The sequence below is a fragment of the Lynx rufus genome, unplaced genomic scaffold (genome assembly GCF_022079265.1).
Source record: "Lynx rufus isolate CCGP_SWC_20201006 ecotype Redwood Valley unplaced genomic scaffold, mLynRuf1.p SCAF_4, whole genome shotgun sequence".
NCBI classification, from domain to species: Eukaryota; Metazoa; Chordata; class Mammalia; order Carnivora; family Felidae; genus Lynx; species Lynx rufus.
In genome coordinates this window covers 54,375,497-54,516,391 of record NW_025814856.1, presented here as the reverse complement: position 1 = coordinate 54,516,391, position 140,895 = coordinate 54,375,497, and the positions used below count along the sequence as shown (strand labels likewise).

The window sequence follows — 140,895 nt, the reverse complement described above, 5'->3', positions numbered from 1 at the left end:
GAGTCCTTGAACACCACGTCCCCCTGGCCCAGGTACTGCAGGGTGCGGCGGATCGGGAAGCGGCCCTTCATGGGCATGGCGGCGGAGAGGTCGGGCCGCTGGCCTAGCAGCAAGGGCCCCGCTGCTGCAGACGCCGCCGGCCAGGCGGACCTCACACCGCGTCGCCTCACCGCTGGTTTCCACTTCCCGCGCAGACGCACGGGAGACGCCTCCCGGCAGGCTGCGCGCTCACCGCAGAGCAGCTCGGAACTTGTAGTTCCCTCTGGTGGCATTAGGCTTAGAGGCGGGGAACCTTTTCGGTAAGAACACCCTCGCTCAAAGTTTGGTTTTCACACTCAGTATATTAGCCTTTCCCCACCCCACCCCGCAAGTAAAAATATTTTTAAGAAGGCTCAAACTCAGTTAAAAAATATTTTTAAATAAATAATAAATAGGCTCAAACTTAAGACAACAAAATTACAACAGTGATATATCAGGAGAGCTGAGTTCAGAGGCCCAGTGGGCTACCTTGATCTTCAACCGCAAATAAGTCAGTTTTTCTCTCTCAACTTCTCTGGATTCAAAGTGAAGTGTTCCAAGTGCAGATTTTCTTTCTCTTTTTTTTTTTTTAAGATTATTTATTTTCAGACAGCGAGTGGGGGAGGGGCAGAGAGGGAGGGAGGGAGAGAATCTCAAGCAGGCTCTATGCTGTCAGCACAGAGCCCAGCTCCAGGCTCAATCTCACAACCGTGAGATCACTACCTGAGCTGAAATCAAGAGTCTGATGCTAACAGAATGAGCCACCCTGGTGCCCCGAGATGCATCTCTCAAGTACACTTCCTGATCTTATAAAGTTTTTACTTCTTCTTCACATTAGAAGGATAATTTTGCCAGATATAGATTTCTAGGTTTGTGGGGTTTTCTTTCAAGACTTTAAATATTTCACTCCACTCTCTTCTTGCATGTTTCTGAGGAGTAATCAGCTATAATTCTTTGTTTTCTCTTTAAAATAATTTTTTCTTCTTCTTTCAAGATTTTCTCTTTGGTTTATGCAGTCGAATAAAATATACCTACATATAGATATTTTATATTTACCCTACTTGATATTTATCCTACTCTGAACTTCTTGGATCTGCCATGAATTTTGTGAAGTTCTCAGCCATTACCTCAAATATGTCTTCTTCACTCTTTTTTTTCTTCTGCTGTTCCAATTACATATATTATATCTTTTGAAATTGACACATTGTTTTTGGATTTTTTTTCTGGGTTTGTTTTTCATTCTTTCTTTTTCTCTTGTCATTGCAGTTAGTGTGGTTTCTACTGACATATCTTCAAGATCATTGATTCTTTGCACAATTGTGTCCAGTCCACTGATGAGCCCATTAAAGGCATTCTTCATTTGTTAGCATTTTTGATTTCTAACATTTGCTATTGACTATTTCTTAGAGTTTTATCTCTGCTTACATTACCCATATAGTCTTGCATACTATGTAGTTTTACCATTAGACTTAACATATTAATAAGTTATTTTAAATTTCCTGTCTGATAACTCCAACATCTGTGTCACAGAAGTCTGTCTGGTTCTGGTGCCTGCTGTGTCTCATCAAACCGTGTTTTTTTTCCTTACCCTTTAGCATGCTTCTAATTTTTTGTTGAAGGCCAGATGACATTGGCTGTATTGGCTAGTAGGAACTGAGGTAAATGAGCCTCTGGAATGAGGGTTTATGTTAATCTAGCTAGTTGTGTTTAATGTTTCCTGTAGGTCCAGAGGCTTGAAAACCCTTTAGTGTCTTTTTGTCCCACCTCTTGACTTAGCTATTCCCTAGATGTTACTCCTCAGAGTGTGTGTCTTGAAGCTCTTCCAGCTGTAGTCCACAGTTACACTGGAGCCCTGTTGGTAAGGTGTGAGAGAAGGGAAGCATTCTATTAGTCATTTGATGAAATCTCAGTATTTTAGTGGGCCTGTGTCCTCGGGCTGTGACCTTCGTAAGTGTTTCTTAATCCCACTCTGTGATGTTATAATACAATAAGAAATATATAAATTTGGTCTTTGTTCCTGACTCCTGGCCAGAGTTCCTGAAACTCTTGTAATTTCCTTAATGATAATACAGGTGCATCTTCTGTCATATCTGGGTTTTGTCCCTGTTCCTGAAATAGCTCTGGAGAGATAAAAGTGAAAGGAGCATCTTTTGTTATAGTAACAAGCTCCTTTTAACTGCACCAGTTTATGCAGATGACATGAGCTTTTGGAAAGCCCCTAAGGATAGAGGGCTGGTTGCCACAGATAATTAGTTGGAACTTTCAGCCCCAGACCCCTAACCTCTAACCTCTGGGAGAGGGGCTGGAGGTTGAGTTAATCACTAATGACAATAACTTTAATCAATCATGCCTATGTAATGAAGCCTCCATTAAAACATACCCTAACCAAAGGAGTTGGGAGAGCTTCTGGGAGGGTGAACGCATCAGTGATGGTGCAGGGAGAGTGGTGTGCCTACAGAGGTCATGGAAGCTCTCTGCCCCTTATTCCATATCTTGCCCTATGCATCTCTTCTCTCTGGTTGTTCCTAAATTGTATTCTCTTATAATTAGCCAATAATCCAGTGAGCCGTTATAGCAAATTATCAGACCCAACGAGAGGCTTGTGGGAACCCTAACTTATAGGCCATCTGTCAGAAGCACCAGATGCTTACACTTGTGATTGGCATCTAAAGTGGGGGGGGGGGGCAGTCTTGTGGAGCTAAGCCCTTAGCTAACTCCAGATGAATTATGTCAGAACAAAATTGAATTTGGAGGACATCTAGCCGGTATCAAGAACTGGTTAGTGTGGGGAAAAACACACATTTAGCATATGTGAGTAGCAGAATGTATAAACAAGTTTTCTTTTACCCTCCCCCCACTTAGATGAGATGGAAAGGCCAGAGGGTGTGGGAGTGGGAGAAACCTGCCCTTCCCAGAGTAGGATCAGACTCTGGTACAGTATTTTCCCCTGGGGAATGCTCAGAGTTTATTTTACAAAGATTACTCATCCCCTTCCCGTCAGAGCCACCAGGGGATCTCTCTCAGCAATTAAGGCCACAGGTGGCATTCCCGGAGATAAAACCATAAAGGTGTGTGGTGTCCCTTCAGCTGTGGCCCCTAGGAGTTCCTCACTCCCATGCTAGTCTGTGCTCAGCCTCCCACATTCCACCAGTGTTCCTACCAGGTTCCAGTGGCTTCTGCTCCAGGTGAGCAGGTGTCTGCTACGACTCTCCAGGTTTTGAAGCAGCAGTTTACCCCACACTCGGTTCTCTGGTGCGTCCAAAGAGTCGCTGATTTTCAGTTTGTCCAGCTTTCTCTTGTGGTAAGGACAGGAGTGACAACTCAAAATCCTTGCATGCCTGAGCTGAAACCAGAAGTCTTTCTGAAGGTATTTTTTTCCCCTTCCTGAAGTATTTTAAAAACCGTGCTAAACTGAAGAGTTTTAGGCAGAAGAGCTCTTGACCTTAAAGTCCACAGAAGGCACTCCCCAAGGATGCAGTATCCCATCCCACATTAGAAACGGGAGTGTCCATATACATAGGCCACAGTGCTTGGGCACTCCCACTGTGCCTGACCCAGATGGAACTGTTCTTGCTACTTAGGGCAAAGTGAGTCAGGCAGCCCAAGCTTTAAATCCTCATTCTACCACTGACTGGCTGTGTGGTCCCCTGCCAGGCTAACCTCTCTTAATTCATCTGTTCCTCTACCAGATGAATATCTGAGGAACTACCTCACAGGCCTGCTGCTGGTAGAGCTAAATAAGGGGTATGTGAAAAGGTAGCAAACTGCATGGCATGAATGGCAGCCATTAAGCTCCTCAACCTCTCTGAGCCTCAGTTTCTTCTAGCATGAAATGAGGTTGATGGATTGTAAAGGGTCTGGCACTATTCTTGCATGAAACAGCTCATTTAATCAACGCTGCAGGAATAACCAGGATTAAGGACAGAAGTGGAACCCACATTTATCCTGTTAAGAGCCCAGTGACCTTCTGTCCAGTATCTTTTGATACTCAGATGGTCATCTAGAAAGGGGTGAGGGCAGAGATCTGGTAATTCTTACTTGCAACACATGTGGACATACACACACATACACCCAACCACTAACATCTGTTATTTTATTTTTTAAAAAAAGATTCCAATACAAGGCCCCAGAGTAGTGCATGCAAACCAATGACCCTCAAGCTGTCACCATCAAATGACCCGTACAATCTGCTACCACATTCTGTGACCTGGTAAAGAGACCAGCTTCTCCCTTTGAGTACCATCATCTAATTATGCCAATGTCCAACCTACCACCTGGCTCATGATGACTCAGAAGTACACTTTAGTATCTGAACAGCAAAGACACATTGAGCTGCAAGTACTATTAGTAAATGTCCTTAGTGTATTAGACATGGAAAAATACAAACAAGGGGTAAAAACAAAGGCCAACTTCATGTGATATCTGAATCCCCAAAGTCTCTTCCATACATGATCTTTGTCTAAGGAGATCTGCCAACACCACATCAAGAACTTGCTCACTTTTGGGGTGCCTGGCTGGCTTAGTCGGAGGAGCTTGAGACTCTTGATCTCGGGGTCATGAGTTCAAGCCCCATGTTGGATGTAGAGATTACTAAAAAGAATAATTAAGAAAAAAAAAAAAAAGAACTTGCTCATCTTCTCATGAGATGGAGTGGTTTGCCTTGAAAGACTGCGGGAAGAGTAAAATATTCACATGAGGTAAGAACTTGAAGCTGTGGTTGCAATCCATAGGCCATCTTTACCCTGATGATAACTCATCTCTATAAAGCCAACTTTGTGCCTGTGTGAATTCTGGGAAACGTTAGGCATAGAGAATTCTAATTCCTGTCAGGTCTATGATTATATAGAATATAGCCATAGAAGAATTAAATGGAAGAATATACCCATGGAAGAATTCAATCACATCAGAAGGTTTTAGTTTGGTTTAGTATATTCAGTGTTTTGTTTTGTTTTTAAGTTTAACTTTTTAAGTGTGTGGTTCTTAATGCTCTTAGTTACTTACAGATTGCTACCTGGGTTGACTTCAGGAAAAGGGTATGTTCAGTAAACTAGTCTGAATTGAAATCACCAGCTAATTATGAGATATATTTTCATAAGAAAAGTAATTATGACGGAAAGCAGCATTTAGCTTCTGGAACTACCTGCTTTTTGGTGCAGAGAGTATCCTCTTCAATCAGAGAGCAATGACAGACTGAGCAGCAGGGAGCATGCCAACCATCTGTGAAACCCTCCATAATAACAGCGGGAAGGGCATGAGAAGGAAGAAAGGTGCCTGTACCAGGCAACATCTTACAGACCTGGTTGCCAACTTCCCAACCCCCACCACAATCAGCAAGGCTGGTAACTGGTTGATATTAGCAATCCACTCATATTCCTTTGTTTGCAAAAAGAACAGTGTCCTCCACACACCCTCCACCCACTTCCCATTCCCACACCCCTATACAGGATCTTTTCACTCAGCCCAAAAATCCAACAGATGCTAAAGAAATGCGACTAGTGTCAACACAAATACAGATCACCTTTAAACCACAATGTTTTTCAAACATTCTCAAGACCAGCAGGGGTCTTCCCAGAAGGTAACAAAAGGAATCTCAGCTCTCACACCTGTAACCAGTGAGAGTATGACCCAGAGTTAGTTAAGGGATATAAAGTGACTAGTGGTCAGTTATTGTTCATTAATCAACAAGCCTAATTGCAGGAACTCTACCTAGAGCTGAGCACACTTGGGTATCATGATGTCAGACGTCAGGTAAGGATTACATTCCTGTAAACCAAAGCACCAGAGCTAAAGTAACAATTTCCCTTTTTGCCCTTACTTGATGAAGAATTCAAGTAGTGTGGTGCTACCAGAATGATCCTGGCTTGTGCCTCTTCAAACATTTCCACTTCTTAATACTAAACATTGGTAGGAAAATACCTCCCTGGTGCCCAGATCAGGACAGGATGACCCAAAAAGGAAGAAGGCTGATCAACTTGCCCTGAAAATTATTTTATCTTCTGACTCAAGGAAGTTTCCACTGTCCTGGCAATGTCCCACAAAAGCTTCCTGATTACAATCCTAAATTACAGACTGGGCCCTCTGAAAAAGCCCAGGCCAGAATAATTTCACCAAAGCTCTGGAGGGAGGTTTCTCTGGGACAATTATACCATCAGTTATTCAGTTCCAACCGAGTAACATTTGGGTAGACACTCTTCTCCCAAAGACTACTGCCTCCATCAACCAAAAAGTTAACCACTCCCATCTTCTGAACAGCCCACGGTCAGACCCAGTGATAGCCGGGACTGGAAGTTTAACTTCCTGAAACAGACAACCAAGGACTTAAATTGAATGGAAACACCCTGGTGAAACATCACCCCCTGCCACCGCCTCTTAAAAAGAGGTGCTGGGCTCTCCTGGGTCTAAACTATTGCCTTCATGCAGCACCTCTCCCCTTCTACTGCATGGGTTGGGATGTGCCCAGCAGGGCAGAGGAAGCCCCAGGTGAAAGAAGCCTAATAGGGACAGACTTCTGTCTGACCAAAGAAAGGTTTAAATGAATCCACCTTGTCTGTCTTGGCTGAGCAAAGTGCCCTATTTAAGGCTTCCCTATAATACTGCATAAGGACCAAAGACTAGGCAGGAGCACATGGACTCACGAAGACTGCCCAGCAGAACTGCATTTAGTTATAGTCGGTAATGAAAATTTAAAATCCCTTCTAAAGGGAAAACCCAATTCAAAAAACAAGTAACAAAAAACCAACCCAGGAAATACAGCAAATGAATGCTTATTCTTCCTGTTCTGGTTCCCACTTTACTAATATTCAACTGTAGTGGAAAAACCTCCAAGTGCACAGCACGAAACAGCAGATTCCCTGCCCTAACCTGTGTGCACACCTTAGATGTTACCCTTTCCCCTTCCCTCTCGCCCGCCGAGCCCACTAGCCCTGCCCTGCTCCACAGGCTCCTGCCAGGCCCTGGGCCCAAAGATGCCCTGCCCACGGTCAGTGGGGTCAGTCAGTGCCCCCCTTCTGTTTAGCCAGGGTGCGCTTCAGCTCCCTCAGGTTCTCTGTCAGCAACTCCACCTCATCCAGGCGGCCACACTGCTTGGCATCAAAAATGTACGCCTTGATGTTATCAATCTGCTGGAGAAGGAGCTCCTCCTCTATGGGCTCCTCGCCCTCTGGCCCACTGTCACTGTCCATCTCAAAGGGGTTGGTACAGGTGGCTTCCTCAAACGGGTTGCCAGGAACAGGAGGGCTTGAGGGCCTCAGGCAGGGATACTCATCTTCCTCATCGAAGGGGTTGGGCGCTGGACTGTCTGGGTTAGTGAAGGGATTCCCTGCTACGTTGTCCTCCTCTTCTTCCTCAAAAGGATTGTATTCTTTGAGGACACAGGCTGAAGGGCCAGAGGCAGGCTCTGCAGCCAGAGGGCTGGTAGTGCCGTCTGCTGTGGGGCTGGAGGGGTCTTCCTCCTCGAAGGGGTTTAGAGAGGCCAGCTCACTCTGCTGTGACACGGTGCTCTGGGGGAGGGGTTCCTGGCCAAGGGCTGGGGGCCCAGACCACACTCTGACCGGCTCAAGAGCTGAGACGGGCGAAGGAGTCTTCTGAGCTGCACTGCTCTGAACTGGGGAAGAGCCTAGATCCAAAGCATAAGCAAGGTGGGTGCGAGGCTCCCTGCCAGGCTCCAGCTGGAAAGGCCGGATTTCTCGGAAGTCCAGGGACCGAGTCCGTGTGTGTAGGGATGTGGCCTGGAACTGCTCCCGCTCTCGTTCCCACTCCCGCTCACGCAGCATCTGCAGCTGTTCGCGCTGCAGGTCCTCCTCCTCGGCCTGCCTCCGGGACAGCTCGATGGCCTTCTCTGTCTGCTGCTGGTCGTACTCGTCCTGCAGCTGCCGCAGATTCTCCTGCAGCGTGCGCACCTCGTCCGCCCGCCCAGCGGCCCTGGCCTGCCTGATGAATGATGTGATGTTGTGGATCTGCTGGAGGAGGGGGTCTGAGTCTTCGCTCTGCCCCTGACCTCCAGACAGCGGGAGCCAGCCCTCAGCCTTTCTCAGGGGGGCAGGCCCCCCTCGAAGGGACGCCACCTCCCCATTAGCCGTACGAGGCGCCAGGTCACTCCGCCGTTCCTTAAGCCTTCGCTGGGATTCCAGGGCAGCCTGGGGAGACACCAAAGCCGAAGGGAAGAAACACAATCACCAGGCTGACAGCAGCCATACCATCAGCTGCCCCTACAGTCCCACCGCCCCTGTGCTGATGAGACTCCAACTGCCCACCTCAGGACTCAGGGATCCAACTGCTAAGTCAGATCATGCTTTGTGTGCTTTAGGGGAGAGGAGGCACATGTCCTGGCTTTCAAAAATAAATTCATAAATAATAGTAAGTTAAGGGATAAGATTTTCTCTATCTTAGATTATTCACTGGCCACATGCTGGTCTTAAACCTGTGAGGTCTAGTATCACTCGTCTACACTAGAATCTCACCCAATATTAAACGCACACATTATTCTGTTTAATGTTGCATCTTCCAAAGTGTTCTACAAGGAGCTCCCTGAGGTCTGGGTCCCCTGAAATCTGTGCTACAGGGAGAACTGGCAGCCTCCATGGTATTCTGGATGGGAGAAAATCAGCAGAATCTCTGAAGAAATATAGGACTGACCTGGGGAGAAAAACAACTATTCTGGTATCTACAGAGGAGAGGCCGGAAAAGAACAGAAGAGAGATGCAAACGGGAGAGCACAAGAAGTTGCGGTTTACCACGACCTCACAGAGGACCCCTTGGGAGCCTGGGGCAGCCTCTGTGCCCAAGAGGCTGCCAGCAGCATTTCACTTGCCTGTCTCTCCAGGATCCTCTTCCTCTCCATTTCCTGCTTCCTTTTCTTTTTCAGTTCCTCAAACTGTTCTCTGGTTGGCAGTGACATCAAACCAAGCAACTTTTCCTGTAGGAAGCCACAGACAATTTTATGTTTTAATCCTTTTAGGAAGAACATCAGCCTAATGAAGTCTGTTTGTAAGCCTCCATCTGAGCCCCATGCACGCCCGCTACCCCTTCCCTGCTCTATGTTTCTCCACAGCACTTTTCACTATCTTCTAAGCTATATATTTTAGTTACTTCTGGTCTATCCCCATCTAGAAAGTAAACTTTACAAGAACAGGAGTGTCTTTATTCTTGGCAGGACACCCAGCACCTAGAACACTGCCTGGTACACAGTAGGCACTCACCGCATGACTGCTGAATACACCACTAATCAAAAGGACAAGGGGCCTGGGCGCCTGGGTGGCTCAGTCAGTTAGATGTCCAACTTCGGCTCAGGTCAGGATCTTGTGGTTTGTGAGTTTCAGCCCTGTGTCGGGCTCTGCGCTGACAGCTCCGAACCTGGAGCCTGCTTTGGATTCTGTGTCTCCCTCTCTCTCTCTCTGCCCCTCCCCTCCTCATGCTCTGTCTCTGTCTTTCAAAAATAAATAAACGTTAAAAAAAAAAAAAAAAAAAAAGGACAAAGGGCCCACTTCTCTGCAATACGGTGTTGGAAAACTAAGCTAACAGGGCTCTAATAGATCACCCTGTCATGCAGCCCCAGAGGTGGTTCACTGTGGCTCTCCCAAGAGGTGTGCTGAGGCAGAAACAACTCTGCTCTAACCTCCCAGGGTGAGTCAGTCTGTGAACAATCAGCTGTCTCCTCCCAAGCAATGGCCCAGGAAGAGTCCCTTAGGAGCTCATCCTGAGGAAGAAATGGCATGTATAAGTATGTCTGTCAGGCAGTATTCATACAAGCAAAACACGGGAATCTATCAGATACCCGGTGAAAGGAGAGTGAGTAAAGGATGGTGCGTGCAAAGTCATATTCTGTAGCCATTCAAGTGACAGCTGTTTAAACAAAGACTATGTAAAAAGTGTTTATGATACAAAATTCAGTGTTAAAAAGAGAAAACATAAATTTGCAAATATGTACTAATCGTGTTTATATAACAAATACAAATGAAAAAAAAGGAAAATATGCCAGAATGATGTGTCATGGTCCTGGGGACATAGAATTAAGAAGTTTCTACCCTTCTTTGTAGTCCAGATTTTTCTCTAAGTGTGACATGACTGTATTTATAATTTTAAAAAATAAGTGTACAAATAGGAAATAAGCCTTTGGCATGGTCTGCCTTCTGAGAGGCAGAAAAGCAGGGAAGGCAAGTGAGACGTTCCTATCACCCCAAGATGGCTTTACCTGCACAAAAAGCGTAGCTGAGTATCTGATCATCCTCTGCAGCCGCAAAGTGTTTGGATGTGGTGGAGGGTCCTGGTTCAAGCCCAAGGTTAAGATCTTCTTACTGAAATGGAACAAACATATCAATGTAACAAGCATTGCTAGCCCCAGAAACAAGGGAGCAATCTCTGAGTTGCCAGGCTTTCATGCCAGAACCATCCGTGGAGGAAACAGGTTAAAGACTTCACGAAGTGTCCTTTAAGGCAAAGCCCGTTTCTTACCCTGTGGTTGTTCCCAAGGCCCCCAACACAGCACAGGGTAAACAACCAACACTCACCCATTAAGGGACTGGCCACACATGTAGGGCCAACTTCATGAGGGAGTAGCCAGGGCCTGGTTTAATATTCTGCTGTCACAGTCTTAAACTTCCTAATAATCCCTACTGTGGACTTGCATTGTCATTTTGCACTAGGTCCGCAAATTACATAGCCAGTCCTGCACAGACAGATGGACAAGGCTGCCCCATCTCAGTTCTCCCTCTAAATCATTATACTTTCTACACTTCAAAGGGCTGATTTAACCCCAACAGCAAGTCCATGGTTAAAAAGCAGCTGTTGACCAGCAGAAAGAATCTGGCTTCCTATCCTGGCTCCCTCACTTTGCCAGCTGTGGTGCATTTTCTCACCTACAAAATGAGCGTATTAATCCTTACCACACCGGGTAACTTTGGTCCAATAAATGAGATGTGGATACAACCAATGGTTGGCACAAAGATGGTGTCAATAATCAGTTCCTATTTCTTTAATAATAAGGAACATTAGAAGCCTTAACCAAGTTACTGAGACGTGTTGAGAGCCACAGCTGGCGCCTACCCTCAGCTGGCTCCTCACACATACTCCCCAGGACTCCGGGTGAGCTCAGGCCTGCCAGCCACCCACCCCCCTCACTGAAACCGTATCTCCTCCACTCAAGGCAGCGAGTCAAACATCACCTTACCTTAAAGCATCTATGAGCTCATACACTTTCTGCACTTCTATTCGAAGGTCACCAGCATGTTCCAGACTGTAGGTGGTCTCCCCAGCACTAAGAAGAAATCACAGAAATGTTTAATCCAAGTTTCATCACGCTTACTGGCGAGCATTGTGTAAAAGGGCTCTAAAGGTTTAAGGCCTTACAAAGGTAGACACAGCTAATTCTCTCCAAGCGGTATTATCTCAGACTTCTGTATATAATGCAGGGCTCATTCCTCTTCTAAATATAAGTGCTAATCACGTGGAAGCTGCTTTCTGTTCTTTTAGTCTGCAGATAACACAGGAACAGATTTGTGCCTAGGCCTCTAAGAACTAGCTCTTACACTCGTCACCAAAATAAATGCAAATGAATCTACTTCAGCCTACTTTCCCTAAACAATTTCATTATACCTAGTAAGATATATGAAGTGGTTTACTAAATAAGTTGGCTACACCACATCAGAGGAAAAAGCACCTGGCTTTTGTCACTCAGACTACGCAGGGAGACCGTTCAACACCTAGTGATACCCAGCACAGCATTAGATCAATTGCCCCATGCCCCTGGGTCTCATGAACAATTGTTCCCTACATGAGAAAAGCACTTTGACTCCAAATTAAGAAGGCAGGAGTACCCAGGGTGGAGCAGGCGACTTCAGAGAAGGCCAGAGGTGGCTTAATTCCACTTAACTCCAAGGAACAATAGCAGTCATCATGTGATCTTAGAACTGTTCATTTACAAGTCTGTCACCCCCATCAGGCCCAAAATCCAAGTGCAATAATGATGGCTTTTCATTTTTATATCCTCAGGAACTAGGACATGGCCAAGCTTCATCCATGTCCACTGAAAACAGAAACACTTCAGAAGACCTTGCAGCTATTAATGCAGCCTCAGCAATGGCCATTCAACCCCCTTTCTGAGGCAGCAGCAATTTAAGTGAAATAAACAGAAAGGACTGAGGCGCTGACCTAGTTTATCATCTACGAGAAAGTGTGAGCTGGAAAAATCTTGGTGTGCGCTGTAACTAGAGGATCCAATAAGGTGGTTTCATCATCTCAAACTGCATAGTTTGCAAAAAGAACATCAGACCAGAATTGAGGATGCATCCACTTCGTCTTGGTATCTCCAAGTCATGTGGAAAATAACAAGGTTGGCCCAAATCTGAAAGCACTCCCAAGGTTTCAGTCACATCAACCAACATGTTTCCCACAGAGCACCTATCACATCTGGAGTTATCTTGTTCATGACTTTTTCACTTGGTTATGGCCTGTGCTCCCATGATAATGAAGCTCTATAACAGTGGACACGGTCTTCACTGTTCATTGCTACAGTCCCAACACCTAAAATAGCACTTGGCACGTAGGTAGTGTTCAATAAATATCCATCGAATGAATGAGGGAGTAAAATTCACCTAAAGCCCTTTAGAAACAATCTGTGGAGAAGGAGTAAGAGTTAGACATCTGGAAACACGTTGAGCAATGGCAGTTCCCCAGCTGGATGGGGAGGCCCATTAACCCACAAGCGTGTCTGAGGCACAAAGCAAGAAAAACAACAGACTCAGGGACAGGAGCCCCATGGGTAACAACATCATGAGACAAAGTTTAGTGCCAGCTCAGACCGCCAGGAACACAGCTCTCCCTGCTGGGATCCAGGAAGAAGATAATCCTGTCATGATTTCAAACCAATGGGCACAGGTGGGAGGAAGGTGTTCATTCCAGTAAGTTCCAGGGAGGAAGAGAGCATGAGACAGGTGCTCCAAGCCAACGAGTCTCCATTTAGGGGAGCTATATACCAGACTGACTTGAGCTGCTTCTCCCAACCTACTCACAGGAAGGATATATGCTCCACTGATCGAAATTGCTCAGTGAACTGCAGGTAGAAACGAAAATGTGTCCTTTCCTGCCGTTCTTCATTCTTGGAATGAAAAGAGGAAGAATGGGGTACAGAAGGTGCAAATAGAAGAGAAGGCGCAGTGGAGGCTGAGAGGGCTGGAGAAACAAGGGTTTCCTCCCCTGACACTGTCTTCTGCCAGAGGCTACAGACATCCAGGTGCTAGGACTGGGGGAAATGGAGGTGGTCTGCAATGGTTTCTTTCTTTTGTGTTTCCCTCCCACCTCTCTTTTCCTTCCCTGTGGGCTGGCAAACACTGGGGGAGGGAACAGGGACTGGAAGAAGAGCCCTGAAGCAACAGCAGAGGCAGGGAGACATGCAAGGGAAAGGATATTTTTTGCCACAAACCAACTGGGTTTAGCCATTCGTATTTTGTAAGTCAGACATTTACAGACTCATAAGTCAAGAAATTCCTTAAGGACCTTGTAAATGAAAAGGTTAATTTTCTTTTCATGTGAGACCCACACGATAGACTTAGAACGTAGTCACTGACGTCATGAAGGAAAAGCCAAGCTTTGCTTGTGGGGACACTATAACATATTGCCACAGTAAGTGGGTAAATAAAAACAAAGGCAGATAATTCTCAAATCGAAAGCACTGGATGCCATAATTTTCTTCCCTGCAGATTGGGGAAAGACTGTGGGGATCCGATTCTAATGGTAGCACTTCAAACTCCAGCTCACATATCACTAACCTACAGAAGAGGCAATGCTCCTAAGAAAATGTCAGCATATTTCTTCTGTAAAGGGCCAGATAATAAACATTTTTAGCTTTGCCAGATAGTCTCTGTCACAACTGTTCAACTCTGCTGCTGTAGTTTGTAGTTATAATCAAACAAATGGGCATAGCTATGTGGCAATAAAATTTTACTTATAAAAACAAGTGGCAATAACAAGCGTTGGCAAGAATATGGAGAAACTGAAACCTCATACATACACTGCTGGTAGAAATATAAAGTGGTGCAATCATTTTAAGAAAACAGTCTGGCAGTTCCTCAAAAAGTTTAAAACCTAGAGTTACCATATGACCCAGCAACCCCACACCTACGTATATACCCAAAAGAAATAAAATTGTATGTCCACAAAAAGATTTATACTTATACATGAATATTCACTGAAGCATTACTCATCACAGCCAGAAGTGGAAAAACCCAAATTCTCATCAACGGACTAATGGATAAACAAAATGCGGTCTATCCATACAAATACATTCACACAAAAGGGATGGAACACTAACATGTGCTACCACAGGAGTGAACCTTGCAAACATTACACTATGTGAAAGAAGCCAGACATGAAAGATCATATATATTTATGATTCCATTTATATGAAATGTCCAAAATAGGCAAATCCATAGACAGAAAACAGACTAGTGCCTGCCAGGTAGAGGAGAAATGAGCAGTGACTACTAATGGGTATGGGGTTTCTTGGACTGATGAAAATGATTTAGAATTAAGACAGTGATGATGGTTGTACAACTTGGTAAATATATTAAAGACCACTGAATTGTACACATTAAAAGGGTGATTTTTTTGGTGTCTGAATTATATCTTAATTAAAAAAAAAAGAAAGAGATGACAGGTTGGATTTGGCCCATTAGCTAAAATGTGCCAACCCTTGCTCTAAAGGAAATGCTTGCTCTAAGTCCTGATACCTCAATGCCACCCTGAAGTAGCATCTAGCTAGGCAGGTGCATGAGGAATACTGTCCTTGCTCACCTCCAGATGCCATACTCGGCAGTGGGGACTATGAACCTGCTCAATCAGAATGACTGGGGTCACGGGGCGCCTGGGTGGCTCAGTCGGTTGAGTGTCCAACTTCAGCTCAGGTCATGATCTCACAGCTTGTGAGTTCGAGCCCCGCGTCAGGCTCTGTGCTGACAGCTCAGAGCCTGGAGCCTGCTTTGGATTCTGTGTCTCCCTCTCTCTCTGCCCCCAACCCACTCGCATTCTGTCTCTGTCTCTGTCAAAAATAAATAAACATTAAAAAAAAAATTAAAAAGGAAAATGACTGGAGTCACTTGAACATGGCTACATGGGACTATACAGATATGACAAAGATTCTCCACAGTTGCTCACAGAAGAAAAGCACAGCCAGAGTTAAGATTTTCATTTTCAGCTACCGAGGGGCTGCCCTAAAGGCAAGAAAACAGTCATCACTGAATTAGAAAAACAGAGGAATAGCTTACTTTAATGATGCTGCCATCCTGATGTATTCAGGAGCTTTTTGGTCAACTTTCTCCATGCAAAGTCGTAATTTCTAAGAACAAAAAAGAAGTGAGTGGTGCTTTCAAGGTACAGAAAAGTTACACTGTTATCAATAGACAGGCATTTAAAATCTATAGTTTTCAGGGCACCTGGCTGGCTCAGTCAGTAAGAGTAAGAGCATGCAACTCCTATTCTCAGGGTTGTGAGTTCAAGCCCCATACTGGCTATGGCGCCTACTTAAAAAAAATTTTTTTAATTAAAAAAAAATAATACGTACAGTTTTCTAATATAGAAATATGCAGAGAGTGCTTTTTGCTTGTTTTTACTGTTATCAATTTCCTGATTTACAGACCTCCTTTAGAAGCAGTAAATCTTGCAGGAAGGAAAGTGACAACAAAACTTTTTACCGGACGTTTTTGCAGGGAGCAAGGCCTTCCAGGACACAAGCCAATGAGTTTACCAAGGCAGACGAAAGGAACTGGTTGCTACATTCTTCCTCTGCCAGGTGATGAAAGATACCAGCAAAAGGCATTGCCAGGGCTCACTTCAAAGATGAAGGAAGGAAAAGCACAGTGGCTATTTACAAAAATGAGTTATCAGGTCACGAACTCCATACACAGAATGGATAATGGCTACATCTGCAGCTCAGCACAGGGTTTCATTAACACCATTTCTAGTAGAAGTCTAAGTATTTTCATGGTGACTCCAGAAACACAGCCATTATGACCTGCAGAACTGCTAACAGTGACCATTCAGTGATCATCAGACAATATATAGACAGTCCCCGACTTACAACGGTTATTGGATTTTATGATTTCTCAACTCTACAATGGTGTGAGGCATTGATAGGCATTCAGCAGAAACTGTACTTGGGACTTTGAATTTAGATCACTTCCCAGGCTAGTGGCATGCAGTCTGACGCTCCCTCCGCGAAGCTGGGCAGCAGGCAGCAGCTACAGGTCAGCCAGGCGATCACGCGGGTCAACACCCAATACCCTTACAAGCATTGTTATTCACTTCCAGGTACAGTATTCAACAGTTATAGGACACACTCAACATTTCATTATCAGATAGGTCTCTGTTAGAGGATTCTGCCCAACCGGAGGCTAATATAAGTGTTCCCAGCACGGTTAAGGCCAGGCCAAACTATGATGTTCAGTAGGTGAGATGTATTAAATGCATTTTTGACTTAGGATATTTTCTTTTTTTTTTTTTTTTTTTTTTAATTTTTTTTTTCAACATTTATTTATTTTTGGGACAGAGAGAGACAGAGCATGAACGGGGGAGGGGCAGAGAGAGAGGGAGACACAGAATCGGAAACAGGCTCCAGGCTCTGAGCCATCAGCCCAGAGCCTGACGCGGGGCTCGAACTCACAGAGCGCGAGATCGTGACCTGGCTGAAGTCGGACGCCCAACCGACTGCGCCACCTAGGCGCCCCGGACTTAGGATATTTTCAACTTTGGTTGGGTTTATCAGGATGTAACCCCATTGTAAGTCGAGAAGACCTATACACTCTTCCTCTGCTCAGGGTTGTGCATGAGCTGCTTCTGCTGCCCAGGCTGATCTCCTCCCCATCTCCTATCACCTCCCTGCGAAACCTTCACTTGGCAATTTCTCCTTGGCCTGCAGGTCCCCCTGGCCACTGGGAGGCTGAGGCAGTCTCACCCCCAGGCTGACACTAAATCCCATTTTTCATTACACTACGTTCTTCTCAAAGTGAGCATCTACCAATGGTGTTTTGGGACTGCTGGTGGTAACGACAGCTGAGGCAACTGAATGGACTTAATAGGGGAAGCTCTATCTCGCAGTTCATGGGTTTGAGCCCCACATTGGGCTCTGTGCTGACAGCTCAGAGCCTGAAGCCTGCTTCGGATTCTGTGTCTCTCCCTCTCTTTGTCCCTCTCCCACTCACACTCTGTCTCTCTCTCAAAAATAAACGTAAAAAAAATTTTTTTAAAGGGGAAGCTCTATGCTCATGGGCAGTCACTCAAACTCATAAAGCCTGAAGGTTCCAAGTGAGTTTCCCAGGACTCCTCTGGCCCACTGTTTACCACCTGCTCCAGCTTCTGCCCTCACCCCCAAATCCTGCCCACACCCCACGGCAACCATCCTTCTTCCTTTTGCCCCTGGGCCAACAAAGTCTCCAACTTCCTGCTTTCAAGTAGGCAAGGAAGGGAGAGGGAACGAGGTTGTTGCAACACACCCCCAATGACTCTGTGAATTACCCAGGGCCCTAGCTAGGAAATCACACTATAGCCCTTTGGCAGAGACTAAAAGTGATTCAGAGGAACAACTTCCCAAAGCATCTCCAAAATGTGCAGGCGTGTACATAATTAACAGCCAAATCTGCATCTTGCATCAGACCAGGACCGCACACAGTGAGTCACCTCATACAGCTTTACAATGTCGGGGGTGTGCTCCTTCTCATCAATCTGCTGCTCTCTCTTCAGTAGCGTGTCCTTGCAGTGTGTACAGCAGCGGATCCGGTCGTCATCCTTTTCATCCAGGACAGAGCTTACACTGCTCACGCTGCTGATACTGCCCCGGCGGGAGCCATGGACACTGTTGGGTGACTGGCTGGGGCTGGTGTGGGTGCTCAGGGAATCCTTGCTGGCACTGGTAAGCTTATCTGTAAAGCACAACACAGGACAGGCAGCAGTGAGCCCGCAGACTCCAATCACCCTAGTGCTCACAACAGAGGGGAGTGCCACAGGTGCTGACACAGGCTGTGTCTATTGGCAAGAAGCACCAGACCTCTGCCGTCCTGGGGTCAGGCTCTGCGGTGGCAGAGACTCTCACTGCCAGCCAGGAAAGAGCCACACAGTCTAGGAAGGTCTCTTTGAGGCTCTGAGGCCCATTCCTAACCTGACCCTAACTGCCCTCCTCCATTTGCTCTGCCTCCAACCAATCCAATCCCTAGACTGTCCTGACAGACTTCCCCGCCTCCAAACATCTGACTCCTACCCTTTCCAAAGCTCAGCTTGAATGGCACATCCTTCAGGAAGCCCTATATTCCTTGAGACAAAGGAAGCCTTATATTCCTTGAGACAAAAAAAAAAAAAAAAAAAAAAAAAAATCTGCCCTTCCTATCAGTTCCTACCATATCATCCCTCTTAGAGCACTCTCCACTTTTGTCCCAGTATGACAGTGCTATGTATACCCAGGGCTGTTCTATGAATCTGTGACTCTACGATGGTAGGAATTGCCCTTTCATACTTGTAACCCGATATATACAACAGGGCTACCCCATAGCAGCTGCCCAGTAAATGTTGATTAATTAGCTCAAGACAAGAAAGGTGAATAGTGTCCCAAAAACATAGCTTATGAAGTCTCAGGTGAGACACAAAGTCAGTCTCAGGGAGAAAGGGAAGGTATCAAGGTAATGTGTGCCTGCTGACTGTGAGAACTGGACAGAGGAAACATCTGCTTCTGCCCCATGTTGCCCAGATGCTCTGTAGCCAACAGCACATGCAGAGTTAGCAGAACTCTCCAGGGTTGCAAAACCACACTAAATGTCCCAGAACTGGCCCAAAGCCCAGGAGATCATCTTTAACAACTTTTAACTAGCTGAGACTCAGAGTTCTGATCCTCTGGTTCAAGCAAACCTTGTAGCCACCGTCCCCATAATTCTCAAATGTGTCTTCTACACTCCCCCAACTATTCTACTTGCTCATCTACTAACCTTCCCCAGGGCCTTTCCACAGCTTTGCTCCTGCTCTTCACTCTACCCAGGTTCCCTCCTGCTCTCTTTGCAATCCTGATTATCTTAAAGGCTCTTCTCGAACATCACCTCCCAAACCTGAACATCCATGCTCTTGATCTCCCCAGCACTCAGTGTCTCTCATATTATGACATTACAGTCTGTTCTATATGACAGTGAACGGTTTGTGACTTTAACCTCAAAGGGAAGGACAGCCTGGTACTCATATTTTAAGACCTTCTCTTACAAGCTCCACTTCCAAGCAGGGCTGACCACAATTGGGTCAGCTCTCTTGAGTGTCTGACACAATGTCTCTCATAGTACTTATCTCTTTATAAAGCAATTATTTGTTTGTAAGTCTGTATCCTCTGCTAGATGCTAGACCCTTTGGGAGAATGGATGATGTCTTAAAGACCAGAGGTAGGCAAACATGACCTGCAAACCAAGACCAGCCTGCTTTTGTATGGCCCTTGAGCGAAGTATGGTTTTTAAAAGGTTGTTTAAAAAAAGACAAACAGGGGCACCTGGGTGGCTCAGTCGGTTAAGCCTCCAACTTCGGCTCAGGTCATGATCTCACAGTTTGTGAGTTCCAACCCCACATCGGGCTCTGCGCTGGCAGCTCAGAGCCTGGAGCCTGCTTCAGATTCTGTGTCTCCCTCTCTCTCTGCTCCTCCCCCACTCATGCTCTCTCTCTCTCTCTCCTTCAAAAATAAATAAAAACATTAAAAATTTTTAAAAAAAGAAAAAGAAATGTCACAGAGACCGCCTGTAGCACACAAAGCTTAAAACATTTACCATCTGATTTTTTACAGAAAAAGTCTGCCAGCCCTTGTTATCCACCATTGTATCCCTGGGCCTTGGCAGTGCCTAGCCTATAGCAGGCTTCATGGAATCAGTAAGTGAATGGATGAAGATCTCATAGAACATTAACTCAGACAAAAATGTTCAAAAAATCACTAAGTGGTGATCAGCAAACAAGGTAGTCACAAGAGGAGATCAGGGTCCAGGGCACTGCCTCCACGTTACCTACTTGCAAAAGGGAGACTGATGAGTTCCATACACTTCTTGCACATAATAGACCCGCAGAGCCGGCAGTGGTGGCGGCGGTTACGGATGCTGAACTTATTCCCACAGTCTGGACAGAAAGGAACATCCTGGTCGTTGACCCAAGGCACCACTGACTTTTCTATTGCTTTGGGAAGAACAAAACAAAAATCAAACAGAAAAACAAGCCATTTTTAAAAAAGAGGTGTGATCAGGAAGAAAGATAAACAGAATGAACGTGAGCAAAATTCTGGAGTTACCTCGTATCTTAGCAGACTCGGTATTCGTTCTGTCGAATGCAGTGAGCTGACAAAGAGAAAACAGTGCAAATAGAGTTAAACAGGTGATGTACACACTTTCCACAGGCAAAAGGCATCAAGCAGGAATTTGCACATCTTCATTTCTCAAGTCTCATTTGTCATCACCAACCCCACAAAGCCACAAAAGCAATTTTGCATGAGACAGAGTATTAGCTTTGCATCTGGAAGGCAGCTCCCTTTCCGTGACCTGATTCCAATCTCTTTATTGTCAGCTCCCCATTTAAGCAATAAGCAGGGGTAGGCCAAGATGTGGTGGGTGTGGCTATTGAAAGCAATGGAGAATTCCTGATTCTCCACAGTCCTCCTGGACAATGAAACTGGCCACATATTTCTGTCCTACAGAGTACACATCAAGAACTATACCTGCAGGTGCTACCATGCCCACGACACAATCCAGGTCATACACAGCAAGCATTTCTAGGGTCAGAGTAGAACAGAATGACTGTGGTATTAGGGTGTCTCGATGGCTCAGTTGGTTAAGTGTCTGACTCTTGATCTTGGCTCAGGACATGATCTCAGAGTTCCTAAGTTCTAGCCCCACATCGGGACTCCATGCTGAAAGTGTTGAGCCTGCTTGGGATTCTCTCTCTCTCCCAATCTCTCTGCTCCTCCCTGATCATGCACTCTCTTTCTCTCTCAAAATAAATAGATAAACATTAAAAAAAAAAAAAAATGACTGCGGTATTGAAGATGCACTCTGGTACTACAGGACAAGAAGGCTCAGTTAAGAAGTTCCCACACTAACACTGGCCCTGGCTGAGTAGTCCTCACAAACGTTGTCACCAGTTTCTCAGTTTGCTATCAAGTATCACACACCATGCCCCATTGCGTGTTTGTACTTGGGACACCCAAAAGAGGAAATAATTTGAAGGCAGAAAGGTTTTCCAGCAGCCAAGTAGGCTTCAGAGAAAGGAAAAGGAAAGCCTGGCTATGTGCCAAGTCTGTCAACCGGGGCCGTCTCCTTCAATAAAACCAGCCCAAGCTAGACCTGCCCAAGCAGGTCCTCTGCACCTCTCTAGGTGAGCTCTAGATGGGGCGTTTCTCTGCCAGCATCAGACAGATACAACATACATGGTACACACTGTAGAAATAGAATTCTTTTCTCCCAGAAAAGTTACACTTGCAGAAAAAAAAGGTTTGAAAACAACAAAATTTACCTTCTCTAACCTGATTATTAATTTATTGACTTCAACAACATAGTGGTCAATTCTGGCAGCTCGGTGTTTTTTGAAGTCGGAAAGATGGCTTCTCACAGCACCTAGAAGGAGAGGAGATGGGGAGACAAATGACCTGTCATTCCTATGAAAGAGCCCCTCTCCCTTGCTGCTTATCCTCAATGACTTTCACACGCAAGTAGAAATTCTAGTTTAGAGTCTTACTAAAAATTCAAAGACAAACAAATGGAAACAAATTTGCTAAAATGTTAATTAACCATGGTTACCTTGGAGGCCACAGAGTACAATACCAGAGACCTCGGAGTACAGTGGATAAGAGCCTGAACCGGAGCCAGCCTGTGCCCAAGTTTCAATTCTGCCACACATTGTGCAACCTTAGACAAGTTCCTTAACATCTCTGTAACTTGGGAGCATTCATCTATAAAATGGGGATAAGAATAGTACTCGCTCCACAGAGTTATTAGGAGGATTAAAAAGTTAAAATTTATAAAGCCCTTAGAGCGCTGTCTGGCACATGAATTTTTGTTCAGTAAAAAGGACACTAACATTATGGGCAATTTTTAAAAATCTCTCATACTTTTCTGTACTTTCCAAAGTTGGTACACTATGGTTTTTCATCAGAATCAAAACAGTCCTTCTCAAAATAGTCCCCAAAATGTAAATGCTAACAGATGCCACAGGAGGAGCCAGTTAAACTGATACCTTGCTCAGTCCAGCAGCAAAGACCCAGGATAAACATTCTCACACAAATGGAATCAAGTAGCTTGTTGTCTCAGCAGATCTGAAATATTCCCTCTTCCAAAACACCAACCCTTCCCCTTGCACCTGGCCCCACCCCCCCAGCACGCAGTCCCCCTCCTCTTCTCAACCATGGCCGGTTCATTTATACCTTGGACCCTACCTGGAGCTTCTCACATGCTACCCTCTGCATCATCTTCGTTCTTTTCTCCCCTACCATACTCTCTAACATCTAGTTAAATTTAATTTCAAATTCCTAGGGATGACCTAAATATGAACTTCTAAAATCTGCCATTCTCCTGACCTTCCACAATTTTGACTTCGTCGGTTGTTGAAAACAGGCAAATTAATCAGAAAATTACTCTGATAATTTAACACTGGTAATCATAAAACAGGCTATTGAAAAGCTAATAAGAATCCACAAATTCTCCTACATACTTTCATATTAACTCATAATTATATGTATAACTACTATTTTTTAAAAATGAAGTATAATTAACATATGCTATATTAGTTTCAGGTGTACAACACGTTGATTTGAAATTTTTAATTTTATTTTTTATGTAAGTATAATTAACAGACAGTGTTACATTGTATACTATTATTTTTAAAGCCATTTTCTCCTGCCATGATGAAAATGTTCATTCTCCACTTTGGCAGCCACTAGCCACAGGTGCAGATTGAACACTTGAAAAGTGGCTAATGTATGATTGAGGAAATGACTTTTTTTTTAAGTTTATTTATTTTGAGAGCGAGAAAGAAAGAGAGGCAACGATTGAGGGAAAGGCAGAGAGAGGGAAGAGAGAATCCCAAGCAGGTTCCGCACTGTCACAGAGCCCAACTCAGAGCTCAGTTCTATAACCGTGAGATCATGACTTGAACTGAAATCAAGAGTTGGACACTTAACCAACTGAGCCACCCAGCCGTCCCTAAGGAAGTGATTTTAAATTTTACTTGATTTTAATTTATTTAAATCTAAATAGCCACATGTAGTTAGTGGCTATCCTATTGGACAGTGCAGTTCTAAGATTTTTCTCATCCAAAAAGAAGCATTCCATAGTGGCCCTATAAGAAGAAAACAGTAGATGATCCTGGATAAATATCAGTTCCCTTCATACAGCCTATTTCCTCATCTGTAAATGGGAATGAGCATCACTACCCTTTACAGCTCACAAAGCTTTTGTGAAAGGTGCTGAAGATAATAAATATGAAAGTTAATAGAGCCTCATGAGTAAATCATTATTTATTGCATGGACATAAAATGTTATATTAAATTTGTTATCATTCAACAGTTAAAGGACATGTAAGATTAGCTAGTTCAACATCATGTGGCAGTTTTGGTAACAGCTCTGTTATTATTCATGGACATACAATTCACCATTTAAAGCACACAAATTCCATGGTTTTTAGTATATTCAGAGTTGTACAACCAACCACCACCGAAATAAAGTGTAGAACATTTTCATCACCTCAAAAGATGATTATTTTAAAAGTCAGTAGATGGTATGATAATTATGTGTTTCAAAAATTAAGTTGCACAAATCAGTGAGTGCCTCTTGCTAGACAGGTAATCTACTACGTGAGAGGAGACAGCCAAGTCAATGCCGGAGCTGATGTCAAACACCTGGATTCCTATCTCATTTCTGTAGTTGCTTAGCTGTTTGACTCTGGGAAGGTCCCCATCAAGTGCAGTGAGGATTAAATGAGTCCACGTGTAAAGCATTTAATGCAGTGCCTAACACAAAGCAGGTGCTGGGCTCATTCTGGTCCATTTCGCCCCCACTGGGACATAAGGACCGTGAGAAGTTTAGACCATTCTGGTTTACTGATGCCTCTCGTTTACTGATGCCTCCTCAACTCTTAAAACATCACCTAGGACATAAAGATGCTCAAACATTTGCTGAATGAAGGAACAGAATTTCTTACCAAGTTCCTGGGGTTCCCACATGTAAGGGTCAACCCCTCCATAGCTGAAAGACTCATAGCCCTGTGTCCCCGATTCTGCTCGGTCATCTCCTTCTCGTTTCAACAGCCTGTTCTTGGCTTTCTTAGCCTTCTGGACAAGACCTGGAAAAATCAAACAAACACCATAAATGAGTCCACAAAGAACATCTAGCACAAAGTCAAGGGAAATCTCAAACACAAAAAGTGATGAAATGACTATACTTCATTTGAAAATTTTTGGATCCCAAATAAACTGCAATGATAAACCCCCAGAGGCATCCATTCACTAGTCAGTATTAGCAGTAAGTTGGTTTATGTAGCCAGTATGTAGCTACATTACTAGTTGTTGCCAAATTTAAGAGCCCAATTAAATAAAAGTATTAAAGTCAAATTCGATGAGGGGACCAAGGCAATGGAAATTTTTTTTTCTAGATCTTAATTGGGGAGGTGGTTACATGGGTATATACATTTTTCAAATCTTACTGCGTTGCACACTTAAAAACTTGTTTGTAAAGTATATTTCAATTAAAACAAAGTTTTTAAAGTTAAATTCTACAGTATTAATTTATTTACTCTATGGACTCATGAGGAAACACTTCTTATTTACTTCCAGGATGGAAGTAAACCAACACCTGGGCTGGTGCTCCCCATAATGCTTATCTGTACATAGAGTTCTTCTTCCCCCACTCACTTAATGAATGCATGTGTGCTGACACGGACAAAAAGCTTCAAGAAACAGATATAACACCTACAACATAAGCAAAGGGAACCAGACTTGGTAACAAGAGAAAATGAATGTTTCCTGGATTGATTCCTTGCATGTACCAGGCACAAAGTGCTTTCAAATACATTAGGCCAATTCATGCTCACAACATTATGAGGCAGGTGGTATCCCTACTTATAAATGAGGACGTGACATCAAAGAGGGGGGAAACTTGCTGCACCCAAGATCACAGAGCTTATGAGGCAGCAGTGCTGGAAGTGGAAACCCCATCTGTTTGAAATGAGAACCCCGGCTCTCCCCAGTCAGCACAACTCAAAAACTATGCCTCCACAGAACAGGGGTTCTGCCCTCTGTGCTAAGAGGACCTGCTGTTGAAGGAGAACAGTCAACTGGTGGGAAAAAAGAATTCTTTTTTTTTTTTTTTAATTTTTCAACGTTTTTTATTTATTTTGGGACAGAGAGAGACAGAGCATGAACGGGGGAGGGGCAGAGAGAGAGGGAGACACAGAATCGGAAACAGGCTCCAGGCTCTGAGCCATCAGCCCAGAGCCTGACGCGGGGCTCGAACTCACGGACCGCGAGATCGTGACCTGGCTGAAGTCGGACGCTTAACCGACTGCGCCACCCAGGCGCCCCAAAGAATTCTTGATCCTAAGTTGCTCTCATTAATGTTCTTAAGTCTTGGATGACTATCCCTTACTGCCACTAGAATCTAGTAGAAAATACCAGGTTTAACACAAAATGTAATTTCTTTTACATTTAATAGATCACTACTTCATGGAATTCCCTGACTTCTGAACTGCTGTTACCTGAACAACATTAAAAACTACCAAAGCTTGGGGCGCCTGGGTGGCTCAGTCGGTTAGGTGGCCAACTTCGGCTCAGGTCATGATCTCGCGGTCCGTGAGTTCAAGCCCCGCGTCGGCCTCTGTGCTGACAGCTCAGAGCCCGGAGCCTGTTTCAGATTCTGTGTCTCCCTCTCTCTGACCCTCCCCCGTTCATGCTCTGTCTCTCCCTGTCTCAAAAATAAATAAACGTTAAAAAAAAAAAAACTACCAAAGCTTTTCAAAACTCTAGGGAAATGCAGATATGGAGGGGCTGGCAGGCAGAGGGAGAAAATGTTAAGCTTATATATATATGTCTTTGTTAGGCGGTCAAGCTAATAAGCAAATTCCCTGATTATCGGTCACTCTGAGATGGCTTTCTCCACCTGGAAAAATAAGGTCCACCAGATGATATTCTTAACAATAGGGGAGAGAAAACAGAAAACGGTAAACAAAGGGTTAGCAGACAGGAAATTGGAGTTAGCAGACACAAATTCACTTCTGCAAACAAAACTAAGCTGTGTCCAGTTAAACAGGCAAGTCCATGTAATTTAACCACTTTAGGAGGATAGAAGAACCCACTGGCCACCTTCCCAGGTATAGCCCTTCAAGAGGGGGCCAATTAAGAACAATCCCAAATATCTTTAAAAACACAAAGCAGGGGGAAAAAAAACTACTAAAAAAAAAAAACACAAAGCAAAAGCCACAATTAATTTTCAATTACCTTTTCTTATACTTACCGTACATGTGCTAAACTGAAGCTGAAGCAGGGCTGGGGCCCAAACTCACTGACCCCTTAATGACAAGTTTATATTTTCTTTCTTAAACTACTTCCAAAACCTGGTATCAAAGTTTGCTCTTTTGGCTTTAATATTTCACTTGACAAAACCAGCAATGTCATAAAATGTCTAAGAACCAAAAGACCAAATGCTTTTCAAAGGACTTCTCAAAAGTCTTTGATGTCAATCTTTAAAACTTTACTTTCCTGATTCCAAAACACAGAAAACTCCCACAGAAGCAAGATATCTTTCCTTACTGAAGAAATGCTCATTAGTACTAAAGAAATGCTTAACTCAATTTCTTAGCTGTTCTGAGGTAGAGATAGGGGGAAAACAAAGAAAAACACAAGAGAATTCTTTCAAGTTTCTTTCACAACTCATAAAATCTCTATTACTCTTTAAGTGGATTCTCACACCTATTATTCCCTACGTAACCTTAAATGTTTTTTCCTCTAATAAATGGGTTACCACAGGAAAATGAAGACATTGTCTAACTTCTGAATGCACTAGCATCAAAGTCTTAGTGACATCACGGTATATGACAGCTGACACTCAGACTGGATGCTCATTAAAGGTCACAGAGGTGCTCCAGCTGTCCAAGGAAACTTAGATGAGCAGTTTTTGTTTGCATTCTAGCTGCAGGGCAAGCTGTGATTGGAACACAGGGTCTGGTATCATCAGTGATGCCAAGTGGAAAGAGCAGCACTAGACCCAGAGGACACAGAAGACCTGGGGTCAAAGTCTACCTCTACAAATTCCTATGTGACCTTGGATAAGTTGCTCAACATCTCTGAGCCTCACTTCTTCTCTGTAAAATGAAACCAACCACCATCTTGCAGAGTTGCTGGAAGAACCAAATGAAATAACGATGTTTATAAAGGAACTATGAAAACGACAAAATACAAAACTTTTTTTTTTTTTTGCTAACAGTTATGGCTCCGCTCCAGCCTCTACAGACACCTCATTTATCACAGCCCTCAGGATTATGAAAATGTTTGACTTTGTCATGTGGTTAGAAAGAGGTAATAAATGATAATGCTTTCAACAATTTTTTCTGAACTGAAAAGTGAGACATGGAGAGGGACTATTTCATTACAGGGTGCATGTGACTCGCATATGTGGAGGCCAAAGTCCATTTAGAAATATATGATCATCCCCTTCTCTCCCACCCAACACAGAATTGTGAATACACATCCAGGCCTTTGTAATCTCACTGACTTCAGAAATGCTGCCAGCTAGGAGAAGCAGATTAGCTGAATCACTAGGAAAGTGAGTTCCAGAATACTGGCATCATATTTAGAAGTTAGAATCTGAATTCCAGAAATGAACACTATGTATGGTTAAAATTGCTTTGAAAAAATCCTTTCTGTGACTCTCTACAACCTGAGGCCTGAGAAGCTCAAAAACCAAGTTTTACTTTTTAGGTTGTTTCTCCTTGCTTTTCAACTCTGACCTTCCTTTTCCTGGGCTGCAGAGGACAAGGTATAGTTGAAGAAGGAAGGATGGCAGGAAGGCTTGAATTTGTAACAGGGTAATGGATATACAATGGGCCTCCACTTTCAGAGCTAAGGAAAGAAATTCCACTCCATATTCCTCACAGGCTGGCAATTAGATAATTCAAACAGTCTAGCGAGACAGCAGAGAGCACAGTGATTACATTTATCAGGTTCGAAGCCACGCCCTGCCTCACGGTGTGACTTCAGGCAAGTTACCTAATTTCTCTGTGACTAGTACCCTCAACAGTAAAATGGGGTCTCACAGTCCGATAGGTATCATGAGGATTAAATGAGGTGAATTCATGGGGAAGACTCTGAACAATGCCTGGCACATGGTAAGCATCAGATATATGTTCACTACTCTTATTATTAATTTACTATTGTTTATCACCTTCTGGTGGGATCATGGAAGCTAATGAAAACCATCCCATGAGTTAAAGCTCCCAAGGACAGAACAGGATAGGCCAAAAACTCACGCCTCTTACTTTTAATTTGCCCTTTGACATCACGGTCTTCCCCAGAGTGCTCTTCCTCATAATGTGACTGAAGCTGACAGAAAGACTGCAGGTCCTTCAGGCACAAAGGGCAAAGGAAGCCCTCCCTGACTTCCCCAGGGTCATCCAGAGAAGCCATAGCAGTGTCCCTCTCAACCCCTCATGCCAAGAGTCAGCTTGATTCCTCCACAAGGGACCAGTGCTCTCACAGCATTAGCTTAACCAAGCGGCACACAGGTGACGGGAAAGTGGTATCATGGCTCTGGATGAGGTTTCCTCTCTGGAGTAGGAGAAGCTCTGAAACAGGAAAGAAGGGACAGAAAAGAGGCAATTCAGGCAAATTAGCAGCAATTGAGAATTTTCTTTGTTCTTTTCAACGCTCAACAAGATTATTTAATGTTTGCTCACTGCAAGTTTCAGAACACAAACTGCCTTCTCAAACCCTTACACTGAAATACAAAACCTTCCAAGATTTGAGAACATCACTGGACAATGGCAACTCGCTGAAGTAGGAAGCACAGATTCCTGAAGATAAGAAAATTCAACTTCAAAAGCAAACACAAAACCCAGGCAGTTCTCTAACATGCACTTCAATGGGTCCAACTCCATAATTTGTATGCCACTTCAGCCACTGAGGAAATGTCTGAAGTACTTACCAACACACAGAAATTTGTTTTTAAGTCTATTTATTTTGAGAAAGAGAGAGCACAACTGGGGGAAGGGCAGAGGAGAGACAAGATCCCAAGCAGGCTCTGTGCCATCAGCACAGAGCCCGACACGGCTGAAACTCACCAACAGTGAGATCATGACCTGTGCCGAGATCAAGAGTCGGTCGCTTTACTGACTACCCCACCCAGGCGCCCCCACACACAGAAATTTTTGACTCTTTACCTTGGTCATTTACTCAACCACATATACTAAGCTCTTACACTTACATCACAAATGCAAAGAGTGGGGCGCCTGGGTGGTTCAGTCATTTAAGCATCTGACTTCGGCTCAGGTCATGATCTCACGGTTTGTGGGTTCGAGCCCCGAACAGGGCTCTGTGCTGACAGCTCAGAGCCTGGAGCCTGCTTTGGATTCTTTGTCCTTCTCTCTCTCTGCCCCTCCCCCACTCACACTCTGTCTCTCTCTCAAAAATAAACATTTAAAAAAATTTTTTAATAAATAAAAATGTTTCAAAATGCAAGGAGAAAAAGAGATAGTGTTTGCCCTAAAAAACAAAAGCAAAGCTAAAACCACACCAAACAAAAATCCCAACCTTAGTCTAAGGAGGAGCATGAAAAATCCAGTGGTAAGGGGTGCCTGGGTGGCTCAGTTGGTTAGGCAGCTGACTTCAGCTCGGGTCATGATCTCGCGATCTATGAGTTCAAGCCCCATGTCGGGCTCTGTGCTGACAACCCAGGGCCTGGAGCCTGCTTCGGATTCTGTCTCCTCTCTCTGCTCCTCCCCTGTTTGTGCTCTCTCTCTCTCTCTCTGTCTCTCAAAAATAAATAAATGTTAAAAAAAAAATTTTTTTTTAATCCAGTGGTAAAAAGAAAAATCTATTTTGTGTTTTATATTTGTACTTTTTCGACAGTGAACATAGTGGGTTTTATAAGTCAATAAATGACAGCTGAAAAGCCAGCCTAATGTTCTCACTGCTTCAAAAATAAAAGGATTTAGTGCTTAAGACATCCAGGGCTTAATAGGTTACATTTTCACTTTTACTGGGCCATGCCAAAGTCACTTCCAATGTCACCTCAGAAAAACACCCAGCCTTGGGAGAATCCAGATAAAACCATTCCACAAAAGCAGAGAAATTTCTCCCCAAGAACCTGTGGTCACAAACCGCAGTAGAGAGTAAGAGGAAATGTATGACTCTCAGCTTCGGATAGGCCTGCTCAGAGGGCCTGTGAGGACGGAATGCCTGGTCCTCAAAGCCGAAGGGTAGCCATGACCCAGAAAATAAGCAAATGAAACACCGGGCCCCTGGTTTTTTCCCTCTAAGAAACCCCATGACTATATACACCCAGATCTCAGCCCCTTTTCCAGACAGTCACTGAAATAGCAGTTCCAGTTTCCTCCCCAGCAAGTGGTTCATCGGATGCGGGGACTCTAAAAGCTCCTTTCCTTCCCAGGCACTCACCCTAACAACCACAAATCAAACACACACACCCTTCACATCTCAACCCAACCTTGCTTCCTCAAGGAAATGCCTCTCACTTGAGGCATTCTCCCGTGGGACAGCACTCGTATCAACTTATAATCACGAGTACATAAAATAATTAAGTACAGAAGGCTCTAAGCTCTGTAAGGGCAGAGACTATGCGCTTTTCCCACCACCTTACCCCAGGGTCTAGCACATTCCCTGGCACCTACCACGAAGAAACGCACGAAAGCTTCATTTGTGAATGAATGAATGCCTCACCGAACTCTAAAATCGCATAACCAAACACACACCACAACCAAATAAATCTACAAACCACGAAGCCAGACCCCACAACCATAACATATGCAAGCCCCTCTCAACCCACACCACGTAAAAAATAAAAATTATACCTACATATCCTGAAATTATACGCCCAGCATGAATGCTACACGGCTACATGCCGCAGAGACTACACATCCCACAGTCGCACTCATCACGGCCTCGACCGCGCACAACACCCTCCACACAATTCAACACGATTATGCACAGGTCGCATAACCACACACGACATGAAAGACTCGACCCCACAGAGCGGACATGACAACTTGACACGGCGCACAGACGCCACACCAAACGCTACAAACGACTCTACACAAACTCAGAACCCAAACGCCTCAACCTCACACAACCAGGGAACCAAACGCAAGCAATCGGGAGACCACCGCTCACGCACCCTCAGCCGTATAACCAAACACAACTGTGCACGCCCCCACGTAACCACACAATCACACAGAGCCCAATCGTCGCAAGCACAATGCAGGCGAAACTCACGGCCCGAAAGCCACATCTCCCACCAAGCACGTCACACCCACCACAACCGCATACCTCCCACACCCGCACGGCCCGCCCGTCTCTGTTCCTGAGGTGAGCCGAGCTTCCGCCACTCAGACCCTTCCCGGCCCTCTGTACCCGGCCGCGCTCCCCCTGGCACGCAGGCCCGTCGGGTCCTCCCGCCGGGGTTCTGGGCCTCTGCGGTCCCTCACCCAGCCGCGGCCGCCATCTCCATCGGTTGCTCGACGCTCGGCAGGCGCGCCTGCGCGGCACCGAAACCGGAAGGCAGCCTGACAGACGCCTGTCGAGCGCCGAATCTCTGAGGGCGAGAAGGGCGGAGGTGGGCTTCAACAGCGCCAAGCTTGTGCACTGGCTTCTGCGCAGGCGCTGTAAGAACCAACAGGGGAGGACTGGTGATCTTGCAAGGTTTTGCTGTCCCAGGCACTTAATGTGCGAAGCGTTAAAGCCAGCCGGTGGTTCTCCACCAGTTGTAGAGGTGGAAAAACAAAGCCCGTGATTCTTTAGCTCTTAGCCAACGTGTGCGATGAGTGAAGAAGTGGCGGTGGGCGGTGGGGTGCTTAACACTTTCTACCCCACTCCCAACTGTGGCTCTGAATTAATCTGAGTCAATTAAAGTTCCTGAGAGCTAGAGAGAGAAGGAATGTTCAGGAGACCTGGAGAATGCGGAAAGAGCCAGAATAGAACCACGTGAGAGTGGGGATTTGGAATGAGGTGGAGTATCTATCTGGAGGGCATACAGCATAGTCAAATCTGTGGGAAACCTGTGGTGTTTTCAAATGCAAATGAAAACCTTGATGAATATCACCTGACACCTGTTAGAATAGCTATTATCCTAAAGATAATAACAAGTGTTGATGAGGTTATGGAGAGAAGTGAACACTTGTGCACTGTGGGTAGGAAATTGATGCAGCCACAATGGAAAACAGTATGGAGGGTCCTTGACAAATTAAAAACACAACTACCCTGCCATCCAGCAATTCCATTTCTGGGTATTTAGCCAAAGAAAGTGAAAACACCAACTTGAAAAGATATATGCACCACCATCACCATTCCCACTACGTTCTTTGCAGCATTATTTCCAATAGCCAAGATACGGAAACAATTTAAGTGTCCACTGATGGATACATAAAGGATATATAGAATATCATTCAGCCATGAAAAAAAAAAGGAATAAAAGCTTGTCATTTGCAACAACACGGCTAGACCTTGAAGGCATTATGCTAAGTGAAATAAGTCAGAAAAAGACAAATACCATATGATCTTACTTATAGATGGAATCTAAAAAAAAAAAAAATCAAGCTGATAGATACAGAGAACAGATCGGTGGTTGCCAGAGGTTTGGGTGGGGGTGGATGGTGGTGAAATGGGTGAAGAAAGTCAAAAGGTACAGACCACCAGTTATAAAATAAATGATGGGGATGTGATGTACAGCATGATGACTATAGCTAATAATTTTGTATTGTGTACTTGAAAGTCGCTAAAACAGGTAGATCTTAAAAGTTCTCATCAGGGGCGCCTGGGTGGCGCAGTCGGTTAAGCGTCCGACTTCAGCCAGGTCACGATCTCGCGGTCCGTGAGTTCGAGCCCCACGTCAGGCTCTGGGCTGATGGCTCAGAGCCTGGAGCCTGTTTCCGATTCTGTGTCTCCCTCTCTCTCTGCCCCTCCCCCGTTCATGCTCTGTCTCTCTCTGTCCCAAAAATAAATAAACGTTGAAAAAAAAATTTTTTTTTAAAAAAAAGTTCTCATCACAAGAAAATTATTTTGTAACTATATATGGTAACGTTTGTGCCACTTATTGTGATGATCATTTTACATAATATACAAAGTCAAATCATTTTGTTGTATGTGAAATGTACATAATAGTATATAATATATATATATATATATAGTGACATCTGGGGCGCCTGGGTGGCGCAGTCGGTTAAGTGTCCGACTTCAGCCAGGTCACGATCTCGTGGTCCGTGAGTTCGAGCCCTGCGTCAGGCTCTGGGCTGATGGCTGGAGCCTGTTTCCGATTCTGTGTTTCCTTCTCTCTCTGCCCCTCCCCCGTTCATGCTCTGTCTCTCTCTGTCCCAAAAAAAATAAATAAACATTGAAAAAAAAAAATATATATAGTGACATCTGTATGTCAATTATACCTGAATTTAAAAAAAAAAAAAAAAAAAGGATGATCACTCAGCACCTACTCTGTGCCCCGCATTGTACTAGGTAATACAGGGTATATAGAGACAGAACTTCATCCCAGTCCTGGGAAGCTGTTTGCTTTGTGTCCTGCACAAGGGCTGGCCTTCAGCAATATCCTGAGCTCCAGAAGAAGAGCTGCAGAGCATTATGGGAAGATCCTGGGCTTTGGGGTCAGAAGGCGGCTTCAGTTCATGTTCCAGGAGTGGTACTTGACTCCTTTGCCTCCTGGTATCACCATCTATAAAATGGAATGAAAATAATAATTTCCACTTTATAGAGTTATGAATATTGAGTGAGATGATGTATATGTGGGAGTGAGTGTGTGTGTGTGTATACATGTGTGTGTGTGGAAGTCTTTAACACCTGGCTTTCGACAGGAGCACTGCTTCTGTGATTAGCACTGGGCCTCCAGCACCTTCCATTTAAGGACACAGGGCTCCCAGCACAGAGATCACTGAGTGAAAGGCAATGGCCAGTGAAAGGGCAGTGAGCTAGCCATGCAGAGGCCTAGGTTCTAACCCTGGCCACACTTTACTTTGTGATTTTGAATAGTTCCCTTCCCTCTCTTGGCCTCAGGTTTCTCATCTGTACAGATAAAATGAGTTCCAAAGACTTGCAAGCTCTTCTACTTGTTTCAACCTGATGACCAATTTTTTTTTTAACTTTACAGGGTTAGCAAGAATGGACAGTGACTTCCCTTTGCACATTGACACAGACGAGAAAGAGACCTTGCTAACCTCTCAGAAGTAAAACAAGAGACCAAGCTTTGCCTCTCTGTTGCCGGCCTCTGCCTTGGATCCTGGTAGCCAGGACTTGGGAAATGAAAACACCATATTAAGTGTCTGGGACCATATAAATCCCAGAACAGGACACTCTTGTGGGCAAGACTATATTTGGAGTCAGGCGATGGATCTTTTGTTAAACCATTATGATTTTGCCTGTCATTCTACCATTTACAAAAGCCAGGTGTCACATTCACCATTTTATTTGCTAAAAAAACACAGTGGCAATGTGGCCTTCAGGTTGTGAATTAATTCTGGAAATCATGATGGATGGGCCACTGCTGTTCTATTGGTGTTTTTAAGAGTGATGATGGCAAATAACTTATTGTATACTTTACAGTTTATCAAGAACATTTTCAGGGGTGCCTGGGTGTCTCAGTTGGTTAAGCGTCCGAATTCAGCTCAGGTCATGATCTCATGGTCCATAAATTTGAGCCCCGCATCGGACCCTGTGCTGACAGCTCAAAGCCTGGAGCCTGCTTCGGATTCTGTGTCTCCCTCTCTGTCTCTCTGCTCCTCCCCCACTCACTCTCTCTCTCTCTCTCTTTCAAAAATAAATAAACATTTAAAAAATTTTTTCATTATTCAAATCCCTTGGGTAACTCTATTACTATTTCCACATCAGTAATAATAATGACTAATATTTACTGAGTGATTCACACATGCCAGTCACTGTTCTATGTGCTTTACACATTGTGACTTGTTTAATTGTCATACAACACTATGTGCTACCAACTAATACTGTCCCCATTTTACAAGTCAGGAATCTGAGGCCCAGAAAGATTCAGCGATTTGCCCAAGGTCACACAGTCGGTAAGTGCTAACTAAACCCAGAGTCCTATTGCCTTTCACAACCCCCACTTTTTCTTCCTCTGTGAAGTCCTGGTTTCTGAGCTATACTGCATCTCTCAGCATTTTCCAGGCACCAACCATGTACCAGGCACGGAGATGGAAGATGTGAGGAGAATAAGGCAGGATGGTCTCTCAGTCTTGGAGGAGGCCATAGCTGGCCGAGGATACATACACCAGCCAGTTAGTTAAAAATAGAGAGAGAGGGAGAGAGGGAAGTGTGCACACGTATGCAGATGCTGTGGCATCAAAGTGGGGGCTGCTGAAATGCCCCATGGGAGTTCAGGGAAGTTTCCCAAAGGCAGCAACACATAAGCAGAGCCCTCTGGTAAAAATGATCATGAAAGGCCTTCCAGGCCAGGGAACAGCAGATGCAAAGACATAATCATGGGTAAGAACATGTGTCCTTTGAGAAACTTAAAAAAGTTCATTCATGCTTTGAACATTGTTCCCAACACTGTAGGGAGCTGCTTCTAAGGGTGGAAGCTGGATCTCATCGCCACCTTATGGGTCTCCCGCTCTCTAGCTCTGTCTCTCTCTTTCCGGCCCCTTATTGTCTAAGTCTATCCCAAGCAGCACAAGGTGTCTTGGCATCATATTAAAAACCCCAGAGCAGAGGGCACCTGGGTGGCTCAGTCGGTTAAGCATCCGACTCGACTTCAGCTCAGGTCATGATCTCACAGTTCGTGGGGTTCTGTCTCCCTCTCTCTCTGCCCCTCCCCTGGTTGCTCTCTTGCTCTCAAAATAAATAAAAATAGGGGCGCCTGGGTGGCTCAGTCGGTTAAGCGTCCGACTTCAGCTCAGGTCACGATCTCACGGTCCGTGAGTTCGAGCCCCGCATCGGGCTCTGGGCTGATGATGGCCCAGAGCCTGGAGCCTGCTTCCGATTCTGTGTCTCCCTCTCTCTCTGACCCTCCCCCGTTCATGCTCTGCCTCTCTCTGTCTCAAAAATAAATAAACGTTAAAAAAAATCAAAATAAATAAAAATAAACTTTAAAAAAAAAAAAACCTGAGCATGAAAGGGAAATCATGATGTGGTAAGCATACGTCAGAAGAAAGTGTGCAGCATGTCATGTAACTCCCCAAAGATCTGGCTTCCCTTCAGGCTGGCCCAGACCCCAGTTCCACCGCCCTCTGCCAGCTGCTGCTGTGGTGATGAGCAGGCAGGTACAGGTTGGCACACCCCATCTGCTGGCATAGGGAGACGAGAGTAATGAGGATAGGACTGGCTAGGCCGTGGGAGACAGAGCCTGGTCTGCAGAATTGGCAGAGGGTGAGCCAAGCTGGGCAGGTGGCACCCGTTCAGGCTTGGTAAGGGAGGAAGCAGAGAATGGAGGAAAGAAGAGAGGGGAAGAGGGAAGGAAGGGGAAGAAAGAGATGGAAACCAGTAGGGAATGAGAGACAAGAAGGACAAGCAAAAAATTAAGAGATGGCAAAGCATTGTGGTTATAAGCACAGACTCTGGGCTTGAATCCCAGCCCCATAGTGGTGTGATCCCAGGCAGGTGACTTAAATTCTCTGAGCTTTAGTTTCTTCATCAGTAAACTAGGATAATAATACCTCCCTCCTAGGCCAGAGGATTAAATAAGATACTATTTGGAAAGTGCTCAGTAAGTGCTGGGCACATAGGAAGGACTCTGTCAATGTTAAAGATAAAGGAGGAGAGGTGTGGTTCCAATGCCTTGGCAATTATGTCAAGCTGGGTCAGTGCCATAGGAAGTGTGCGGATCCAATCTGGTGTCATGGAAACATCCGTGAGAGTCACGGCCCTGCCAGGTGGGAACTCAGAAGAGAATCAAGTAGCTACATTCACTGATCCAGGGAGGCTGGAGGTGGGCAGTGGCAGCCTCACAGACCTGAAAAGTGGGACGCACATGGACGTCTTGGCTGGGGGGCTCGTGAGCTGCACAGCCACCCATCTACAGGTTGTAGGCTGGCATCTCCTTTGATAAAGCAGAGCCACCACCAGCCATAGGGGCCTTTGGTGGATGGGAAAGAGCCCCCCCCCCAACAGATGAGTCCTGTGCCAGGACTCAAGCCCTGCACTTGGTGAGTGGGGCAGGGACTGGATTTCTGCTCCCTCTCAACCCCCCTCAACTGTGCTATCCACAGCCTGTACAGGAGTCCCGGGCCCAGGGACAAGAGTGAAGTCTCAGATTTTTCAAGAGAAAAATCAGGCTGCTTATCTGCAGCTTCAAATCTCATTCTTCTGACCTAAATCTCCAGATATATGTGTGCTTGGCTAGTTGAGAGGTTATCCCAATTCCAACCCAGATTTGAAAGAATCCATGTATATGTGGTATGTTAAGTATTTAGGGCATTTAAGAGAATCTGGCATGTGAAGCGTCTAACATATTAGGCTCGTGACTCCAGTTTAAAATGTGTAACTAGCAGTTGACTTACACTTGCGATTTTAAGTTTGCTCAACCAACTCTGTATTAAGCACCTGCCTACATGGGAGCATAAGAAAAACCAAACAGGAAACAATTCTTGCCATTAGGGAGTTGACATTCTAGTGGAGAGACTTAGACACTACGTGATGGATATACTAAAAAATTACATTATATAGTATGTTAGAAAGTGAGTGCTACAGAGAAAAGAAAGCATAGGAGGGGGAGTGCTGGCTTGTAGTATTTAGTAGGGTGAACAGAGCAGGTCTCACGAAGAAGGCACCATTTGAACAAAGACCTGAGGGCTGTGAGGAATGAGCCATGTGGATCTCTTGGGGAAGAACATTCCATGCAGAGGGAACAGCCAGTGCAAAGTCCTCAAGGCAGGGGTATGCCTGGCAGATTGAGGAAAAAGTAATGAGGCCAACACCCATGTCATAGCAGCACTATTCACAAGAGCCCAAAGGTAGGAACAACCCGTGTCCATCAACAGATGAATGGATAGACAAAATGTATGTTCTGCCCATACAGTGGAATATTATGTAGCCACAAAAAGGAATGAAATTTTGGTATATGCTACAACATGGATGGACCTTTTCCTTTATGCTTAGTGAAATAAGGCAGATGCAGAAGGACAAATACTATATTGTTCCATTTACACGAGATCCCTAGAATAAGCAAATTCATAGAGACAAAAAGTTGAACAGAGGTTACCAGGGGCTGGGGGGAGGGGAAGAAGGGGAGTTGCTGTTTCTCTGGTACAGAGTTTTTACTGGGGATGATGAAAGGCTTTGGGTAGAGAGAATGGTGCTAGCTACACTGCACCGTGAATGTATTTAATGCCACTGCATTGTACGTTTATGAATGGTTAAAATGATAAATATGTATATTTTACCACAATAATAAAAAAAAAAAGTAATGAGGCCAATGTGGCTGGAACAGAGGGGGTGAGGGAGAGAGAGGAATTGGTCTGAGAACTCAAGGGGAGAGGGCAGGTCATGGCTATCATAGGGACCTTAGGCCTTTACTCTGAGTGAGGTGGGTGCCAGGGAAAGGTTTGGAGTAGGAGAGGGACAGGATCTGACCTCTGGCTTCTGTACTGAGAAGAGATTCAGACGGTAAAAATGTCTAGTGTGCTTGGCACATACTGAACCTTCAATGAGTCGACAAGTATGGGCTGGAAGGATTCCTGCTGTGTCTCTGAAAGGAAGCACAAATTCTAACAGCTGTCGCCCCTGGGATGAGGAGCTGGAAGTGGAGGGCTCTGCAGTAGGGTGAGCCGAGGGTTGTGAGGAGCCGAGCCAGCCACCAGGGGGCACCACAGGAGCACGTGAGAGCACTGCAGACTTCCCAGGTTTTCAAAGTCAACTTAGTTCTGCTAGTTCCTGCTGGATGTTTTCTGAGTCTCCCTCCTGCTGTCCCACACAGGAGGGTGAGGACCTCAACCCTGTGGGGTGGGAGTGTCAGTTCCCCCACCAAGCTCCTGCACTGCTGAATTTGAGGCCCCTTCCTTTTGCAGGGGCTCAACAGAGCAGTTGATGATAGTGTGGAACTCAGATGGCACCACACACAGCCATATTCTGGACTGGCCTTCGGCCTTCAATAGAGCTCGTGGGTTCTTTTCTCTCCGGGACCCCAGCCCAAACCAGCTCCTTCTACAGCCCTTTAATTACAGTAAGCGGCGCCTCTGTTCAGCCACGTGCTCCCCACAAAGACCTTGATTGAGGTCATCTTTGACCCCTCTCTCTCACACTTCGGTTCTAATTCATCAGCAAATCCTTTTGGCTTTTACTTTGAAATGGATCTACAATAGGCCCATTTTCAGCCGTCTTGCCACTACCCAGGCATCTCTCACCTGGGTGACTCGCCTCCTCCCTGAAGCCCCTGCCTCTGCTCTTACCCCATCCATCCCTGCAGCCTCTGCTCCCTAGGCAGACAGGGGGCTCCTACTGAACCAAAGTCAGATTATGTCCTTCCTCTGCTTAGCATCCTCTGATGGCTCCCGCCGAAGTCCTCACAATGGTCCACAGGGCCCTGCATGACCTGACCCCAGTGCCCCTCAGACTCATCTGTTGCCACCCCGGGTATGCAGGCAAGGTGGCCTCCTTGGCTGCTGTTCCCAGGCAGAGGATGTTCCACCTCCGGGCATCTGCACTTGCTGGTCCTGTGCCCAGAACACTCTTCTCCCAGGTTCCTAACTGCCTTTCTCCTTCACATCTGTGCACATGTCACCTCTTCCCTGACTGCACTATCAAAATAGCACACCCTGGGCCAAAGCTGGGACCAGGAGAGGCAAGTGAGGTATCCAGGTTGCAGGATTTAAGGGGCACTCACTCCCAGGCCCGTGCAAGCACTGGCCACCTTTTTTGCACTCTGGGAGCCTCACTCGCCTCCCCCTGTTCCTGGCTGTTCACCAGCATCATTGCCCCTTTACTCTCTGTGCCCCTACCCTGTGTTTGTTTTCTCTCTCTCTTAGGAACATGTGCCGGAGTTGACTGACCGCCTTCCTGCTCCTGGGATGCCAGCTGGGAGGAGGGTAGGAATTTTGTCTCATTTACTACTGGTATCCCCAGCCTCAAACTGTGCTGGCCCATAACAGGCCCACGGTAAATGTGTGTTGAAGGACTCAGTGAACCAATTTGTATTTTGGGCAGGTTGGTGAATCTCTCTCAGCCACCATTTCCATGTCTGTAAAGTGGAGATGACAGGAGCCCACACTTCTCCAAGCTGTGGTGAGGACAGAGACTGTGCATCTGACACAAGTCCTGTGGTTTCTGATGTACAACAGGCAGTCAATAAAGGCCAGCTGTTGTCGTTATTCTCATGAAGCCATGGACCCTCTCCTAGGGAAGGTAATACTAGTTGCTGGAACAAACCACCCCCAGAATTTGGTGCCATAATAACACATAATGGCCAAGGCGGGTTTTCCTGGTCAGTAGGGCCAGTGGGGGAAGAAGGACGTAGAGGAGAACTCTCTCCAGGCAGTCATCCATTCCCTTGGAGACTGTAAACAATAAAGCCATGCTGGCTTCAGTGTCTGGCTTCCAAGGTCACCTTGGAGTTCATGTCCAGCCAGGAGATGACAGAACAGAGAATGGAGAAAGTACACCCACTTCTAAACCACCTGAGCCAGAAGCAGCTCACATGACTCTCTCGTACCTTCACTGGCAAGAATCAGTCACATGGTCTCTCCCAGCTGCAAGGAGGGCTGGAGACTGTCGGCCCAGCTGGGCGGCTACTTCCCAGCAGCTACACGCCACAGTAGAGAAGTGCACGTCTCTAGTGGACAGCTGGCTGTTTCTGCCTCAGAAGTCTCTACTCCCTGAAAGTCTTAGGCTGAACCTCTGCCAACCTGTCAAGTCACCAACTTTGCCAGGCTGGTGAGACACCACCCCAGGTATCAACCGTGTGTACCTCAGCCCAGGGGATTGGAAAAGATAGCGGTGGAAATCTCTCAGCCTCAGCATCTCTCTCTCTCTCTGAATCAGGAGGACACAACTTGTCCCAACCGTCTTTAAGTCTGAGCTTCTCGCCAGTTCTCTGATCTGCCCCGCAGATCAGACAACCCTGGTTGTTAATGGTTAATCGCATGGTTAATCACAGTGAACTTGTGAGGAGCAGAAGACCCCAAAAGTGTTGGAAAAAAAAGAGAGAGAGAAGAATCTAGGAGAGGCCAGGGCTTCCCCTACGTGTTTAAGGCTCCTTTCCACCTGACTCTGCATAGCCAAATCTCCCCCACTCCTCACCTTTGTCCCCTCTCTACATCATCATCATCACTGTTGAGCAGACATCTCTGGCTCTTTCCTTGGCTGGCATACACCCTCTTCCTACTAGTAACATCTCCATTCCTTGGCAGAATCGCCCTCCCCTGCCTCAGTCTCTGGTTCAGGTAATTTCCTTGATCTCACGCTACAGAATTTGGTGCTGAGTCCAGGATTTTCATGCGAGATTTAAAAGCCAGCTGGGCCCCAGCCCTGAGCAACCCATCACACTCCCACTGGCCTCTCACCTCCTTAGAGTCTTCCTTCTCTAAAGGTGCTGTGTCCAGTCCTGGAAAGCCCCTCAAAATCAGTGGTGCAAAGCATCTCTGGCCAGGCACTGGGCCACACGGACTGAGTGCTGAGAGGCTGGTTTGGGGAAGGAGCTCCCCTCATTACAGAAGCTCTGCCAGTTAGCTATTGCTGTGTAACAAACACTCCTAAACTCAGTGGCTTCAAACAAACCACTAAACTCAGTGACACGAGCATTTATTTTTGCTCCGCAGTCCACATGCCAGCTGGGCAATTCTTCTGGTCTTGGTTGGGCCCTCTCCTACATTCAAAATCAGCCAGTGACCAGGTGGGCAGCCCTGCTGATCTTAGCAGGGCTCTCTCACATGTTTGGGGATTGAATGGTTTAGCACAACTTTGACTGGGATCTATGAATTCTGCTCCACGTGGTCTGCCAGCTTCTAGCAGACCAGTCTAGGCTTGTTCACAAAAAGACAGCCATTAGAAGCATGCAAGGTCTCTTGAGGCCTAAGTTCAGAACCATAACACGGTCACTTCCACTGCCTTTTAAGCCATCTATTGGCCAAAGCAGGTCACAAGAGCAGCCTAGATCCAAGGATGAAGAAATGGACCCATCTCTTTCTGGGAGGAAGCACCAAGAGGTAGGTGTCAGTTTGTAGGCCGCCATAACAATGTACCGCAGACTGGATGACTGAAACAACAGAAATTTGTTTCCTCACAGTTCTGGAGGCTGGCATTCAAGATCCAGGTGCTGGCAGGATTGGTTTCTTCTGAGACCCCTCTCCTCGGCTTGTAGGTGGCCGCCTTTTCTCTGTGTCTTCACATGGTCTTCCCTCTGTGCATATTTGTGTCCTAATTTCCTTTTCTCATAAAGACACTATATTGGATTAGATTCACTCTGATGACCTCATTTTAACTTAATCACCTCTTTAAAGACCCTATCTCCAAATACAGTCACATTCTGAGGTCCTGGGACTTAGAACTACAGCATAGGAATTTTGAGGCTCCATAACGCAGTGCATTATGGATATCTTTGTACTCAGTCTAGCACAGACCCCTAGCTTTATCCTGAGTATGATGATGACCCTGCGAGGTGGATGTTAGTCACCATTTTGCTCCCCAGGAAGCAGAGGGTCCCAGATGGTAAGTGGCTCATAGAGCCAGCACAGAAGGCTGGGTCCTCCCAGCTAAAAAGCTCACTCACATTGTCTTTTCCCCACTCCGAGTATGTACCTGGGCAGGGCCCAAGCTGGGCACAGGTCATCTGGAAAACCAGCGGTTCCTCTTGAATAAGCTGACATGAGAAACAAGGCAGACCAACCGTTTGGTGCCTCCAGGGGCCCCCTCCTCCCTGGGCTATGTCTCCCGACAGAGCTAACACAGAGAACACCCAGGTCTCCCTTCCCTCGCCCTGAAAGCACACTGGCTATTTCATGAAGCTGAGAACCTTGAATTCAGGACCTCAGGCACACTTCCCAGCCTCCTGCAGGGTGCCATTCCTGGCCTGTTCCAGGCACAGTCTTAAGGCAGTGAGTAGTAGGGGCGCCTGGGTGGCGCAGTCGGTTAAGCGTCCGACTTCAGCCAGGTCACGATCTCACGGTCCGTGAGTTCGAGCCCTGCGTCAGGCTCTGAGCTGATGGCTCGGAGCCCGGAGCCTGTTTCCGATTCTGTGTCTCCCTCTCTTTTGGCCCTCCCCCGTTCATGCTCTGTCTCTCTCTGTCCCAAAAATAAAAAAATAAAAAAATAAACGTTGAAAAAAAATTAAAAAAAAAAAAAGCGGTGAGTAGTATCTATCCCACACTCGTATCAGACTGCTTTTTACTTATGGCGTAAATTGTGCTGTTTTCTTGCCTCCTCATCTTTGCACATACTGTTCCCTCTGCCTGAAGTACCCTTCCCTCTTCTCCTACCCCTTCTAAGCCTGGCTAGCTCCTTTTTTTTTTTTTTTTAATATTTATTTGGGGGAGAGTGCAAGTAGGGGAGGGGCAGAGAGAGGGGGACAGAGGATCCGAAGCGGACTCTGTACTGACAGGCTGACATCAGCGAGCCTGATGCGGGACTCGAACTCATGAACCGCAAGATCATGACCTGAGCCGAAGACAGAAGCTCAGCCAACTGAGCCACCCAGGTGCCCCTAAGCCTGGCTAACTCTTAGTCGGCCTTTAGAACCCATTTCAAGGGGCTGTCCTCCCCTACCCCTCCCAGACAGAGGTGCGCTTCATCTCTTGTGAGTCCCCAGTTACGTATGTCTCTCAGGTCTGTCACTCCACTAGACTGTGAGCTTCTCAAAGGAAGGAGAGCTGTCTTAATCACACAGCAGCCACACCATACTTGTGAAAACGTGACCAAGTTATTTAACCTCTCTGTGCCTCAGTTCCTTCACAGTAATTGTGTGAGACCCAGTGAGTTACTAGATGCAAAGTGCATAGATAGAACAGTATCCGGCACAAAGTCAGTGTTCAATAACTGTGAGCTATTATTTGTGTTATTGTCCCCCAGCACCCTGAATAGGACCCAGCCCAGGAATTATTTGCTGAATTAATAAATTATGAATGACCTTCAATTTCGTGAGCAGAAGACCAGTGCAGAGGGATGGGAGAGAAATAAGAATATCACCAAGCGCCTTAAGCATTTTAATTAGAGCCTCCTCCACGCCCCCATGCTGTCTGGCCGCTGCCTTCCGCTCCTATTTTTGTTTAGCCTGGGTGGCACTTTGAGGATCAGAATTTGGGGCATCGCCTTCTGCCTGCATCCTGAGCCCATGTGCCAGCACGCGTGGCCTCCCACGTGCTCCCAGCCTCCTGCTTTAAATAGTCTCCTCTTGCTAACTGTTAATCTAAAGCCTGGAGCGGAGTTTATGTAAGCTGACCAGCCTCTCCCCCCAGTTTGGCTGAGACCCTGAGGCCCATAAATCCCACCAGAATGGGAGCATTTGGCTCCTCCCGCCGGCAGGGGCCCTGCAATATTGTTCTTCCCTGGAGAGACTCTGGGGAGCTTTGGGAATCACTCACCTGTCCCTGGTGGTGCTTAAAGAATTCTGACGCTTGTCTAGCATCCTCCCATTGATCTGGAATGCAGCCTGAGCACCGGGATTTTTAACACTCTCCACGTGATTCTGATGTTCAGCAAGATTGAGAACCATAGTGCGAGAGCCTCTTCCTTCCTCTACCAACCTCTGGGTGCGCTCTTTCCAGGCATTAGGCAGGGGTCTCACTTTCCTGGCTCCCCACACCCCACCCCCACCCCCGCCCCTTTTATAAATGACAGCTGCATTTCCAGGCTTCTGAGTAGTCCATGTGCCTCTGGCGCACTATCTACAAAAATGCCTATTATTTACTTTGAATTCTACTCACTTTTAAATTTTAACGCCATTCTTGGGCTGTCTGGGTGGCTCAGTCGGTTAAGCATCTGACTTCAGCTCCTGTCATGATCACACGTTCGAACCCTGCTCCGGGCTCTGTGCTGACAGCTCAGAGCCTGGAGCCTGCTTCAGTTTAGGTGTCTCCCTTGTTCTCTGCTCCTCCCCCACTTGTACTCTCTCTCTCTCTCTCTCTCTCTCTCTCTCTCTCAAAAAATAAAACATAAAAAAAATTTTTTTTTATTTTTTTTTTAATTTTTTTTTTCAACGTTTTTATTTATTTTTGGGACAGAGAGAGACAGAGCATGAACGGGGGAGGGGCAGAGAGAGAGGGAGACACAGAATCGGAAACAGGCTCCAGGCTACGAGCCGTCAGCCCAGAGCCTGACGCGGGGCTCGAACTCACGGACCGCGAGATCGTGACCTGGCTGAAGTCGGACGCTTAACCGACTGCGCCACCCAGGCGCCCCAACATAAAAAAATTTTTTTAATAAATTTTTTAATTTTAATAAATTCTGGGGCACCTGAGTGGCGCAGTCAGTTAAGCTTCCAGCTTCAGCTCAGGTCGTGATTTCACCGTTCATTAGTTCAAGGCCCACCTTCGGCTCTGTGCTGATGGCTTCAGACTCTGTGTCTCCTTCTCTCTCTGTCTCTCCCCTGCTCATGCTGTGTCTCCCCCTCTCAAATATAAATAAACATTTAAAAAAAATTTAATTTCAACCCCATTCTAAGAAGATGTGACATGATGGGTTGGATGTACTAGTCTGTTTTCTTTAATATACATTTAAATAAGAGCTAAACTATTAATACTTAAACCCATATGCCACACAAAATCATTTTGTGCAGAGGGAGGGATACACTCACCACACCTTAGAGGGAGCAGAGAGGGGCCACCCAAGGATATGTGGGATCAGGGAACAGAGGCTGCCTTCCAGGGTTGCACATCAAGGAAGGCCAGGGGATAACTCCCAAGTCAAGGACAGCACAAGTATGCTGAGAATGCTTAGAATATCTCTAGGGGAATCTATAAGAAACTAGTAAAAGTAGCTATCTCTGTATCTTCTAGACCTCTTTTTTTTTTTTTACTTTTAAAAATAAATCCTTTTTTTGCTTGTTTGTTTATTTATTTAGAGAGAGAGAGAGAGAGAGCACAGGGGAGGGGCAGAAAGAGAGACACACACACAGAATCCGAAACAGGCTCCAGGCTCCGAGCCATCAGCACAGAGCCTGACACAGGGCTGAAACTCACAGACCACGAGATCATGACCTGAAGTCAGACGCTCAACCGACTGAGCCACCCAGGCACCTCTAAATCTTTTTTTTTTAAGAGAAAGAAAGGGTTAACAGAAAGAAGTGTCTCAGATAGAGATGCCAGTGCCAGACTCCAACTTCAGCTGAGAATGTCCAGTGCTGTCCAGGCAGGAGCAGCATAGAGTTGGGTTGGGGGCACCTGGCGTTCCAGTCACCGGAGACCCACTACCCTTGTGTAGGACACTTGGGTTTACTCAGGCTTCATCCAGGGCAGGCCCAAAAAACAACCTTTTCTCTGAGTTCTGGCTCAGCAGGTGCTCTCTGAAGACACGTAGGCTCTCCATCCTATTCTTAGGTGCTGGGCCCTACAAGAGAGCTAGGCTGAGTGTACCCAGGGCAAGTAGGAGGCCAAGAAGGCACCAGTCTCAGTGAGCTGGAGGAAGCATCCTGAGGGGTCCCCTGCAGCAAGCTCACAGGGCCTGGGGGCCCAGAGGACAGGGCGAGGAGCCACAAGTGCATTATGGGGCAGGCACATATTACCAGGTCTGTTAAGAGAGCAAACTCTTTCTTCCCAGCAAAGTTGTGCTGGTTAGGAAAGTTGTTCTTGAGGAAGTGAGGTTCCCATCACTAGAGGTATGCAAGCATGGACTAAAGAAACATGTGTCAGGGAGGCTGGGGAGTATTTTCCTATATTCCCTGACTTTTAAATCTCTTTGAATGTTGAACTTCTGGGATTCCAACTCCCTGACATGAGGCCTGCCTCCTCTTTTGTTGGCAGGCAAAATGTGAGAGAAGGGAAGAGGTACTCTCCTGCCTCCATGACAATCTCCTTGCCTCCCAGAGAAGAATCTAGGTGGGTCAGGAGCACTGTGATAGGATGACTGGGGAGATCCTCATGGACTTCCAGTATCAAAGGTCATCGTTTGGCCTTGAGATACGAACTTCAGCCTTGGAAAAGTACCTTCAGGAACATAGGAGGTGATGGGATCCCTGGCAAGTGCCTCTCAGAGCAATGTGGGACCTCAGGCAGTACAGTGGCCTGCGACTCAGGCCTCCTGCCCAGTTTGGGCCTCCAAGATATAAAAACTGCGACGAATTTAGTTCAAGTCAAAATAATTTTAAAATGTTCTAGTTTTTTGATCAGTATAAATTAAAATAATCAGCAAGGTCATGTAGTAAAAAGTGAATCTCCCTTTCATACTTCTATCTGGAACAACCACCAATCCTTGGCGTCCTCCAGAACTAGTCTATAAACACGCAGACAAATGCATACATCTCTCATGAAATGTGTTTTGAGCACCTACTAAGTGTAGGGAGGGGGGCTGCGGGGTGAGGGAGCACAGCCCAGAGAGTTAGGCCTGGGACCACGAGTCAGCTGGTAATAAGAGCAAATGTTTACTTCCTGTGATCTTTCTGGTTTTTTCTCTCATGTAATTCCCACCATGTATTTGTTGGGGTTCTTTGAGAAACAGGTACCCATATGACATTAGGCATGAAAGAGATTCTGGGGGGGAAATACCTGTGAAGGAAAATGGGGGAGGAGCTAGAATAAGGTCACGAGATTTAGTAGACAAAAATTATAGAACATCTAGTTAAATGTGAATGTCAGATAAACAATGAATACTTTTTTAGTATAAGTATTTCGTATGTAATTTTTCTGATGCATACCTAAAAGAGTATTCACTGGGGGCGCCTAGGTGGCTCAGTCGGTTGAGCGTCCGACTTCGGCTCAGGTCATGATCTCACAGTTTGTGAGTTCGAGCCCCGCATCAGGCTCTGTGCTGACCGCTTGCTCAGAGCCTGGAGCCTGCTTCAGATTCTGTGTCTCCTTCTCTCTCTGCCCCTCCCCCACTCACGCTTTGTCTCACTCTGTTTCTCAAAAATAAATCAATGAAAAAAATTAAAAAAAAAATAAAAATAAAAATAAAAATAAATAATAAAAGACTATTCACTGTTTGCCAGAAGGTGTAAATGTAAGTGGGCATCCAGTATTTCCTCTGGAGGCAATCGAGTCACCAGACCATGATGCAGGTCTATAGTGTGGTAGGCTGATCATGGCCCCCAAAATGCCCACATCCTAATCCCCAGGACCTGTGAATGTTACCTTACATGGCAAAGGGAACTTTGCGGATGTGATTCTGTTAAGGATCTTGAGATGGGGAGATTACCCTGGATAGCTGGGTGGACCGTAAGTGTAATCAAAGGGCCCTCAATGAAAGGGAGGCAAGAAAGTCAAAGGAGGAAGTGAAACACGTGACAAGGCTCACAAGGAGGCCTGTCATATAGGAAAGGGCCTGCCCATGGGATCTGGTCTCTGTGCCAAGGTTCTGTTTCCTTTAGAGCATAGCACTGAGCCGGTCAGTGACACTCTCCATCCTTGGAAACCTCAGAGGCACATTTTTATGGCTGCCATATGCCATAACTTTATTGTTCTCATTCTACTACAAAGAAAACAGTGTACAGAGAGGTTAAGAAACTTGCCAAGTTCTCAAAGCTTTTCAGTGTTGTTGGTGTGGTTTGAACCTAAGTAGTCTAACTCGGGAGTACACACAACTGAACCATGATTCTAGAATGCTTCCTTCACATGTCTCTGAGTAAAAACTGCCTTTGCATGTAAGTAGAAGGTATCTTGAAAATAGGTCAATTTCAAAAATATTACAGGCTGATAGTGATGAGGGAGCATGAGGCAGGCTGAGCATGAGCTAGCACCACCGCCCCCTCCCACCCCAGGTGGGATCTGTGTGATATTCCCTGGAAACTCCCAGCTACCCAAGAACAAAGGAAAGGGGTGTAAGTGCTTGCTGTGGTGATGTGGGAAATTAAGTCAAATGAGAAATTAAATTCCCTTACTGCCTATAGTCCATTGACAAGTCCTTGAGACCAGCAGGATGTCCTCCCTCTAGGAGCTCAGTTGCCTCAAGGATGACACGTTGTTGAGGCAAAAGAGAAACTTAGCTTAACATGATCCCAACCTCGAGGACCCTGTAAGTATACTTCTTGTATCTCAACTGCCCCAACATATATGCTGGCAATCACACTCCAAGCTTATGGTCCCTGATGTGTATCTGAAGGGTCTCATGACTGAGGTTTTATTAAACGGTAATAAATGGTGTTTCCCTAGAAACAGCTAGCCCCTCAAGGTCCTGGAAACCTTGCTTCTAAAATTCCTCAGAGGGGCGACTGGGTGGCTCAGTCGGTTGAGCGTCTGACTTCGGCTCAGGTCATGATCTCACGGTCTGTGAGTGAGTTTGAGCCTCCTGTGGGGCTCTGTGCTGTCAGCTCAGAGCCTGGAGCCTGCTTCGGATTCTGTGTCTTCTTCTCTCTCTGCCCCTCCCCCACTTGTGCTCTGTCTCTCTCTCTCTCTCTCTCAAAAATAAATGTAAAAAAATTTTTTTTAATTCCTTAGACACTTACTCTATCCCTGACCTCCTCCCAACCTGAGGGTATATAATGAGTTAGCCATCAGGACCCCAGTGCAGCTCTTCCTGCCCACGGGTCCTGTCCCCAGGCTTTAATAAAATCACCTTTTTGCACCAAAGACATCTTCAAGAATTCTTTCTTGGTGCAGACCACCGCACCTTCTCCCCAAAACATCATCAATAGTATCTAGTGGTGGAAATGGCATAAGGAAATGAGTACTCTCAATGTTCATGCAGTAAGAGAGAAGTATAAATTGAGCACAGCTTTTTGTGGAGTGATGGGCAGTATTTACAAAGGTTTTCACTGCCACACCCTCTGTCCTAGCAACTTGACTTTAGTCTGTTATAGAACCAGGCTGGAACACTGGCGGAAAAACCAAGCGGCACTGGGAGATCTTGGTGGATCAGAGATTTATTTAACACCGGTGGGCTCAGAGGAGACCATTTCTCCAAAGATCTGAGCCCCAAATGAAGGGGGAAAGGGTAATTTATAGTTGTCAGCTTCCATATGGCGGGTTGTCACGCATGCGGCAAACGGGGAAAGAAGAACCCGAAGAGGGGTCTCCAAGCTAGAGACCAGAGCTTGTTTTAGTCCCCTTGGCCATCTTACGGTGTAAAACTTTATTCATTTCTCCAGTCTTCTATCCCACAGGCACTCTCATGTCTGTACAAAGACAGGAATAAGACTCTTCATGATGACATTGATTACAGTTGGGAAGCACTGAAAATAACCTAAATGCCCATTGGTAGAGGAATGTGAAAATAAATCATGGTGCATCTAAACATCAACCATTGCAGGGGCACCTGAGTGGCTCAGTCAGTTAAGCGGCTGACTTCTGCTCAGGTCATGATCTCGCGGTCCGTGAGTTCGAGCCCCGCGTCGGGCTCTGTGTTGACAGCTCAGAGCCTGGAGCCTGTTCCAGATTCTGTGTCTCCCTCTCTCTGACCCTCCCCTGTTCATGCTCTGTCTCTCCCTGTCTCAAAAATAAATTAAAAAAACGTTAAAAAATTTAAAAAAAATAAACATCAACCATTGCAGTGAGTGAAAAAGAGCAAGCTCTCTTTAAGATATTTATTTATTTTTGAGAGAGCACATGTGCGGGGGGGGGGGCGGGGGGGGGGGAGGACGGGTGAGCAGCAGAGAGAGTCAGCCCAGAGCCCTATGACCTGAACCGAAGTCGGATGCTTAACTGAGCCACCTAGCTGCCCCAAGAATAGGAAATATCTAATGACCACCAGGAGAGTATCCTGTCATGTTGCAATATTAAAAGTGTCTTGGGGGTTGCCTGGGTGGCTCAGTCGGTTAAGCATCTGATTCTAGATTTCAGCTCAGGTCATGATCTCACAGTTCATGTGTTCAAGCCCCAGGTCAGAGGTCATGATCTCGAGATTTGTGAGTTCGAGCCCTGGGTCAGGCTCTGTGCTGACAGCACGAAGCCTGCTTGAGATTCTCTGTCTCCCTCTCTGTCTGCCACTGCACTGCTCACACTCTCTCTCTCTCTCCCTGTCTCTCAAAAATAAATAAACAATTTTTAAAAACCTTAGGTTTAAAATAAAAAGAGTCTTGGGACAAGGAGTAGAGGAACAAGACGTTTATGTAAAACAATAAGAAACAAGGTATGAGAGTTGTATGCTCATGTGAATGTGTGCAAATGCAGAGAGAAAGATCTAGAAGGTTACAGTCCTGGTACCTGATGCCTGGTGTATCCCAGAAAGAGCAAAGAGGCACGTGTGAGGTGAGGGAGGGAGAAAGGAGGGGCTTCAGTCTGAGGGCTCCCAGCAGGCAGTGGGCATCCCTGCAGAGGTTCAGATGTCACAAGCCCTGGTGGTGGTCACATCAGTGGGGCTGAGCCTGCCTACCAGCCTCATACCCAGAGCTTCTGGTTCCTCCCTGTGCTAATCATGCCTTTTCTCTTCTGTAATTCTCATACTCTGTGGCTTAGTTGACAGCAAATTGGCCAATTCCTAGAGGCAGTAAAGACTGGCTTGGGGGCACCTTTCATATGCAGACTAACCAATCCAGAGCCCAGCTCCCACCATCTCCTTTGTCTGTAGGCTTTTATACCCTGGGCCACTAGCCCTCTGCCCTAATCAACCCAGACCTGGGTACCAGACAACTCAAGACAGCCCCTACATCCAGAGTTTGCTGGAATTATTCAAACCAGCCAGTCCCAAACCCACTCACCCTGCCTTCCCCTCTCCTTCCTGCAGAAAGTTTCCTGCCCACATTTTCCTCCTGCTCCTTCTCCCTCCTGACAGACTCTGGTGCCTTACACACAGTCCTATGTGGCTTGGCGACCCACTTCCTCTTGGGAGCTGTGAGTGACAAACTAGCTTCTCAAGGGCGGCCCCCCTCCACCTGTTAGCCTCACCATACCTGAATCATAACACAACCTACATTTGAAAGCACTCCCCCACTTCCAGACATGAAACACCACCCCTTGAGGTCTGGGATGGGGGACACTGGATGTCCAGATTCCTCCTCCCAGGCGTGCAATCCATCCTGGAAGGTTCTGTGTGGAACGGACACACCCCACGAGCAGCCCTTATCACACCTTCTCATTACCTCCCGTACTGCCTTCCTCATCCTCACTGGCAATGCCCTGGGCCAACCACCTCCAAACTGTGAGCTGTGGTCCCTCCGAGGGGTGCTGAGAGGTGCAGAGTTATAAAAGGAGACTCTGATTTTTTTCTCTACAGATCTGTATATTTCATGATTTTTTTTAATGTATTTATTTTTTAATTTACATCTTAGTTAGTTAGCCTATAGTGCAACAATGCTTTCAGGAGTAGATTCCTTAATGCCTCTTACCCATTTAGCCCATCCCCCCTCCCACAACCCCTCCAGTAACGCTCTGTTTGTTCTCCATATTTATGAGTCTCTTATGTTTTGTCCCCATCCCTGTTTTTGTATTATTTTTGCTTCCCTTTCCTTATGTTCATCTGCTTTGTATCTTAAAGTCGTCATATGAGTAAAGCGTTATAATATTTGTCTTTCTCTGACTAATTTTGCTGAGCATAATACCCTCTAGTTCCATCCACGTAGTTGCAGATGGCAAGATTTCATTCTTTTTGATTGCTGAGTAATACTGCATTGTATATATATACCACATCTTCTTTATCCCTTCTTTCATCGATGGACATTGGGCTCTTTCCATACTTTGGCTATCGTTGATAGTGCTGCTATAAACATGGGGGTGCATGTGCCCCTTCGAAACAGCACATCTATATCCCTTGGATAAATACCTAGTAGTGCAATTCCTAGGTCCTAGGGTAGTTCTATTTTTAATTTTTTGAGGAACCTCCATACTGTCTTCCAGAGTGGCGGCCCCAGTTTGCATTCCCACCAGCAGTGCAAAAGAGATCCTCTTTCTCCGCACCCTCGCCAACATCTTTGTATATTACATGATTCTTTAAATGATGTGTTCATTTATTACTTTAGTAAATCCACAATATTAAAAATGATGATAGGCTGAGGAGAGAAAAAGGAGGTACATTCAGTCAGCAGCTGTGTGTGCTGGCAGCTGGGGGAGGCTGTCTTTTGCTGCCTTGTCATTAGTTTTGAAGCTTCGCAGAGAAGCCTCAGCCTGGTGCTGGGGGTGGGGAAGGGGCCCCCTCCCTCACAGACGTCTTGGCACTCATCTTTGATGCCGGTGCCTCCTGCCACGCTCATCTCCTGCCGGCTTCCTCCTCCCCCTCCCCAGCCGTCTTCAGGAGCCTTTCATCAAAGGACAATTATGGGGCTCATTTGTCTCTGCCTGTGCCTTGCCCCCACTCAGTCTGAATCTCATGGTGCTGGATGCTTCTATGATGGCTGCCCGCTCAGAAAAGCAACACTCAAGGGACTATCCAAGAAGTGAGCCCCCAGTCGTACAATTAGTTCAGACACTGGGTTCACACGCTGTTTCTGCTACATAATTGCTGTGTGATCTTAGGCAAACTGCTTACTCTCTTTCAGCCTCAGTTTCCTCATGTTTAAAACAGAAATAAAATAAAACTTTACCTAGCTCATAAAGTTGTCAGGTGTTTGAATATACTTGAAACACTTAACATAATCCTCAAAGTCACCAAATTTTGTCATTACTAATCTCTCCATTCACTCATTTTCTAAACTACCATTTATTGAGTGCCTACTGTGTGCCTGGCCCTGCACTAGTTTCCAGAGATGTAAAATAGAGGTAAAAATACTTGTTCTTTTTATGTCACAGGCTGCTTTGGGGCCAGTGCCAGCAAGAAAGAGTTGGGTTAGACACCAAGAAGAACTTCCTAGAGTGAAAGATTACCGGATTCTAGAAGTAGAGGGAGGAGGATTGAAGGAAACAAGTTTTCTAATGGGAGGAAACGCTAATCCAGAAAATATTTGGGCTCCTAAGATCCTCCTCACAAGCTTTCCGAAACATCCTAGTGGGGTGCCGGGCAAGAGAAGAGAAAAAAGAAGTATTTTTCCAGGCAACATTTGGTGCATCTGCAAGGAGCCACATGAAATTTACAATATATTCGTGAAGAGGCAGATGACCGGTAGTTTGTTCCTCAAGCTCAGCGGGCCCCCCGGCCTGGCAGGATTGGGGTGGAAGAGAGGCTGATGAGAAATAAATGAGACAGGCGCTGAAATTTCTTCTTTGCCAATAAAAGAAAGTTACAATTTGAAATTGGGCAAGTGTCTCCAGGAAGTGAGAGCAGGGGATGTGATGGGGAAAATTCTCATCTGTAACAACTCCATTAGCTGGTAGCTCCCAGGGGAGCCGGCCACTGAGCCCAGGCCTCTCTCCCTTCTGCAGCAGGGGCTGGAACTGGGGCCATGTGGCTGGTGGTTGATGCAGCAAGGTGCTTCAAATGCAGAAATCTAGGGACACCTGGAGTGGCTCAGTCAGTTAAGTGTCTGACTTCGGCTGGTCATGGTCTCATGATTTGTGGGATCAAGCCCCACATCGGGCTTTCTGCTGTCAGTATGGAGCCCCCTTCAGATCCTTCCATCTCCCTCTCTCTCTGCCCTTCCCTTGCTTGTGCTCTCCCTCTCTCTCAACACTAAATAAACATTATATATTTAAAAATGCAGAAATCTACCATGGTGTCAGGAGACTGGATTAGATGAGTGTTTTTCAGACTTGAGCACCAGCATTCCCCGGAGGATTTCTACCACAGAAATTGCTGGGCCCCACTCCCAGAGATTTTGACTTTGTAGTTCTGGAGGTGGGGGCCTGACAATTTACATTTCTCACGAGTTTCCAGGTGATGCTGGACCACTCTAGATGAGCAGGGGCCAGGTCCCAGGGCCAGGCCCATGCAGCTCTGGCAGGTGTGAGCCCAGAGGAGTTGCCTGATGCAGTGTGGAAAGAAGTCACAGAAGGCTTCCTGGAGGAGCAAGTACTTGAGTTGAGTTGGAGACTGGGATTTTCCAAGTCAAAAGGAGAGGCAGGAAGAATTCCAGGCAAAGTAGTATTGTGTGGACTAAGAAAAGAAAGTCTGTACAAGTGTGACTGGATGGGGGCAGGAGAAGGGAGCCAAGACAGGAGCAATGGGCCACTTCCAGATCACAAAGGGCCAGGGAACATTGCTAAGGGATGTGAGCAAGATAATGACAAGACCAGAGCTGAGTTTTGAACTGATGTCTCTGCAAACTAGGGGAGTGGTGATTCAGCTATAATTCTTTACCTCCTCCTTCCAGAGGAGGAAGCTGGGGGTGCAGAGAGTAGAAATGATTTGCCTGACATCTGGCTCAAAAGCTGGGGGTGGAGCCAGGACCCACCGTGGTTTGCCTGGCACGAAATGTGTGCTTCTGTCCACCATCCAGCAGGGGTCTGGAGCAGGGAGAGCAGAACAGTAATCCTGGCTCTGCCCGCAGCTCACTGACGCCTCATGTCCTGATCGACCCTCTCTTGGCCACTAGGAGGAACAATGAGTGAAAAATGGGTTTAATGGTGGTATGATGGCAGCTAAGGAAAAGGGCGAAGGTCTGGGGCTAGGGAGTCATGAGGGTGGGTGGGAGGGACGGTGCCAGACCACAGGGCCAAAGCCACTGCTTTGTGCTGACGATGATGTCCTCAGAAGTGTCTTGTTCCCTGAGTCATCAGTCTCAGACACAAAGGGGCAGTAGCCCCTGCACCACGCCTCCTCCTTCCCTCACCCCCCTCAAGCTGCCACTACCCTCTGCTTTAATGAAAAGTATTCTCTGCCCTGGCAACACCAGCCCCACTTGCTGGCTCTGCTCTCAGAAGGTGTTAATGAGGCATTTGGAGAACCCAGAGGTCACAGGGACCCAGGGCCTTGGGGGGAGCGATGACAAAGGGGGAACTCAACCTGGCCAGATCAGGCAGCAGCCACCCTGACCCCACACGGGGTACCTTGTAGAAGCGACTACAAGGTACTCTGCCGGCAGACTTTATGAAGGCAAGATGTGTGCGTTTATTATGATTCCCCCACCCCAGCTCCTTTTACTCCCAAACACTGGTTCTTGACCCTTCTGGATCACAGACCCCTTTGAGAATTTGATGGAAGCTTGAAACTCTTCCCCTAACAAAACTTAAATGCAAACTAATTAAGTAATAATCCCAAGAGCTGGCATTTATGAATAATTCACTGTGTGCCAGGCACTGAGTTAAATGGTTTACATGCTTTATCTCATTTAACCTTCGTGATACTCTAAGTTTCACCATCTCCACTTAGTAGGTGGGGGAATTAAGATACAGAGAGGTTGTTAGCTGTTGCAGGCTGCACAGCTAAGTTAGTGGTTGAACTCAGACTCAAACCCAGGTCTGTTTGACTCCATAGCCTGGCTTTTAACAAGCTCACTCTACCACATATATATGTGAGCATAACTTTGAAGGCAATTTCAGGAATGATAAGCCCACAAAGGACCTGAGATACACTCTTTGTGGTAGGGACATAATTCTATTCACCCCAGTGATCTCACAGTTCAGTAGGGGACAGACATGCTCCCTGGTGATCAGTGGTATGAAGGGATATTAGGAAGGACATCCTAAAGGGAGTAATGTCATTAAGTCACAGGATATTAAAAGATAAGTGGGCAAGGACATTCTTAGCAGACAGAATGGTAGATGCAAAGATGTAGAGGCAGGAAGTAATGTGTTATATTTGGGGACTGTGAACAACTAAGAGAGGTGACCGCAAAGGGTGGGGAGCATGAGAGCTGGGAAGTAGCAGATGATGAGGCTGTAACATCAAGTTCTATAGCAGTTAGAATGCTTTGGCCACCAGTAACAGAAACCCCAACCAGAAGTGGTTTAAACAATGATTTGGTTTTATTATCCTGTGTAGCAAGATGTCCAGAGTTGGAGTGGCTCCAGGGTTGGTTAATTCTGCATGGATCAATGACATTGTCAATGACTCAGATCTCTCTTTCTGCTCTTCCATCTCCAGTGGGTTGACTTCCATCTCCAGCTCATGCCCTGGAGCTCATGCCCTCATGGTCACAAAATGGCTGCCAGAGTTCCAGATATCACATGAGAACATTATGACACAAAGTAGAAAAAGAGGGATTATATGGTGCCTCTGTTTTATCAGCAAAAAAACTTTCCTCAAGGCCCCCATCTTCCCTCCATTGGCATTCCTTATTTCACTGGGTGACACAGACACCCCTAAACAGATCACTGGCAAGAGAACATAATTTCCAAGATTGGCTTAGATCCATCAAGACTCAACTCTTAGGAGATGCATGGCTGCATGATACCAGAACAAAACCAGGAAGAAATAGGAGAAATGCCTGTTGAAAAGGCAACTAACAATGTCTGACAGATTCTGAACACAAAAAGCTTTTATTGTAAAGGAAATGAAGAGTCATCAGGGTTTTTAAGCAAGAAGATGTAATGAAGTTTACATTTGAAAAGCTCACCCTGGTGGCCAAAAAGACAGATATTCAGAAGTCAGAAGAAGCAATGAAGAAATAGCAATAGCAATAGACCAAGGAAAAGAGAAAGGCTGCCCTAGATTTAGGAAAAGATGCAATTCTAAGATGCTTGGCAATCTTAGAATTTCCAAGTGTTTTCTTGTTCCCTACCTATTCCATTTCTATATCATCTTTTTTTTTTTAATTTTTTTTTAACGTTTATTTATTTTTGAGACAGAGAGAGACAGAGCATGAACGGGGGAGGGTCAGAGAGAGGGAGACACAGAATCTGAAACAGGCTCCAGGCTCTGAGCTGTCAGCACAGAGCCCAAAGCGGGGCTCGAACTCACAGAGTGCAAGATCGTGACCTGAGCCGAAGTCGGCCGCTTAACCGACTGAGACACCCAGGCGCCCCCATTTCTATATCATCTTATACCAGTTTTACGGATGCTGTATTTTATCTTATCTCTCTCTGAGGATACCAATTAGAGGGTGTTTTCTTTTCTTCTTCTTTTTTTTTTTCACCATCCTTTTCTGTTTTCGGAATTATCTCTGTTTTCTCTGGGGTCATTTTTTTCTGTTTTGTTTTGTTTGTCTTAGACTCTTGTTCAGGTTGCAAGTTTTCTTGAAATATTTAGATCATCCTTGATCATTCAATAATGGAAGAGCTAACCATGTGTGACCAATAAGCTATCCTCAAACAGAAATCTCCTCAGATATTTAAAATATAGAATCCACAGGAGTTACCGTGTCGTGGGAAAGCAGATACCTAAGCTCTGAACAGAGAAGCATCCGGACTATCGTTCACAATGAGCTTGAGAGTTATTAATACTGGTATTAGCCTGGTGACCCCTCTCCACAAAGCCCTTTAGACAGGACCTCAAACACACCGCAAGACCTCATGACCCACATAAAGAAAGACAGCCCATTCTCACTGACTGTACCTCTAGGAACTTCTCCCTCGGTTGTGACTCGTTAAGAAACGGTGTCTCCACAATGGTAGAATCTTTTAGAAGTTAAGCACCCTGCTTAAGATTCTCTCTCTCTTCTCTCTCTCTCTCTCTCTTCTGCCCCTCCCCCATTCATGTACATGCTTTCTCTCTCTTTCTCTCTCTCTCTCTTTCTCCCTCTCTGAAAAATAAAAAATGAATAGAAGTTAAGCACATGGTATCAGGAAAACATGAGTCATAGGTCATCCAAGGGTTGTAGTATCTATATTGTGAAGCTGTTCCTGAGAATGAAATGAGGTAATAGATGCAATGTGTTAAGCACTAGGTGTTGCAAGTGATTGATAAATGTAAGCTATTACTATTATTGTGGTTAATTAATGCACCCCTCATTGAGAAGGCAAGTCAGGCCCTCCATCTGGCTCTTCCAACTATGGCCACAAGAGAAGGGGAAGGGCCATGATGAGGAGACCCGTCTCCTCCCAGAGGTTGCTCTGGGCTTGGGTTTGAGAGGCTCGCATAGGAGCAGAAGCTGATGCTATAGGGGAGGAAGGCTGTCCTGAGAAGCAATGCCAAGCGAGATTAGAGAAGGCAAGATGAAGGCAGAATTTAAATCTCAGACAGAAATTTGATTCTGGACCCTGTCAACATAATCTATAGTGTAGTGGTTAAAAGCCTGAGTTTTGAGGCCATACAGAATTTGTAATCTTGGCTTAGCAACTCACTAGCTGTGTGATCCTAGATAAGTGTTGACCCCTCTCCGAACCTCGGTATCCTCATGTGTAGAATGGGAATAATAGCAAACATATACCTGATAAAATTATTGTGGGGATTCCATGGGATAACATACACGAAGTTCTGAGTTCAGTGAGCAGCCCTTAGTAAGTGCTCAGTAAATGTAGCTGCTGCAATAAAAAAAAAAAAAAAGATGATAATAATAATTGTCATTTGGTATCAATGGGCCTAAGGGGGTTATTAAAGTCTCCCATGATTCTGTAAACCAAACTGGCTTCTATCTCCACTATGGTACTATTACTGTGACTGCTAGTAAGGCTGTGTCCATCAAGGCCCTGGCAGGAAATGGCCACCCACTGCAAAAGAGAGAGAGAAATGAAGGGATTTCTTATCACGGGGAAGGCAGGGTGAAGAGAAACACAGAAGATAGTGCAGCACCCCGAGGTGGGAAACAGCGCCCACCAGGTGCGGCCCGCAGGGGTAAGGCAGAGGACGGTATCGCCCGGAATCCACGGAGAGCTGGAGCAGTTGGGGAGGGCTGACCCGCAGTAGGCGTGGCTGCAGTAGGAATGAAGCCAAAACAGCAGGAAGGGGGAGAGCAGAAGTACCCCAGCCTTCCCTCAGCCTTGGGTCTCCTGAACCACACCAGAATCTGGAGGGAGAGGGGACCCAGGTGGGGCAGTCTGCAGACACAGAAGGGGCAGAGAAGGGGTAGGGAGGGCAGACAGGTGATAATGCGAAGGCCAAGGAAGTCACTACCTGGAGCTCACCAAGCGACAGCCAGGGGTAGGAGAAACGTTGGTTGGAAATGTTGACAAGAGTGGTTATGATTTTGGAGGAAGGAGTGGTAGGGAAACTATACCAGATGAGGACAGGAGCTGTCCCCAACATTCCTCTCTAACCTGGGCAGTGACCCCGGGGAGTAGTTGGCAGGAGGTAGGGTGGGAGAAAGGAAGGAGTATTCCCCACTTGGAAACATGTAGGGGCACCTGGGTAGCTCAGTTGGTTGAGCATCCAACTTCAGCTCAGGTCATGATCTCGCTGCTCTGCTTCGGATTCTGTGTCTCGCTCTCTCTCTCTGCCTCTTCCCTGCTCTCTCTCTCTCTCTCTCTCTTTCAAAAATGAATAAACATTTAAAAATTTTTTTTAATTACTGAGGATCCCCAAAGAACATTTGATTGTGTGGCTTATATCCACTGATGTTTCCTATATTAGAAAATAAATTCAGACTTTTTAACGTTTATTTTTTCATTAAAATTTTTTTAAAAATTAAAATTTTTCATTATGGGTGGCTCAGTTGGTAAAGAGTCTGACTCTTTTTTTTTTAATTTTTTTTTGAATGTTTATTTATTTTTGGGACAGAGAGAGACAGAGCATGAACGGGGGAGGGGCAGAGAGAGAGGGAGACACAGAATCGGAAACAGGCTCCAGGCTCTGACCCATCAGCCCAGAGCCCGACGCGGGGCTCGAACTCACGGACCGCGAGATCGTGACCTGGCTGAAGTCGGACGCTTAACCGACTGCGCCACCCAGGCGCCCCGAGAGTCTGACTCTTGATTTCAGCTCAGGTCATGATCTCACAGTTCGTGGGTTCAAGCCCTGCATCAGGTTCTGTGTTGACAGCATGGAGCCTGCGTGGGATTCTCTGAATTCTGTCTCCCTCTCTCTCTGCCCCTCCCCTGCTTGCTCTTTCTCTCTCTCAGAAACAATAAAAACGTTTAAAAAATAAATAAAAAATAAAAATAACTTATAAATCCATTATGTTAACATAAATAAAACATTTTTATGGAAAACAGAGTTTTCCAATAAAAATAATTTACTGAGGGGGCGCCTGGGTGGCGCAGTCGGTTAAGCGTCCGACTTCAGCCAGGTCACGATCTCGCGGTCCGTGAGTTCGAGCCCCGCGTCGGGCTCTGGGCTGACGGCTCGGAGCCTGGAGCCTGTTTCCGATTCTGTGTCTCCCTCTCTCTCTGCCCCTCCCCCGTTCATGCTCTGTCTCTCTCTGTCCCAAAAATAAATAAACGTTGAAAAAAAAAAAATTTTTAAAAAAAAAATAATTTACTGAGAAGAGTGGCATTGGTTTACATTTTTATGAATTTGAAGACAACTACATTCTCTTATTTGCTTCTGTATTTAATCAACAGATTAGGGGTGCCTGCGTGGCTCAGTTGGTTAAGTATCCGACTTCAGCTCGGGTCATGGTCTCACAGTTTGTGGGTTCAAGTTCCACATCAGGATCTATGATGAAAGCTTGGAACCTGGAGCTTGCTTCAGATTCTGTGTCTCTCTCTCTCTCTTCCCTTTCCCTGCTCACGCACTCTCTCTCTCTCTCTCTCAAAAATAAATATTTTTTAAAAATCAACAGATTAAATTTGGGTTGAAGTCTGTGAAGATAAACTGGCCTCACACAGATATGTGGTTAGGAAGGTGACAGCCTCATGGATCCCCTGAAAGGGTCTTAGGACCCTAGGGGTCTTCAGAGCAATGTCAAGGAGGGACGGCATGCATGATACATGAGAGTCAGCATTGCTAGAGCTGCTCAGCTTGGAAACAGACTGTCTGAATGTAAATCTCAGATATATGGGCAAATCACCCAATCTCTCAGTTTGGGGGGCTCAGTTTCCTCCTAGAGAGGGTTAAATAACTTGCTCCTCACAGAGTGGTTTAAGCAGTGGAAAGTGCTAATAAACACTGACTTATTATTAGCCCAGAGCCTGGTACTAATAGGGGCTCTTTTATTTTCCCAGGTTGGACATCCCCTCCAAGACAATGTTCAATCTCCCAAGGATGGCCTGGACTTCGATGTTCCCCAGGGGAACATCCCCCTGAGACCCTGTGCCCTTCCCAGGGGAGACTCGGGCTGAGCCCAGCATGTGCCTGTGCCATCTCTCTGGCCACGGGTTCAAAGCAGCCTCCCCCACGTGTGCCTGCCAGCCTCTGGCACGTCAGGCCAGTTGTACCTACGTTGGTACAACGTACCAAGCTCTCCTCCCCAGCAGCTGGCAATTAGGAAGTCACTCTCCATAATGGACAAGACCTAATCAGCCTGCTGATAATTACCAGACCCGGAACGTGGTTGTGATTCAGGAAAGATGATCCCTGAAGACCAGAGCCACTTAAATCCTGGCACTGACCATGGGTCCCCTTGGTAACCTGTAACTCAGCACAATTTAGCCACTGAGCTAATTGATGTTCTCCAAGGCAGTCAGCTCGTACTCGGGCAATCAAAATGGGCTCTAATTGCCAACATCCTTCAGGTAAGAAACTCCACATGTTCTCTTGCCACCCAAGAGGCCCAAGCAGGAACTGAGTCTCTTGGCAAACTAGTCCTCTGATTGGATTTAATTAACCAAAATAAGGTTCGAAGAAAGAGTTAATTAAAGAACATATTAGAGGAAGTCACGATATTGAGATGTTTCACAGCAAAGCTGGGCAGGCAGCTTCGCTGAATTCATGAGAGGTGGCTCCTTGAAGAAACATTCCCCAGGTTCCCAAAACTGCCTGGGCAAGCAACAGCAGGGGGAGAAGAGGGACTGCCAGACTTGCTGTCTTACAGAACCCAGGTGAGCCCTGTGGTGCCGTCCACATGAGACGTGTGGCCTGGGCAAGTCAAGTCGTTTCACTTCTGAGCCACGCATTTCCCACCCATAAAGTAGGGGTGGAAAAGGTGGGTGGACAGTGCCTTCCACAGTGCCCTGCACAAACTAGGTTCTTGGTAGCACAGTGCAGAGGTTAAAACTGGCCCCTGAAGAGGGCCCCTTTGTGCCCTCCAAAGTGTTTCAAAAGGCAGAGTAATTGGGTAGATGGTACACTGGGTTGCAACATAAGCTCTCAGCTCCGTGGCCGTCTGTCCATGGGGCCGGGTTCGCAGGTCTGTAGTGACTGCATAGCACCCTACGATATATGGGTTTGCCTCACCACCTTGCTCTCTGACTGGGGAACAAGGCAGACCTGGTCTCAAATCCCAGGTCCACCCTAGCGAGTGGCCTTCATTCATACTCAACAAATATTTGCTCTGCACCAGGCACTGTCCTGGGTGCTGGGGGTGCAGGAGTGGCTCTTGCTTTACGGGGCACAGAGTTTGGTGAGGGAGGAGTCTCTTATGAAAAAATCACCCAGGAGGACTATGACAGATCCTACTGGTACCTCACCCCATCCCCTCAGCTCTCACCTTTGCAGTACACATAATGGCATCCTGAGATTCTTCACGCAATGGCCTCCTTCTTGTGGCACACAGGGCAAGCTGGAAGCATCAGGAAGTTAACATCCCCAGGAGCAGCCCCCAACCCCTGATCAAAGGGAATCAGTGGAAAATCTCCACCTTTCTCACCCCATCGAGTAGGACAATTCTAAGGCCTGTTCTACAGTTTCCCAAGGAAAACCTGCTCACTGATGCATTCCACATGCACTTCCCTCCCTTTTCCCAGTCACTCCCCAACTCTCAGACCACTTCCTGGGATCACTCTCCAAGCAAACTCTTTACACCCCTGGGACTACCCTGCAGGTAAACTACTTGGACTCAAATCCTTGTCCGGGGGTCTGGTGCTGGGGGCACCCAGCCTAAGACAGATATAATCACAAACTGTGATAGCCTCAAGGAAGGGGCAGGAGAGATACAGTGCCACATCCTGACAAAGTGTCATCTGAAGTGACGGTTAAGGAGGAGTAAGGAGTTACCTAGTGTGAATCATCAATTCAGCAGAGCAACCAGAAATCCTTTTGGAAATGTTAAGCAAAAAGAGGTAACACAGGGTTGGCATTCAGCCCCTGGCACTGCTGTGGCCTCACGAGTGTATCTGAATCCATCCATTGTAACTGGACATGTGTTCTGATTCACTGATGCCTGTCTTAAACCAGTTGTTGAATATTTTGAGAATCACTTTTGGAACTAGGTGTTTATGAAATTGTCGAGGGCTTAAGGAGCAGGATTGCAGAGTGATACCACATAAGTGACCTGCCAGGGAAGCTGTTTCCTCTGTTTCCACTCAGGAAAGTGGGAAATGAGGAGACAGCCATTGGGATTATTGAACTTGACAACTCACTCTTTGAAACACTAGTCAGCAATAAAAAGGAACAAACTATCAAAACATGCTGCATCATGGATGAAATTCAAAAAAGTGCTAATTGGTAGAAGCCAGGAACAAGAAACCACATATTGAATGATTCTATATGTACTAAATGTCTAGGAAAGGCAGATTGATGGAGAAAAAGTAGTAAGTGGCTGCCTGGGGCTGATGGTAGGGAGAGAGATTCATTGTAAGCATTACCTTACTGCGGGTCTGAAAATGTTTTTAAAAAATTACTAAAAATCATTGAATTGCATGCCTGCAATTCAGGGTAATTTTTACATGTAAAACATATGCCTAATAAAGTTGTTTTAGAAGGGAAAGAAAAAGAAAAAAACCATACTGGTAAAGCTGTGAAGCTGGACAGAAAGCTGCTATCCATAACTGACTCTAGATACTTCCAAAGCTAGGGTTTGGATACCAGAAAGCTGTTGCAGAAACATCACACCTCACTATAGCCCTGCTTTTCAGCAGGAGTAGTCAAAGCAGCCTTCCAAATCTCACATGAAAGCGCCCATGCGGAGAACTTACTGTGGAATCCAAGACTCTAGCTGCAAGGGAGTCTGAGAAATATAGTCTTTGCTTTCCAACCTCCACAGTGCAGGAAGACACATAGAAGGGAACACAGGTAATATAAAAAGTAGGAGAGAAGAAGGCTCTAGAAGTGCCTGGGTGGCTCAATAGGTTAAGTGTCTGACTTCGGCTTAGGTCATAATCTCATGGTTTATGGGTCTGACAACCGCGTCCCCGCCCCCCCACCTGCCCATCTGGCTCCACACTGAGCATGAAACTTGCCGTGAGATTCTCTCTTTCCCCCTGTGTCCCTCCCCAGCGCCCTCTCGCTCTCTAAAAAAAACAATGAAATTTAAAAAAGAGTACTTTTCCTAATGTTTGGCCCCAGAGGAAGTGCTCAGGAATTTTTTTTTCTTTCATCCTTCAAAGCTGTCCCTTCCCCTCAATGAAGCCTTCCCTGATTCCACTCCAAACCACACTGCTTTCTTACACATCCAAACCGTGGTGGTCTGAGTCCCTGTGTGGGGACTGGACTGAACCAGGGAGAGAGAGGGAGGACTGGATAAGGCACAAAGCCTGGATGAGTCACATCCCCTTCAGGGCTAGAGGACAAGGTGGAAGAGGAAAGGGAGGATCCAAAATACCTCAGATTTCAGATGTTAGCAACTCCAATAACACATTATTTCTTCCCACTAAGCCTTTATTAATGCTCTTTTCTTCTGCCTGAAATGTCTTTCCTTTTGTTTATCCTTTGACTCAGCTTGGATGCTTCCCCCTCCGGGAAGCCTGTTCACCCAATGACCCCTCATCTGTACTCCCCTTGCATGCTTTGCTCACCAAAATCAACACGTCTTACCCTAAGTGGCCATCATCTGTTTGCTTGTCTGTCTCTTCACTGGCAAGGGAGCCCCTTAAGGGCAGGGATCCCCAGGAAGTTAGGCTGGGGGAACTAAGATAGAAGTAACCTGAAGCTTTCCACATCCACTCAGTGAAGCACCTATTTCATGCTGGGCCCTGATCTAAGCAGCTTCAATAAAGGCAGACATATGTGAGAGAGGAAAGATGGGAAGGATTTCAGTGGAGAGAGACCAAGGGAGGAGGCGTCTGTGTTAGTCAGGATTGGCTAAGTCAGCCGCGGTAACAAATAAACCCTGAAATCTCAGTGACTTAATACGAGTTTATTTCTCACACGTGAGAAGTCTGATGTGGGTGTGCAGTGTCTAACTTCTACCTTGTGACTCTGGGGTCTAGAATCCTGCCATCAAGTGTTCTGCCATCTCAACACGTGGCCCCCCCAGGCTTCTAAGGCAGGAAGAAAGGGGTAAAGGAGACTCATGGGCTCTAACTGCCTCAGCTGGGGAGTGACACCTGTCTGCTCACAGCTCATTGGCCAGGGCTAGTCATGACTTCATCCCAAGTGCCAGGGAAGCTGGGGGAGTTTAGGGAAGCATGTGGAGCATCTCTGTCTCAGCATCCTAAGCTGGGCAAAAGGCACCAGTATAAGAGTGGGAAGGAGAGGGAGTATTTGGGGGAGCAGCACATAGACCCATAAAGCTCCAGTTCCCGGCATGGACTCATAATAAAGCGCCCGTAACTGATTTTTGTTTTTAAATTTTTTTTTCAACGTTTATTTATTTTTGGGACAGAGAGAGACAGAGCATGAACGGGAGAGGGGCAGAGAGAGAGGGAGACACAGAATCGGAAACAGGCTCCAGGCTCTGAGCCATCAGCCCAGAACCCGACGCGGGGCTCGAACTCACGGACCGCGAGATCGTGACCTGGCTGAAGTCGGACGCTTAACCGACTGCGCCACCCAGGCGCCCCTGATTTTTGTTTTTAAATGTGTTTTGTTTTGTTTTACTTTGTGTGTGTGTGTGTGATTGGAGAATGAATGAAAGAAAGAGTAAATTGTTCTGCAAGGTTCAGTTTTGAGTCCCTCTGGTCCTGGGGCGCTAGAGCTCAAAGTGCTGTTTATCAATGGTCTACTTGGGGCCACACACTGTGCAAGGACTGTACGCATATTACTGCATCCCATTTACTTCTTAGAAAAACTCTGAGGGAGGCGTAGGGATTTCTATGCCCATATTACAGATGAGAAGACTGAGGCTCCAACTAGTTTAATCATCTGTCCGGGACTGAAGCCAATGCCCGATCCTTTCCATCATGTGCATTGGTACAATCACTCACAGGAGCAGAGGGAAAAAACTTAAATGGCTAGGAGGTGGGTTTCTCACACTCTTCAAGTCTTCCCATATCTGAGGAGGAAACACCACCTCCCACATCAATCAAGTTTGGAAGCGGAAGAGGGTAGAGTATATCCTTGGTCAAGGGCTCCACTTATTCACACTCAACTGCAGCTCAACTTTCTTCAACTGCATGGACATGGTAACTGTCCTGGGGTGGTCACGAGATTCACTGAGAAAGTGTCTATAAGCACTGAGGACCAAGGAAGTACTGTATCAGTGGTCCACATTGCCTCTATTAGGGCACTCACCTTTCAGAGGGGTACTGTAAGCAGAGGGAATGTTATTAGGGCCCCACTTGCCCTGATGGTGACAATTGGTGTTTTAACGTTGTCTTAAGACCTTCCAGAGGAAGGCAGCCCAGTGGGGTGGAAAGTCAGGCATAAAGGAAGGCCAGCCCTACATGCTTCATGCACCCTGGGGCAAGACACTAGTCTCTGTGTCGGTTCTTTCATCTGAAAGTGAGAAAAATCCACAAATCCATCAAATACTTAATGTTTCAGAGGGCTTTGGGGAATAATATTGGAGATGTGGGTGTGCATGCATCTAATAAACCACAAGTCTTCCTCTGTCCCGACCACACCTGAACCATGTGTCCCCCAAGGAGAGGAGCTGGAGCTCAGATACCCTTCTAGCCCCCTCCTTCCACTGCCCAAGAAAGTGACCAAAAGCTGTTTTGCAGAAAAGCCGAATAGCTCATCCATCCACCAAACGAATGGTGGTCTAATTCAGAGTCTAAGGCCTGAGAAAATTTGGGAATTCAATTTGTTTGTTTGTTTGTTTGTTTTTAAATGTATTTATTTTGAGAGTGAGAGACAGAGCTAGCTGGGGAGGGGCAGAGAGAGGAAGAGAAAGAATCCCAAGGAGGCTCTGTTCTGTCAGCGAGGAGTCTGATCCCACAAACCGTGAGATCATGACCTGAACCAAAATCAAGAGTTGGAGGCTTAACTGCTTAACCAAGTAAGCCACCTGGGTACCCCTGGGAGGCCAGTTTAAATCAGAAGTTGCAAACCAGCAGTGAGTGGGCCAAACTCAGCTTCAGACAAGTTACTTAGCCTTTCTGTACCTTGGTTTCTTCATCAGGAAAATGGGCATAATAATAGTAATAATACCTAGAGGGATTATTGTGTTGACTAAAAGAATTAATATAGGGAAGCTCAGCTGGCTCAGTCGGAGGAGTCTGCAGCTCCCAATCCCAGGGTTGGGAGTTCAAGCCCTACGTTGGGTGTAGAAATTACTTAAAAAAATAAAACACTAAAAAAAAAGAAAAGAATTAGTATATGTAAATTGCTCAGGACACTGACTGACACATAACAAGTGTTGTGTATACGTTGTTGTTATTATTTGATTCACATGATGTTCAAGTTTTTGGATTTAAGTGTCTCCACTTAGCTGGCCTCTTCATTTTGCCCCAGTCCCTCTTGTCCTGCACCCGGCTTGCTCTCCTGCCCAAGCCCAGAAGGCTGCTAGTTTGAGTTCCCAACCACAGCCTAGTCCTATGTCCTCATTGTCTCTGCTGGATGACACAGATTGTTGATTCTTGCCATTGAACCATGACGATTACAAGTCCTGATGCCCTTCTCAACAGAACTGAGGAGCCTTAATCTTGTCCCCCTCAATGTTAGAAAGAGAAACCCCACACCAGCTGAGAAAAAACTAGAGCCACAGAGCTCCAAGATTATCTGGATGCATGTTTTATTATCATTCAGATGATGATCACGGACAAGGGGAAGGCGCCTAGAGGGTTATATACAAGTTCAGCATTCAGGGCTGTTTACATACGCCCGCACATCTTTATTCCCACAACCGTCACACAGCACAGCACAGGATGCCTCCACCTGCCATCATTCCCCTAAGCAGAACATAGCCATGGGTCAGGGCTCTGCACACCCACAAAAAGGAGGCCCAAGAAGCAGAGGAGACCCCCAGTTCTGGAGGTAAATAAAGTTGACATGTGGCAAATCTTGACTCATGGAGCAGGGGATAGACACTGGATTTGGACATCACATCTTCAATCCCACCCTGACCTCACTGGCTGCTGGACCCAGTCACCCTGCTCCTCTCTGGGGATCCCTTAAAAGACACAGAAGGGTCATTTTTAGCCAGGGCTAAGGAAGGGGAGCAGCCTGTGGGGGTGCGGGGAGAGGGACTCTGGGATCTGTCCCCTGCCAACAGTGCAAAGTGGGGAAATCCAGGGTTTTAATTCAGGCTCCCGTTCTCATCTCCCTGAAGGAGGAGGGGGAACAAGGCCAGAGAACTGGGTGTTGTACATACAGGGGGCTCGGGTTTATGGTCAGGGATCTAAGGAGTAGGGAAAGAAGGGGTCACAAAGGGAATAGGACCCACAGGACTTAAGACATTCTTAGACCCCAAACTTGATAGGAAGCTGGTTCACTCCTCCAGGGGCTCCCTGGCCCAGGCCGCCCGCCGCCCAGGATGCTGCCGCTTCTCCTCAGCCCCCTGACCCCTGCTCAGGTCATCCAGGAGCCCCAGCAGGAGGCTGGCTTGACCACAGGCTCCCTGAGGCTCACATGGGCCTCCCAGAGCCCTCTTGCCCGGATGTTGGCGTTTCTCAGGCATCAGCTCTCCCTCCTCCACCTCCTCTTCCTCTTCTTCCCAGCTCCTTTGGGCCTTGGGATCCACCAGCCGTCTGCCTGGGTGCTGCCTCTTGGTGAAAGTGTACCCAAGCCAGGAGGAGCGCCGGCCAGGGTGCTGCCGCTTCTGCTGGGTTACCTCTGACCATGCAGCCACATCCTCCCGCCGGCCAGGGTGCTGCCGCTTGTGGGGGCCCATGGCCCCTCCTTCTTCTTCCTCTTCAACTCCGTCTTCTGCCTCCTCCTCCTCCCTTTTGCCAGGATGCTGACGCTTGGAGAGCCAGTCGGGTTGAATGATCTGGGACTCTGGGGAAGGAAAGGGGCCAGTGAGGGACCTCCTGACCCCCAAGTGCCCACTCCAGCCTTGCTCCTACTTAAGGCAGATTCCCTGCAGCACTCATCCAGAGTCACAGCCTTGTATAGCCTCTTAGACATCACAGACACACACACAGATACAGATGGTCAAAGGCATGACCTCTGGTTCTAGTCCTAGCTCTGCCACTCCCTAGCTGTGTGACCATAAGCAACTTACTTAATTTCCTGAGCCTCAGTTTTCTTCTGTGTAAAATGAGTAATAACAGTATCAGTCTAAGAGCTTGTTAGGATGATTAAATAGTGTGATAAAGTGTTTGAAGGGCTTAGAACAGTGCCTGGCATATACGAGTCTAATAAGTAGTAATTAAAACTGTCACATACAGAGAGACTTTTGCTCTATCCCCTGCACAGAATCTTCCCCACTGGAAGCCTGCTCTCTGTAAAACATTCCCAGGATGGGCATGGAATAGAAATCTGATCTCAGAAGGCCAACAGTTTCTAAGCTTCTGAAAGGCAAGAGTTTGGATGACCAAGTTGCTCCCCACCTCTGCATCTGGGTTTCCCCCAACCCTCTTGGGGGCCTCTGGTGGGAAGGACAGACCCACCCCTCACCTGATTCTCCATCGTCCTGATTCCCTCGCAGACGCAGGAGGTCTTCCTGGAGGAGGAGGAGGCGCTCTGCCTGGCGCAAGAGGTCGTCCAGGCCTGCGTGCTCACCGGCCTCGTGCTGGGCCACCTCCGGCTGGGCGCGGCCTCCCGGAATACCAGCCACGGTCAAGGTCAACGCCAAGGCGAGCAGCAACCAAGGGCCAGGCATTGCGGGGCCTAGGATTGGGAATACAGAGAGTATAAGGGGGCGCCGCCCCTCTTCCAGCCCTCCACCACCTCCCCCTTTCCTGTCCCAGCGGGTCCCCAAGGTGGGTAACAAATTCAAACACCCTCCTGCGGCCAGGACCACCTGCTACCTTAGGGTGGGATAGGGGCAGCCTCAGGCTCTGAGTGTCCTCACCCACAGAGATGCTTGGAGTACCTGCCCGCGCCCAGTTGTGCCTGCGCGAGCCTGGAAGCCGTGGGAACCCCATCGCCACCGCCACTCCTCAGTGTCACCCGGAGCTGGGGAAGCCAGCGCGCTGCAGGCTCGCCAGGAGTGTAGCCACCAAGAGCGCGGGGCCCGACGGCCACAATGCTAATTCCTGCGTCGCAGGCTAAGATTCTTCCCGGCGCCACATTTTTGGTCCAACGCTCCTTTCCCAACATTCGAATTCCCATGTCACCGTTCCAATTCCAACTCTTAGATTCTATTTCCAATGCTAAGATTCTTTGGCTAAGCTAGGAAACCACCAGTTCTGACTCTAAAATCCTAATTTCAACGGTGAAATTGTTTCTAACGCTGAGGCTGACACTCTAAGGCTAAGATTCGAGTCCAACGCGAAAATCAGTCTCTAACGTCAGGATTCGGATTCTAACCCTCAGGCTCTGACGCCGGACACCCAGCTCTGCCCAGTTCTGCCCCGACGTTCCGGCGCGGACCTACAGCTGCCATCTAGGCAGGGGTGGGATGGAGAACTTTCCATCCTACCGACACTGGGCGCCGAGCGCTGCAGAGACCGGGACGTGAGCGCACAGGAGTGAACGCCACCAGTGTGCCCGCACCACCAGCTGCCTCGTCCAGTCCGCGGCCCGCGCTGTGGAAGCCCCGGGAGGTATGAGCGCAGCGCCCCAGCCGGTGCGCGGGTGCTACGCTCCGGGAGGCGCTCGGGGGACAAAAGCCACGGCTTCTTCCCGGCCTCACCGAGGGCTGGTGGAGAGGGCTCCCTTTCCAGTGCTCCCGGACGCTCCTGCGGGGAGGCGAGGGAACAGCGATGGTTACCTGCCGGGCGCGAGCTCCGCGGGACCGGTCCGAGATCCTGGGGCTCCGAGTTCGGAGTTTTGGGGCCTAGAGCCGGCGGATCAGGAGGCGGGGAGCGCTGGCAGGACCCGGACCCCGCTGCCCGCTTCTCGGAGGGGCCGCTGCTTATATCTGCGCGGGGCGGAGGCGCGGGTGAGGTCAGCGGGGAGGGGTCGCGGACGCCGGGAAGGGGCGCTGACGGCAGCCGGCCCCGTGGGTACCCCGCCCGCCAGCTCCCCCGGAAATCTGGGGCGGGGGCGGCGGGGGCGGCGATAAGGCGCGAGCCGGAGCTTGGGGTGCTGATGTTGGGTCGCTTCTGCACCCGGCTCCGAAGGTTTGTTGTCTAAGAGAACGCTCATGGAGAGGACAGAGGGAGGCAGAGAGATAGCGAATCACACCGTTAAAACGAGACACACAGGAGAGGATAGGAGATAGTGACAAAGACTGAAAGAGGCACACTGAGAGCAGAGACAAACACCAAAGAGACACAGGGAGAGACAGAGACAGAGAGAGACAGAGAAGGAGAAAGAGAAGGGGGGAGAGGACAGAGGAAGAAAGTAGGGGACAATTGGGACTTGGGTTCTGATCTTGACTGTGTCACTTCTGGCGAATGCCTCCGGCTCCCTGGGCCTCAATTTTCTCATCTGTACAGTGGGAGAGAGGGACAGTTTTCAGAATGCCAAACCTGGTAGCCTGGGGCTACCACCTGCTCACAGATGGTTTTGTTTGACTGCCACAGTGATTTGAAAAAAACTGAATAACTAACATTTAAAAACCAGGAAGAATTTGGGACCAAGAATTTGGCCAGCTGGAGCTGAGCCTGGTTGCCCCAGTCACCAAGGCAGGACATTGGAGTTTGTGGCCCCTGGACCAGAAAGAAGTCTGTTGGTACCCACCCCATCAAAGCAAAGGAGGAGAGGGGATGTAGGGAGGAGAAAAGCATGGATGATAAGGCTCTTGTTCCTCAGTCAGTCCCCAAAATCACATTGGAAGAGAACACTGCCATATCTAGTCCTGAGTACAGCCTCCATCCTGAAACACTTAAGGGGAACCTACAGTGTGCCAGGCTCCTTGGTCAGCCTATAGACACAGAAGTCAGCCAGGCCTACTTAGAGGGAACTACATTTTAGGCAAGGGAACATCAGTGAAGTCATCTCCTACCTCTAGACCATCTCAACATTAGTCTGCCTCCCCATACGATATTTCTTCAGCCTCCCATTTTATTTTATTTTAGTTACTTTTTTATTTAAAATCATTTTTAATGTTTTACATATTTTAGAAAGAGAGAGAGACAGAATGTGAGCAGGGGATGTTCAGAAAGAGAGGGAGACACAGAATCTGAAGCAGGCTCCAGGCTCTCAGCAAAGAGACTGATGCAGGGCTCGAACTCACCAACTGGAAGATCATGACCCCAGCCAAAGTTGGGCACTTAACTGACTGAACCACCCAGGTGCCCCCAGCCTCACATTTTAATTGAGTACATGTTGAATGCCCCCAGCCATGCTGGGGGTCTGGAAAGAGATTCCAAAAGTGTTCAATTATCACTCCTTCCCTTGGCATTGCACCCAACTTTCTACCATATCACCACAAACTCACATCACCTGGCAAGATAAACAAAGTAGAGACTATTAGTCCCACTTTATAGACAAAGACGCAGAGGTTTGGGGAGGCAGAAGGACTTGGAACATAAGAGGTGGGAGGGAACTTTCAGATCCCCAGCTAGAGTCCTCTCCTCATTTTTAGACGAGGAAACCGAGGCCCATAGAGATGACCTGATCTGCTTCCTGACTCCCCTGCACCCCCAGAGTCAGAAAGTTGGCTGGTGTAGACTACAAACCTGAAACCTGCTTCATCTCCCAGCCAGACTCCAGGATTTGAAGACTCGCCATCCATACTAAGCATTAAATCAGACAGACAGACAGACCTATTATCTTTCACATATAAGGAAAAGGTGTAAATTGATAGAATCTCTATGGGTGGTAACCTGAAAATGTAACACATATGTACCTTCCACAAGACATCCCACAGACACCCATACCTGTGCACAAGGATGTATGCACAGACCATTTGGTGCAGCATAGTTATTAGAAGCCAGAATTGGAAACAGCCTGGATGTCTGTTCATCATGAGGTGTCTGCTTAAATCAACTAGGACCCAACTAAAACTATGGGTATTATATTCTGACTTTGAAGAATGAGGCAGTTCCCTATGTACAGATGTGGAATAAGCTCCAGGACATATTGTTACATGAGAAAAAGCGGAGCAGAGAACAATGTGTACATCATGTGCACGCATGTGATGGCGCGGGAGATGAACTGTTATGCTCTTCCGCAGAGTGTCTCTCTGGAGGGATGGGTGAGAACAGTGCAGATAGGGAACAGGGAGCTGGGGAAGGGAAGGCCAGTGGTCCGGGGCTTGCTTTTCACGGTCAGCCCTTAGTGCTGCTTGAATTTTCTTTCTTTGCATCGTTACCTATCTACAAACCAACAAGCAGCACCAACAAAACAAAACAACAGAATGTCATCTGAGGCATAAAAGGAGTGATAAGTGTGGATGGATAGAAAAGCTGCCTGGTAGAGGGTGAGCCGGCTGGAACATCGCCCCCTGGTGAGCCCATTTGATGTGTTTCTATAATCAGGGATTTGAGTTGTCTGTTAGGAGGACAGTTCCTGGAGGGCTGGGAAGGGGAGGGGAGAGGAGAGTTCTCACATTGCCCAAGGGACTAGAGAGGATGGTACAGGCATCTGATCGTCCTTTCCTCTGTTTGTCCTTTCCTCTCTTCCTTTCCTTCCCTCAGCAAATATTCATTGAACCCCTAGAAAGTACCAGGACCTATTCTGGATCTTGGGCACTGTGTTAACTTGCGTTTCTGATGCTTTGACCTGGGGGGGGGGCGGGGGGGGGGGGGTTCTGGCTGACTCTGGGGAAAGGGCCTCTCCCAGGATTAGCCAATTCTTAGAGATGATAAGGGACTCACCTGGGAACACCTTTCATAGGCAAACTAACCAATCCAGAGCCCCCCCCCCCCCCCCCCCCCCCCCGAGGCTACTGCCTCCTTGCCCTTATCACCCTAAGCCCAGTACGGGACAGCTACAGTTACAGATTGCCCCTAAACCCCAGAGCCACTGAAGTTATTCAAACCAGCCAATCCTAAACCTGTTTACCCTGCCTCCCCATTCCTTTGTTCCTTCGTTCCCTCAGGCAGAAACAACAATTAAGGCACTGGTCCACCTTCCACCTTTCCCCTACCCCCTGCTTCCTCTGCCTCCTTACTACCGGATCCTGGTGCGACAAGGATCCGGCCAAGCAAAAAGGATCCTGCTCTGGTCTCTCACTGAGCTGACAGTCCAGTCGTTATGTCGCACATATTTTTCTCACTTGCTTTTATTTTTTCTCTAACAAGTGTGCTTGATTTTCAAGACTGTAATTGCTTATCAGATTAAGACAGCTATGCTTTTGAAAATGAATAATGGGATAGTTTAATGGTGAGTTTGTACATTAATTTGTAACTCCCAGTGCCTGCCCACCCACCCCTACCCCAACACACACACACACACCCACATCCCTCCCCCCCTCCCCCCCCCCCCTCACACACACCCCACAGACACCTTCCTACAGGAGGTCTGTTGAGTCTCAGGGTGGGTTCTGATTTTCCAGACTCTGTCTTCCCTAATTTCCCCTGTCTTCTCCCTCAAAGTCTCTTTGCTCCCTGTTCAAGGATGTCTCCTATATATTATAGGGTCTTTTTCAACTCTGAGCGATATAGAAGGGCCTGAAGTAGGCCCATCTCAATTATGTATTAATATTTTTTACATAGTTGTTTCCTAAATTAAACTTTTTATTTTGAGATAATTGTAGATTCACATGTAGCTCTAAGAAATAATACAAAGAGGCTGTGGGTACCCTCTGCCCAACTTCTTTTTTTTTTTTTCAACGTTTATTTATTTTTGGGAGAGAGAGACAGAGCATGAATGGGGGAGGGGCAGAGAGAGAGGGAGACACAGAATCGGAAACAGGCTCCAGGCTCTGAGCCATCAGCCCAGAGCCCGACGCGGGGCTCGAACTCACGGACCACGAGATCGTGACCTGGCTGAAGTCGGACGCTTAACCGACTGCGCCACCCAGGTGCCCCTGCCCAACTTCTTTTAATGGTTGCCTCTTGTAAAACTATATAGTACAAAGTCACAACCAGGATACTGACATTGATACAATCCACTGATCTTATTCAGATTTCCCCAGTTTTACTTGTACTCATTTGTGAGTGTATGCACTTAGTTCTACGCAATTTTATCACATGTATAGGTTTGAGTGTGGATATAGACTCAATTCTTTCCTTTATATTCTGTTTTTGCTGTCAAAACAATGAAGGTCTTCTTTTCCTCAAGATCATAAAAATTCCAGGAAGAAAAATCCATTTAGTGTCTGCTTTTTCTCCATAGAAATTCATTCCAGAAATCTTTCTAATCCATATTTCCCTTTACCCTTTCCATTGGAGATTTTTGACCCAACTGAGTGACAATTCCTTGATGATGAATCCACTGGAAACTTTTCAGTTCTCATTTCAATCACTGATTTATTTTTTTATTCAATGAATAGTTCCAGTATACACACAGGTGTCAGGCATAGGCCTGGCCACACCATGGGTGCAGAAGGGCGGGGGGTGCAGGGATGTACAAGGTAAGAGACAGGTGGGAAGCAGTCAGATCTCACGGGGCTTTATTGGCTCTACAGAGTAAGGAGTTTGGAATTTATTCTCAAGGCAGTGGGGAAATAGAGGGGTTAAAGCAGGGGAGAGATGTGACCTGATTTGTTCTCTAACCATCCATCTGGCTGCTTGGTGAATTATAAGCTTATGGGGGGCAAGAGGGAAGCAGCAAAACCAGTGAGGAACCTCCATGAAACTCTTGCTCCTTTGTGAAACTCTTCTGCCTGTCTCATCGGGTTGTTCTCTTCTGCTTTTGGGCTCTCCTTCTGCTATGCTTGGCTGTGGAGTGGGCCCCACTGAGCCCAGTGTGTGTCTGCAGTCACCCCAAGCACCATCCCCAGGCCACCTCATCTTCACTTCACCAGGCCACATGCTGGTGCCTCCCAAATCAGCTTCTCCACAGAAAACTATGTGGCCCTCAGAAAGAAAGAGCCCCTTCCAGGGCGATCCTCTCCTGCAAGCAAGAGAAAATACAACCCAAACTGGCTCAAGCAAAATAAAAGGCGGATGTACTGGTACATGTGACCAACAACGTAAAGACCTAGGACTAGCTTCAGGGATGGCAGGATCTAGAGGCTCAAATGATGTCATTCAGAATCTGTCCTTTTTCTCCGTTTGTAATCTCCACTTTCCTCTAGATGGCTTCATTCTCGGGCTGAGTGTCCTCAAAGGTGGAGAAGTAATCATGGGCATCCCTGGGATCACACTGTCCCAGCTGAGTTACCCTAAAAGCAAAAGAGCCCTTCTCATTCCCAAAAGTCCCAGGGTTAGTTCCCATTGGCCCAGGCTGGGTCACATGCCCATTCCTGAACAGACCACTGTGATTCTGATTGGCCAACGGGTCAGCCTATCTGAACAGCATGGACACAGGGGGTCCTCCAAAGGTATATTGGGCTTCACCCACTAGAAGAAGAGGAGCTGAATGACAAGTACATAAACAACACAGGTCTCCTACGTCCCCATTGCACAGATGAGGAAACCAAGACTCAGACAGAGGAGAGGGTTGCCTGAGTCCCTCAGTGAACCAGCAACAACCTCAAGACCAGTGCCCTACCCCATTTTTCCTTCACAGTGTCTGGGTCAGGGTTTTCTCTAAAGAAACTGGAAGAGGGGACGCCTGGATGGCTCAGTTGGTTAAGCCATGGACTTCAACTCAGGCCATAATCTAATGGTTTGTGGGTTCAAGCCCCACGTCGGGCTCTGTGTTGTCACTGCGGAGCCTGCTTTGGATCCTCTGTCCCCTTCTTTCTCTGCCCCTCCCCCACTCTATCTCCCCAAAATAAATAAACATTAAAAAAGAAAAGAAAAGAAACCGAAGTGGCCAAATTCTTACTGGCACACTGGGTTCTGCTTTACACTCCGTGTCCCATCCCCAGCCCCAAGACCTTGTTCTTTTCTTGTAGGCAATAAGTTGCCATTAGGAGAGTGTCATCTTTTCTGGAAACTCTAGGGAGGCCTCCCCCTAAATAACATCAAGCCCCGAATAAATGGCTCTCTAATGTGGGGATTTCAGACACCCTGACAGGAAGAGGGCTCTTTGGGTGCCAAGAGGACTCCTGGCAGCTGACTACTCTGCTTCCATTTAGGCCTCCCTTAGTCACTGCCCAGCTTCTGGCAAAGAAGCGCTAACTCAGTCCATTCCCTCCAGGGCCCTTCAATTCCATACACATTCACTGAACACCAACTCCATATGGGCAGTGGGGTAGGTGCCAAGGAATACGGCGGAAGGTAAACCTTGCATGGCTCCCTGCTGCTTATGGGATCACAGCCTGGTATAATTCCTTTATAATCTGGGCACAATCTCGGCTCCTCTCCTGCCAGCTCCCCTTTACTCCATGTCCAGTCCTGCCCCCAACATCAACCAGTGAAACTCATTTTGCAGACATGCTGTCTAATCTCACACCTCCATGTTCTCGCCCCTCTCCTTGCCACCTGCCACTCGCGGGCCACTTATTCATTCTTCAGAGCCTACTGCAAATGCCCATTCATCTATTCATTCATTCATCTGTCCTTTTGTTAACTTAACAAACTTAAATGTACATAAACATGAGACCGAGCAGGTCATATGTTGAGTGTTAGGGTCACTGAGAGGGTCCAGATAGGAATATTGTTCTGAGGATGTTAGCAGTCTGGGAGGGGAGAAGAACATGTCCATATAAGTTGTATTATGGCATGCTGTGAGGTGAAAAGCTCTGGGGCGGGAACAGACCCAGCCTGTGGGATCAGGGATGGCTTATCACGTGAGTCTTGGACTTACACTGGATGAAAGGGCATGCCAGGAGGCTTTCTCTGACCACCCTGGCTGAAATAGGTACCCATCACACCCTCTTGTGTGACTGCATCTTGTTCCCTGCTATTTTTCAAGGTACCGGCACATAGCTAGCACTCAGTAAAGAATTTTTAAATTAACGACTACATGAATGAACGCATTCAGCCCAGAGTGAACGAACACAGGCTGCCTGGCCCTGTCTTTCAAGCTGAGAGGGCACAAGGACAGCCTCCCTCCATCACCACATATGAGGTAGACAGCATGTTTACCAGCAGAAAGAGTGGGCAATGTGAGGAGCAGTCTTGGAGGTGCACAAAGAGAGACCCAGAGGCCAGAGCAATCAGAGGAAGCTTCCTGGAGGCAGAGGACAGAAGCCAGACCCTGGAGGATGGAGAGAGTCAGGACAAGCAGAATCAGAAGCAGATGAGCTCAGGCTGTTTGAGGACCTGCTTCCTCTCCCCTTCTTGAACAGAGACTCTGCGCCCCCGCCTCCCCTCCCCAGAGCAGCATGGTCCAGAGTTGAATAACACCCAGGGACTGTTGAGGCTGACCACTATGAGACACCAGGCAGAGTCTGCCTGTCTGGGCTCAGGGCCAGGCCAGGCTTCCACACTTACAGTCTAGGCTGACAAGCTGAAGCCATGAGGCCCCACCAACCCAGGGCCCTGTGCCCCCTGTGAGGTCTTATATCCATGCTGAGAGACCAATCGCAGGTCTGTGTGGTCTAGATGGTTTCCAAAGAGCCATTTTCTGCCCAGCTGGAGTTTGCTGAGTGGAACTCGGGCTCCGGGAGGGCGCCAGGGGCTGCAGGAACACTGCCAACCCACAGGGCTGGTGTGGAGCCGGATGCATAGGAGGGATTTCTGAGGAGTGCTGTCTGATGCATTTAGCAGACACAGAACACATGCACATGTGTGTGGGTGCCCCTGGCTGTGCACATGTCTTTGCATCTACTGCACATACCCCTTGTATGTGTGTACATATACATAGCCCATGTTTGCATGCTGTACACATATTCATAGATTTTGCCTTGTGTGTATGTGTATACACATGGGTGTTATGTATATGGTATGCACAGATTCGTGTACAACTTTGCCTCGTGTGTATGGGTGTACCTGTGTGTATATGCGTATGAGGGTCCAGGTCTGTATAGTGTGCACATGGGCATGTGTGTTTGTGCCTAGGCCTAGGTCAATGTGTACACGTGTGGCACATGTATCTGTGGCTTAGTTTGGGACAGTGCCTAGTGGTCATCTTAGGGCCCAGTTGGTCACAAGTGACCCTGTCTGCTGAGGGAACGTGGCTTGAGATCAAACGTTCTACCCATGAATAGGACATCCTCACTACCCCCTTCAAGAGTTATCTGTTTGTTCTTCCATTCTCTGTTCTCTGCTAGCTAGTCTGGTAAATTAACTTGTGTTGATATAAGAGAAGGAATCTCCTTGAGGACGGAGTCTGTGTTCATCTCCCACATGGCTTGGTGCAGGGTAGGTGCCGAGGAGAAGGTAAGTACTGGAGAGGGACAACAGATAAGAACTGAGAGGATAGGAGGGGCTCTGTCTTGATTTCCGCTCAGGTCCTGATCTCTTGGTTCGTGGGATCGAGCCCCACTTCCGGCTCTGCACTGACAGCATGGAGCCTGCTTGGGATTCTCTCTCTCTCCCTCTCTCTGCTCCTCCCCAGCTCATGCATGTGCACTCTTTCTCTCTCTCAAAATAAATAAATAAACATTTTTTTTAAAAATCGAGAGAATGGGAACCATCTCCTGGGTGCCCTGAATACATTTTCTTGTTTAATTCACACAGCTCTATGAGATTGGAATCATTCTGTCTGTTTAAAGGAGCCAAGGCTCAGAGAAGGGAAGTGACTTGTTCAAAGTCACACAGCCAGGACCTTGGATTTGAACTCAGGTCTGTGTTATATACCAAAGCTTTTTCCAGTCAAAGCCATCCTTCAATCCAGAATCTGGTATCTCAAAGCCCATAATAAAGAGTGAGTCTCTGACTTTTGAAATAACATCAAGCTTATCTTGGGATCATCTCAGGAGAATATATGCTAATTCTGATGTGGATGGAAGTGCTTTGTCGGGTGGGCCAGGGTGGGGGCGGGTGATAGATGGCTTGACGCCTGTGAGCCACAGTTGCTGGATGATCAGACACCTCGTCATCCATCAGGCACGCCAGAGATAACAAGCCCCCACTTCTGCCATTGCTTTTGTTATTACAAGAGAAAAATGAAAACCAACTCCAAATCACCTTGGCCATTTAGGTATATTTATCTTGCTGTCAGCCATAAGCAGGCTCTATCTCAATGTTCCGGGCTAATTAGAGCTTGTTTTCAGAATACATGGAGTCTACACCCCAAGGAGCAGGTATTAATCTGCTATTAATACTGGGCCATGAGTCAGGGTGACAACAGGTGGAGGAGGAGGTTCCTGGCGGGTCCTGATTGAGACCTTCATTTTGGCCCAACAAGATGGCAGTCTCCCTCCTGAAAATCCAAGTATTCCTTTTCATGACTCCATGAGAACCCACTTATGAGTCTCGAGTAGACTCCAGGATTCTTTGGCCACCCATATCCATCCTTTGATTTCCAGTAAGCAGAAGGACCCCTCTTTCCTTCTGGAGAATTGCCTTATCTCCATCCAGCACAGTCCTGATGGGATTCTAGCCACACTGCCCCATTCCCAGGACAAGGGGTCAGCCTATGGAAACTCTCTCCTGGGATTTAGACTCTTAGGTGGAGAGATGCAGAGCTGTTAGGGCAGACATTCATTACAGCAGCCACAACAGCACTAGAATAAGATAGTGGAAAAGTCTCTGCTGCCTGGACCCTTGCAGGACTCCCTTTTTAGCCTGGAGCCTGAGCCTTTGGTCTTCCTGTTGAGCAATAAATCTCCCTTTTCAGCTAATTTAGCTAAATTTTGGCTCTGTTCTTTGCAATCCTGACTGATAAGGCCTCCTCCTCTGTACTGGGGTCTCATGGGAATCTAGAGTCATAGATTCAAATCCTGGCTTTGATTTCAGGAAAGAGAGGAGGAGGGAGGGAAGGGGTTGGGAGAGGAATAATGATGACTGGAAAGGGAAGGGGATACAGCTGGGTCAAATGGATATCAAGGACAATAAGAGAGAAAGGAATCCCAGGCAGAGGCCCAAAGGTGTACCAGAAATATTCCCTATGTGTTTATGCATAATTCTCACCAAAAAACTTGAAAGCCTCCTTATTCCCATTTGTATAGGAAGCTGTTATTTTTTTCTGGTCAGCCTCCAGTCCCCTTTCTTCTTATGATAGAACCCTGGTTTTACAAAGGAGAATTATTCTCCTCTGCCTTTGGATTTGTTGGTTTGTGTAGGGCTGGCACCACCTTGGGAACCATGTGACCAAGGACTGGCCAGTCAGGGTTTGAATCTCCCCAGCCACAGGGATTGGTTCAAGAACAGCTGTAAGGTCAAGCCAGGCCAATGAGATTCAAACTTGAGACTTTTACTGAATTATTTACAAAGAAGTGTTCCTTTCATACTGGGGTTGTGGGATGTAAACCCAGAACTGGCAGGGTCCATTTTTGCCACTTTACAAGAAGATTCTACTTGTGAATGATGCCACCACAAAATTAGTTGGACCAGAAGGTAGGAAGTCACTGGTTTTTCATGACAGGATAAGTTCCTTTTTTGTTTAAGTCAGTTTGGGCTGCCCTTTCTGTCACTTGCAACCTAATGACTAATAGATAAAACTCAAAGAAGAGAGGGTATCCTAGGGCTGGGCCATGTCTCGTCTCATGCTAGGGCAGGGAAGAAGGACCACAGGGCACCAAGCAGATTCCCTGGCCTTAGCCTCTGCCTTAAACTCTGAAGGCCTGTGTTCAAGTGCCAGTTCTGCTACTAATTCGGGGGGTGGGGGTTGGTACATCGCATAACATCTGTAGGGGTCAGCTGTCTCTTCTAGAAAGTGAGGGTGATGATAATATAAAACTTTCAGCCAACTAATTGGTTACTACATGCTAGTCTTCATGCAAAGTGTTTTCCAGCATTATTACATTATATCTGCATAAAAAGTGAATGATGTAAGCATTATTATTATTCCCATTTTATAGATGACAAAGCTGAGACCCAAAAGGTTAGGCAACTTGCCCCAGGTCACCAAGTAGAAGACCAAGTCTTTGACTCAACCCCTTACACAACCTCTCAGATGTTAAAAGTGTAGCTAGCCAGGAGGGGATAGGGTGCAGGCAGCTTTGATTTGCCTGCTGGTTCACCAAGCACCCAGCCACTTTTTGACCTAGTCTGCATCTTCAGGGAGAGCTCCAATTCTACTTGAGTAGTGTTCCTTTTTTTTTTTTTAAACATTTTATTTTTTAAGTAATCTCCATACCCAATGTGGGGCTTGAACTCACAACCCTGAGATCAAGAGTCATATGCTCTCCCAACTGAGCCAACCAGGCTGGCTACTATAAGTAGTGTTCTTATAGGGAAACCACCCAAAGCCTTGTAAGCGCCTGAACAAACAAAGCAAGGTCAAGACCATTCACAAGGTCAGGATCATGGGAGTTAGGCTGGCCCCATGGACAACATCTGATCTGGACTTTCAAAAGATGGGTCATTTCCCCTGGTCTCATCTATATGTAGCCAAAGGGAGGCCAGAAAGCTTTTAAGAATAATAGTGGTTTGGGAGAAGGAAGGAAGGAAGGAAGGAAGGAAGGAAGGAAGGAAGGAAGGAAAAATTAAGTAAGTAAATCTATGAATGAGTAAGTGAATGAGATAGAAGCTGATTGGTTATATTAAAAAGCTGGAGAAGAAGGGGTAGGCACTCAGTAGGTACAGCCACGGTGGGCAAGTGGAGAAGTGAAGCTAGCCAAGGGCAGGAAACCAGCTCCCTCCCTGCAGACTCATCTAGCCCTAGCCCTCATCGTTTCTGATACTTTTATCAGCACTTGGCCAGGAGTCACTTGTGGGCATAGATCTAGGGCACAGATTCTAAGGGGAGAGATCACAAGGAAGGGCTGCTCTTAATTCTAGCCCACAGCTATGGCAGGAGGTGGACCAATGCCATCCATCACAAGCATCCTGGGTCTGGCCCTACCAAAGGCCGAGACCAGGCACATCTCCACAGTTACTCTGAGGGCCCAGCCGGCTACAGCAAATGAATTTTCCTTTATTGATTTTGGGGTTAGAGAGCAATTCAAGACAATCACGAATAATGCTCAGATAAGCAAGGGCTTCTGAGAGGGGAACAGGGCCACAGAAAGGACTCTGGAATTTCATAGACCTGATTTCCACTCCTAGGCCCACCACTACCTTGCTATGTGACCGTGTGCAAATAACATCACTGCTCTGAGCCTCAGGTTCCTCATCTGTATAGAGCAGGGCTAGTGAAACGTACCTCCCAGGGGTGTCGTGAGGAAATGTGGAATGTGACGGGCATCATGCTTGCCTGAAACCAAGTAGGCACTTGGTAAATGACAGCTCTTTATTGTTCTGACCTTTCCCCCCAGTAGACACTTTTGTCATCAGAAACAAATATAGTTCATTTGTTTTTAATCTAAAATAACAAAAGTGTGTCTGCTTATGGTCTGGGAGGAATGTATTGGTCAGAGTCCTGCCAGGAAATAGGTAGCATCCCCAGATCGGTTAGTCTGAGGATAACTTCATGAAAGGACCGTTTACAAAGTATGAGCAGAGTGCACAAGGGATAGTGCAGTACCCAGGGAAGGTGAGAGAAGACCTGGTAGCACTTCTAAGCCCAAAGGGACAAGAGGGGACAGCAGTTAATGGGGTCCAGAGAAAGGGGGCATTCGACTGTGAGAGTCTTGACAGGAGCAATCAGTTGAGGGACCTCACAGTGGATGAGCCTGGAGATTAAATACCACAACCTCTTTCTTCTCCCACCTTCTGATCCCCTCTGGGACTCACCACTGGCAGAACCCAACAGGAAACCAGGGGCCAAGGGAGCCATTGGTAAAGGCTGGCCTCCCAGGCCTTGAGCAGGAAGGGGGAGGGCGCAGAGTGGATCCAGAGGGTCAAACAGAGGGATCCAGCACAAGGGTTTCTGAACATCCTGTTGATAATAAACTTGAAGACCCCATCTCATAAACAGGCTCTTAAGCCCCCCTCTTCCACAGTCTAGACCTGGCCATTTGCAATTACAGCCAGCATCCCATCGTGTAGAGAGGAATGCAGCAGTGACAATGTTCTGATGAAGGATAAGCTTGGTCCTTTCTGGGACTCAGCCTGAGGGTGGGTACAGGACACTGGGGCACCGATTGCTCTGAGGGACGGGCATGGCCGGATGTCACACAGCAGCACTGAGATCAGGCTTCACACCAGAGGCGGTCTGTGATTAATGAGCCACTCAAGTCCAGTGGGTGGAGAAATTAAAAGAAATTAAAAAAAGAAAGTTTAATAAATTCTGGCTGGCGTCATGCAGAGCGAGAAACCCTCCCCACCTTATTATGGACAGTCATTTTTCAGTCTGTATGCAGAGAAGTCACAAATGGATTCACTGCGGCTGTCAGGATGATGGGGGCCCTTTCCAGTGCCCTTTACAAAGCCCTGACGCTTCCACTCTGGGTTTGGGATGGCGGGCTGAGTGCTGATCTGCCTCAGCCAGGTCACAGCAACCAGGCTCGTCCATGCTGGGGACAGAGGCCAGGGGCACCATCTCCTCAGATGGAATGGAATGAGCAAGGAAGGAGGGCGTGGGGAGGGTGATGGAGAAGATGTCACCCACTCATCCCACGCAGATATACGCACGTGGAGACTAATAAGGGGACTCAGACACACACAAGGACACACAGAGACATGAAGAAAGATACACAGGAAGAATGTGTATCTCAACAGGGACTCATACAGACACACAGAGTCACATACACCAGAAAAACAGACAAATACACACAGAAGGACACTTACAAGGACACCAAAGCCACACAGACAATATATGGGAACATACAGAGATATGAGACACACATACGGGAACACACAACAAGGATACAGGGACACATAGAGTCATAGGTACAGAGATAAACACAGTCAGAGACACACATGGGGAGCCAGACACTCACAGAGACTTATATGAAGATACAAAGACACACAGACCCACAGGAACACACAATAGGGACACATGCTGAGTCACTTATACACAAAGACACAGAGAAGGGTACACAGAAACCCCAGATATGCCCCAATATACAGAGTAACAGCCTCAGGGATACAGGTGCAACGCGCACACACACACACACACACACACACACACACACACACACCCCACTCTGGAGGGGCTCTAAGAGAAGGCAAAGAGCCCTTGCTGGCAGAGGTCGGAGCTGTGTGGCCTCAGAAAAGACTCTTAACTAATCTCTCTGAGCTTCAGTGACCCCATCTAGAAAATGGGAGTCATAATCCTTACCACATCGCTGCTGTGAGGACTGAATGGGACAATGACACCAAGTGCCAAGTAAGGGGTTTAATAGCAGGACACCAAATGTATGTTGGGAAAGTCCATTAACAACACAACGGACTATATTTAAACAACAAAAAAAAATTTCTAGCTGCCCAAAAGGGACTATCCCAGGGCAAGCACTTGTTGGATTACAGCCCATTAAGCAAGGGTCAAGCCCAAGTGGAACCACAATACAACTCACTGACCCCACCCCCCACTACTCTGACTCTAGGCCCAGAACTCAGAGTCTTTTGTGGTCAAGCTCCCAACCCCACCCCACCTCATCTCCACCACTCTTCCCAATCTCTCAGCCCCAATCCTACAGTTTCCCCACTTTCCCCAGACAGGCCATGTGTTCCCTGCCCCCAAGCCTTTAGCCATGCCATCTCCTCCATTGAGGGTGCCTACCCTCTCCTTCTGCAGCTGCAAATCATATCCCTCCTTCTCCTACTTGAGTCCTACTTGTTGTGTAGGAAGCCGTTCCTGGCACCAGTGACCTCTCTCTGTCCTGCTCTATAAAATTATGACTTTTCCTTTTCTTCATTTACAACTGAGGCTCAGAGAGGTGAAATGACTTGCCAAGGGTCACACATCTCAAAAGCAGTAGAGCTGGGATTGGAACTCAGGTCTATTGGAGTCCAAAGCCAGTCTCTTTTTGTTACACTCTCTTAGGCCCTAGAGATCAGAGGTTATATTTCATGCACGTTTCAATAGTTTCCAGCCCATAGGGATTGGAATATAAGGAATACTGCAATAAACATTCTTATGTTTTAGATTGTGTCTTTAGCATGAATTCTCAGCAGTGAAATTAATGGTCAAGGTGTGTCTTCGCCTGTTTGGGCTGCTGTAAGAAAATACCACAGACTAGGTGGCTTTTAATTTTTTATTTCTTTAATGTTTATTTTTGAGAGAGAGACAGAGAAAGATAGAGCATGAGTGGGGGAGGGGCAGAGAGAGAGGGAAACACGGAATCCTAAAGCAGGCTCCAGGCTCTGAGCTGGCAGCACAAAGTCCGACATGGGGCTCGAATTCACAGACTGCAAGACCATGACCTGAGTTGAAGTCGGTCACTTAACCAGCTGAGCCACCCAGGCGCCCCAGACTAGGTGGCTTTTAAATAGCAGACATTTATTTCTGACAGTTGCAGAGGCTGGATCAGGGAGCCAGGTCAGGAGAGGGCCCTCTTCCAGACTGCAGACTTCTCTCTGTGTCCTCACACTGTAAAAGGGAGCAGGGAGGTCTGTGGGGGTCTCTTTTATAAGAACATTCATGAGGGCTCCAACTTATGACCTAATCACCTCCCCAAAGGTCCACCTTATACTACCATTACATTGGGCACTAGGATTTCAACTATTAATTTGGCGGGGCATTGGGGGCAGGGGAACAAAACATTTAATCCATAGTAACTTGTATGTGCATTCATTCATCCCATAGATATTTCTCACCACTTTCACGGCTACCACTTTGTTCCATGCCATCGTTACTGCTCACATGCATGTCTACAGAGGCCTCTTACCTGGACACACTACCTCCCCACTTCTTCCTGTGGTATTTTGATTAATTGGTCCCCTTTCTTCACCCTTTCCTGTAGCCACACACTTGCCAAGGCCTCATCACGGATCGAATGGATTTCCCTGACCCTTAACTTTGGCCTGGGCCACTGCCTTGCTTTAGCCAATGGGATAGAGCAGAAGTGGGCCCGTTTCAAGTTCCTTGGCCATTGACATGAGAACATGCCTCCGCTCACACACTGCTGGTAGATGAAGGATGAGAAACACGTGCAGCAGAGCCACCCCAACTGCAGACTACAAGAATAAGTGACCTTTGGGGCCCCTGGATGGCTCAGTCCATGAAGCATCTGACTCTTGGTTTCAGCTCAGGTCGTGATCCCAGGGTCTTGGGATCGAGCCCCACCTTGGTCTCTGTGCTAAGTGTGAAGACTGCTTGGGATTCTCTCCCTCTCTCTCTCTCTGTCCACCCCCCGACTTGCACACACTCTCTCTCTAAAAAAAGAAGAGAGAGAATAAATGATTATCATTTTAAGCCACTGAGTTTGGGGGTGGTTTGTTATGCTGCACTCTTGTGGCAATAGCTGATATGACTGATATACACCCCTTTAATCTATTTTCCACACACTGCCAGACTTATCTTTTTAATCTTTTCTTTTATAATTTGTCCTTTATGTGCTGCAACCTTTTACCATTAATCTGCCTACTTACTCCAAAGCCTTGCCATTCTATGCCCCAGGAGGCCAGGAACGAACTGATGAGAGCACAGAAAGCAGAGGTGACTGATGAAGCTAAGGTATGCCCAGATCTCTTGCCAGTTCATTAGGGTTGACCACAGCCAAGGTGGCCCATGTGCATGAAGTGGAAGAAGCCCAAAACCTTCTCTAGAAGGGGGAGAGGAAGAGCCAATACCTAGCACTTGCCAGATCTCGTATCTCACCATGGGCCTCACCATCCCCATTCACCCGGAAGGTAGCAGAGGCTTGCCCAGGGTTGCAAGGTGAAGAGATGGAAGTAGTGGGATTGGAACGCCGGCCAGTCTGTTGCCAAAGCAGCTTCTGCTCTCCAAGCTTTGGCTGGCCTGACCCTGGGCTATCAGATGGAACCTCTCCCCAGGACCACCTCTTTGGCTTCTGGTTGGCCCACGGATATGGCTACTTACTGGCTGTGTGACCACAGCAAGTGACATTACCTCCCTGGACCACTAGATGGTAAACCCTGTGCGGGCAGGGACTTTCTTTTGCTTATGGCTCCATCCTTTTACCGGAAACAGAGCCAGGAGCTTCATACGTGTTCGGTGAACGAATGAGTAAGCCAGTTCGCCTATAGTTTCATCAGAGTGACGGCATTTCTTCTGTCGAACACCGGACAGGATGGTGCTTGAATATGGAGGCGATTTTGATCACCCCCGAAAGTAGGGAGCCCTGGGAGTCAGACTGGCCTGATTCCAGCCAAACTAGCACCCAGGTAAAGTGACTCATTTGTTCCTCAGTTTCTCCTCCATCAAATTGACCTTCCTGCATTGCCTACCATGGGGATGTGGTGGGGATTGACTGAGATGTACACATAACATGCCTGTTCGTCATATCAGTGCTCAGTAAGTGGGCCATTATTATCTGGACTAAGGGTAACTATTTAGGCTAAATGACCAGCACAAGAGAAGGTCCAGAAGCCTCCAAACCTCCTGGAGGAGAAGGTCTGGATCTTCATCCATGCTCTGCCCTATCAAAGGAGGCCATACAAGCAGCCAGGACTCTAGCTCTGGGAAGACTGGGGGAAAGGGATGAGAAGCAGATTTCTGGTTGTTTCGTACCTGCTCTGAATTATGCACCTGCTGAGCTGTCCTTAGGGGGGGGGGGTGGAAGTGGCAGGCACTCATAATGAACACAGAGCTCATCCAGGCAGGGCCTGGCCATTGATCATCTGGCTCTTGGCTCCCGGCTCACTCCAGGAGCAAAGGAGGAGGGAGGCGGAATGCACATGTCCCCAGGATCTGTATACAAGTGTCCAGATGTCAGCATGACCCTGGAGTGGAAATGGAGAGGTAGTGAGGGAGATGGCCAGGGGCCTTCAGCATCTGTGTTCAGTCTCGAGGGAGGGCAGCGTGAGGAGAACCAGGTGAGTCTGGGCACTTTCCCTTTCCTCCAGTCCTTAGGACCATCTCACACTGGAGGATTCTTACCCCTGTCAAGACTGAAGCTCAGAAGTGATTTGCCCAAGGTCACACAGCTGGAAAAAGGGTATGACTTTTAGTCTAAAACCCAAATACATAAAAATTGTGACTTTCTAGATTAGAACTTCATTTCTGTCTCAAACTCCCTTTCTTCCAGGAAGTGGAACCTTAATCTCCCTGTCCCTACTACCCAATCCCTGGGGTTCTGTGTTGCTTTTCTATTGTTGCCTAAGGAATCACCCCAAAACTCGGTGGCTTAAAATAATACCAAGATTGGTATTATTCTCTTGGATGGTTCTGGTAGCCTGCACTCAGCTAGGTGGTTCTTGCTCAGGGTCTCCTGTGCTTTGCAGTCAGGCAGTGGCTGAGGCCGGAGGTACCTAGAAGGCTCCCTCAGTCAGCAGCTGAAGCTGGCTGCGGCCTGGAACGCCTACGCGTGGACACTCCGAGTCACCTGGGCTCCCCTCACAGCATTGTGGCCGGGTTCCAAGAGCAAGCGACCTAAGCAAACCGAGTCAAAGTTGTGTCACCTTTTGTGACAGCCTCAGAAGTCACAGAGCAGCCTTGTGCAATAGCCACATGTCACATTCAAGGGGAAAGAAGTAAGTCCCGAAGTCCCGCCCCTCCATGAAAGGAGTGTCAACATCTCCTTGCAATACGAGCCTGTGGGATGGGAGAGCCTGTGGAAATCCTGACAATACCATCTCTCCCCTGCACGCAGCCTGCTCCTGCATGCTCTCCAGTCATTGGTCCACACTGTCTGAGACCCACCCCCCCAGGGCCCTCACTGCGAGATCCCCCTCCCTGGGCCTCTTGGGTCACATCTGTGTCTCTTGGAATACGGGGATCACTGTGCTGCTTCTCACACTAACCTGGAGCACCCGGGGACCCCGTGAGGCCCCCTCACAACCCAAGCCCCCATTTCTTCCACCTCTCACCAGGCTGGACAGAGTGAGACAGGGGACCTATAGCAGTGAGAGTCCAGACAGGAAACAAAGGGCTCAGCACATAGTAAATGCTTAGCGAATGTTAGCTTCTGTTCATATGATTATTAGAAGTTACTGTGAGAGCACACAGCAGGGAGAAGCTCCTTCTGCTGGAGGTATGGGAATAGTTAGGGCAAGTCTTATGGAGGAGGTGACATAGGCTGGATTTTACCAGCTGGGAAAATGAGAGAAGGGACAGTCTAGGGACAAACGACCAGAAGCACAGAAGGTATAGGAGTGTGAGAGTCAACTGAGCTTGCAGGCTGTGAAACTTGACCGGACAGAGGCCCAAGCCTGCAGCCTGGGGCTGGTTGGGAAGGCCCCACCTGCCCAGCCATCCTGGGTGTGTGAGCACAAAGCTGGCAGGAAGGCAGGCTGGAGAAGGGGCTCTGAGCACAGGCCCACTCTGACCCTCCAGCCCAGCCTTTGCAAGACAGGCAATTCCAGCCCTGGAACCTCAGTGAATTGAAGCAATTAGACTCTCTGCCGACCTATCTTCCAGCTTTGAAGCCCCTTCCCTTCTGGCTGGGTGGGGGTGGACCGCACAGGATGTGCTCAGTGCCTTCCCAGGATAACGGAGTCAATTAGAGGCTTTGCCAGGAGGTAGCGGAGCATGTAATAACTCTTGTTGTTTCATCACGGGCACTGTGTTTAATTTAGATAAGTTTGCTGCTTGGCAAAGGAGAAAACTGCAGTCCTAGGGGTTGGCGAGAGGGGTGTCTGTTTGGATTTCCAACCGAGTCCCACCATCTGGGCTCAGTGCACCCCCTGTCCATCGCCACCTCCTGTCACCCCCTGGCACCTTCTGCAGACTGGGGCTCCTTGGACTCCCTGAGATTCTGACCCAGTGGGTCTGAGTGGGCCCCAGGTGATTCTGAGGCAGGTTTCTCAGGAACATACTCAAAAACCCCTGCTGGGTTAGGGCGAGGTCACAAAGGACCTTGAATGTTACTTAAAGAAGTTCAAACGACTCTAGTCTACTTGTTTTGTAGTGGCTAGGGCAAGATTTACTTTGAAAGGAGGGTTTTGAAGCCAGAGCTGACCAACCCCAGGGTTTGATTTGGCAAAACTCATTTGTTCTTCAGATAAATGTTCATCAGCACCCGCTCAGGGCCACACCTTACTCTGAGGACCCTGAGGTGGGAAAAACTACTCCAGTCTGTGCTCGTCTGGCTGCGGGTGGCAGGGAAACAGACATGGTAATGGGAACTTGAAGAACCTGAACTGTCACAGCGCCACCACAGCCTGAGGAACGCAAGGATTAACTCTGCTTCCCAGAGGTGGAGGCTTTGGGCTGGGTCTTAACGAGTGAATAGGAGTTTGCCAGGCAAAGCCAGCAGGAGGGGCAGGATGGAATGGAGGGAGGCAGTTTGGACTTTCTTCTTTTCCCACAGGGTCTGGTTTATTTCAGTATGATGGCCTGCCTCATGCCCCTGCCTCACAGACCCCCCCTGGTGGCCCAGGTGACCTGGTTTCTCCTGGCTCCCTGTACTCACGCACTCACCATCTCTAAGACCCACACCCCACCACCAACACATACACACAAACCAGAGGCCGGCTGCCTTGAGTCATCTGGCAGAGTGGGAACATCAGGGTGACAGCCTTCCTTATCGTCACACAGTTAAGGGTTCCAGCTACTGCAGAACCCTGGGAAGGGTCTTCTTTTTATTCTTTGGGCTTTACAATTTTTTTTTCCATCTCTGGGTCTATTATTCTCACATTTAATTAATGTTCCATTTGACTAATAGGATATAACAAAAGCAGCTGGGGTCACCCAGAGGCTGGGGAGCTGGGATAATTGCACACCTTGTGAAGGAGGGGGAGAGCCTTTAGGGGCTAGCAGCCTTGGGGTGGGGGTGGTTAGAGGTGGACGAGGGCTCCTCGGCACTGCTTGAGAGGAACTCAGCAGGGTGAGCCCATCCCACTTCTGTACCTTTGTCCTGGCTGTTCCCTTCTTGGGGGGCTGCTCTCTGCCCCTCTTCTAAGTCCCACTGCCTCCACTGTCTCTTCATCTCTCCAGCTCCCAGGAAAGCTGGGGCAGTAGTTCTCAAATTCAGCAGTGGTGAGAGACACCTGAGGCCTGTGTGTCAAAATGCTGGCTCCTGGCCCCGCTCCAGGAAGTTGGTGAGTGAAAGCCCAGGAATCTGCATTTCAGCACGGCTCATCCTAGTGCTTCTGATACAGGCTGAATTCAGACAAACTTTGGGAAATCATGATTTGGACAACAAACTGCATTCCCTTCTTTTATAAAGGGGAATAATCAGAGTACCACCCGACAGCACCATAAGGATCTGGATCAGGCCCGCCCACCGGAAGCACTCAGTAAACAGCTGCCAAGGTCATTGTCACAGGCTCCACAGGGATGGTGTCTGTGTGTTCCCCTGCTGTCCCCAGTCCCCCACACAGTGTGTGGCTCCAGATGGGTGATCAATAAGCAATTGAAGAACGGTTTTCTTTGGGCAGCTCCAGGAGGCAGAGAGGGAAGGAGAGCAGCTGAAAATTATTAATTCACCCTCCTATACTGTTTGAATGTTTGAACATGAACCATGAACACATACCACTTTCACAATTTTAAAAACTTGTGTTTTCTGGTAAATGACTAAAAAACCTTCTTGAGGCTTTGTATGAAGAACGTATTCTCTTCATAAGGGTTTTGAATTACTAAGATCCAAGTGCAAAAATCTAGTTCCATATGGCCTGTGGATGCCTGAAATGCCCTGGGAGTTTCTTTAAATGCAGTTTCATGGGCCCCGCCCTGGGTCTCTGAATCACAATTTCTGGGGCTGGCACCAGCCTTGCTAACAAGCTCCCCCACCATCATGCTGTGTAAGTGGGAGAATCCCTGGAGAGCACTGGAAGCAGGTATCTGACACCCTGAGGGCAGAGACATCTTTATACTTGCCTCAGTCCCCACCACCAATCTGTGGGAATGCAGAAAAGACTTCCTTGATGGATTAAAAGGGCACTGAGACCCAGAGAGGGGCAGTGAATTCCCCTAAGCCACACAGCAAGCAAGTGAGAGACAGCAGAGGGGGGCTGGTTAAGAGCTTCGGTTTGGAGCCAGACATGTCCTGTTAAAACAAAACAAAACAAAACAAAACAAAACAAAACAAAACAAAACAAAACAAAACACAGCTGTTTCCTTGACCAGCTGTGTGGCCTTGGACAACTACCTTCACCTCCCACAGCCCAATTGGCCCCTTCATAAAATGGGGCTATTCATTCCTATCGCAGTGAGTGGGAGTGTAATAAAAGTAGGCATGTAAAGGTGCTTAGCATCACACCTGCTCGGTTGCACTACATGGAAACTGCTACTGTTGGAATCGGTATCATACTTGTCAACATCCTTATCACTGAGAGGCCACACACAGCAGGGACTAAACACCCAGGCCCTGGAATCACTGGCTCATGTATGATGTGAGGGAACTTGGACAAGGCCCCACCATATGGAGCCTCGGTTGCCTCGTCTGTAAAATGGAAACCAGGATGATACCCATAATACCTACCTCATAGGGATGCTGGGAGTTGGTATTTGTAAAGCTCTTAGGACTGCACCTGGCACAGAGTGAGCTCTAAGTGCATGTTGGCTGTTATTATCAGCAGCTTGGACTGGAAGCCTGCTGCACCCCGGGGATGAAGCGTGCCTGCTTGCTTCACTCCTCATCCCCAGTGCCTCTGGAAGTCCCGATAAAAGCTGTCTCCATAATGAATGTACCTCTCAGCCAAGCACGGCTGTAGCCACACTGCTCTGACGAGCGAGGCCTTGGCGGCAGCACCAACATCCACACAATTAAGCAGCTCAACTGCACGGGGCAGGTGGATGACAGCCACCCGATATCGATTTCCTGGTGGGACCACAGCCCAGGCCAGGCAGGAGCCTCTGCTGAGATCGAAGCCAGCGTGCGGGACCAGAGCCAGGGGGAGGGGGCCAGGGCTGAAAACTCCCAGGCCAGGGTGTCCTGGGGGACTGGGCTAAGCACCCCTCCCTCCAGAATGGCAACATATGTGCCATGTTTCATGATGATGTTGATGTAACACAGGCAGCTGACATTTAATAAGCATTTAGAGAGTATCATTTACTATTCAACCTTAGTTACAATGATGTCCTGTTTTATAGACAAGGAAACTAAGACCCAGAGAGGCAGAGGTTCTGACCCATGATGCTCAGCTGGGATTCAAGCCTAAGTCTGTCTGATTGCAAAATCTACCTGTTAACCACCACCAGATTGCCTCCCATTTATTACTTGGGTAAGTTTTTTTTGTTGGGCCTCAGTTTCCCTATCTGCAAAATGATCATGGAGGACTGGATTGGATGGCCCCAAAGGGCTCACTCTGCATTTTTGTCTGTAGTCAATTAACTCTCCTGGGGGCTTTTGGAATCAGCTGGGAAGGATGAGTAGGGGCCAATCTGTGAGTTGAGAAAGAACCTTGCTGCTCCTCAGACAGTCTGTCACACCCACCATGGCCCAATCTAACATTTCTGAAGCTCTTACCATGTGTCAGGCACTGTTCTAAGAATATGAATCATTGTAATCCCCACCTCTCCCTAAGGTAGGCACTCTACAACTCCTATTTTCCAAATGAGGAAACGGAGGCATAGAAAGGTCAAACAACTTGTCTGTCTAGATGCTGTGGGTGCCCCACCCAGGTCCCCCTTACTAGCTGATGCACCCATCCCCTAGCTTCTGTGAATCTTCACTGCTAAAGAGCACAGCTTCCCCTTCTCCTGACAATTACCCTTGGCCAATGGGAGCTATCCCATCCCCAAAGCCCTCAGGGACAACGCTCAAAAAGTCATTGAAGTATAGGTACAAAAGCCTGGCCCATTGCCACAAGGAACCTATTATGGGTTAAACCGTGTCCCCTAAAAAAGATATGTTAAAGTCCTAAACCCCAGTATCTCTGGATGTGACCTTATTTCGAAATAGGGTCACTGCAGATGTAATCAGTTAAATGAAGCCATAGTGGAACAGGGTACACTCAATCCAATACGATTCGTGTGCTTATAAGAAGGGGGAGAGAGACATGAGACTAAGACTCACAGGGAGATGGCCATGTGACAATGGAGTGATGCATCTACAAGCCCAGGAACGCCAAGGATTGCTGGCCACCAAGAGAAGCAAGAAGAAGCAAGGAAGGATCCCCTCCACACACACACACACACACACACACACACACACACACACACACACAAATTTCAGAGGGAGCATGGCTCTGCTGACACCTTGCTCCAGGACTTCTGGCCTCCAGAACTGTGAGACAATAAACTTCTGTTGCTTAAGCCACCCTGTTTGTGGCACTTGGTTACAGCTGCCCTAAGAAAGGAATACAGAGTGTCTGGGACACCCTTGACAAAAGGTGGGACAACTCCATGGTGTTACTCATGTTTCAGAGTGTCTCTCTCCCCTGGCCCAGGATGAGAGTGAAGTTAAACTGCTATCACGCCCACAGCTCTGCCCAACTTCTTCCTGTCCTAGTCTGCTCCCCTCAATCCCTTGTAGATTCCTCCTGAGAGCTCATTCTCAATAAACCATGTATCCAAGAACCCCCCACGCAGGCTCTGCTTCACGGAATCTAACATGATTCAAGGTCACCCAAATGGCAAGTGACAGATTTGGGATCTGAACCCAAGCAGTCTCGCTGGAGAGCCAAAGCTTTAGAGAACCACAATGCTCTGCCTCTGAAAAGAACAGGGTAAGGTGCCTGGTGGCATTGCCATCTCTGGTATGACCCCAGCCTTGAGAGGTGCCCACACCTGGAACCTCCCTGCTTCTAGAAAGGGACTCTGGTTCTCTGTGAGGGGGACCCTCTCTCTCACAGTGAGCTGGCGCTTCCCGAAGCCTGACTCCACTTTCTAGCTCCTGGGGTGGGCACATAGCCTGGGCTTGGCCAATCAGAGCACCCCACCCCCCTCCCCACATAGTGATTGGCTTAGGGACAGGCACGTGACCCAAGACCATCCAATGAACTTCAACCTCAGGACTACCCGTTGAACTGTCAGGAATATCTTCCTTTGCTCCCCTGACGCTGCACACTGGGCAGGAGCAAGCTTGGAAATGCTGGTGGCTTTCGTGCCACTAGATGGAAGCAGGGCTTGAACAATAGACCCTTCTGCCTTCTTCTAGTGGCTCCCCATTTTCCCCAGAGTAAAAGGCAAAGTCTTTACCAGACTCACAAGAGCACACACAATCTAGCCCTGATACTCTGTCTTCCTCTAGCTCCTCACCAGTTTTTCTCCAGCACGCTGCCCCCTGCTCCCACCTCGGCACCATTGTACCTGCTATTCTTCCAGCTAGACAGTCCCTGGAGAGCTTCATGGCTCGTTCCCTGTGTTTACTCCAGCCTCAGCTCAGATGTCACCACCTTAAAGAGGCCTTCCAAGCTAAAATAGCAGCTCCATCACTCACTATCCCCTTACCCAGCTTGATCTTTCATCACAAGGTTCTCTCATTAATGACACTATTTATTGCCATGAATAAGACTTCTCGGTCCTAGCTTGGTTGTTATCTTCATCCTGAATAATAAGCATGCATTGAGCACCTACTAGATACTGGGCCCTACTGATGGCCAGCGATATAATCATAGTCACAATACTTGTGTCCTTCCATTACTTTCACAACTGAAGTCTCTGGCCCTCTCCGATATGTATGCTCCCTTCTAAAAATATTCAAATTCAGATTAGAGAAGCTGCAATGTCCACGGAATAAAAGAAGGCCCTGTCTGGCTTTAGCTGAAAGGCCATGTGTTTGCAACTCCTGCCCAGGTTGCTCCCTGTGGGGAAGGAAATTCTCAGCTCTTCAGCAACTTCAATGTGCCAAGGTCCGTGCTGGGCCCTTCACACATGCCACAAGGACTGTGATGCCCATTTCACAGCTGAGAAAACTGAGGTGCTAAATAGTGACAGGCTTTGCGCAGAGTCACAGAATTAGGATGTGGTGAAGCCAGATTGCTGCCCTGATGGATCTTCACCTGAAGGACCTACTTTTCTGGGCTGTGAAATGGGAGGATAGACGTGCCAACTGTAAAGTCCTGTGCACACAATGGGTGTGATTTGACTCTAAGATTTAGGGAGAAGGATTGAGATGGCCCGGAGGTTTTGAGGATGGAGAGGCATAAAGCAGACATGGGGCTGTAGGATGTGGCGAGGGTGGGAGTCTCTCCCTGCTCATCCAGGAAAAGCTTCAGAAAGTCATAACCAGAGGGGCAGGCAACAGTGGTAGGTGAGGGGTCTGGGCCAGCAGGATATGAGCAAGGGTGGGGTGGCTCCTGAGGAAATGAAAAAGCCCAGAGATGGAGCTGATGGTACGGAAATGAAAGGGTGAGGCAGGGATCCTTGGGGATGTGACAGTCACCCACCAAGTGGTGGCAGGGCATTGACAGTCCCTGGGCACAGGTGGGCCTGTCCAAGTCCCTGGAAACAGACAGTGATACCATCATGCTCCTACATCGTCTCTCATAGAGAGTAAAGGTTAGTTTCCGTCCCCATTGCTGTATCCGAACTCTCCCACATGAACACCACCATCTCACACCTTGAGGCCTTCCCCAACCTCCTAGCTGGCCTCCTGTCTCCTCTGCTCCCAACAGTCTGTTTTCTATAGGCACCAGAGTGGTCTAATAAAGGGTAAAACAGATCCTGTCACTCTGTGAAAACCTTCCCGTGATTTCTGGTTACCCTTAGAGTAACAGGCAGACTCCCACCAACCTGTTCCAGTCCTCTGTATGGCCTTTCCTTCTAGCTGGTATCTTCTTGTTGACTTGTTTGGTGGTAATTGTCTACCTTTCTTGGCAAGCTTCAGGACAAGGTTGGCTTTGGCACAGGCATAACCCCTGGCACATAGCAGGTTCTAATATTGGCTAACCACTCCTCTTGTAGTCTGTCTCTGGAAAGGCATCTCTATCCTAACAACTGCTCAGGCAAAAACTTTGGGGTCATTCTTGGCTCCTTACTTTCTCACACCCAACGACCAATCCATCAGCAAATCCTACTGGCTCATCCTTCAAAATGTATTTAGAATCCTACCCTTTTCCCCACCATCACCCTGGTCCAGCCACCATTGCCTCTCACCCAGTCAACTGCAAGAGCCCCCCTCCCCCACTGGCCTCCCCGTTTCCACCCTTGTTCCCAATGATCTATTTTCTACCTGGCTGCCAGATAGTTCTTTTAAAGCTAAAGTCAGATCACACATCAGAGTAATGGCCAAAGTCCTTACGGTGGCTCATAAGGTCCTGCACTACTTGCCTCTGTCTCCACTGCTCCTTTGACCTGCCCTCCTATCATGCTCTCTCCTTCACTAAGAGCTATGAGAATTTTTGTTGTTCTTCAAAAACAACCACCTCATTTCTGCCTCAGGGCCTTTGCACGTGCTATTCTCTTTGCCTGGAATTCTCATTCGGGGATCTCTGCTCGGCTAGCTCCTCACCACCTTCACCACCTCTCTGCTCAAATGTTCTTCCCTCAGACCAAGCTGTATGGAATATCACTCTCTCTCTCTCTCTCTCTCTCTCTCTCTCTCACACACACACACACACACACACACACACACACCCTCCAATCACTCTTCCTTTACCTTTCCTTATTTTTCTTCATGGCATTTAATCATCACTAGACTCATTACGTATTTAGCTGTCTCTTCGTTTTCATCCATCTCTCCCACCAGATTATGACCTCCAGGAAGGCAAAGACTTTATCTCTTTTGTTCATTGCTATGCCCTTAGCTTCTGGCACAGTGCCTCATACACGTAGATGGCACCAACAAGGTATTACATGAATGAGTTCAGGCTGCAGCTGTCTAGGTAAGGCACACTGGTGGTCTGGGCCAAGATGGAAGCTGTAGACATGGCTTCAAAGCAACCACTCATACATTCACACTTAGTAAGCAGAACAAAGAAATAAACAGAGAGCAAAAAGAAGCCTCATGACTTTCCCCTCCCTGCCCCACAATTTCTGATATACCACCCTCAGCTGAGGGCCTGGTACAGAGAGCCGTCTTCTTTTTGTCTACCCCACACTCATTGTCCCATCTTCTGAGAAGACCACACCCTCCCCCAATATCAGTCCAGGGGGTTTGGGTGGACAGATCCACCCTTCATAACAGAGCCAGCCCATGACTCAGACCACGTCAATCAGAGTTGTAGGAGCTAGTCTCTGGGTGGGCATATGACACCGTCCAGGTCAATCAGAATCATCCCCAGGACATCTGGTGGAATTATTGCTAATGAAGGGAGTTCTCTCTTTGCCTGGTGGCAGCTAGGATGGTTTAGAGGGTGTGCCCTGAGCTGTTGGTAGCCACTTGCCACTGGGAGAAGGGAGCTTACCTGGGAATAGAACCTCCAGAGAGAGGCAGATGTGCAATGACATCATTTGAGTTCCTAGATGCAGCCATGCCTGAAGGTTTCCTTTTCCTGAACTTTTTAGTTATGTGAGAGAATATTTTTCTTTTTCTTAAGTCAGTTTGTGATAGGTTTCTGTCACTTATCTTCATGAATCATGAATAAAACAAAAGCTTGAGGTATTTCAGAATTTCAGTCATTGTCATACTGCCTCGGGCCAGTCTACACCCCTGTACAAACTAATTCTTCCCTCCATGTCTTTGCTCAAGCCATGCCTCCCTCCTAGAGGGCCCTTCTTTACTGCCTGTGTTTGAAGGTCTGGCTCAAGAGTCTCCTTTTCTGGATGCCTTCTCTGATCACACACACTACGACGTCTCCCTCTCAGGGCCAAGCACAGTCCCCTGCCCCTCGTCCTCCACCTTCTCTCAGCTTCCTGCCCCTTCTCAGCTCCAAGCATCCCTAGGCCTCTCTGGCCTCCTAGGTCCTAGCAGAGGAACGGTCCTGGGCCTGACTGACACAGGCCAACTTTGTACCTCTGCTCCCCCCTGGTGGTAAAAATCAGGATTGCACTTAAACTTGCTGCCCTTGAAGTCAGGCTCCTGAGAGGGAGGAGCAAATGCCTAGTCTCACCTGGGGTTGCCACGCACAGCGTCCCGTGCTTTTTATTGGCTAAATCTGGCAACCCTAACCCACCTTCTGGTATCCTTTTTATAGAAGCTTAGGTTTTTAAGACAGGTCTTTGGAGCTACTCAGGCTGAGCCCCGATGGGGATAGGAGATCTCTAAAAGGGGTGGCCACAACTTTGCCCAGCCAATCACAGCCACAAAAGAAAAAGGACTTATTTCTCAAAAGAGGCCAAAAATCTTGTTTTACATAAAATTTCCTGATTTCTACCCTTGGCAACTAATTCAAAGTTCATATATCACCATGCAGGTCGAATAAAAACATGTCTGAGAGCCAGATTCCCCAGGAAAGCAACAGCCAGCTTTTGATCTCTGGGGCTACGTCTCCCATTTCATAGACCAAGAAAGTGAGGCCCAGATAAAGGAATGGGACCGCTTGGTCACAAGGCTGGTAAGTGGTATTTTGGGGCTGAACACCAGGTCTCTAGGATCCCAACCCAGTGCTTGAGTCTTTGCACAACACTCTGAAGCTTCTTCCGCTTCCATTTTCTACAGAGCAAATTCCTGCCGAGGCTTCACCCTCCGGCTTCTCTGTGTCCCCCAGCCCAGAAGCCAGGCCCTCCTCCTCTCCAGAATTAGTTCTTCACCTCAGTTGGCCCCTCACCGTCATCTTCCTCAATGCACTCCCCTCCTCAGGCTCCTCCTTGCAGTCCCACAACAGACTCAGGCCTCCTCAATTCTAAAATCAGCCTCCCCCAAAATCTACTCCCTTGCTCACAATTTTTAGCAATTTGGGCTCATAGTAGCTCATGGCTTAGGGGCAGAGAAAAGTTGCTGTAATTGAGCAACCCAGGGAACTCTGGAGGCACCAAAAATGGAGCAGGGAATCAGGGAAGTCTTCCTGGAGGAGGGGGTATTTAGTGTTGGAGATGCCTAGGGATGCGTAGTGTTGGAGAAAGAACAGATGTTTCCAAGGTGAAGAGAGGGATGGGGGTTGGTGTGGGAAAAATAGAGGAGAAAGAGGGGCAAAGTCAGTGTGAGTAGTGAGGTGTCTATGTTGGGAGGGGGTTATGGGTTGAATTGTGTCCCCCACCCCAAATTCATATGTTGCAGTCCTAATCCCCAGTACCTCAGAATGTGATCTGATTGGGAAGTAAGGTCATTGCAGGTGTAATTAGTAGAGATGAGGTCATGCTGGAGTAGGGCGGGCCCCTAATCCAGTATAACTGGGGTCTTGACAAAGAGGGGAAATTTGAACATAGACACACGCCTATAGATAGGACGCCATGTAAAGAGGAGGTAGAGATTGGAGCGATGTTTCTATACACCAAGGAACACCAAAGATTGCCAGCAAACCACCAGAAGCTAAGAGAGAGGCCTGGAACATGTCCTTTCCTCATGGAAGGAACCAACTCTGCCAACACCTCAACCTTAGACCTCCAGCCTCCAGATCTGTGAGGGAATAAATCTGTGTTGTTTAAACCACTCAGTCTGTGGTACTTCGTTACAGCAGTCCCGGCTGCACCGGGAACTCGAAGTCCAGGTTTGCATTTGGGATAACTGACGTCTCCAAGTTCTACACCAGAACATGGTAGCGTGGGGAAAGTCAGCCCCTGGCTTGTTGCCCATCCGCTTCCTCTTTCCAACCCCTGGCTTCATCCTAGACTGCTCACATATGAACGCCTGCACTTGGCCACCCCTCACATTTATTTTTTTTTATTTTATTTTTTTATCTATTTATTTTTTTTAATTTTTTTTCAACGTTTATTTATTTTTGGGACAGAGAGAGACAGAGCATGAACGAGGGAGGGGCAGAGAGAGAGGGAGACACAGAATCGGAAACAGGCTCCAGGCTCTGAGCCATCAGCCCAGAGCCTGACGCGGGGCTCGAACTCCCGGACCGCGAGATCGTGACCTGGCTGAAGTCGGACGCTTAACCGACTGCGCCACTCAGGCGCCCCAACCCCTCACATTTAGAGGTGCACACACCAGAGGCACAATCTGCCCTGGGGAGCATGACCTGGGGAAGCAGCCTGCACAGGCCCTGGAACATTGGGACAGAGATTGTCAGATCCTGAATATCTGTGGTATGATCTAGAAGGGAATGGGGTATGTACTCCGGGAGGGCACGTCCCCTTGGCCCTGCAAACTCCCTGCCCCGTGGGGAGAGGAGCACCCAGCGTGGGTTCCAGTGTGGAGCCTTCTAAGGCACAAGGCACAGGTGTAAGAGCAGGACAGGGGAAACCATCGGGTCAGGATGACTGGGTGGGATTGAGGCAGAGTTTCCAAGCACAGTGAGCCCTGATTATGAAGATAAGCATACGTCAAATCAAAAAGACTGAACATGCCAAGTGTTGGCAAGAACATGAAGCCCTTGGAACCCTCCTAGGCTGCTATAGGGAGTGCGAAATACAAACCACGGCCACTTTTCCTCTTTTCGTTTTACATGAAAGGCAAGCCTACGCTCATTCTACTGCAGACGGACACCAAAGAGAAATGAGGACTTAGGGCTACCAAAGGCTTGCACAGAAAGTTTGTGACAGACTTCTTTATAATTGCCAAAAGCTGGAAGCGGCCCATTCTCCATCTGCCTGTGAGCGAATAAGGAAGTTGCTATCAATTCATACAGCAGTAAGACCGTACAAGCAAATAGCATAAATGAAGCTCAGAATCACACTGGGCAAAAGAAGCCAGGGGCGTCCAAGTGGCTCAGCCAGTTAAGTGTCCGACTTCAGCTCAAGTCATACTATCACAGCTCACGAGTTAAAGCCCCGCATCGGGATCTTCCGTCTCCTTCTCTCTCTGCCCCTCCCCTGCTCTCTCTCTCTCTCTCCTCTCTCTTTCTCTCTCTCTCGCTCAAAAATAAATATAAAAAAATAAAGAAGCCAGAAATAAAGGACTATATGTTATGTGATCCCATTCATGTGAAATTCCAGAAGGGTCCTAATTTACAGCAATAAAGGACAGAATAGTGTTGGGGGAAAGGGGGTCAGAATTGACTGGGAGGGGACATGAGGGAACTTGCTGGGAGGCTGGAAATGGTCTACAGCCTGATGTGGGTGGCACCTCAAGGGTAGATACAAATATAAAAATCCGCCATGCTATAGGGAAGGGGAGAGTGAGCTCAGACTGGGGATTCTAAAAGTCCAGGAGGCCACCCAGGTGGAAGCGCCCAGGAAGCACCTGGATAGATGGGTATGAAGCCCAGGAGAGAAGTCAGCGATGGGGAGAGGGATCTGGGCACCGTGTGCTCATCAGATGTCACAAACAGGCAGCCCATGGGCCAAACTTAGCATACAGACAAGTATCATTTGATCTGCACAATGTTTTCAAAAACTAAAATTAAACTAATTTTAAACAGTGGGAAATTTCACTTTAAAAATCCAATTTTCTAACTTCCTTTGAATAATCAGACAATCGGGCATTGCTGGGATGCTTTCCCATTGATAAAAACCAAGTGGAGATAATTAACCAATTCACTGCTCTCCAGTGACACCTCCCCCTCCAGGCCCCACCACTCTCTGTTGCCTCACAGCCCACCCACGTCAATCTGTAGGTGCACATTCGTGTATTCATGCATTCAGCAAATCCTTACTGTCTTCCAAGCGCTGGTAAACGAAACACACAGGGCTGGTGATCCCTGAGTCATAAAGCTTAGATTATGTGGGAGGAGACAAGACGATAAGCAAATAAGGAAAAGATGCCATGTAGGGGAGCCTGGCAGGCTCAATCGGTTGAGCGTCCGACCCTTCATTTATGTTCAAGTCATGATCTCACCATTTATGAGACTGCTGACCCCTGACAGCTCAGAGCCTACTTAGGATTCTCTCTCTCCCTTCTCTCTCTCTCCCTCTCCCCCGCTCCCGCTCACACATGTGCGTGCACTCTCTCCCTCTTAAAATAAATAAACATTAAAGAAAAAAAGATACCATGTAGCAGCTGGCAGCGGCAAGAGAAATATAAAGTAGGAGAGGGGCACTGGGGTTGCCTGGGTGGAGATGAGCTCTTAGGTTTGGATACGGTGGTCAGACACAACCCCACTGAAGAGAGGACATTGAGCAAAGACCTGAAGGAGCTGAGCAAGCAAACAGTGTGGATATGGAAGGAAGAAAGTTCCAGGCAGAGGGAAAAGCCGTGCAAAGGCCCTGGGTGAGGGTACGCCTCACAAGTTAGAGGGGTAGTGAGGAGGCCAGCATGGAGGGAGGAATGAGGCGGGAGAGGGAGGAAATGACCATGAGCCAGCTCATATAGGGCTTTCAGGACTGCATTAGGGGTTTGGCCTTTACTCTGGGGGAGGGGTGCCCACAGGAGGTGCTGAGCGGAGGCGCGAGGTGATCTGACTTAGGGTTTCACAGGATGCACTTTGTACTACATGAGAAGACTCTACAGGGAGGAGTGAAGGGACAGCAGAAGCAAGGACCCCAAGGAGAGGGGAGTCTCTTTTCCCCTTGTCCCCACACCTTTTTAATTGTGCTAAAATATGCCTAACATAAAATTTCACATTTTCACCATTTTTAAGTGTGCAATCCCATTAAGTACATTCACCAAGCAGCCATCACCACTATTTCCGGAACTTTCATCAGCCCAAACAAAAACTCTGTACCCATTAAGCAATAACTCCTGCCCCTACTTCTTGGTAACCTCTAATTTGCTTGCTGTGTCTATGAATTTATCTATGATAGTTATTTCATAATAGTGGAATCATACAATATTTGTCCTTTTGTATCTGGCTTATTTTACTCAGTACGTTTTCAAGGTTCATCCATGCTGTAACGTGTATCAGCACTTTATTCCTTTTTATGGCTAATCGTCCACATTTTCTCCATGCATCTGTTAGTAGACATTTGGGTTGTTTCTATCTTTTTTTTTTTTTTATTTAACTTATTTATTTATTTAAAATTATTTTTATTTTTTTTTAAATTTTTTTTTCAACGTTTATTTATTTTTGGGACAGAGAGAGACAGAGCATGAACGGGGGAGGGGCAGAGAGAGAGGGAGACACAGAATCGGAAACAGGCTCCAGGCTCTGAGCCATCAGCCCAGACCCTGACGCGGGGCTCGAACTCCCGGACCGCGAGATCGTGACCTGGCTGAAGTCGGACGCTTAACCGACTGCGCCACCCAGGCGCCCCTAAAATTATTTTTATTTTAAGTGTTTATCTGTTTGTTTGTCTGTTTTGAGAGAGACAGAGAGTGATCAGGGGAGGGACAGAGAGAGAGAGGGAGAGAGAGAGAATCCCAAGCCGGCTCCGTACTCAGCGAGGAGCCTGATGTGGGACTTGAATTGACAAAACTGTGAGATCCTGACCTGATCCTGACTGAGCCACCCAGGTGCTTCTATCTTTCAACTATTGTGAATAATGCTGCCGTAAAGACTGATGTAGGTATCTCTTTGATTCCCTGTTTTCAATTCTTTCACTTATACCCAAAAGTGGAATTGTTGGATCATATGATAATTCTTTATTTAATGTTTTGAGGAACCACCGACCTGTCTTCCATAGTGGCTGCACCATTTTACATTCCCACCAGCAGTGGATGAGGGTTCCAATTTTTCCACATCCTCCCCAACTTGTATTTTGTTGTTCTTGTTAGCTGGTGTTTGATAATAGCCACACTAGTGGGTGCGAAGCAGTGTCTCATTGTGCTTTTGATTCGTATTTCCCTCGTGACTAATGATGTTGAGTATCTCTTCATGTCCTTCTTGGACATTTGTGTATCTTTCATGGAGAAATCTCAGGGAGGAATCTTTTCCAGTTGAAAGATGATATTGCTCAGACCAGAGTAAGAACAGGAAACATAGTGTGAAGTGATCAGATTCCAGGTATCTTTTGAAGAGGAAGCAGACAGGGTTTGCGGCATGGGAGAAAGAGAAGTCGAGGACTTCTCCAAGTGGTGCCCATATTTTTTGCCTGAGCAGTTGCTGAGATGGGGAAGGCTTCAGCAGAGACAGGCTTCAAGGGAGGGAGAAGGGTTTGGTTGAATTGGGACAACCCTGGAAACTGAGGATTGAAGCCCAGAAAGGAATTTAATACTTCAAGAAAGTGGGTAGAGGGATAAAAAGAGAGTTTCCTGTATTTTGCCACTACACTGTTTTTTAAGGTCCTCTATGGACACAGCTTCACTGTATCAATTCCTGATCAATTCCTCTGCCCCAGTCCCATTCCTGGTTTGTCACCTGAGGGGTGATAGGGGCTGTTCCTGAAGCTGCAGATCCATCTATGGACAGTAGGTGGCACTGTAGGGCCAGAAATAGCCAGAACCCTGCTGGCTCAGTAGACTGTGGACCAGGGACCAAGAATTGGGAATTTTCAAATCACTGCATCATGTAAAAGTACAATTCTAGAATCTCAGCACCAGCAGATTCGAAGATTCAAGACAGAAAATGCCACACCTGAGCCTTGTGAAGGGGAAATCCCAGTGGGTAGCTGGTTCCAAGAGACTTACTTCCGCGATATATACCTAAACACATTCAGTGCCAGTTAACATTTATTCATTGAACACCTACCGACGTGTCACGTGTCACTCGCTGCATTAGATGCTGTGGATTCAGGGGTGACACTTCGTTCCTGCCTCAGAGAAGTTTCAAGGAAAAAAACAACAAACAAAAGGAATAATATGGATTGTATTGTCAAGGAAATACACAGGATTATGTGATGGAAAGATTAATTTAACTGTGGGAGAGAATTAAGGGAGGAGATGAGGTTTGGGTAAAGACCTGAAGGAGGAGGAACGCAGAAACCCTTTCCAGATAAGTAGCCCCAGGATTGAGAGGGGACCTCTCTCTAGGTTTCCGTGGTCACGCAGCTGACCACTCCCAGTAGCACTATTTAAAGTCAGGTCTGTCCAGGGGGGCCTGGGTGGCTCAGTCGGTTGAGCGGCCGACTTCGGATCAGGTCATGATCTCACAGTCCGTAAGTTCAAGCCCCGCGTCGGGCTCTGTGCTGACAGCTCGGAGCCTGCGGCCTGCTTCAGATTCTGTGTCTCCCTTTCTCTGGCCCTCCCTCGTTCATGCTATGTCTCTCTCTGTCTCAAAAATAAATAAACATTAAAAAAAAATTAAAAAAAAAAAGTCAGGTCTGTCTGAACCTGAATGGTGCTCGCTAATAGCTGCTGGGAGGATTGGGTGAAGTAATATATACAAAGCCCTATTATTCCTCAACTAGGAGTAGGGTTTTGTTGTTTGCTTTTTTTTTCTTTTTAATGAAGTATAGTTGACACACAATGTTACGTTAATTTCAGGCCTACAGCATAGTGATTCAGCCAAGTCCACAAGAAGCAGGGTTTTAAAAGCAACCTTCAGAAATCCCTGCCTTTCTTGTCTCATAGGCTTTGCAATGAGGCAAATGGGGAAAGTTTATTGCTGCCGATAAGATGTGCTCTCATTACTAAGATAGCAAACTTGGGGGCAAAGGTAGGTAAGCCGTAAACTCCAGGTTTCTTCAACTCTGAGAAGAAGACAAGGCCACAGCCTGGAGAGCAGTGCCAGAGAGCCCTCCCCTTCCCCTCAGGAGTGTGTGTGACAAGGGAACAGGAGGCCCGGGGTCCTTTGGGCCCAAAATAGGTGCTGGCACTGGGCGAGTGAACTTCTGACGTATGTGACCTAATATTCCCTGCGTGGAGACACCTGCCCTCCACATCCTAGGGCAGAACCTGAGCTTTCTCTCCAAGCTGTGATTGACTACTCCTTTGCCTCTCCAGACTTGCAAATACACATGCACTCACACACCTACATACACATACACACTCATCCACATACATAGTCAGACTCGTGCACTGATGCACATATATATGCTCATACTTTCCACACTCATTTACATCCACATACTCCAGCACTTAAACTCACTCACCCACATATGCACATATGCGCAGTCACACACTCACTAAGATACACTTAAATCTGCTCACACACATTCCCACACTCATATACCCATATTCATTCATATGGATATTTATACACACAACACAGACATTCACACTCGCTGATGTAGTTGTATACACTGACTCACATACATTTAAAATGCACTCATACACTTACACACACACTCGAATAGTCACACACCTCATACACATTCATACTCACAACACTTACACATGCATTCACGAACCCATAGTGCATTCCCTTACATACATATATTTCACCCAGTCACATATGCATGCAAACATCTGTACACACACTTACACATGCTCATACTCAAACTCACATATTTACACACACAAACCTGTGCTCACATGCTCATTTACTTACTCAAACTCGCATACATTCACACAGTTCCGTATTTACATGCTCACACAAACATTTATACAGTCACATATTCACTAGAAGTCAGGGAGAGGACCCCCCAGTTGTCTAACCAATCAACAGCATCCATAAAATATTTCCTTTGCATTCATTTCTGTGCCACCTGCATCATGGGTTTGCTGTGCTGATCAAATGAGAAACTATCCAAGAAAAAGGGTCCTGGATTCTGCCAGGCTCTGTACTGGCTGCATCTCCCCTGGAACAGTGTCCTCCTTGGGGATGAGCACCTTCATTGACCATCTTGGTGGCCCTGAGAAAAATCCTGGGCTGAGAGGTTGGAGCAGGGGTCAGACCAACTGGTAATGGCTGCAGTGGTCATGGATCCCAGTCAAGGGCCAGGCGTGTGGTCTGATAGGTAAGAAGAGACAGGAACAGAGAAAATCATAAACAGAGTATCATAGACCACACTCTATGAAATCATTGTTTATCCCCCCTCAAGTGTTATAACTTTGTACAAATAGTTAATATCAAAAAAAATTGTTAATGTTTATTTTTGAGAGAAAGAGAGAGAGAGTATGAGCAGGGGAAGGGCAGAGAGAGGGAGACACAGAATCCGAAGCAGGGTCCAGGCTCCGAGCTGTCAGCACAGAAGCCAACACAGGGCTCCAACTCGTGAACCATGCAATTGTGACCTGTGTCACAGTCAGATGCCTAATTGACTGAGCCACCCAGGGACCCCAAATAATTAATATTTCTAGAGGGCTTATTTTTGGGGCCAGGGGCCACAGATCTGATGGCCCACAGACCATCACAATCTATACACTCTTTGGTTTGGGGTGTGCATTTAAAATTTTTGAATTTCAAAGTCTTTGGAGGAAGGAGAGAACACTTGCAAAAGTGTGGAGAGGTGCCTGGGTGGCTCAGTCAGTTAAGCCTCTGACTCTGGATTTTGGCTCGGGTCTCATGGTTCATGGGATGGTTCTGAGATGGAGCCCCACATCCGATCTGTGCTGACAGCACAGAGCCTGCTTGGGATTCTCTCTCTCCCTCTCCCCCTGCCCTTCCCCTGCTTATGGAAGCACGCACACGTGCAAACACACACACGCTGTCTCTCTCTCTCTCTCTCTCTCTCTCTCCCTCTCTCTCTCTAAAAATAAATAAATAAACTGGAAAAAAACAATAAGTGTGGAGTAAAGACTTCTGAGAATCTGCTCGTCATAAGAGCCATAAGTACACTGGTAAAAAATAGTCCCAATTAACTTTTTCAGTACTCTGGAAATTAATCAAAGACTTACAACAATCCAAGGAACATTTACTTAAAAAAAGAAAAAGAAAAAATAAATCTCAAAACAGTAAGCTTTGTGACATTTTAACTTATCCTATTCCATTCCCCCTTCCATAGTTCTGCAATAGACTTGAAAACCACCAGTTTTACGATCACAATAGCCATAAAAACCGGTTACTTATTAGTCACTGAAAAAGGAAGAAGGGTTTGGAGTTCACTAAAAAGCCCTAACTCCAAAGAGTTGTCATTGTTTGACCTATCTGGAAGTTCCTTAGGAATCCCCATTCGGAGAGTTTGTCTTTATCTGACCTGACCTGTTTGCCAGTCAGCGTGAACAGCTTTTTCTCTTAGAGGCATTTGTCAAAAACAATCAGCAACAACAGTTTAACATTGAAGCTGCCTGAGGCAGTGATAACAGATGGGCCCAACAAGAAATTGACAAAAAAATTTAAAAGAAAAGTTGGGAAATCAGATGCCTATAGAGAAATTTGAAAAGCTCCGACATATTCTTGGGGATCTAGGAGGCCATGCACACATGCAGGAGTGCGTACTTGCCCAGGAAATAACTGAGAAAGCCACTAATCTCTCACCTCTGGCTGACCTTTTGAGGTTCTGCTTAAGCAGGAAGTAGAGGCTAAGGTAGTGTAAACTGCCTGATGGAAGGTTAAAAGTATGCCCCCAACATATACAGATGATTTCACATCAGAAACCATGGAATCCAGAAGGCAGTGGGCTGACATGCTCAATGTGCTGAAAGAAAAAGACCAAGATTTCTATATCTAGCAAAACTATCCTTCAAAAGTGAAGTACATCAAGCAGAAGATACTCCTATGCCAATATTCACTGCAGTACTATTCACAATAGTCAAAGGGTGGAAACAATCCAAATGTCCATTGATGGATGAATGGATAAACAAAATGTGGTATACAATTACAATGGAATATTATTCAGCCATAAGAAGGAATGACGTTCTGATGCATGGTATGACACAGATGAACCTTGTAACATTATGCTACATAAAATAAGCCAGATACAAAAGGACAAACCCTGTATACTTCCACTTATATAAGGTGCCTAGAGTAGTCAAATTCGTAGAGACAGAAAGGAGTTTAGAGGTTATGAGATTCTGGGAGGAGGGTATAATAGAGAGTTATTACTTAACATTTACATGAAACAGTCCTTCAGTCTATAATGAAAGGATGCCAGACAGTAACTCAAATCCACATGAAGAAATAAAGAGTAAAGGTAACTACATAGGTAAACAGAAAAGATATCATCAATGTTTTTGTAACTCTTTTTTTCTTCTATGTAATTTAAAAGACAGTTGCATAAAACGACAATTATAAGGTCATTTGATGGCCTTGTCAACGAGTCCTCTTGCTCGTCTATAGACCCCACCAGTTAAAACCAGAAATAGACAAGACTGCCTAACTCATGCTCTAAAACCCATTGTGCTTATTTCTTATCGCACTTTCCTGAGGCATTGACAAAGATGTTTTGCAATGACTGGAACATTCCAGCTGCCAGACCAGAAAAGCCCTGATAGCAACAGAATGTCTAGAAGCCCACATCCCCCATGTCCCCTTCCCTGACCACAATCATGTGCAAAACACGATCATGTGCTAAACACGTGCTGGCCCCCATCTGTGATCACACACTCTCTGGCCTGCTCCCTTGCACGTAACCACCCCACAAGCCCTGCTTGTAAATTCTAGGTGTCCATCTTGCCAGGCAGAGGTCAGTTGTTAAGGCTTGAGCCTGCCACCTCTCCCAGCTGCTGGCACTTGAAATAAATTTCTCCCTTTCTCTTTTCCAAGCCCTCGACTCTTGAGTTACTGGCTTCTCTTGCTATGAGTTTCTCCGAGTTTGTTCAGCAATGGTGTTGGCAAACCCAGCCAGGGGCTAGGCTCTTGATTGGTCCAGCCCCTTTGGGACTCCCCAGGGCAGAGCGGCTGGCCTCAGCAATGCACCGGGGCTCACCCATTTGTTTCCTGAGTTAGTGGCCAGGATGGATAGATCACCCTTATAACAGGCTTATGATGTAGGAAGATGTAATTTGGACAATGGTAGGACAAAGAACAGGAGGGAACAGAACCATATAGGAGTCTTGGGCACACATCCAGCCCACCCAGAGCCTGATCATGGCCCTGGCTCCCTATTCAATCACTGAACCTTATTACCCACTCTGGGGGATCCAGCGATGGGCAGGACAGACCCAGCTGCCCCTGCCTTTGCAGAGCTCTCTGCCCCACAGATGGGATGAGATGGAGTGACTCAGGGTCTGCTCACAGGGTGGGGCTAGAAGAGTTTTGTCAGGCTAGTGATAGGGACACAGTTTTAGGGCACTATCTCCCTTGTTTCTGTTCTTCTGCCTCTACCATTGACCTTCAAATTCTCTTTATTATGCAGAACAGCTCCTCTGGCCTTTTCTAACCAGACCTAGGAACTGGGTAGTTTGGGGAGTGGGAGTGCAGGGGCAGCTGGGGGCAGGGTGCTGAGGAAGGGAAGTTGTGAAAGAGTGGAGCGGGAAAGGGGAAGGTACCAGAATGAGAGTCCAAAACCCTCAACTCCTACCCCCAAGCCAGCTCTCCAGTCTGCTGCTTGTCTGGAGACACACAGACCTCTTCCCACCAAAAATTCGGGTGTGTAAACTGTTCTCCATCTCTCTACATGTGTAATTTTGTGCGTGTGTGTGGGCTGGTGTGTGTAACAGATTACTAAATTGCAGCTTTCCCCTGAGTTACCAAGATAAATAAGACATTCTAGATCAAGATGAAAATGTTCAAAGGAAATAAACAAAAACCTGTTATAGGGTCCTAAAAGATCTACCTGCATTGAGGATCTAATTATTAAAGAAATTTGTGAGACCTTCTTTTGAGAAAATAGGACTTTGGCTCTCCCTGCCCTCAGCCCCACCCCACACAGGGGGAGCACTGAGGTGCTTTCCCGGAGGCCAGGAGATGGGTCACAAGGGGACTATTTGGGAGCTAAGTATGGGCTCCTTGTAGGGTGGAGGCACTGGGCCTGGTCTCTGATCTCAGCAATCTAAAGGATCAGAGAAAGGAGCCTCTGAGGGATGGCTGAGCAGGAAGTCTCACTGCCACAGGCTGTCAGAGGAAGGAGCAAACCAGAGGATTCTCCACAGATGAGATGTAGGTGCCTCAGGAGACTTGGCCTGATCTGCCCCAGAGGACACCTGGAGGAGTGATGTGACATCTGACAGAGACTCAGTGTGGTTTGTGCCCCAGGTTGTGAGGAGGGAAGAATAAAAACAGAAGCTGAGGAGAATTGCCAGGAGGAGGTTAAGTGCGTTGCTCCCGTCAAAAAGGTAAAACGGAAGGGTGCCTGGGTGGCTCAGTGGTTCAGCGTCAGACTTCAGCTCAGATCATGATCTCACGGTTTGTGAATTCGAGCCGTGCATTGGGCTTGCTGCTGTCAGTGCAGAGCCTGCTTTGGATCCTCTGTCTGTTTCTCTCTGTCCCTCCTCCGCTTACACACGCGCTCTCTGTCTCTCTCTCAAAAATAAATAAATTAAAAAATAAATAAATTTTAAAAAAAGTAACATCACTCATCATCAGGGAAATACAAATCAAAACCACAATGAGATACCACCTCACACCTGTCAGAATGGCTAACATTAACAACTCAGGCAACAACAGATGTTGGCGAGGATGCGGAGAAAGAGGATCCCTTTTGCACTGCTGGTGGGAATGCAAACTGGGGCCGCCACTCCGAAAACAGTATGGAGCTTCCTCAAAAAGTTAAAAATAGAACTACCCTACGACCCAGCAATTGCACTATTAGGTATTTATCCAAGGGATACAGGTGTGCTATTTCAAAGGGCACATGCACCCCCATGTTTATAGCAGCACTATCAATAATAGCCAAAGTATGGAAAGAGCCCAAATGTCCATCGATGGATGAATGGATAAAGAAGATGTGGCATATATATATATATACAATGGAGTATTACTCAGCAATCAAAAAGAATGAAATCTTGCCATTTACAACCACGTGGATGGAACTAGAGGGTATTATGCTAAGCAAAATTAGAGAAAGACAAATATCATATGATTTCACTCATATGAGGACTTTAAGACACAGAACAGATGAACACAAGGGAAGGGAAGCAAAAATAATATAAAAACAGAGAAGGGGACGAAACAAAAGAGACTCTTAAATATGGAGAACAAACAGAGTGTTATTGGAGGGGTTGTGGGAGGGCGGGTGGGCTAAGTGGGTAAAGGGCATTAAGGAATCTACTCCTGAAATCATTGTTGCACTATATGCTAACTAACTTGGATGTAAACTTAAAAAAAAAAAAAAAAAGGTAAAATGTAATGTTCTCAAAGCTCCCCAGAATCTATGAAAACACCCCCTGAGAGGGATCAGCTTTATGCACAGGTCAGCACAAACCCATCCTGTAGCAGTATCAACCGAGTAATGACTTTCCTGCTCCACCCCGCCACACACATCCCCGCCCCCCACATGCCATGGGTTAGAAACCACCTGACCAAGATGGATGAGGAGGCTTTAAGGTGGGAAAAAGAGAAAGAAGGATTTACCTACCTTCTAGTAAAAGAAGAGGCCATTTGTAACTTTTCAAAAAGTTGGAACCTTTGACTATTCCCCAGGCTGAACATTCAAACTTGTGAACTGAGACTGTGTTTAAGAACTTGCAATGAATATAGAGTTTTTGTTTTGTGTGTGTATGTGTGTGTGTTTGAACTTGGTGTATTTGTCAGGGTTCCCCAGAGAAACAGAAGCAACAGGAGATTGGTATGTATATCTGCAAGGTGGGCTGGCAGGCAGGAGGCCCAAGAGCACCAGAGCGCCAGTTCCAGTCTGAAGGCCATCTGCTGTGGAACCAGAAAAAGCTGATTTTGCAGATGAAGTCAAAGGCAAAGGTCATCTGCTGGAGAATTTTCTCTTGCTCGGGCATGGTTGGTCTTTTTGTCCAATTCAGGCCTTCAGCTGATTGAGTGAGGCTTACCACACCACAGAGGGCAATCTACTTTACTCAAAATCCACCAATTTAAATGTTAATCTCATCCAAAACCACTCTCACAGGGGCGCCTGGTTGGCCTGTTAAGGCTTGTTAAGGCCCAGTCAGTTAAGGGTCTGACTCTTGATTTTGGCTCAGGCCATGATCTCATGATTTGTGAGTTCCAGCCCCACGTTGGGCTCTGTGCTGACAGTGTGGAGGCTGGTTGGGAGTCTCTCTCTCCCTCTCTTTCTCTCCACCCCTCCCCTTCTTGTGCTCTCTCTCTCAAAAATAAATAAATAAACATGTCAGCAACAACAACAACACTCTCACACAAACACCCAAATTCATGTTTGAGCAAATATCGGGGCAGTGAACTATCAGAAAAGCCATGGGAGTGTCCCAGTTTCTACCCAGAGCTTCCTCCACTGAATCCATTTTAAATATATACATTTTTAATGTTTATTTATTTTTGAGAGAGAAAAAGAGAGAGGGCAAGCCAGGAAGGTGCAGAGAGAGAGAGAGAGAGAGAGAGAGAGAGAATCTGAAGCAGGCTCCAGGCTCTGAGCTGTTAGCACAGAGCCTGACACGGGGCTTGAACTCACAAACTATGAGATCATGACCTGGGCCAAAGTCGGACACTTAATGGACTGAGCCGCCCAGGCACCCCTGACTCCATTTTAAAGAGGTAATGGGAGACAAAATAAACTTTTGTGATTATGCCCCGTGAATATGTTGCTCAGCCATTACAGCTGTCACCAGTGTTTTCAGCAGGGACTGCAGGAAGTGCCACTTTAAAAGCTGTTAACAATAGGAACCTATTTCTTTGGTGGCACTAGAGTTACACTTTCGGCAAAGATTGCTCTTCTATTTGGGAAAGCATTTATCTTAGATAAAGTGAAAGCCGTCTTCTGGAAGGAAGAAACCATGGCCCCAGAGGAATCACATGTTAATTGTTGTGTTCTGGGGGAGCAGGGAGGAGGTATCTGAAGAGATTGGGGGGTTTTCCTTGGGTTTGCTTGCTCAAGCTGGAGCATGGCCTAGGGAAGTGAGGATTCCTAGACTCTGGGAAGACAACAAGAGATTCCGATGGCAGGGTCTCCACCTGAAGTGCGAGGAAAAGGGCTAAGGAGAGAAGCAGCCAGAAGGGCCCCCCAGGGCTGGGTTGTCTAGGGCAAGGACATGGCCAGTGCAGAGATATCTGCTGACTGGGTTTCAGTTTTCCTTCCACTCCTTCAGGCTTGCAACAAAATTCTGTAACCATTTCAGCCTGGACTCCAGTTTCTCAGAGGAATTTGGGAAGAGCAGGGTGAGAAGGTTCTGGAGCCACTGGCAGAGTAGCTGGGAGCTGCAGGTCAGAGCTGAGGAGCACGGTGGACCAGCGATCCCTCTATTAATAATTACTGGGGGTCAGCAGGCTTCCTCTGTGTCTGGTTGACCTTAGTGGTCATGGGGAGGGGGGCCGGGGGGCTCTCAGGTATACCTCAGAGGGGAGGCGTCTGGTGTCCTGTGGCCTGAAGGGTGCCAGACTTTGGAGAAGTGGCATAGTCAGAGGTCAAGAGTTTGTTCTCTGGAGCTAGGCTGCCTGGGTTTGAGTCCCACCTCTGCTCCTTAGGGCCACAGGCAGGTCAATCCATCTCCCTGTGACCTCACTTTGTTCCTCGGTAAAAGTGAGGCTGTTTGAGGACTAAACAAGTTGGTATTGGAAAACTCTGAGAGCACAGCTGGAATGTAAATGTTTGTTGAGCTGAGTCAGTCCACAGAGCTGAGTTAGGTTAAGTGTGGGCTACGTGGTGAGTTACAGAGGCTTTTGTAAGTCAGACTGGGGAGCCATCCAAGGCCCCGAGCAAAGGGGCACTGACGTAAGCAGATGCATGAGTTTGCGAGAGCAGGTGGGAAGAAATCCCTCGACTCGAATGAGATATTTGCAGGAGTGAGGGGCCCTCCCGATACCCCTCAATGCCCCTCAAGCCCTGGCCTTGGTCCCACCTGCTGAAAAAAAAAGGGGACAAAAATAAATCAAAGGCTGTTTAGCTTTTTCTCAAAGTCTTTCCTTCCCTTTGGTGGAGTTGTCAGGCCAAGCAGAGGTCATTCCAGCTTTGTTTTTCTCTAATCTGCTTCCAGCCCAGAGGCAGAATTGAGGCCTAAAAATACCGTGAGCCGCCAGGTCGCATCACTTCAGCCTCTGCCAGCCGGGTTGCCTGTTCCTCTGCTCAGCACTCTGCCCTTGGCCTTCACTCACTGGCAGTTCTTGGGCATCTCCATCCACCCCCCCCCAAGACTGGGGATGGGATCTGGAAGGACAGAGCCTAAGATCTGGGCTCAGGGAGAGGGGTCCCCTAAGAGGGACTGATACCTCAGTGTTCAGATAGACGGTCTCTCTCAGCTCTGCCCTTTGTATAGATGGGAACACTGAGTCCTAGAAAGGGGAAGCCAGGTGGTTTTCTGAGCTCAACTACTGCCCCGCCCCCCCCTTCTTTCCAACCAGCTTCAAAGCTCTTATCTGGCAGAGAAACTTCAAATGATGCTAAGGAGGAAAGCCCTGGGTTGTTAGTCCAAAGTTCTGACTCTCATCCCCCAGCACTGGTGGGGCTCAGTTCCTTCATCTGTAAAATTGGGGGATGTGACCCTGTGGGTTCTGCAAAGATGTGGGAGAGGGCAGCAGGAAAGCTGAGGATAGAGGGAGCCTCTGGGGAACCATCCCCATGTCACCTAAGGCTCCTCTGCTTTCATCTGTTTTCTGTTCTAGGAATCATTATAAGGTTTTGTCTGAAAACAAGTTCTGAAATGGAGAGATTTGTGAAGGCTCCTTCTGGCCCCCATGGTCTGTGAAAAGCTTCACCTGCTGTCACAGGCCAAGTAACACTGTGTGACCTGTCCACCCTAAACCACTTGCACCTGCTCAGCCTATCTCACCCGGGCTCTGTGCATGATGCCTTCTCTCTCACCTACTTCACCTGCCCACCTGGCAAACTTCTCATCTTTTAAGCCACAGCTCAAGTACAGTCTCCTCCTGGAAGTTTTCCAGACCTGCCTAATGGCCTCCTTGGGGCTGCCACTGTCTCCAAGCTATCTCTTATCACAGCAGTTAGTACCTTTGTCATTGCCTGTACACTTGCCTGTCATCCAAGAAGACCTGAGTTTAAATTCTGCCACTTTCCAGCTCTGTGACCCTGGGGCAAGGGACCTAACCTCTCTGTGCTTCAGTTTCCACATCTCTAAAATAGTATCAGCACAGGCAAAAATACTTGCTATCTGCCAGTCTTTGTCTTATGTGCTTCACTCATCTAATCCACACAGCATCCCTGTGAGATTGGTATAAAAACCATTTATTTATTTATTTATTTATTTATTTACTTATTTATTTTCTTAACAACTGAGGAAACTGAGGCACAGAGAGGTTAAATAACTTGCTCAGGACACAATCTTGTAAGTGGCAAAGCCAGTATTCAAACCACACAGTCCAAGTGCAGAGATATGGAGGGTATGGTGTGGGAAATATGTAAATATGTAAATCCAGGGAAAGTTGCCTGGCACATAGTAAGCACTTAACAAATGTTTTTTATCTGTTTCCTAGTGTCCCCTTCTCGGTCACTCTATGCTTGGGAATTTAAACCTGGTGATTTAGAAGAGGAATGGGCTATATTTTTAAGGGTTTTTGTTTTCATGCTCTTCCATTTACTATCATGGGATCATTACATGTCAGAGCTGGAGAGGACATATTAAATAATAAAGCAACAGTAACTAGCACTTCCTGATAACTTATTACGTATCACTGTGCTAATGGTTTTTTTTAATAGATTTTATTTTTTATTTTTTAAATTTTTTTAATGTTTATTTGTTTTTGAGAGAGAGAGACTGAGCGGGGAAGCTGGAGAGAGAGAGAGAGTGACAGAGAGAGAGAGAGAGAGAGAGAGAGAGAGAGAGAGAGAGAGAAACGAGCAGGTTCCACATTGTCAGTGTGGAGCCAGACACAGGGCTCGAACTCACAAACCGTGAGATCATGACCTGAGCTGAAATCAAGAGTCAGACCCTTAACAAACTGAGCAACCCAGGTGCCCCTAGATTTTATTTTATTATTTTTCTTAAAGTTTATTTATTTATTTTGAGAGAGAGAATGAGCACAGAAGAGGCAGAGAGAGAGGGAGAGAAAGAGAATCCCAAACAGGCTCCACACCATCAGTGTGGGGAGTCCAATGTGAGGCTCAAACTCACGAACCGGGAGATCATGACCTGAGCTGAAGTCCAATGCTTAACCGACTGAGCCACCCAGGCACCCCTGGATTTTATTTTTTCAAAGCAGTTTTCAACTCACAGCAAAATTGAGTAGAAGTCACCGTTCCCATATCCTCCCTGCCCCCCCCCCCACCCACAGCCTCCCAGACAATCCACATTCCTTGTCAGAGTAGTACATTTGTTACAACTGATAAACCTACACTGACACATCATTGTCACCCAAAGTCCACAGTTTACATTAGGGTTCATTCTTGGTGTTATATATTCTCTGAGTTTTGATAAATGTATAATGAAATGTATCCACCATGATAGTATCATAAAAAATATTTTCACTGCCCTAAAAATTCTTTGTGCTCTGCCTTTTCATCCTTTTCTACCCCTAACCCTCACCAAGCACAGATCCTTTTACTGTCTCTGTCATTTTCGCTTTTCTAGAACACCGTATAGTTGGAATCATACAACATATAGCCTTTTCATATTGGCTTCTTTTACTTAGTAATATGCAATTAAAATTTCTCCATATCTTCTCATGGTTTGGTAGCTCACTCCTTTTTAGTGCTAAATAGTATTCTGTTGTCTAGATGGACCATAGTTTATTTATCCATTGACCTGTTGAAGGACATCTTGGTTGCTTCCAAGTTTGGACAATTATGAATAAGGCTGCTATAAACATCTGTGTGTAGGTTTTTTGTGGACATAAGTTTTCAACTGCTTTGGGTAAATACCAAAGAGCATGATTGTTGGACTGTATGGTAAGAGTATGTTTAGTTTTGTAAGAAACTACCAACCACCAAACTGTCTTCCAAAGTGGCTCTACTATTTTGCATTCCCACTAGCAACAGACAAGAGTTCCTGTTGCTCCATATTATCACTAGTATTTGGTATTGTCAGTGTTCTGGATTTTGACCATTCTAGTAGGTGTCTAATGGTATCCTGTTGCTTTAATTTACACTTCACTAATGACATATTTTGTGGAGAATTTTATCATATGCCTATTGGCCATCTGTATATCATGTTTGGTGAGGTGTCCAGATCTTTTGCTCATTTTTAAATCAGGTTGTTAGTTTTCTTATTGTTAGTTTTAAGGGTTCTCTCTATTTTGGGGTACATCTGTTGTAAATATTTTCTCCTAGTCTGTGCCTTGTTTTCTCATTCTCTTGACAGTCTTTCACAGATCAGAAGTTTTTAATTTTAATTAAGTCCAACTTATCAGTTATTTCTTTCATGGTGCTATGGTTTGAATATTCATGTGCCCACTCCCACTGTTCAGTTCAAATGTTGAGATCCTCACCTCTGAAGATGATGGTATTAGGAGGTGGAGCCTTCGGGAAGTGCTTAAGTCATGAGGGTAGAGTCCTCATTAATGGAATTAGTACCTTATGAAAGAGGCTCCAAAGAGACTCCCTAGCCCATTCTGCCATGTGAGAGTATGAGAAGTCTGCAACCTGGAAAAGGATTCTTGCCCAACCCTGCAAACACCATGATCTTGGACCTGAGGTTCTAGAATTGTGAGAAAGAAATGTCTGTTGTTTATAAACTACTTTTTCTGTGGTATTATGCTATAGCAGCCCAAATGGACTAAGACACATGGGTCATGCTTTTGGCATTGTATCGCAAAAGTCATCACCACACCCAAGGCTGTCTAGATTTTCTGTGTTATCTTTTAAGAATTTTATAGTTTTGTGATTTAGACTTAAGCCTATGTTCCATTTTGAGTTAATTTTCATGAAGGATGTAAAGCTTCTATCTAGATTCTCCCTTTCTTCCTTCCTTCCTCCCTCCCTCCCTCTCTCTCTCTCTCTCTCCCTCTTTCTTTTCCTTTCTTTTCTTTTCTTTCTTTCTTTCTTTCTTTCTTTCCTCTTTTGCTTGTGGATGTCCAGCTGTCCTAGCATCAGCACCATTTATTGAAAAGACTCTTTTTTCCCCATTGCATTCCCTTTATTATTTTGTCAAAGATAAACTGATTATGTTTAGTGCATCTGTTTCTGGGATTTCTGTTCTGTTCTTTTGATCTATTTGTCCATTCTTTTGCCAACACCGTACTGTCTTGCTTAATATAGCTTTTTAGTGAGTCTTGATGTTAGGTAGTGTCAGTCCCCCAACTTTATTCTTCTCCTTAGGTATTACTTTCACTCTTCTGGGTCTTTTGTCTCTCTCCATATAAATACCAGAATTTGTTGATATTCACAAAACAACATGCTGGGATTTTGATTGAGATTGCACTGAATCTGTAGATCAAGTTGGGCTAATATATTTTTTAAACGGCTTATCTTTATAAGTTTAAGCCTTACAATGACTCTTTGGGATAGATACTATTATTATCATCATTTTTCAGGTTCAGATATTCCCCAAGAGTGAAGTCAAGGAAGGACCCTGTGGGGTTGTATTATGTATGTATTTACACACCCATGCATATATGTACATACACATACATCTCTAACTCTCTATCTATCTACCTATCTATCTCCTAGCTTTATCTGTTAAAAGGGCCTAAAAGCGATAACATTTTAACAGCAATGAACACACTTACCACCTATGTCTTGGATTCTGTATTTCATTGCCCACTAAACAGAAACTGGGCTCTTTGGAGAAAGAGGATTAGATCAAGGAAGATACAAGATGAACCTGGCATTTATTTTGTTGTGTCTTTAATTAAAAAAAAGAAAAGGACTGGAAATGAAAAAATGATAAGGATTTGTCAAAAGGATGCAGGATTGGATTTGGTAATGATATCTCAGACATGACACCAGGAGCATGGACAATCAAACAAAAAACAGGTAAATTGGATTTCACCAAAATTAAAAACTTTTAAAAAGTTTATTTATTTATTTTGAGAGAGACAGAGAGAGTGTGAACAGGGGAGGGACAGAGAGAAGGGGAGACTCTCAAGCAGGCTCCACACTGTCAGCGCAGAGCCCAATGCAGGGCTCCAACTCATGAAACTGTGATCATGACCTGAGCAGAAATCAAGAGTCAGATGCTTAACCAACTGAGCTACCCAGGGACCCCATAATTAAAAGCTTTAAAAAAATATATTTTAAGGGTGCCTGGGTGGCTCAGTTGGTTGGACTTCGGCTCAGGTCATGATCTCATAGTTCGTGGGTTTGAGCCGTGCTTCGGGTTCTGTGCTGACAGCTCAGCCTAGAGCGTGCTTCAGATTCTGTGTCTCCCTCTCTCTCTGCCCCTCCCCTGCTCGCACTCTGTCTCTCTCTCCTTCAAAAATAAACATAAAAAATTAATATATATACGTACACATTTTATTTTGGGGCACCTGGGTGCCTTAGTCAGTTAAGCATCCAGCTCTGATTTTGGCTCAGAACATGATCTCACAGTTTGTGAGTCTGAACCTCACATCAGACTCTGCACTGCAGAGCCTGCTTGGGATTCTCTCTCTCCCCCTCTCTCTCTGCTCCTCCCGTTTGCTCTCTCTCTGTCTCTCTCAAAATAAGTAAACATTAAAAAATATATTTTATTTTATTTTTAATTTAAGTAGTCTCCACACCCAAGATGGTGCTTTGAACTCATGACCCCAAGATCAAGAGTCACATGTTCCACAGACTGAGCCAGCCAGGAACCCCAAATTAAAAACTTTTATACATCAAAACACACCATCAAAAAGTAAAAAGGTAACCCATAGGATGGGAGAAAATATTTGCAAATCATATATCTGATAGAGGATTAATATCCAGAATATAGAAAGAATACTTACAACTCAACAACAACAACAAAACAACCCAGTTAAAAAATGAGTAATCTCAGGGTTGTGAGTTCAAGCCCCATGTTGGGTATAGAGCTTACTTTAAAAAAAAACAAAACAAACAAAAAAAAAAAACAACTAATATACTTGATTTGGGGCACCTGGCTGGCTCAGTCAGTGGAGCATGCAACTGTTGATCTCAGGGTGGTAAGTTCAAGCCCTACATTGGGCATAGAGATTACTTCAAAAAAATGGACAAAAAACTTGAATAGACACTTATCCAAAGAAGATATATAGATGTTCAACAAGCACCTGAAAAGATGCTTAACATTATTGGTCATTAGAGAAATGCAACTTCAGGGGTGCCTGGGTGGCTCTGTTGGTTAAGCATCCAACTTTGTCTCAGGTTATGATCTCACATTCGTGGGTTCGAGCCCCAAGGCGGGCTATGTGCTAACAGCTCGGAGCCTGGAGCCTGCTTTGAGTTCTATGTCTCCCTCTCACTCTTCCCCTCCCTGGCTCATGCTCTGTCTCCCTTTCAGAAATGAATAAACATTAAAAAATTTTTAGAGAAATGCAATTTCACATCCGTTAGGATAGCTAGTATAAGGAAAAAAAACCCAGAAAATGACAAGTGTTGATGAGGATGTGGAAAAATTGAAACCTTTGTTTCATTGCTGGTGGGAATGTCAAATGGTGAGGGTGTTGTGGAAAACAGTATGGCAGTTCCTCAAACATTAAACTCAGAATTGCCACATGATCCAGCAACACCGCTTCTGGGTATATACCCCAAAGAATTAAAAGCAGGATCTGAAAGAAATATTTGTGCACCTACGTTCGTAGTGGCATTATTCACAATAGCTAAAGCATGGAAGCAATCTAAGTGCCCATGGACACATGAATTGATAAACAAAATGTATCATATACAAACAATGGAATATTATTGCTTTGAAAAGGAAGGCAATTCTGACACATGCTACAACATAGTTGACCTTGAGGACGTTTGGCTAAGTGAAATAAGCCAGTCACAAAAATATGAATACCATATGATTACACTTCCATGAGGTACCTAAAATAGTCAAAATCATAGAGCTGGGGCGCCTAGTTGGCTCAGTTGGTAGAACCTGAGACTGTTGATCTTGGGGTTTGGGGTTTGAGCCCCACAATGGGTTTAGAGGTTACTTAAAAATAAAATCTTAAATAAAAACAATCATAGAGAAGGAAAATAGAGTGGTAGTTGCCAAGGGGTAGAGGGATGTGGGAATGGAGAGTTATTGTTTAATGGATACGGAGCTTCAATTTGAGAAGATGAGAACATTCTGGAGGTGGATGGTGGTGATGGTTGCACAACAATGTGAATGTAGTTAATGCCACTGAACTTGACACTTAAAAATGATTGAGATGGTAAATTTTATGTTACACATATTTTACCACAAGTGAAAAATAGACAGTAATAGATTATAACCCATTGAATGAAATCAGAATCAATGAGTCCATACTGACAAGAAATAGAAAACAAGTAAACGGGGGGGGGGGGAATACATTAGAATTTCAATATGGAAGAAGAGGTGAAATTAGAAAAATGACCATTTTATAGCAATCATAGTAAAGGCTGATTGGGCAAATATCCTCAACTGATGCTGAATCAAGAGAGGAAAATTTGGGAGGAATAGGACATTTGCATACTTTTAATGTTTGTTTGTTTGTTTGTTTGTTTGTTTATTTTGAGAGAGAGAGAGAGAGACAAAGTGTGAGTGGAGGAGGGGCAGAGAGAGAGACACACACACACAGAATCTGAAGCAGGCTCCAAGCTCTGAGCTGTCAGCACAGAGCCTGATGCAGGACTCGAATCCGCCATTCTTGAGATCATGACTTGAGCTGAAGTCAGATACTCAACCAACTGAACCACACAGGCGCCCCACCTTTTAAAAAAGCATTTGCATGCTTTTAAAGTATCTCCCCACAACTTGCCTAATGCGAAGGGAAAAATAGAAACGAGTCAATGGAGAAAGCAGACAGGGTTGAACTGAGATTTAAATTCAGACGTTTAGGGTCACCTGGGTAGCTTAGTTAGTTAAGTGTCTGACTCTTGATTTCAGCTCAGGTCATGATCTCACTGTCATGAGATTGAGCCCTGTGTTGGGCTCCGCAGTGACACCAAGGAGCCTGCTTGGGATTCTCTCTCTCCTTCTCTCTCTGCCCCTCCTTCGTGTTCTCTCTCCCTCAAAATAAATAAGTAAATCTTATAAACAAACAAACAAACAAATAAATAAATTCAGCCTGTTTGGCCTTCAGGGATTCTGCTGTCTCTCTGATCTGCTAGCTCAATCACTCCCATTTTACAGTAGACACTGAGGCTCAGAGACGGAAAGGGATTTACTGCTTTCTTGCACCTGACCTGTTGGTAGAGCTGAGTGTCCTGCCTTGAGAGGACGGATGTTTCTTTGGTGCCTCCTCTGACTATTTGCTGGGCCAACTGGATGCCCTGCTGGCCTCACGTCTGGATTCTGCACAATAGGTACTGAGAAGGTTATGCATAATTAGAGGAGTAAACAGGCCAGGCCTCATGGATTTAGTTGTGTTCCTTTCTACTCCACCGTTATGACACCTATTGTGTTGTCTGCCCTGCTCAGTACCCCTTCTTCTTCTTCTAAGGACAATACCTTCCTTGGAAGACCTGTTCGTTTCTACTTTCTAACCATCGTGTGGTTCTGCTGGGTCTTGCCAGTCACAATGTCCCACCCTCATGGCCACGTGTGATTGGTCTAGTGGTGGGCACTGGACTCAAAATGGGCCAATAAGAACCTTACCCTAAGATTTTTCTGGACTGGATTTATGGTAAGCATGATCTAGGCTTTCTAGTGTGAGGTTATGATGTGTGGGGCTCAGAAACTGATGGCAGCCACATTCTCCATCATGAGGAGAAAGCTGGTCTGATAGAATAAACCTAAGAGAAGCATAGAGGAAGAACCTACTCTAGGATCCAGGTATCTCTGAGGCTCTTTTCTTTCCTTTTTCTTTTTCTTTCAGATAGAGAGAAAGAGAGCACGTGATCTGGAGAGAGAAGAGGGAGAGAGAGAGAGAATCCCAAGCAGGCTGTGCATCCCTATGACCTTGGGATTGTGACTGGAGCTAAAATCAAGTAGGTCACTCAACCAACTGAACCACCCAGGCACCCCTGAGACCCTGCCTTTTCCATGGATACGTTCTATAAACACACCAGCATCCTTCTAATAAGTTGCTGTGATTTTGTGAAGCCTGTATGTTTTGGATTTTAATGACTTGAAACTAAAATAGACCATTTTGGTTGGGATCTCCCAACCAAATGAGATCCCAGCTCATTTGGGTTCAGATCCCAACCACTAGCAATTCCAATCATAAGACCCCAGTAGGAAAGCTGTCAGAGTTCCATTCCCCTGGAACTAAATGTATTATTGGCTCTGCTTGGATGGAATGAAGACCATGGGAGTTGGCACCAAGGACTTGTCCCGCTGGCTCTGTCTGAGTCCCAGGGAGGGCCATGGTTTTCACACTATTGATAGAACCATTGGTACTCATCTCTACCTTACCTGCTAGGCTCTTGGAATGTGGCATTCTCCTACCCCCTCAGGATTAAGGCCAGGTCAGTGGAAGGAATATATGGTTTATTGTCAACAGAAAGAAACAAGGGGAGTGGTGCCTGGGAGGCTCAGCCAGTTGAGCGTCTGACTCTTGATTTCAGCTCAGGTCATGAACTCATGGCTTGTGAATTTGATCCCTGCATTGGGCTCTGGGATAATGGTGCAGAGCCTGCTTGGGATTCTCTCTTTCTGCCCTTCCCCTGCTCATGGGCTCTCTCTCACACAATAGATAAATAAACTTTTAAAAAATAAAAAGAAAGAAAGAAAGAAAGAAAGAAAGAAAGAAAGAAAGAAAGAAAGGGAGAGGGATTAAAACTCATTGAGTCTCACCTCTTAAGTTACGGGTGGGAGACAGAGAAGAGGCTAGGGGAAGCCCTCCATGCCAAGATGAAAGGAGATTGGTCACAATCCCTTACTTCTGCCTAAATCTTAAAATGAGGTATAAATTACATAAAGAATCTTAAGAATACATTTCTACAGGGGCACCTGAGTGGCTCAGTCAGTTAAACGTCCCACTTGAGCTCAGGTAATGATCTCACGGTTTATGGGTTCAAGCCCTGCGTTGGGCTCTGTATTGATAGCTCAGAGCCTGAAGCCTACTTCGGATTCTGTCTCTCCCTCCCTCTCTGCCCCTCCCCTGCTCATGCTCTGTCTCTCTCTGTCTCTCAAAAATAAATAAAACATTAACAAAAACAATTTTTTTTAAAGAATACATTTCAACATACATACACACTTGTATAACCACCATTCAGATCCAGATCCAGGACATTATAAGCATCCAAGAAGACTGCTATGTACCCCTTCCTAGTCAATATGCTGCGCCACCCCCCCCCCCATTGTGACCCATCTCTATCATCTTAGGTAGTTTTGCCTGTCCTTGAACTTCATGTAATGGAATCATACAGTATGTGGACTTTTGTGTCTGGCTGCTTTTTCATTCAACATAATATATTGGCCCCAACACTCTTGATCTTCATGGTACTCCTGTAACAATAGTTAACTGTTAGGTGCCAGGTGGTGTTCCAAGAGCTTTACATGTGTATATTCATTTACTGCTCAGAGTATACCTCTGGGTTAAGTATCGATAAAGGTGCTGGGGCACAGAGACGCGAGATACCTTGCCCGAGACATGGGTCTGAAGTGACAGAGTTAAAACTGGAGGCGGGCACTCCATCTCCGTCTAAGTTCATATCTAAGAAGTAGGAGTTCTCCTATACATTTAAGGGCTGAGAGGCTAACTGGGTAGATCTGGGTCTTTGGAGGCTCAAGTTAGGGCAACAGGAATAAATGTGCTAAATAGAGTAAAGGGTTGTACAAATATAAGGCAGGGCCATATTTCATTTAATATTAATAGAGTTGCCCTTCTGTCATTTACTAATCCAATAAACATTTATTGAGAACCTAAAGAGATACGTGGAAGGTCAGTGGGTTCAGAACAATAGAGACAAAGTCCCTGCATCGTGGAAGTCACAGTCCAGAGAGGAGAGCAGGTGTTTAAGGGAAATTACGTGTATATCGGGCTAATAAAGGGGAAGTTCAGGATGCTTTCCCTGGTGTGTGTTGGGAGAAGCTGACCTTGTCTGTGGGGTCAGAGAAGTTCTCTCTAAGGAAATGACATTTTAGCTGTGACATGAGAAGTCAGCAGAGTCTGAGAGAAGGTGTACCGGGCACAGGAAACAGCACAATCAAAGATCCTGAGGTAAGAGAGAGAAACTAGCACAAGAATTAGAAATTCAGAGTTACTAGCATATGACAATTTGCCATAAAACAGTGACTTAGCCTGCTTTCATGGAAATGAAATTTCTTATGACAATTTCAATCTTTACTTTCTCTCTCTCTCTCTTTATGTATCATGGACACTAGATGTGACAGCCTTTTTGATCACTCTAGACCGTAACTAGTTTTTACTAAGTTTTAATTTTGTGAAGGTACATTCTTTACTTGTTACCTACATTAGCAGAGTTAAACACATCCTGAAAGAAGACACATATGGAGGCATCTTTGGAAATGTGATGTTATTGCTACAAAGATACTGCAATACTTCAACGGAAGTTACACAGAATTTTACCAAACAACTTAAGGTTTTCAGTTCCTCTGCATTCATTTCCTATCAATACTATCGCTAACTAATATCCATTAGTTAATTTTAACTATCAATTTTTTTTTTTTTTAATTTTTTTTTCAACGTTTATTTATTTTTGGGACAGAGAGAGACAGAGCATGAACGGAGGAGGGGCAGAGAGAGAGGGAGACACAGAATCAGAAACAGGAGCAGAATCAGAAACAGGCTCCAGGCTCCGAGTCATCAGCCCAGAGCCTGACGCGGGGCTCGAACTCACGGACCGCGAGATCGTGACCTGGCTGAAGTCGGACGCTTAACCGACTGCGCCACCCAGGCGCCCCTTAACTATCAATTTTTAACAGTTGTTGCAATTCATGCTCACTGCCATTCTTCAAATTACATGTCACTTAGTCCAGTGCTTACTTCAGATCGCCAGATTGCCTAAAATAAAGACTTTGACTAAGCTGATCTGGGATAGGGCTAAGGTTCTGCTTTTTTTTTTTTTTTTTTTTAACGTTTATTTATTTTTGAGACAAAGAGAGACAGATCGTGAACGGGGGAGGGTCAGAGACAGGGAGACACAGAATCTGAAACAGGCTCCAGGCTCTGAGCCGTCAGCACAGAGCCCGATGCGGGGCTTGAACTCATGGACCGCGAGATCATGACCTGAGCCGAAGTCGGCCGCTTAACCAACTGAGCCAACCAGGCGCCCCTAAGGTTCTGCATTTTTAACAATCCCCCAGGTGATGCTGATTCTGCTGGTCCAAGGACCACATGAATAGTAAGGATTTAAAGACTGAACAAGGTCATTATTTTCGTTCAGTAGCATACATTTTTATTTTAAAAATGACATTGCAGGGGCGCCTGGGTGGCGCAGTCGGTTAAGCGTCCGACTTCAGCCAGGTCACGATCTCGCGGTCCGGGAGTTCGAGCCCCGCGTCGGGCTCTGGGCTGATGGCTCAGAGCCTGGAGCCTGTTTCCAATTCTGTGTCTCCTTCTCTCTCTGCCCCTCCCCCGTTCATGCTTTGTCTCTCTGTGTCCCAAAAATAAATAAAAATGTTGAAAAGAAGAAAAAAAAATTTTATTTAAAAATAAAAAAATAAAAAAAAATAAAAATGACATTGCAGTTTCAAATGCAGGATAAAAAAGAAATTTATTTTAATTTTTTTAATGTTTATTTATTTTTGACAGACAGAGTGTGAGTGGGGAAGGGGCAGAGAGAGAGAGAAAGACACAGAATCTGAAGAGGCTCCAGGCTCTGAGCTGTCAGCACAGAGCCCGATGTGGGGCTTGAACTCATAAGCTGTGAGATCATGACCTGAGCCGAAGTCAGATGCTTAACTAACTGGGCCACCCAGAGATCCCAAAAAGAAATTTATTTGAAAATTTGGGTTTGGATCATAGGTAGCTTGAAGGATTTACAACTGAAATCTCCTTTTTCTAGTATTTTCTATATTGAAGAGATTGAAACCAACGTCAAGAGGCTCTGCAACTTATTTTAAAAATCAATCATCTATTTTTTTTAAGAGAAAGACATTTCTAATTTTTTAATGTTTTATTTATTTTTGAGAGAGGGAGAGAGACAGAGCATGAGCTGGGGAGGGGCAGAGAGTGAGGGAGACACAGAATCCCAAGCAGACTCCAGGCTTTGAACTGTGAGCACAGAGCTCCATGTGGGGCTTGAACTCACAAACTGTGAACTGCGAGGTCATGACCCTAGCCGAGTCAGACACTTAACCAACTGAACCACCAGGCGCCCCAATAATAATCTATTTTTTGAAAAAAAAAAATTTTTTTTTTGAGAGAAAGAGAGAGAGTGCCAGTGAGGGAGGGGCAGAGAGAGAGGGAGACAGAGGATATGAAGTATGCTCTGTACTCTCAGTGCAGAGCCCAATGTGGGGCTTGAATTCACAAACCACAAGATCTTGATCTGAGCCAAAATCAAGAGTTGGACGCTTAACTGACTGGGCCACCCAGGTGCACCAATGGTCTATTTTTTGTTTTTGCTTTTCTTAAATTTTTATTTATTTGTTTTTGAGAGAGAGAGAGCACAAGCAGGGGAGGGGCAGACAGAGAGAGGGAGACACAGAATCTGAAGCGGGCTCCAGGCTCTGCGCTGCCAGCACAGAGCCCGACACGGGGCTCAAACTCACGAGCTGTGAGATCATGACCTGAGCCAAAGTCACACCCTAACCAACTGAGCCACCCAGGTGCCCCAACAATCTGTTTTTTAAATAATCTATTTTTTTGTAAGCATTCTCATTTAGTTTTTCTTTGAAGAACTTCTTAATCCCTTTCAGGTTTTTGAGAGCATTATGTACATCCAAAATTATGTTTTTTTGTGCATTGAATTTTCTGTATCATTTTATTTAAACCATTCATTTTACCTAAAGCATCATACCAAGTCAGTACTAAGCTAACAAATTTAGACAAGGATATGTTTGAAAGCAGAACATCAGCTGGTATTTCAGGACCTGTGTTCTTTATTAATATCATCATAAAAAAGATCATTGCACACTGTTTGTAACTGAGTTTTTACTGGCATGATAGTATCAATTCAATTTCCCCATCATATATTTAACAGTGGTTTCACATTTATATTCAATGTTTTTCAATATACCCAAGTGTTTAACTGAAACTGAAAAGCAGTCATATAGTTTTTGGAAGATATTTTTAAATTCAGTAATGTCAAAGGAGAGTTTGACTGCACTGTTCACAATGAAGTTTAAAGAATGCTTTAAAAATATATACAACGGTGTATCATTTTTTTCAAAGAACTAGTACAATGCTACATTTTCCCCATATAGTTGCATCATTGTCATATTTCTTGTTTCTCAAATGATTTTTGTCAAGTTCAGTGTTTGTAAGTATTTTATTAAAAATTTAAAGTGGGGGTGCTTGGCTGGCTCAGTCGGTGGAACATGAGACTCTTGATATCCGTGTTGTGAGTTCAAGTCCCATGGTTGGTGTAGAGATTACTTAAAATAAAATCTTTAGGAGTGCTCGGGTGGCTCAGTCAGTTAAGCGTCCAACTTTGGCTTGGGTCATGATCTCATGGTTCGTGACTTCCAATCCTGCATCAGGCTCTCTCTGCTGTCAGTGTGGAGGCTGCTTTGGATCCTGTGTTCCCCTCTCTCTCTGCCCCTCCCCTGCTCTTCCTCTCTGTCTCAAAATAAATAGACATTTCAAAAATAAATAAATAAAATCTTTAAAGGAAAGTATTTGAGTTTAGAAATCTACAAGTTGAGGGGCGCCTGGGTGGCGCAGTCGGTTAAGCGTCCGACTTCAGCCAGGTCACGATCTCGCGGTCCGTGAGTTCGAGCCCCGCGTCAGGCTCTGGGCTGATGGCTCAGAGCCTGGAGCCTGTTTCCAATTCTGTGTCTCCCTCTCTCTCTGTCCCTCCCCCGTTCATGCTCTGTCTCTCTCTGTCCCAAAAATAAATAAACGTTGAAAAAAAAAATTTTTTTTAAAAAAAAGAAATCTACAAGTTGAATCATAATTATTATCTGTGTTACATACATTAGGTATTGAACCTAAAATAATGAGTTAATGTTTAGCACTTCTCACCTTATCCCCAAGTATATCTTTTATAACACCTGCTAACATTTTAACAAATGGGTTTTATATTCATCCCCTGAGTAATGTGCCATGTTTTTTTGGTGTTATTTGATTTTGCATAAATACTCTTCCATGATGTTACCAAATGTTGCCAAATGGATAATATTCCAATTTCCGCACTGTGAAAAGTAATTGGGTAAGTGTTTGAATGTTAGATATTACCTCACCAAGAGCAGAATCATTTGTATAATGTTTTCAATAGGAGCACACCAATATTTCTTCCCATTTTATACAGTATTCTGCAGCACTATTTTTCACTGTGTCCCATGTACCTCTGATGTTTTTTTCTGTGTTTTCCCTTCTTTTCCTTTTCTGTGCTTTAATATGTATTCTTTTTTTTTTTTAATTTTTTTTTCAACGTTTATTTATTTTTGGGACAGAGAGAGACAGAGCATGAACGGGGGAGGGGCAGAGAGAGAGGGAGACACAGAATCGGAAACAGGCTCCAGGCTCTGAACCATCAGCCCAGAGCCTGACGCGGGGCTCGAACCCACGGACCGCGAGATCGTGACCTGGCTGAAGTCGGATGCTTAACCGACTGCGCCACCCAGGCGCCCCTGTATTCTTTTGATTGTATCTTTTAGTTCACTAATCTTCTGTTCTGCTGTTTCTAATCTGCTATGAATTATATCAAATGAATTTTTTTTTAAGATTTTGTTTTTTAAGTAATCTCTACACTCCAAGTTTGGGGCTCAAACTTATAACCTGGAGATCAAGAGTCCCGTGCTCTACTGACTGAGCCAGACAGGCTCCCTTAATGAATTCTTTTTGATCACAATTTTATTAAGACATACTATACATACAATAAACTGCAATTGTTTATAGTACACACTCAGATGAACTTTGACCTAGGTATATACCCATGAAACCACTGCCATAATCAAGATTCAGATTATTCTGATCACCTCCAAAAGTTTCTTTGTACTCATTCACCCCTCATCTCTCTTTCTCCATATCTGGACCCGGGAAAGTTCCCTGGGTCTATAGTGCTCTCACTATAGATTAGTTTGCATTTTCTAGAATTTTATGTGGAATTATACAATACGTATTCTTTTGTCTTCAGCTTCTGTTGCTCAGTATAATGTTTTCGGGATTCATCCACATAGTCGGGTGTATTGGTAATTTATCCCTTTTAACTGCTGAGTAGTATTCCGTTGTATAGATATACCAAATTTGTTCATCCATTTACCTGTTGATGGGTATTTGAGTTGTTTCCAGTGTTTTGATACTGCGAGTACAGCTGCTATTAATATTCTTGGTGTGGATATATGTTTTCATTTCTCTTGGTTATATGATAGTCTTTTTGAAGTGTCCATTTGGCTTTACTCTAGTCTCCAGTTATTTTACACTAGTCAACAGTAATCTAAGTGTTGCTATGAAGGCATTTTTGTATAGATAGTTAAAATCCTTAATCAGTTGACTTTAAGAAAGGGAGATCATCCTAGATAATTTGGTTTGGCCTGATTCAATCATGGGAAGTCATTAAAAATAGAGTTGAGTTTCTCCTGAAGAAGATATATTGCCTTGGGACAACAGTTTCTGTCTTAGCCTGAAAGTTCCAGTCGGCCCTTCCTGATAGCCTGCCCTATGAATTTTAAATGTGCTTAAATAGCCCTTTTCCCCACCCCCAATTGCATAAATCAATTTATTGAAATAAATCTCTTATTTCTTGTCTTCTACTTGACCTGCTTCTCTGAACCCTGATGGATACAGATTTTGGTATTGAAAGTGGTTCTAAATGAACAGAATCTTAAGATGAGTTTTCTGGATTGGTTCTCTAACCTGGTTAGATTTAAATGTTTGTTTATTTATTTATTTATTTATTTATTTATTTATTTATTTATTTGAGAGAATAGAGATAGTGCAAGCAGGGTAGGGGCAGAGAGAGACAGGAAGAGAGAGAACCTCAAGCAGGCTCCGTGCTGTCAGCACAGAGCCCCATGTGGGGCTCAAACTCATGAACTGTGAGATGGTGACCTGAGCCAAAATCAAGAGTTGGTCGTTTAACCGGACTGAGACACCCAGGCATCCCTAACCTGGTTAGATTTAAAGGCACTAATGACTATTTCCAGTGGTAAAGAGGGTACTGGTAGTCCATGGCATGATGAGGCATTGGGTACTCCTAATCAAATACCTATGTCAAGCGAGGTCGTTAGTGGCCATGTATTTTCCACCTTAGAATATTGTAGTCAAATTAGGAATATAATGGGATTGGCTGGTTGCCCCTAACTGTACTGAAGAAAGTGGGGAAAGAAAAGGTTGAGCTCAAACTATGCATAGATGACTTGAAAGCTTCTGAATCTGCCTCGAAATAAAACCTTAGTGCCAAGATTTCTGAAAACCAAACTCAGAGCCTCATTCTGCAAGTGGCTAATAGAAATGCTGGTTAGAGTCTGGCAGGCCCCATGAATTACAGTGCAGAACCTTAGGGTTTTGGAGCAAAACACTGCCATCGTCTACATATAACTACTCTCCTTTTGAGAAATAGTTTTTGGCTTACTACTGAGCCCTAGAACAGACTGAATGCTTGACCATGGCTATCAAGTTACCATGTGATCTGAGCTGCCCATCATGAACTAGGTGTTATCTGATTCACCAAATTATAAAGTTGTGCATAAATGGCAATCACAAATGGTATGGTTACTGAAGGTATGAGTACGTTGTATGAAGAAGTGGCCCAAATGTCCTTGGTCTCTTGCTACAGTATCTTTTCTCTCTCAGCCCACAGATACAAACCATTGGGGCATCCCTATGACCAGTTGACTGGGGAAGAGAAAGGGTAGTCTTGGTTTATAGCCTTGTGTACAAAGGTTCTGCACAATATGCAGGCACTGGGTGAAAATGGACTGCTATAGTACTATAGCTCTTTTCTGGGATAATCTTGAAGAATAATAGTGAAGGAAAAGCCTCCTGGTTGGCAGACTTCGAGCAGTGCACCTGCTTCCTCATTTTGTCTTGAAGGAGAAATGGCCAGAAGCTCTGTTGGTCTGGAGGTCTTGGCTCCAAAGGGAAGAATGCTTCCACCAGAAGACCCAACAATGATTTTTTCTTTTTTTTTTCACTTTTCAAAAGAATTTTATTTTTTGCATTTTATTTAAATCCAAGTTAGTTAACATATGGTGTAATAATGGTTTTAGGAGTAGAATTTAGTGACTCATCACTTACATGTAACACCCAGTGCTCACCCTGACAAGTGCCCTCCTTAATGTCCATCACCTATTTAGCCCATCCCCCCAACCAACACCCCTCGAGCAACCCTCAGTTCTCTGTATTTAAGAGTCTTTTATGGGTTGCCTCCCTCTTTGTTTTTATCTTATTTCTCCTTCCCTTCCCCTATATCCATCTGTTTTATTTCTTAAATTCCACATGAGTGAGGTCATATATTTATCTTTCTTTGATTGACTTATTTCGCTTAGCATATTACACTATAGTTCCATCCACGTTCTTGCAAATGGCAAGATTTCATTTTTTTTTGATTGCTGAGTAATATTCCATACCTCACATCTTTATCCATTTATCAGTCAAAAGACATTTGGGCTCTTTCCACAATTTGGTAGTGCTGCTAACAATGATTCTTTTGAACTGGAAGTGGAGATTGTCACCTGGTCACTTTGGGTATCTCATGCCTCTGAATCAACAGGCAAAGAAGGGAGGGTTTTTTTTTTTTTAATGTTTACTTATTTTATTTTTGAGAGAGAGAGAGAGAAAGCGGGTAAGAGAGAAAGGGAGAAAGAGAATCCCTTTCTGTCAGCTGTAAGTGCAGAGCCCAACAAGGCTCCAACCCACAAACCATGAGATCATGACTTAAGCTGAAATCAAGAGTCAGACGCTAAACTTATTGAGCCACCCAGGAGAGCCAGAAGGAGGTTTCTTATATAAATGAAATAAATCACACAGAGAAAGACAGATATATGATTTCACTTATATGTGGCATCTAGACAAAATAAAAAATGAATGAATGAACGAACAAAAAAGAAACAGACCCATAAATATGGAGAACAAACTGGTGGTTGCAAGAGAGAAGGGTGGGGGGCAGGATGGGCAAAATGAGTGAAGCGGAGTGGGAGATACAGGCTTCCAGTTACTGTTTTACACCAGAAATTAATGTAAGAAGGGAGTTCCTGTATTGGCTAGGGTGACTGATCCTGATTACCAAGGGGGAAATGTAATTGCTACTACACAATGGAGATGTATTAACAATAGTTAACTCTATATTGCAGTATTAAGTTACAGGATGTCAAAAGTGGAAAGGGAACATCACCTAAGGACTTTGTATTCTCTTTTAGGGAAAGTATATGTTTTCAGTTGTATGCAGGTTAGTTATAGCATGTTAGGGGGAAGTATGACCTTTTTGTCTTTATTTGGAGCTTAAGTACATTTAAAGAAATGTGTAGGGGTGGGATTGCTGGGTCATCAGACTTTTTAATTCTAGCTATTCTAATGAGAGTGTAGTGGGAGATCATGGTGGTTTTAATTAGCAAATTCCTGGATGAATAAAGATGTGGAGCATCTTTTTGTTGTTTATTGTTGTTTTTTTTCCTTTGGTGAAATGTTTACTAAAACCTTTGCTTATTGTTTAATTGGGTTGTTTATTGTCTTTTTATTACTCAGTTATAAGAGTTCTTTATATATTCTGGATACAAGTCTATTGTCAGATATATTGTATTGCAAATTCTCCCTCCCATCTGTCGCTTGCCTTTTCATTTTCTTAATGGTGTCTTTCAAAGAATAAAGATTTTTTAATTTGATGAAGTTCAAATTACGAACTATTTCTTTTTGTGCCCTAAGAAATCTTTGCCTATCTTGAGACCGCTAAATATTTTTTTTGTTTTCTTCTAGAAATTTACTTGTAGTTTTAGCTTTCATGTTTATAATCCATTTTTAGTTTCCTCTGGGGCCTCCTTCAGTGCTCCTGAGATCTATAAATGCATCCCCCCATCTAAGATAAACTTGCCACCTCTCTGGCCTTCATTCTTCATCCAAACTATCATCAAGCCCTGTGCCTAGGAGGTGCTCTTCTCAACCACCACCAGTTTACCTTGCCTTGACTGTTACAGCAGCCTAACTGGCCCCTCTGTCCCAACTCTGAGCCCCCTCCAGAAGTGATGATTTAAAAATAGAAATGATGAAAAATCCTCAATGGCTTCCCCAGATTCTCAAATCCTTGCCCCAATTATTGTATATATCTTTCCGCGCTCAACTCCACATTCAGGGGTCTTTCAGCACACCATTCTGGCCATGCCAAGTTCTCACGTGTTGTACCTTGTTAACTCCTTTCAAGTCAGCCTTTGGATTCCAGCCTGCATATCCTTGACTAAATTCCTACCCCATCCTCCCAGGTTTTCTTAACACCACGTACCTCCCGGAAGAGATCTTACTAATTACAAGTTGTAACGTTTTGTGATTCTCCCTTTAACGTTGTCCTTCTTCACCAGACCTAATTTCGTGTGGCTAGGGACTCTTTTATTTCCATAATGTACCCCCTGCAAGTGGAACAGGGCCTACCACACGGAAGCCTCAATACATAAGTGATGAACAAATAAAATGAATTAGAAAAATGGAATAATAAAGGCATAGGCTGATGGCCGCTTGTGGTCCCTTCAGTGGTATTACCAGACGGCAAATATTAACAGTCTCGGTCTTTTTCCCAGCAGCGGACGAAAACCTGCTAGATCGGAGAAGGGAGGAAGGCATTTCAATCAAGGTAGGAAGAACAGGTGTGTGATCCGAAACGGCGGCTGTAAGTCTGCTCAAGCCTGTGTAGCTCTGGGCCCTCGCTCCCTAGAAAAAGGGGTCAGACCAGAGGGCCTTAGTTTCTAGACCTTACGCCCGGAGAAACCCATCCGAACTAGCACAAGATCACCTGCCAAGGTTCTGCTCTCCGGCCCAGCAACCGCGTGGGTGGGAGGGCGGGGCCACGCCTTCCGGGGGCCGTCCCCGCCCCTTGCAGCGTGCGCGCGCCCGTCGCCGCCTCGCGCTTGCGCGGCCAGCTGGGGGCGGAGGTTGTGGGCGGTGGCGGCGGGCGCGCGCGCTCTCGCCCCCTCGCGCCGGTTCGCGCTCCCGCGCCGGGGCTGAGGAGGCTGTGGCGGCTGCAGCGGCGGCTGCGGCGGCTGAGGCGGCGTGGGGGGAGGGCCGGGAGGGGGGTGGTTGGGGGGGATGGACCGAGCGAGGCGGCCGCAGCGGCAGGAGCCGGCGCTTGAGCTCGAGCCACGGCGCTGGCGGAGACGCCGGCTGCCCCTCCCCTCCGCACCGGTGAGTGAGTGCTCCCGCCCCGGACCCTGGCGGCGGCCGCGGCCCCTCACGGCCCTTCCGCCGCGGGTGTGGAGAGTCGTGAGGGGAGCGTGGCCCAGAGGCGCGGCCGACGCGGGCCCGGCCTCCCGCTCGCGGCCTGGCGCGGCTCGGACCCTCGGTCGCCTCCGTTCGGGGCTGGAGCTCCGGGCCTAAGACTCGTCCTCCAGCATCCCGCCGGGCCTTTTTCCTTCCCAGCTCGTTCCGCTGTCACTTCGACCCTGGGGCTTCCCTCCCCACCCCCTCTCTTCGCCCCCCTTTCCAGCCTCCCCCCCTTTCCAGCCCCCACCTTTCCAGGGCCAAGGGGAGGGAGGGGAGTGTGAGGAGTTGGGCCGAGGCCTGAGGGACTGTTTGGGAGTAGACTCTGGTGGGGGTCTGGGGTCCTATGAGCCCTCGCTCGTCCTGGTGTCCCCAGAAGTTGGCCACTGGGGCCCAGCTGTTGCCACCTGAAACCAGTTTTGCACCTTTTGTTTTGATTTTGAACTTGTCGTTTGGGGGAGGGGGGAGGAGCCCGCTGTACTGGGAAAGGGAGAATAGGTGCTGCAAGGTGGGCCGTGAGACTAGGCTGGCTGGGCTTGGCCTCGGAGTGCCTTTTATTAATCCATTTAGGAAGAGAAAAGGGGGCTCAGTGAGTTGCACCTTCCCTAAAGGGCAGATATCCGTTTATAGCTTGCAAACCCCTGCTTTTTTTCATTTGAAGCAAAGGTGTGTGTAGTGTTGGTCCAATTGTTGGTTTGGTTCCTGCCTTAACAACATTGATGATGAGGCTCTCCCAGGTGAATCTGCAGCTGAGTTTCTTGAAGCAGCCCACTTGAGCTGTTGGCTGATTTCTCCCTTTTCTTTGATGACACCATCCACGAGTCCTGGTAGATTCTAGTCACCGCTTTTGCAAGTCTGCCTTTTCATCCTGACTTGTCACAGAAGAAAGGAAGAACACACAGTCTAATCCAAAATGGTTGCTATAAGTCTGACATACTCATAGGCATCTCTAGGAAAGGTCTGAATTCCTAAATTAGTTAATTCTAAAAAATAAAAATAAAAATAAAAAAAATCCAGGGCTTAAAAAGCATGTAGCTGCTTTACAACCAAACTTTGATATGTTTATGTCTTTTGACCAGTATCTTAAATTTTGGAAGAGATTCGTTAAACCGAATCCTTGTCTTTGAAGTACCTGTGTATAGAAATTGTTGCAAAGCCTGGAGGAAAGAACCTTATGAAAATGTTAATGACAAGATTCCTGCAGGGGGTAGGTATGTTGTTTTCCTCCATTTGTAGATTAAAACAGTGAGACCAGAATTGTGAGTAGGTGGTAGTTTTACTAGTGTCCTGTAACACACGATGCTTTTAGGTGGGATTTTAACGTAACAATACCTTGTCCTCTACCAACAGAATTGGCTTGTATTTTTCTTTTTTTTTTGAAATTACACACCCACTCTCTGGCTAGTATAGAAAGATTAAAAAGCTGCTTCTGGTCTGTGGGTGGTAACCTTTTAATTTCTAAAGAGTTTTCAGTTGCTTACAGAATAGATTGCTGATCAGCGTAGGAAAAATTTAGATATTAGAATTTCATTAGCACGTGATTGAGATCTGTTATAATTATGAACATTAAGATTTGGCATAGTGTGGATGTTGTATACTATGTATAGGAAATTAGATTTCTCAGAGGCTTTGCATCTTAAGGTAAACAGAGGTGCAGTCCGCTGACAGAATGTTGTTACACCTTCCAGTAGTTGAGGGAATCTTTTATAAGCACAAAAAAACCTGTACAATTTGATGAAGAAACCCAGTGACCTGGACTAGTTGGTGACCACCATTTCTTTAAGCTGTTTGTTCCTTCTCTCCACTAGAATATTTCCCCTTTTCTGCGAGAGTCATATATGCACAAAACCTATAATGGCTAAGGGCTTAAGTTTAAATTCCTCAAAATGACATTTATGAATTCCT

The 140,895-nt window shown here is 46.4% G+C and overlaps 3 protein-coding genes across 9 annotated transcripts in view; all 3 read right to left on the bottom strand.

Annotated features, from left to right (window-relative positions):
- Window positions 1-180, bottom strand: part of MRPS25 (mitochondrial ribosomal protein S25) — a 12,573-nt gene extending 12,393 nt beyond the window's left edge. Inside the window, exon 1 of the mRNA XM_047097062.1 lies at window positions 1-180. This exon is cut by the window's left edge and continues 57 nt beyond it. Coding sequence (XP_046953018.1) covers window positions 1-77 — 77 coding nt within the window. The 5' untranslated portion in view covers window positions 78-180.
- A 3,917-nt stretch (window positions 181-4,097) lies between these two features.
- RBSN (rabenosyn, RAB effector) lies at window positions 4,098-31,744 on the bottom strand. Of its 7 annotated transcripts, none has more exons than XM_047095628.1 (12): window positions 31,705-31,744; window positions 28,522-28,827; window positions 24,196-24,336; window positions 21,514-21,614; window positions 20,297-20,342; window positions 20,023-20,184; window positions 17,680-17,921; window positions 15,273-15,343; window positions 11,183-11,269; window positions 10,208-10,310; window positions 8,828-8,932; window positions 4,098-8,153 (listed from the first exon to the last, which is right to left on the bottom strand). In XM_047095628.1, exons 2-12 carry the CDS (start codon window positions 28,667-28,669, stop codon window positions 7,008-7,010), a joined length of 2,352 nt encoding a protein of 783 aa, XP_046951584.1. In that variant the 5' UTR covers window positions 28,670-28,827; window positions 31,705-31,744; the 3' UTR covers window positions 4,098-7,007. The 7 variants fall into 7 exon arrangements, with proteins under 7 accessions (XP_046951584.1, XP_046951582.1, XP_046951583.1 ...); XM_047095626.1 differs by having other exon boundaries at window positions 31,631-31,719; XM_047095627.1 differs by lacking the exon at window positions 31,705-31,744 and adding an exon at window positions 31,547-31,630.
- Window positions 31,745-69,494: 37,750 nt separating this feature from the next.
- Window positions 69,495-139,805, bottom strand: TRH (thyrotropin releasing hormone). The gene is made up of 3 exons (XM_047095891.1): window positions 139,697-139,805; window positions 70,625-70,837; window positions 69,495-70,003 (listed from the first exon to the last, which is right to left on the bottom strand). The coding sequence occupies exons 2-3, from the start codon at window positions 70,827-70,829 to the stop codon at window positions 69,495-69,497; spliced, it is 714 nt and encodes a 237-aa protein (XP_046951847.1). The 5' UTR covers window positions 70,830-70,837; window positions 139,697-139,805.
- Window positions 139,806-140,895: the final 1,090 nt, after the last annotated feature.

Bases quoted from the DNA above. Each gene is read 5' to 3' on its own strand.
- RBSN (XM_047095628.1), bottom strand. From the start codon at position 28,669: ATGGCTTCTCTGGATGACCCTGGGGAAGTCAGGGAGGGCTTCCTTTGC. The intron at 15,344-17,679 runs GTGACTCACTGT...TTTTGTTCTTAG, and splicing joins ACATTGTAAAGCTGTATGAG to AAATTACGACTTTGCATGGA. The intron at 8,933-10,207 runs GTAAAGCCATCT...GGCTTCCTACAG, and splicing joins CAGCTACGCTTTTTGTGCAG to GAAAAGTTGCTTGGTTTGAT.
- TRH (XM_047095891.1), bottom strand. From the start codon at position 70,829: ATGCCTGGCCCTTGGTTGCTGCTCGCCTTGGCGTTGACCTTGACCGTG. The intron at 70,004-70,624 runs GTGAGGGGTGGG...TTCCTTCCCCAG, and splicing joins TCAGGACGATGGAGAATCAG to AGTCCCAGATCATTCAACCC.